General features: G+C 45.6%; 4 protein-coding genes across 11 annotated transcripts in view; all 4 read right to left on the bottom strand.

The window, feature by feature from the left end:
- The window catches only part of LOC129713223 (mitoferrin-2-like), a 21,797-nt gene extending 1,043 nt beyond the window's left edge, over positions 1-20,754 (bottom strand). Inside the window, exons 1-5 of one of the 2 annotated variants that reach the window (XM_055662157.1) lie at positions 20,415-20,554; positions 16,297-16,382; positions 9,035-9,263; positions 5,831-5,887; positions 1-2,133 (exon numbers count right to left, since the gene is read on the bottom strand). The exon at positions 1-2,133 is cut by the window's left edge and continues 1,043 nt beyond it. In XM_055662157.1, the coding sequence (XP_055518132.1) occupies positions 1,607-2,133; positions 5,831-5,887; positions 9,035-9,257 (807 nt within the window). In that variant the 5' untranslated portion in view covers positions 9,258-9,263; positions 16,297-16,382; positions 20,415-20,554 and the 3' untranslated portion in view covers positions 1-1,606. Of the gene's footprint in view, positions 2,134-5,830; positions 5,888-9,034; positions 9,264-16,296; positions 16,383-20,414 lie in introns of both variants that reach the window. The other variant, XM_055662156.1, reaches the window with a different exon arrangement.
- A 12,345-nt stretch (positions 20,755-33,099) lies between these two features.
- LOC129713220 (lysyl oxidase homolog 2-like) lies at positions 33,100-93,725 on the bottom strand. Its single transcript, XM_055662146.1, has 14 exons — positions 93,471-93,725; positions 86,242-86,608; positions 81,860-82,035; positions 64,282-64,493; positions 62,690-62,903; positions 52,559-52,742; positions 48,961-49,109; positions 45,388-45,555; positions 41,885-42,050; positions 40,102-40,345; positions 37,144-37,259; positions 36,630-36,766; positions 35,999-36,110; positions 33,100-33,972 (listed from the first exon to the last, which is right to left on the bottom strand). Exons 2-14 carry the CDS (start codon positions 86,540-86,542, stop codon positions 33,893-33,895), a joined length of 2,259 nt encoding a protein of 752 aa, XP_055518121.1. The 5' UTR covers positions 86,543-86,608; positions 93,471-93,725; the 3' UTR covers positions 33,100-33,892.
- An 11,278-nt stretch (positions 93,726-105,003) lies between these two features.
- On the bottom strand, positions 105,004-127,206 carry entpd4 (ectonucleoside triphosphate diphosphohydrolase 4). Of its 5 annotated transcripts, none has more exons than XM_055662147.1 (13): positions 127,052-127,206; positions 121,519-121,638; positions 120,302-120,496; positions 118,936-119,141; positions 118,516-118,666; positions 116,640-116,743; positions 115,452-115,511; positions 114,340-114,494; positions 112,676-112,845; positions 111,629-111,953; positions 109,214-109,299; positions 106,840-107,001; positions 105,004-105,876 (listed from the first exon to the last, which is right to left on the bottom strand). In XM_055662147.1, exons 2-13 carry the CDS (start codon positions 121,524-121,526, stop codon positions 105,648-105,650), a joined length of 1,851 nt encoding a protein of 616 aa, XP_055518122.1. In that variant the 5' UTR covers positions 121,527-121,638; positions 127,052-127,206; the 3' UTR covers positions 105,004-105,647. The 5 variants fall into 5 exon arrangements, with proteins under 5 accessions (XP_055518122.1, XP_055518124.1, XP_055518125.1 ...); XM_055662149.1 differs by having other exon boundaries at positions 112,676-112,842; XM_055662150.1 differs by having other exon boundaries at positions 114,364-114,494.
- Positions 127,207-130,473: 3,267 nt separating this feature from the next.
- On the bottom strand, positions 130,474-143,548 carry LOC129713222 (R3H and coiled-coil domain-containing protein 1-like). Of its 3 annotated transcripts, none has more exons than XM_055662152.1 (10): positions 143,391-143,548; positions 141,072-141,258; positions 139,899-140,036; positions 138,101-139,022; positions 135,933-136,111; positions 134,931-135,001; positions 133,810-133,905; positions 132,722-132,862; positions 131,266-131,306; positions 130,474-130,628 (listed from the first exon to the last, which is right to left on the bottom strand). In XM_055662152.1, the coding sequence occupies exons 3-10, from the start codon at positions 139,901-139,903 to the stop codon at positions 130,605-130,607; spliced, it is 1,479 nt and encodes a 492-aa protein (XP_055518127.1). In that variant the 5' UTR covers positions 139,904-140,036; positions 141,072-141,258; positions 143,391-143,548; the 3' UTR covers positions 130,474-130,604. The 3 variants fall into 3 exon arrangements, with proteins under 3 accessions (XP_055518127.1, XP_055518130.1, XP_055518128.1); XM_055662155.1 differs by having other exon boundaries at positions 141,072-141,222; XM_055662153.1 differs by lacking the exon at positions 143,391-143,548 and adding an exon at positions 141,958-142,150.
- Between the last annotated feature and the right edge of the window lie 631 nt (positions 143,549-144,179).

Genomic DNA, 144,179 nt, shown 5'->3' with positions numbered 1-144,179 from the left:
AATGGACATTCAGCACCATACAGAGAGCAGGAATTATCTTGAACTTCCTCTACCGTGCATGGAAACGGGAGAACCCGCAGAGAGATCAAAGGCTTTAACAAAGGTGCGCATTTCACCATTGGGTAATCTTCATACTTATGGTCAATAAAAACTTTTGAAACATTCAAGCTCCTTGCCACCCCTCCTCCTATGCCACACCTTGCATCGATTGTAGGAACTCGACAAGTAGGAAGAGAAAGGCAACTCATTTTTCCCCCCTCAGTAACTGGTAGCAAAATACACAATCTGATAAACTATCTCTCTGCGCCTGACCAAAATACATATAAAATTTATTTTGTTCGTTTCAACGTAAGCACCATCTTCCCTCTGGGCAGCCATGGATGGAGTTAGGGAGTTGGTCTGACAGCAGATATCAGCAACAGTACACTATTCAACCAAGCCCACAGGCATCCTTACCTAATGCATTCGTTCATCTAATGCCCAGCATGGAACAGACAGAAGTGCAGACCCAACACCCTTTCCTACTTTCCTCCAATGCACTCACACCTCACCCACATTTGCCACAGACAAAGATAGGTAAATTCCTATGCACATCTTCATTGACGTTCATCTACTTCCCCACCCAGTACCTTTCTCTCCACCACTTTCTCTGCATTTTCTGCCTCACCTCTCACCCTCTCCATAACATCCTATCATACCCTTCTCACATTCCCTCCCCCTCTTTTCCTCCTTCACCGCTTCCCATACAAATATCCTCCTCTTATTTCTACCTCACTCATCTCCCTCGCCAACCTATTTCTTACCTCCTCCACAAACCCAACTCCTCTTCCTCAACCTTCCTCGCCTCCCTTACATGCTTCCACACTCATGCTCTTTTCAACCCTTCCCCCTCCCTCATACTCTCCTTTCTTCCCCCTGCTCCACCACTACTTTTGACAAAACCTCCCTCCTCCATTAAGCTCTCCCTTAACCCAACAGCCAACTCACAAAGATCAGAGGTTAAGTGTCAAATATTTGTCACCTTGGATTGGAAGGTCTTTCTTACTTGCACAAGCACACTGCCCACTCCTGTATGTGCACTTGCGTATTGCAGGACAAGCAAAAATAAAACAAGCTACCCATCTCATTTCATACAAACCCCCACACATACCCTGTCCACACTCGTACAACAATCCCTCTACAACCTTCCTGAGTGTTGCAAATAATGCCCTGGTTTTAATTTCCCCGGTTAGAAACAGGATTTATTGAAACCGACATCCCCATCCATCGAGAACCGCAACTCACAGCCAGGGGATTCTGGAGTTGCCCAAGTGTTAAGCGGTGCTCCAGATTTCAGCCACTGTCTGGGTTCAAAGGTCTTCTGTGATTCAAATTCAGCCCTCTTCCACGCCTGTATATTATTTGAAACTCGACTTTTAAAATTGGCCACTAAATTTTTTTTTAAGGTTGGTCAGGAAAAGAGAGGTCTTGTGCAAGGTCCCAAGGTTGTATGTAAAATTATGCTAGGCACGCACACCGAGCATTACGGTATGCTAGTTCACATCCTTGAAGTCCATGGGAGCCACTCGTTCAAAGCTGTGCCATATTTCTGCTAAAAGGGAGGCCCTCACAAAGAGGGCGACAAGTCCTGCTTCTGTCTCTTGGTAATGAAGCTCTTGAAGAACTCGTAGACCGACCAGGAAATGGCAGTGGAGGGCATTTGGTAAATGATGCGGGCATGCACGCCCTTGAAGTAGGCGGGGAGGCCGCCCAGCTGGTAGACCGTCCGGAAGGCATTGGCCAGGCCCGAGAGGTGCCCGTTGTTGGACTTCACTGTGTTTACCGCCAGGCTTTCCTGGGTGTTCAGCAGAGTCTTGCACACGTCCAGTGGGGTGGTGGCGGCTGCAGCCACCGCTCCCGCCATGGCCCCCGACACCACGTGCGTGGAGGGATGGTACAGCCGCGCCGGGTTCAGCCACTCCTGCATGATCTCGTAAGTGATGAAGTGGATGGCCTGGAAGGGCACGTTCATGGTCAGCTGCGTGGTGTAGCTGCGGTAAAAGGCGCTGCTCCCTTCCACCCGATGCACGACACGTATGCAATGCAACACGCCCTTGTAGGGAGATTTGAACATCTGCATCCGTTGCTTGATGGCTGTGGGCAGCAGGGGAAGTGGGAGAGAGGCAGAGAAAGAAAGGGTTAACACAGCCTCCATTCACCCTCCGCAACTGCCCAACAGAAACAGGGTGCTGGAAGAACACAACCAGTCAAGCAGCACCTGTCAACAATACATTACAGCACAGGCCTCTGGCCCAATGCCCGTGCCGAACACAAACACCAAATAGCCAAGGGCAGAAAACGCTTGTTGGAGTGGAATACAGACCAGCAAACAGCAGGAGGGAGGTGGGGACAGCATCAAGCAGGAAATTAGGGATGCATTTAGCAAAGGTACAGCTGTTATCATGGGTGACTTTAATCTACATATAGATTTGGTCAACCAAATTGGTAGCAGTGTGGAGGATTTCCTGGAATGGATACGGAATGGGTTTTTAAACCAATATGTACAGGAACCAACTAGAGGGCAGGCCATCCTAGACTGGGTATTGTGTAATAAGGAAGGATTAGTTAGCGATCTTGTTGTGCAAGGCCCCTTGGGCAACAGTGAACATAACACGGTGGAATTCTTCGTTAGGATGGAGAGTAAATTCAGAGACTAAGGACCTGAAATTGAATAAAGGAGACTTTGAAGGTACGAGACAGGAATTGGCTGGGATAGGCGGGCAAATTATACTTAAAGGGTTGACAGTGGAGGTGCAATACGAAGGTTTAAAGGCGGCATGGATGAACTCCAGAAATTGTTCATCCCTGTCAGGCGAAAAAATAAAACTGGGAAGGCGGCTCAACCGTGGCTGACGAGGGAAGTCAAGGATATTGTTAAAGCCAAGACATGGGGCATATAAATTGGCAAACCAGAGGACTGAGAGAAATTTAGATCTTAGAGGAGGACAAAGGAGTTAATAAAGAGTGGGGGGGGGGGGGGGATGAGCATGAAAGAAAGCTTGCAAGAATTATAAAAACTGACTGTAAAAGTTTCTGTAAGTATATAAAAAGGAAAGGATTAGTGAAGACAAATGTAGGTCCCTTACAGTCAGAGACAGGTGAATTTATAATGGGAAATAAGGAAATGGCAGAACAATTATATGAGTACTTTGGTTCCGTCTTCACTAAGGAAGACACAAACAATATCTCCCGGAAATACTAGGGGACCTAGGATCTAGTGGGAGGGAGGAACTGAAGGGAATCCCCATTAGTCAGAAAATGGTGTTAGGCAAACTGTTGGGACAGAAGGCAGATAAATCCACAGAGTCAGATGGTCTGCATCCCAGAGTACTCAAGGAGGTGGCCCTAAATATCGTGGATGCATTGGTGATAATTTTCCAATGTTCTCTCGACTCTGGATCAGTTCTTGTGGACTGGAGGGTACCAATGTAACTCCACTTTTTAAGAAAGGAGGGAGAGAGAAAATGGAGACCAGTTAGCCTTACATCGTTAGTGGGGAGGATGATTAAAGATGTTATTAGCAGCGCATTTGGAAAGGAGTGACGGGATCGGTCAAAGTCTGCATGGATTTATGAAGGGGCAATCATGCTTGACTAATCTTTTGGAATTTTTTGAGGATGTAACAAGTAGAATGGATACAGGAGAGCCAGTGGATGTGGTGTGTCTGGACTTTCAAAGAGCCTTTGACAATGTCCCACACAAGAGATTATCGTGTTAAATAAGAGCACAGGGTATTGGGGGTAGGGTATTAACATGAATAGAGAACTGGTTCATGGACAGGAAGCAAAGGGTAGGAATTAACGAGTCATTTTCAGAATGATAGGCAGTGACTAGTGGGGTGCCGCAAGGCTCGGTATTGGGAGCCTAGTTGTTTACAATATACACTGATTCTGACGAGGGAATTAAATGTAACATCTCTAAGTTTGCAGATAACACAAAGCTGGGTGGCAGTGTGAGCTGCGAGGAGGATGCTATGAGGCTGCAGGGTGACTTGGGTAGGTTGGGTGAGTGGGCAGATGCAGTATAATGTGGATTCATGTGAGTTTATCTACTTTGGTGGCAAGAACAGGACGGCAGATTATTATCTGAATGGTGCCAGATCAGGAGAAGGGGAGGTGCAACGAGACCTAGGTGTGCTTGTACATCAGTCACTGAAAGTAAGCATGCAGGTACAGCAGTGAAGAAAGCCACTGTTGGCTTTCAATGCAAAAGGATTTGAGTTTAGGAGCAAGGAGGTCCTATTGCAGTTGTGCAGGACACTGGGGTCTTATAGAAACATAAAATTCTTACAGGATTGGGCAGGGTAGATGCAGGAAAATGTTCCTCATGTTGGGAGAGTCCAGAATTAGGGGTCACAGTTTAAGAATAAGGGGAAGGCCATTTAGGACTGAGATGAGGAAAAACTTTTTCACCCAGATTTGTGAATCTGTGGAATTCTCTGCGACTGAAGGCAGTGGAGGCCAATTCACTGGATGTTTTCAAGAGAGTTAGATTTAGCTCTTAGGGCTAAGGGAATCAAGGGATTATGGGGAAAAAGCCAGAACGGGATACTAATTTTGGACGATCAGCCATGATCATATTGAATGGCGGTGGTGCCTGAAAGGGCCAAAGGGCATACTCCTGCACCTATTTTCTATGTTTCTATGTCCCTATGATGCCAAGTAAAAAGTAATAACATTGAACTGCAGATGCTGGTTTATACAGGCACATTTAAGCTAACAGCCAGCCCATTTTCAGTAGCTGAGCACTACATCACTTTAGGCTCGAGGGGAATCTGTTGCCAGTTTCTATGTGCCCATGATGTTGCTGCAAGCAAGGCTTTCACCATACCCGTGTCAAAACCATAGTTGTGTAAATAACAATAAATTTAACTTTTGCAGACTGCTTGGTCCCAACCAATAATTGGGAATTTTGGTGAGGAGCTTGCAAAGCCCAAATTACACAATCGCAGCCATCAATGTCCTTGACTCTCAGTCTGATGAAGGGACTCGACCCAAAACGTCACCTAATATTTTTCTCCAAAGATGCTGCCTGACCCGCTGAGTTACTCAGGCATTTTGTGTCTATCGTCAATGGTTGAGATGAGCTTGCAGAAGATAGACTGCAAAACTACTAGAATGCACAGTAGTGATTTTAACTGCAGGATACTAAAAGGGCACTCAAGAATGAGGGATGAGAGATGCGACATTGGCCTCATCTTGAGTACAGAGTAAATTGGTTGTTGTTGGCAAAGTGTGGAGAGTTAGAAACATAGAAAATAGGTGCAGGAGTAGGCCATTCGGCCCTTCGAGCCTGCACCACCATTCAATATGATCATGGCTGATCATCCAACTCAGTATCCTGTACCTGCCTTCTCTCCATACCCCCTGATCCCTTTAGCCACAAGGGCCACATCTAACTCCCTCTTAAATATAGCCAATGAACTGGCCTCAATTACTTCTGTGGCAGAGAATTCCACAGATTCACCACTCTGTGTAAAAAATGTTTTTCTCATCTCGGTCCTAAAAGACTTCCCCCTTATCCTTAAACTGTGACCCCTTGCTCTGGACTTCCCCAACATCGGGAATAATCTTCCTGCATCTAGCCTGTCCAACCCCTTAAGAATTTTGTAAGTTTCTACAAGATCCCCCCTCAATCTTCTAAATTCTAGCGAGAACAAGCCGAGTCTATCCAGTCTTTCTTCATATGAAAGTCCTGCCATCCCAGGAATCAGTCTGGTGCCAATGTGTAAAGCTTTCGAAATTGGAATGCGAACTGACCCCCACCCCCAGCTTCACTCAGAAGCCCTTACCTTCAGCTGGCGTCATGATGGAGTCGTGCAGCAGCGTTGCAGCGCTTCCTGCAATACCTGCAGAATAAAAAGGGAGACATCAGCAGGCCTGGGCCTCTCGTCACAAAAGCCTCTCGGGACTTCGACACACAACCCAACTCGCTCACCCTCTTCAGCAAGCGAGGTACACGGTGACAAAGGACAGACATCTCACTCCCATCAAACGGACAACAGGCAATTTCAACAGCACATGCCTACAGCCAAGGCGCACTGCCACAAGGTAAGACTTCTTTAGAGATTAAGCAGTCTTGGCATCAAGAAACGAGGCAAGGGAAGCAGGAAGACAAGGAAGATGCTCCACATACACAGGGATCCAATTAATATGTGGCAGAGCAACAAAGGATTGCCTCTGGGACTCCATTCTCTTGCTATGGAAAGAAAGTACGAGATGAAATTGTATCTTTGCTCATCATCGAATCCACTCCTGTCGGTTGGATGCTTCAAGACAGTGGTCAGACCAAAACGTCAGAGAAGACCAGCCAAGGGATACGAGGACCATGAGATGTACTGGCATGTGAAAATTATGCATTATCAATGTAACAGTTAATAATGTGATGATGTGGATTTCCTTTTTGCCCGATTAGGAAGAGATGTCATAGTAACGGACTTTGTATTTAAATGTATCATGTGCTACCATTAGTCAGAAAGGTCAGAGGACACGTGTTGCTGGGATGTAAAGGAATGGTTGACAAATAAACCAAAACGTTTATGTTCAGTATCCTTGAAGTGTGTTTATTACATTCGGATCAAGGCGTGAATCTGACATTCCCATTCTCCTTGGAGTTTAGAAGAATAGTATCTCATTGAAATGACCAAACCTACGACAGGAGCCGATAGATTGAAATGTTTCGAACCAGTCGCTCACAAAATAAGAGATCAGCCATTCAGGTCTGAGCTAAGTAATTGCTTCACCCTGAAGTTAAAGAAACTTCGGAATTCCGTCCCAAGCGAGCAATGGAGGATTAGTCGCTGTGTCTTCAACATAAAGATGAATACATTTTTGTACAATAAAGGAATCGGAAGCAAGCATTAGGGGAACAGCAGCCTGGCTACAACAACCATGTATTAATGCCTGAATAATACCCAATATAAAGGATAAAGCAAACAGCAGAAGAAATAGGCCATGTGGTCTCGGTCATGCATGCCCTGCCAGGCAATGAGTGGTGCAGAGGTACAAGATCAGACATAATGTTGAATGACAGAGCTAGCAACTGGGACAAATGGCCTACACCTAATTCATAGAAACATAGAAATTAGGTGCAGGAGTAGACCCTTTGAGCCTGCACCGCCATTCGATATGATCATGCCTGATCATCCAACTCAGTATCCTGTACCTGCCTTCTCTCCATGCCCCCTGATCCCTTTAGCCACAAGGGCCACATCTAACTGCCTCTTAAATATAGCCAATGAACTGGCCTCAACTACCTTCTGTGGCAGAGAATGCCAGAGATTCACCACTCTCCTATTCTTATTCCTATTTCATTCCTATTCTTATAATAGAATTCCCATTCTTGCGTACTTTTGCTCCAGCTTTAGATTAGTTCACCATCACGTGTACGGTGAATATTATCTAGTCATCATCATTTAGTCCATTTTGTGAGTTTGCTTCGTCCAACTTGCCTGCATTAAAATGGCACGCTTCAAATACTTGACTGTGTGAAGAGCTTTGGGTTTTCTCAGGGTGAAGAAGCGTTGCAATATAAATCAAAGCATTTCTTTGGGCTGTGCTTCAGACAGTTGGATCACGCTTACAACAGATAACTTGACTCATCCAAAGTGTCAGCAGGACAGCATGCAATCTCCACAGGTATATCAAATTATTTCACAATACACAGGAACAACTTGCCCATTCAGTCCAGCCACACTAGACATGAACCACCTCTTTCCCTGTCGCACACCAACTCTGACAATTGTAACACAAACTATCCAGATCATTCATCCTAGACAGGACGTGTAACAATGAAAAGCAATGTTGGGGGGAAAAAAATAATTCAATCAATATTTTGATCTATTAACATTATTTCAATCCTGTCTTTGTGTTTTATACACCACTAAACCTTCCAGCCACCCTTATATGTTATGGGAAATGGAGTAAAAAATAACTCGGAAGTAAAGAAACAAGGTACAAAGCCAAAATGGCCTTTGCTGAGTTGGTTATATAGGACTGTGCTCAACGTTGCTGCAGCTGGTGCGCAAAAAGACTTCTTCATGATAGCTTCAAACCATCTGACACCCTCCAGTGAGTTTTTAGCTGAGTTAGGTCTTTGCTCCACAAGGACCAGGAGTTGGGAGCTTACCAACCGCCCCCTTGTCAGGAATTCCGAGTCAGGTCAGAGGTGTGGGACCCAACTCCCAGGCACACGTCAGGAGGCAACAGCCATGTCCCCGAATACTCACGCTGCACAGGAGAATACCCCAAGCCCCTATGCTTAAAGTTTGACTGCAGGGTCAGAAAAGTTAGGACATGGCAGAAAAGTCCAACTAATGTCAAAGATCAGATAAGTCCCCGACCTATTGATCAGTAGAGCCAGCACACTGCTTATATCCTGCACCTATTTGTTTAATGAACTAGTTCTTTGTTTGATCCAATGATTTGTGCTTCCCTGCTCTTTCAGACCCAATTCAGAAGGTGGTTCCCTCGATCATTTGCCAACGCTCTGGACTGTTGAGACTGTGAAGTATTGAGAGTCCGACACCATTCAATGGGAGCTAGGTCAGAGCTTAAGGCCCCCCCCCCCACTTGAACACTTGGCTCTGGGGCATAGCCTTCTTAATGGGACAAGTTCAATAAATCTAGGCTTCACTGAGAAGATGAAAAAACCCATGAGACTCAAAAGACACAGACTCCGAGGGATCATACACTAGGGGTTAGGTTAGAGCCCTCAGAACCTACAGAAAGGGGCAAGTTGAAGAAATCGAAGATTCACTCAGGAGAAATCGCAACACAGCACGTCTAACAGAGAGAGACACACAAAGTTAAATCATTTATCCCATTCAAAGGAACAACTCGCTAAAAGAGCAGACATTGCTATCCAACAGACAAGCATGCAACAGACAACTATTTTAGAGAAGCTTACAGTCGCCGGCTGATTTAAGTACAAGAGCTGAGCCAGGATTGCAGCAGATTGTTAGAGACAGAACTCATCGGACTTAATTGTCTAATACCGTTTGCCAAGTGACTATTGCCACCATGATTGATGGCGTCACTTAAAGTCCTTTTCATTTGCTCATAGCAGGCAAAGTACATAGCGTGGGCGGGCCCCGCACCGACCACCATCGCATTCAGTCCTCGCAGAGGCCGCCAGATGCCTTCCGTGTGGATCATCTTCAGGAGACCATCAAATACATTCTTGTACTGTGCCTTGGGATGGGGCTGTAAACTCTGCATGCGTGTCTGCGTAGAGGAAACAAAAAGGCAAAATGAGAGGGAGCCTTGGGTTAGTTCACATCTTCACAAGTTATAGGACTAGAATTAGGCCATTCGGCCCATCGAGTCTAATCTGCCATTCAACCATGGCTGATCTCTGCCTCCTAATCCTATTTTCCTGCCTTCTCCCCATAACCTCTGACACCCATTCTAATCAAGAATTTGTCTATCTCTGCTTTAAACATATCCACTGACTTGGCCTCCACAGCCATCTGTGGCAATGAGTCCCACAGATTAACTATCCTCTGACTGAAGAAGTTCCTCCTCACCTCCTTTCTTAAACAGCACCCTATCACGGGTGCCAGCAGTCTCACTAGAACATGGTGTCGTTTCGGGTTGAGACCCTTGTTCAGACTCAGATTTTTCTTTGTTAATAAGGCGAGTGACTTTCAAATTTAAAATTGCCCCTACAGCAGAGCCTGCATCAGCAATGCCATTGGAAGGTTTCAAAAAGCATTACGCTGCAAATTTGGCGAATCCTGCTCATTTAAAACAAAAAAGTAAAATGTTCTTCCTGGGTGGCTCAAAAAGGTCATAAAACGTTCAGGTTTACTATCGAGCTAACTACCATCACTGGGTTTTGGGTGGGAGAAGATAAAACTGGCTTCAACATGAACTCTGAACCTGGAACTATTGAGGTTGAGGGTCGTAAACCTCGCCTTCTATGTTTTTCTGTGACTAACGGACGTGAGCAAACAACCTGTTAAACTATAACCAGGATTTTGCCATCTCGTGCACGGCATGAAAATTGCACGACAGGCATGTACAGAGTCTGGGGGTGGAATTATCACAGGCAAACACAGACACAATGAGTTCTGCTCCATCATATTCAAGAACATAGTGCCAACTGCAATTGACAAAGGGCACTGTCCAAACAAGCAGCAGATGAATAGCAAAGGCCCAGAGATAAACTGTGCACGCAAAATGGCTTGTACATCACCACACCCGAGTTAGGGGCATATTTTTGTGACTTGATGGCACTCCGCCCATGATGTGCATGCTAGCTCAGAGCTTTAACTTAGTTTAATTTAGAGATACAGCATAGAAACAGGCCCCATCGGCCCACCAAGTCCCCGCTGATCATCAATCACCCGTACACTAGTTCTATGTTATCCCACTTTTGCATCCTACACATTAGGGGCAATTTTACAGAAGCCAATATAACCTACTAACCTGCACGTCTTTGGAGTGTGGGAGGAAACGGGAGCATACAGTTTAGATGTACAGCGTGGAAACGGGGCCTTTGGCCTACTGAGTCCACGCTGACCAACAATCACCCACACACTGGTTCCATCTTATACATAAGGAACAATTTGCAGAAGCCAATTAACCTACAAGCCTGTACACCTTTGGCATGTGGGAGGAAACCCGCACACCCGGAGAAAACCCACATGGTCACAGGGAGAAAGTACAAATTCCGCACATACATCGCTCGTAGTCAGGTTCGAACCTGGGTCTCTGGTGCAGCGCGACAGCAACTCTACCGCAGCGCCATGATGTCACCATCCCAATCCCCCACTACTTTTACCTGTAAAACTATTCTCCCAGCCACTTCCATCAATTCTCACAGATTTTACCACTCACCTACGCCAGCCAGGGGCAACAGTGGCCAATTAATCCACCGACACGTACAGCTTTCAGATGTGCGAGAAAGCTGGAGCTCCTGGCAGGAAACCCCTCTGGTCAGAAGAATTACCTGCAAACTCCACATAGACAGCATCCAATATCAGGTTTGAATCCTGATCTCTGAAGCTCTGATTAACTCTGCTACCTGCACCATAACACAAGAGCTGGGGCATTCGCTAAGAGTCAGCCGTAAGGTTGTAGGTTTAGTATTTCGGCCCACCAAATCCATCGATCACCCACTCCTACTACTTCTAGGAACCATACCTAACTAATGATCCTGTTAAAATAATCCTAACAGATCACTACCTTTGAAGCAAGCTGCATTTGCGTGCAAACATGAGCTGATGTTTATGATTAGCTCTCAGAACAAGCACAAGTCAATGTTGCCAATTCTGATGTGCAAGGCACAGCAAGAGCCAAAAACCAGGGGGAGGGGGCCAGTGGGAGTGGAGCATAATTTCTATTTTAAGGTATTCCAAGGCATATCAAATGATTTTGAAATGTATTCACAAGTAAAATGGGAAATGTTGCAACCATTTTGTGCATAGAGTTCCCACAACAAAATAACACAAAGGAATATACTAAACTATTGTTATAACGGACCATGGGTGGGGAGAAGGGGGAAATGGCCAATGGTCAGCTATAACCGAGTAGGGTATTATCATTGTATAAGCAGAAACAAACAATTCCATTTGCTGAAGCTAGACACAGAATGCCGGAGTAACTCAGGACAGGCAGCATCTCTGGATAGAAGGAATGGGAAATGTTTCAGATCAAGACCCTTCCTCAGACAGTCAGACTCAAGAAGCGTCTGGTCTTCAGGTCTGAAGAAGGATCTCAACCCAAAACATCGCCCATTCCTTCTCTCCAGAGATGCTGCCTGCCCTGCTGAGTTACTCCAGCATTTTGTGTTTATCTTCGGTTTAAACCAGCATCTGCAGTTCATTCCAACAAAACTCCATTTGCTGGTTGATAAACAAATGGAAAAAGTGCTGGAATAACTCAGCAAGTGAATCATCCAGCCAGTTCCCTGTTGCTCATTTTAATGATATGCAAAACCAGAAGCAGAGCGGATATGTGTTGGCAATAGTATTGTAGATGTTCTAGGGATCCAAATACAAATCCATTGGCTGATTTCATGTCAATTAATTAAGGGCATTTGGAATCAAGTAGTTTGCTCCTCATCACATTACTGATGCTATTGGATTGCTGCCAATCTGCTTGCTTAACACAAATCAGGGATTCAATTGAATTGAATTGAATACATTTTATTATATACAAGGAATTTGCCTTGGTGCTTTGCCCGCAAGTAACAACACGATATACAGTAGACAATTAAAAATAAAACATTATAGTTTAAACACGTGAAGAATTAAATAAAATACCAAAGCAAAAGGAGGATTTGGCTGTTGAGTAGAGCCACTGCTTGTGGAAAAAAAGTTGTTTTTATGCCTGACTGTGGTGGCTGGAGTAAAGGGCCTGTCCCACTTGCATGTGATTGCATGCGTCTGGCGCGACCAAATGTGGTCGCTTGAGGCGTATGGGTGCGCGCGGCCAGTCCCACTTCCAAGCGCGGAGGCGTATGGAGTTGTGCGGGGTTGGTCCCAACATCACGCGGGGCTTCGAAAATCCAGCACTGTCCGTAAATTTCGAGCGCTAACGGCCTTACGGCCCGCAGGGGCATTGAGGGCGTACGCAGCGTCTTGACTTCGTACGCCTAGCGCGTGGCATTGCGTGATGACATCACTGCCCCGCGTGGCGTTGCGTGATGACGTCACCGCCCGACGTCCAAATTCAGTCGGTCCCCCTCCTGCCCAGCTGATTGGTAAGTATGATACAAATTACGTCACGCACAAACTTAGCGCGAACTCCGCTTCCGTTTGGTCGCGCCAAACGCATGCAATCGCATGCAAGTGGGACAGGCACTTAACTCAGCAGGTCAGGCAGCATTCCTGGAGAACGTTGATAGGTGACGGTTCAGTTCGGGACCCTTCAGACTTTGGATACTGTGGTTTCCAACTGCAAATGATGGTTTACACTAGATAGACACAGCGCTGTTGCAACTCAGCGGGTCAGGTAGCATCCTTGGAGAAAAAGGATGGGTGACTTTTCGGGTCAGAACACTTCTTCCAACTGAAGGAATGGGGGGAGTAACTGGACGTAGGAGAAGGCCGGCAACAGACGACCAAGAAAGAGTGGATCCCTTAATGGTCCATTGTTGGCTCTTGGGAAAACAGGGCAGATCACTACCACTTCAGCCAAAGGGGAAAGCCTTTGGCTTCTTATTGAGAGCCCTGTACATAGAAACATAGAAATTAGGTGCAGGAGTAGGCCATTCGGCCCTTCGAGCCTGCACCGCCATTCAATATGATCATGGCTGATCATCCAACTCAGTATCCTGTACCTGCCTTCTCTCCATACCCTCTGATCCTCTTAGCCACAAAGGCCATATCTAACACCCTCTTAAATATAGCCAATGAACTGGCCTCAACTACCCTCTGATGGCAGAGAGTTCCAGAGATTCACCACTCTCTGTGTGAAAAATGTTTTTCTCATCTCGGTTTTAAAGGATTTCCCCCTTATCCTTAAGCTGTGACCCCTTGTCCTGGACTTCCCCAACATTGGGAACAATCTTCCTGCATCTAGCCTGTCCAACCCCTTAAGAATTTTGTAAGTTTCTATAAGATCCCCTCTCAATCTCCTAAATTCTAGAGAGAATAAACCAAGTCTATCCAGTCTTTCTTCATAAGACAGTCCTGACATCCCAGGAATCAGTCTGGTGAACCTTCTCTGCACTCCCTCCATGGCAATAATGTCTTTCCTCAGATTTGGAGACCAAAACTGTATGCAATACTCCAGGTGTGGTCTCACCAAGACCCTGTACAACTGCAGTAGAACCTCCCTGCTCCTATACTCCTATCTACCTGCCAGCTCAGCACAGAGCAGCCACTGATTGCTTCCTTTTTGTAAAGCTACTTAGCAAACAATTATTTTTCTCGTCACCCAAGCAACTCATGATGACACTGCAAATTTTAAAACTAGGTGCACCTCCCAAACGGAACTGAATTTAGCAACAGCCCCTGACAGATACCTACTTAGATGCCAGTAATTACTTAAAAGACAAGTGACGCATAAGTATTCCTACCGAGAAATCAGAGCGGTTTCAATGCAGGAAACTTGGCCAGTCATTGTGTGTACAGAACATAACTACTGTTGAAAGTAGACAAAATTGCTGGAGAAACTCAGTGGGTGAGGCATCATCTATGGAGCGAAGGAAATAGGCAACGTTTTGTCCCGAAACGTTGCCTATTTCCTTCGCTCCATAGATGCTGCCTCACCTGCTGAGTTTCTCCAGCATTTTTGTCTACCTTCGATTTTCCAGCATCTGCAGTTCCTTCTTAAACATAACTGCTGTTGAAGCAGCTTTCACATAGGCACATGGGTATGCAGGAAATGGAGGGACATAGAGTACATGCAGGCAAAGGAGATTAGTTTACCTTTGCATCATCTTCGGCACAGACATTGTGGGCCAAACAGCCTGTTCATGTGCTGTACTGATATATAAAATGACAAAGTACTGGAGTAACTCAGCAGGTCTGGCAGCATCTCCAGAGAACATGGATCGGTGACATTTCAGGTCTGAACCTCCGAGTCTGACAAAGGGTCCTGAATAAAAATGTCACCTGTCAATATTCTCCAGAGATGCTGCCTGACCTGCAGAGTTACTCCAGCATGTTGTGTCTTTGTTTTGTAAACATTGCATCTGCAGTTCCTCGTTTCTACATCTTACTGATGTGCATGTTCTACAATTATATACCATTCACTACACAAAAAGGTCTCAGCCCGAACTTTCACGTTGAAAGGGACACGACAGATAGATATAAAATGCTGGAGTAACTCAGCAGGTCAGGCAGCATCACAGGAGAAATGGGTGACTTTTCGAGCCAGGATTCTTCAGACCCATCCCTTTTCTCCAGAGGCTTAGCTGGAAGGAAGGTCTCCACTCAAAACATCACCCCTCCTTTTTCTCCAGAGATGCTGCCTGAACCACTTAGTTACTCCAGAACTTTGTGCCTATCTTTGGTATAAAGCACCATCTGCAGTACTTTGTTTTTACATTTAGTTTAACCACCACACTTGTTTGCATCTTTTTTTTTTACAGAGAACGGCCACACAATGATCCGACAAGGAACACCCAGAATGCTGCCATTTACTATAGAACAAACTATTGCAGCAAAAAGTCCGAGTGGACTGAGCATATAATTCATAGGTAAAATTATAGGTTACTCAAGGCAACAGCCTCAAACCGATAGTCATGCTACTGTGCATTCAGAAAGTATTCAGACCTGTTCACTTTTTCCCCCCATTTTGTTACATTGCCTTACTTTAAAATCGATTTAATTCTTTTTTTTTAATCATCAATCTACACACAACACCCCAGAATGAAGAAGCAAAAACAGGTGTTTAGAAATTTTTGCAAAGTAATTAAAAAGAAATAACTGAAATATCACATTTACATAACTATTCAGACCCTTGGCTATGACACTCAAAATTGAGCTTCGGTTCATCCTGATTCCACTGACCCCCCCAGAGCCAGAGGCACCGAACTGGACGGGACGCCGAACAAGGCGGCCAGAACGCATGGATACGCCCCCACGCACCGGGGGCTTGCTCGGTTTGGAAGAATCTCCAGGACCCCAGGACAGTGGACTCCTGCGCCACATGGACTGGCTCGCTCAGGACCAAGTGGGCCGGCTTCAAACGAGCCACGGACTGACTCAGTTTTGCGCCGGCCTCCCACGTCCAAATCAAATGTAGTAGGCCCGTGCCGCAGCACTCGAAAGGGATCTTCATATGGGCGCTGCAAGGGCGACCTGTGGGTCACGGCGAAGAAAGACATAGGGGCAGTCCTTCAGCAGCAGTGGCACATCGGAAGGGGCCACTCCATGACGCGATGTTGGGACGGGATGACCATAATTAGACTGTCTCCAAAATCCCTCGGCATGCCCTCTTCTTCCCAGATATGGGAGCTGAGGTTGAAAGTTTGTGACTTGGGTTTAGTTTAGACCAGCATGGAAACGGGCTCTTTGGCCCACCAAGTCCATGCCAACCCATCGATTAGATCAGATTCAGATTCTTTGGCCCACCAAGTCCATGCCAACGAAATACATTACCCGTTTATACTAGTTTTTATATTATCCCATTTCTCATCTACTCCCTGCACACAAGGGGCAATTTTATAGGGGCCAATTAACCGGCAAACCCGCAGGTCTTTGTGATGTGGAAGGAACCCGGAGCACCTGGAGGAAACCCACGCAGTCACATGAAGAATGTGGAAACGCAGCACAGACAGAACACGAGGTCAGGATCGAACCTGGATTGAATCTTGCTCTACCAGCCGCACCGTTGGGCCACCCTCTTCAACTGCTTCCTCCCAGTGACAAACAGCAGGTCCTTAAACTGCAATGCAAATTCCATCCATTTAGAGGCACAGTGGACACAATCGTCAATGAACATCAACTTCAAGTGAGAAATACAAGGAACAGCATCAGCAACCAAGAAATGTTGTGAGTTTACAATATTGCTTGACTCCGTCAACTGGGATGGACTATGCCACCCTTTTCAAATTTGTCTGGCTGCAGAAATCCGTATATATATTGCATCAGCATCATTCAAAAATGGAATATGTGGTCATAATCAATTGGTCCATAACAGGGCAGCAGAGTGGCACAGCTGCTGCCTCACAGAGACCCGGGTTCAATCCTGGCCACAAGTGCTAAATGTGTGCAGTTTGTACGTTCTCCCCGTGACTGTGTGAGTTTTCTCTGGGTGCTCCGGTTTCCTCCCAATTCCTAAAGACATGCAGGTCTGTTGTGTGTAGGATGCAAAAATGGGATTACATAGAACTAGTGTGAACAGATAACTGATGTTCAGTGTGGGCTGTGGAGTCTGTTTCTATGCTGTATCTCAAATAATACAATCTAAAATAAAACCAAGCAAACCTTCGTGAGACTAGCACTAAGATGGGCTGCACATCACTCGGATACTTATGAATCTTGCTCACCAAAATGGTGCATCTCACCTCCAAAAGGTCTCCAGCAGGAGTAGAGTTAATCCATAGAATAAAACGGAGACAGCACCAAACCAAAATTAGCCCAGATTCAAACATTGGTATTTGCCTGTATGCATGTGGGGCTGCCCTCCAAATTCATAGTCAACTCATTCAATGAAGATCACAAGATAATTACAATGCTGAGATCCCCTGGAGAATGGGGATGAGAGGGATAGATCAGTCATGATCGGATGGCGGAGTAGTCTTGATTGGCTGAATGGCCTAATTCTGCTCTTATAACTTATGATCTTATGAACAATTGAACCCAGCTGTACAACATCAATCTGTAACCGCTCTCAAAAACACAGAGAATTTCCCTATCTCAGGCAGAAATTCTGCATGAAGGTAGAGATAACAAACAGCACCCTATTTTGGGTGGGTCACTGCCGGACCAGCGTGCAGCCTGCAACACTGCTGGGGGTTACAACTCTAACGTGAAGCAACACGAGAGAAGAACATAATGTAGAAGCAATGAACTGCAGATGCTGGTTTACACAAAAACACAAAGTGTTGGATTAACTTAGTGGATCAGGCAGCCTCCCTTGAGAATGTGGGTCAGTGACGTTTCGAGTTACGCCCCATTTTCAGACTAAGTTGGGAGGTGGGGGGGGGAAGAATGCTGGAAGAGAGGAGGGGCAGGACAAAGACTGGTAGGTCATAGGTTGATAGAGGTGAGGGGGGTGGGGGGGGGGGGGGGTTGATAGACAGATGCTTGGACGAAGACCAGAGATGAAAAAACAGATGGTGCAAGACAATAGACAATAGGTGCAGGAGTAGGTCATTCGGCCCTTCGAGCCAGGACTGCCATTCAATGTGATCATGGCTGATCATCCCCAATCAGCCTTCTGATTCAGTTCCTGCCTTCTCCCCATATCCCCTGACTCCGTTATTTTTAAGAGCCCTATCTAGCTCTCTCTTGAAACCATCCAGAGAACCCACCTCCACGGCAGAGAATTCCACAGACTCACCACTCACTCTCTGTGAGAAAAAAACATAGAAACATAGAAAATAGGTGCAGGAGTAGGCCATTCGGCCCTTCGAGTCTGCACCGCCATTCAATATGATCATGGCCGATCATCCAACTCAGTATCCTGTACCTGCCTTCTCTCCATACCTCCTGATCCCTTTAGCCACAAGGGCCACATCTAACTCCCTCTTACCTTCTGTGGCAGAGAATTCCAGAGACTCACCACTCTCTGTGTGAAAAGTGTTTCCTCGTCTCCGTTCTAAATGGCTTACTCCTTATTCTTAAACTGTGGCCCCTGGTTCTGGCAAAAGGATTGACGAGTTGTGAACTGAACGGCAACTGAAACGCAACACAGCATGCTCTTTTATCGAACATTATCACAGACTTACGGTACCTAAGACTGTTGGCGTGGTGCTGTTTGCAGCATCTCATCCAGTTACAGGATACTCCAGAGATATCCACCTGTCTCCACTCCTTAGTTTAGTTTAGAGATATAGCGTGGAAACAGGCCCTTCGGCCCACCAAGTCCACACCGACCACTGATCATCCCATCCGCACACTAGTTCCATGCTATCGCACCCTACACACTAGGGGCAATTTACCTCAGAGAAGCCAAGTAACCCACAAACCTGCATGTCTTTGCAATATGGTAGCAAGCCGGAGCACCCAGACAAAACACACGCAGCATAGGAGAACATATAAACTCGGTACAGACGGTCAGGATCGAACCCGGTTCTCTGGCGTTGTGAAGCAGTTGCTCTATCGCTGAGCTACTGTGCCGCACCTACAGTCTACATTTCAATACCATCCTTTTTAGCCACCTCAGAAGGCACAAAACCAGAGTAGAAACCATTCAATAAGTTGTAGAATTATCCCAAAGTGTTCTCCATAGCTACGAGTTGCAATACATCAGGCAGTTACATCTTTAGAGACAAAGCCATGCTGGAGCAGTTCTAAAACCACGTTATAATGATAGTGCCTACAGAAAGAACAGGTTGGAGTACTTGTTACAGTAGTCTCATTGCCCCAAGTACACAACTGTAGGTTTGAGCTGGTATTACAGTCTCCAGATATATCCTTGAGCAGGGCCACACTTATTATCCAGCAAATAAAAAGTGCTGAAGCACTTAGAGGATCAGGCAGTATCTTTGGAGATCTTGGAGAGATGAGTTTCAGAACAGGACATTCCTTCAGAATGAAGAGTCCAGATCTGAAACAACACCTATTTATGATCTCCAGAAATGCTGCCTGACCCGCTCAGTACTCCAGCACATTGTGTCTTTTTTTTTGTAAACCAGCATTTGTAGTTCCTTGCTTCTACTTATAATCCAGCAATCCCTCATTCTTCAGTGCAACAGATATACATAGACAGTTTGAACAGTCACTTCCCATTATGATCTACTACCAAGGTTTTAAACTTCCAGGTGATTAGGGTCCCAGTTTTCTCTGTAACAATCCCTCCAGTCCCAGTCTAGGATGTACAGCTACAGGAGGGTGTTTCCCTGACTGCCTAATGCTTCTGCCCCATAAACACTGTTACTACGCAGAGACCAGTGCCCTGTCTGTACAGGCACATGTCCGACGACCAATGCTGTCCCTGTCACCCTATCGCACACACTCATCACCCACCTCCACAGTGTCCACCATGAGCACCCACCCACAACGGCCACCGTCCCAGCTCCCACTCTAATGGCCCCTGTACCACCCTCACTCATTACCCCAGCACCCACTCTCACCACCCACACCTACAGCACCCACTGTCACTACATCTGCACCCTCCATCCCCAGCACCCAACTGCCATTGCCCCAGCACCCACTGTCTTTGCCCACACCCCCATCACCCACTGTCACCAGCACCCATCGTCATTGCCCCAGCACCCATCATCTTTGTCCACCTCCCCTGCGTCCACTGTCACCCCCCAGCACCTACTTTCACCACCCATACACACACTGTCATCGATCACACCCCTAGCATCCACCAACGCCACCCATACCCCAGCACCCACTGTCTTCTTCCACACACACACAGCACCCGCTGACACACACAGCACCTACTGACACACAGCACCCACTGACTGACAGACACACAGCATCCACTGTCACCCACCCATGTCACCGACTGTTTTATCCATGCACACAGCACCCACTGTCTTCCTCCACACACACAGCACCTACTGACACACACAGCACCCACTGACACACACAGCACCCACTGACACACACAGCACCCACTGACTGACAGACACACAGCATCCACTGTCAAGGTTCCTCACCCATGTCACCGACCCAGCACCTGTGTATTCTCCCACACCCACCCCCCAGCACCCACTGACACCATCCACACACTCACCCAGCCTCATCACCCTCCCGTGCCCACAGCCCCACGCCGGGCTAGACGGTGCGAGCCGCTCACCTTCACCGAGTCGATGGGGAACATGAGCGAGTGCTCCAGGATACCGGCCACTGAGCCCGCCAGCATGTGCGCCCTGACCGACGCGCTCTCGGGGAGCGACTCGTAGACGTCGCCGGACGCGGACAGGGACTCGGGCCCGGCGGCCTGCACCTCACCCCGGGGCTCCGTGAGCAGGTGAGGGGGGCGGCCGAGACCGCGCTGGGAGCCGGCACAGCCCACCTCCATGAGGGGAGAGACGGAGAGCGAGCGGGGAGACGGAGAGCGGGGCGAGGGCGGCGTCGATGAGGGAGCAGCCCGCTTGCCGGCGCCCAGCGCCCGCCTTATAGACCAAGGCCCGCCCCCTGACGCACACCCGCCCGCCCGGCGTGACAGACGTACCCTGACGTCCCCACGTCACAACAATGATAGACAGCCGCGCTCACCAATCACCCCCCGGCTGGAGGGCGGGATCTACACAAACCCTATCTGCGATTGGACGACCATCGACACGCCCCCACCCACCCTCCACCAATAGAAATCCCACGACTGACCTCAAACCCGAATGGCTGCCCCCTCTATCAATCAGGACCATCCCTTGCTCCTGAGTGGTCGGTGGCAGCAGAGGTCCCGCCCATCCCGTCCCACTGCTTGGACATGGACAGAAGTGAAGTTATCTAAACTTCATGGTACAGTCAAGAGTGTTTTATTGTCTATAAGCCCCAGACTGAACAATTAAATTCTTACTCGCAGCAGCACAACAGAATATGTAAACATACTAGACTGTAAACAATATAATAAAGCAGGGAGAAAAAAAAAGTTCAGTGTGTGTATGTAATTGTGATTAATTTAGTAGCCAAGTGTGTACATAACACTAAATAACACTAACAATAATATTGCAAACGATTTTGCAGTCCAAACTTGCCCGGAGCAACAGATGCACGTGCACCGTTACTGAAAGAGCAGAATTATGCATTGGGGTTATTTCATGTCTCGGAGTTAGTGTGGGTGGAATTTTTGGGGGAAGTTCCCACGTTTCATTGATCCACTTTCAGATATTAATTATCTGAGTTGAGGTGACACGCGTTCAGCAAGGGGGGCAATTGCTTCAAGCAACAAGCAGTCCCAAACGTACATTTCCAACTGCGAATGTCAGTCCAACCTTCGGGCGTAGCCAGCTTTCGGCACAAAAATGGACATTGAGATAAGAAGGACGGTTTCATGCAACTGAACAGGTGGCTGAATGGGCGGTCAGATAGGAATAGGCGAGTGTGCAAACCACTCTGGGAGAAGTTGGAGCTGCCGTGCGTTGCAGGGTCATCTCAATGAGGCAATTGAGGGGGACACAAATGCGCATGGACTACGGGAGTCCATCTGCTCAGCAACCAGCGCCTGTTTCCACTTTGAGCTTCTCATCCTTGTTTTTGCATTCCTCCTTTTTTTTGCCCTCACTATTTGTCCATGCCTTCACGGAACTGAATGAGCCTTGTATGCTCTTGACTTTAAATCGTTCTGTTGGAAGTGGCTGTACAAATTCCATAGACCCGAGAGCTTTGGAACAGCTTTCGATGTCGAGGTCTTCCATCGCCTCTAGCTCTAAACATATTTCTTTGGAAAGGACTCCATGCACCCACTGACGACCCGTCTCCAACATTCCTCCTCCTCCTAGACACCCCTTTTGCCAGCATTCTACCCTCTCTTGACTAATAACACATCATTGACCTTCCCAAATCAAAGGTATGGCGATTGACGCGTCCAGTTATGCATTTTTTTGTTGGATGCAATGAACACTCGTTGTTCCAAAAATATCCTGACACCACTCTCGAACTCATTCCCTGCTACATCGACGACTGCATTGGAGCTGCCTCCAGCGCTCATGCAAAAGTCTTCATTTCATCAACCTCACTGCCAACTATTCTGCCCTTAAATTTACCTGGACCATCTCTGACACATTTCTCCTCTTTCTTGAGTTCACTGTCTCCATCTCAAGAGACAAACTATCCACAGACATCTACTACTAGTCTACACCACTACCCACCCTGTCCCTTATAAGTACCCCATCCCTTGCTGAAAGCTTATTTTCCCTTCCCCGTCTCCCCTGTGCCCCACCTGGACTCGCACTATTTTATTCCCCAATTCCATCCACCCATATTCCTTCCTCGGTCTTCACAAAGCACACATCTTCTATCCTTATCTTGCTCCTTGTGTCTTCATCTTTGGCCTTGTCCACCCATCTCCCTATCAAAACCACCCCTCACCCATATCCCCCTATCACTCACCAGGTTTTGTCCTGCCCCTCTTCTCTTCCAACTTTCTCCTCCCCTCCTCCTCACCATAATTACTTACAAAATTCTTAAGGGGTTGGACAGGCTAGATGCAGGAAGATTGTTCCCGATGTTAGGGAAGTCCAGGACAAGGGGTCACAGCTTAAGGATAAGGGGGAAATCCTTTAATACCGAGATGAGAAGAACTTTTTTCACACAGAGAGTGGTGAATCTCTGGAACTCTCTGCCACAAAGGGTAGTTGAGGCCAGTTCATTGGCTATATTTAAGAGGGAGTTAGATGTGGCCCTTGTGGCTAAGGGGATCAGGGGGTATGGAGAGAAGGCAGGTACGGGATACTGAGTTGGATGATCAGCCATGATCATATTGAATGGCGGTGTAGGCTCGAAGGGCCGAATGGCCTACTCCTGCACCTAATTTCTATGTAATTTCTATGTAATTCTGAAAAAGGGTCCTGACCCAAAGCATCACCTATCTATGTTCTCCAGAGTTACTACCTGACCTGCTGAATATCTCAAGCACTTTGTGTCTTTTTTCTTCTAATAAGGTAGTACTGCTACAATGCAATAGTTAGAGTCTTAAGACACCTCGTGTTGTGGAAAATTATTCAAATTATTATTTGACAAACAGCAGGGTCCCAGCACTGATCTCTGTGGTACACTGCTATCACATGCTTCCACTCACAACAGCAATCCTTTGTCCCATATTACCAAGCCAAGATGTGACCCAATGAGCTACTATCTACCTTACTGGAGATCCTTGGACTATCTTTGACCGGACTATACCGGACTTTATCACACACTAAACGTTTTCCCTCTATCATATATCTGTACACTGTGGATGACTTGACTGTAATCATGTATTGTCATTCCGCTGACTGGTTAGCACGCAACAAAATTGTTCACTGTACCTCAGTACAAGCGACAATGAACTAAACTAACTAACTAACTAACCCAGGAAGTATTCCATGGTGCCAAATTACCTTAGGGAAAGCTCTTAATTACTGTAATTCAGATTACAGATTACATGATCCCTCGCTGAACATTTCCTACTGTAATTTAAAGTCCCTGCCTTTACTCTCACCTTGGTGAAAGTAGTAAGGACTCACCAAGAGTTTTTTCCGGGTTTGCTGGGTATTATTTTCCCAATGGTGACGTTGTCTCTGCACCCGGTCTGCTTGAGGTGGATACACTCTCTAGTTGTGCCCTGGTCTGTGACAAATCTGCCTCTCCACTGCAGTACTGAAGTGTGGGGCACCTGCCTGACAAGTCAGTCATTAATCTTGGAGCAAAACACAAAGTGCTTTTTAAAAACATTTATAAGCCACTTTGACAAGTATAAGGATAGGAAAGGTATTGAGCCATAGTCATAGAGCACAAAATCGTGGAAACATGCCCTTTATCCCAACTTTTCCACACCGAGCAACATGTCCCATCTACACTAATCCCACCTACCTGCATTTGGCCAACATCCCTCTAAACCTTTCTTATTCATGAAGCCTGTCTAATTGTTCCTTAAACATTCCAAATGTACCTGCCTCAACTAACTCCTCCGGCAGCTCGTTCCATACACCCACCATCCTGTGTGCAAAAAAGTCCTATTAAATCTTTCCCCTTCACCTTGAAATTAAGTCTTTTGGTTCTCAATTCCCCTACTCTAGGCAAGACTGTACATTTACCCGATCTATTCCTCTCGTGATTTTGTGCACCTCTATAATGTCACCCTTCATTTTCCTGTCCTCCAAGGAAAGGAAGTCCAAGCCTGCTCAACCTCTCCCTATAGCCAAGGCCTGACAACTTCATAAATATTCTCTGCCCCCTTTCCAGCTTGACAATATCTTTCCAATGACATGGTGACCAAAACAGGTTTATAGGGATATGGGACAAACACAGCAGGTGGAACAATTGTAGGTGGGATATCTTGGTTGGCAAGGGCAAGATCAGCCGACGGGTCTGTTTCCGTGCTGTATGACTCATTGACTCAATGCTGGAGTAATTCAGTGAATAAGGCAGAATCTGTGGACCGAATGGATCTGAAGAAGGGGCTTGTCCCAAAACGTCACCTGCCCATTCCTTCCCAGATGCAAAAACCAAGGAACTGCAGATGTTGGTTTACAAAAAAGAGCAAAAACTGTTAAAGTAACACAGTGGGTTAGGCAGCATCTATGGATAACTCGGGAAGGTGATGTTTCGGGTTGGGACCCATCTTTAGAAGCAGGGACCAGACTCGATATTCACCTACCCACATTCTCCAGAGATGCTGCATGACCCGGTAACTTACTCCAGCACTTTGTCCATCTCAGATGCTGCCTGGCTCACTAAGTTCCTCCAGCACTTTACATTTTGCTCAAGATTCCTGAGAAAGGAAATAATGCCACATGCCATGACCGTGAGCATCAGTTCCCCACGACCGCACAACACGGTATGTTCCGATGGAGAAACTTGAGCCCCTTCACCAGAGGTGCCGCTGATTCCACAAACTCTTAACTGCGGCAAACCTCCTCCACATCCCCCGCAGAGTCAACCTGCGAGAGAGAGTCACTGAAGAAGGGTCTCGACCCGAAACTTCACCCATCCCTTCTCTCCAGAGATGCTGCCTGTGTTACTCCAGCATTTTGTGTCCACCTTTGATTTAAACCAGCACCAGCAGTTATTTCTGACAGAGAGAGTCACTCATAATTTTCTGGCTCTGCTGCGGAGAAGGCTTGTATTCACTGGAGTTTAGAAGGATGAGGGGGGTTCTTAAGAAACATATAAAATTATAAAAGGACTGGCCAAAGTAGATGCAGGAAAAATGTTCCCAATGTTGAGTAAGTCCAGAACCAGGGGCCACAGTCTTAGAATAAAGGGGAGGCCATTTAAGACTGAGGTGATAAAATACTTTTTCAACCAGAGAGTTGTGAATTTGTGGAATTCCCTGCCACACTGGATGGATTTAAGAGAGAGTTAGATAGAGCTCTAGGGGCTCGTGGAATCAAGGGATAAGGGGAGAAGGCAGGCACGGGTTATTGATTGGGGACAATCAGCCATGATCACAATGAATGGCGGTGCTGGCTCGAAGGGCCGAATGGCCTCCTCCTGCACCTATTTTCTATGTTTCTAAGTTTCAATGTAAGAAGCTGACCGAAGATGTTGGCCGACTCTGCAAGTCACCTCCGTGCTGACTCAGCACAACGCGCTCCCCATATCAGCAATGTTGGGCCTCTAGCAGGTGTTGCCTGTGCTATCATGGACTGTCTGGCAGGCAAACGATTATCAAATATCACCAAACTGCATCACAGATAATGGACTGCACTCAACCTCCTCCTTGTGGCTCGAAGACAGGCTGGAACACATTCAAGCACAAAGGAATCCTTAGTTCTTGAAATAAAAGAGAAAAAGTATAAAGGAGGATTGCATTTGTGCAGAACACTTCAATTGCAGTATGTCTCTTTTCACTCCATGGCCAATGAAGTACTTAACTTGGTTTAGTTTAGTTTAGTTTAGTTTAGAGATACAGCGCGGAAACAAGCCCCGTCAGAGTTTGTATGTTCTCCCCATGACTGCATGGGTTTTCTCTGCTCGCTCCTTAGTTTAGAGATACAGCACGGAAGCAGGCCCTTTGGCCCATCGAGTCTGCGCCGAACATACCGAGCCTCCTCCTCCCTTTTTTCCTTCCTTCTCCCCCCCACCCCCCATCAGTCTGCCTTTGCTTTTGGTGTGCTGGCCTTTATAAATCAGAGCATTGAGTATAGAAGTTGGGATGTAATGTTAAAATTGTACAAGGCATTGGTGAGGCCAATTCTGGATTATGGTGTACAATTTTGGTCACCTAATTATAGGAAGGATGTCAACAAAATAGAGAGAGTACAGAGGAGATTTACTAGAATGTTGCCTGGGTTTCAGCAACTAAGTTACAGAGAAAGGTTGAACAAGTTAGGGCTTTATTCTTTGGAGCGCAGAAGGTTAAGGGGGGACTTGATAGAGGTTTTTAAAATGATGAGAGGGATAGACAGAGTTGATGTGGAAAAGCTTTTCCCACTGAGAGTAGGGAAGATTCAAACAAGGGGAAATGACTTGAGAATTAAGGGACTAAAGTTTAGGGGTAACATGAGGGGGAACTTCTTTACTCAGAGAGTGGTAGCTGTGTGGAATGAGCTTCCAGTGAAGGTGGTGGAGGCAGGTTCGTTTTTATAATTTAAAAATAAATTGGATAGTTATATGGATGGGAAGGGAATGGAGGGTTATGGGCTGAGCGCAGGTATATGGGACTAGGGGAGATTATGTGTTCGGCATGGATTAGAAGGGTCGAGATGGCCTGTTTCCGTGCTGTAATTGTTATATGGTTATATGGTCATCAGTCTGAAGAAGGGTTTCAGGCCGAAACGTCGCCTATTTCCTTCGCTCCATAGATGCTGCTGCACCCGCTGAGTTTCTCCAGCAATTTTGTGTACCTTCGATCTTCCAGCATCTGCAGTTCCTTCTTGAACAACATGTTCCCGATGTTGGGGGAGTCCAGAGTTCAGGGGCCACAGTTTAAGAATAAGGAGTAAGCCATTTAGAACAGAGACGAGGAAACGCTTTTTCTCACAGAGAGTGGTGAGTCTATGGAATTCTCTGCCTCAGAGGGCGATGGAGGCAGGTTCTCTGGATGCTTTCAAGAGAGAGCTAGATAGGGCTCTTAAAAATAGCAGAGGCAGGGGATATGGGGAGAAGGCAGGAACGGGGTACTGATTGGGGATGATCAGCCATGATCACATTGAATGGCAGTGCCCTACTCCTGCACATATTGTCTATTGTCTATAAACTTCAAGAAGGCCAGCCCTCAATTTTCAATGCCCCAGAGAAAAAAGTCTTCCAATTTAGGTAGCATCTTTGTCAATCTTTCCTGCATTCGTTGTGGCTTAATGGCATCTCATTTTGATTAGCACTTGTTTCAGGGGTTATGGGGAGGGCAGGAGAATGGGGTTGAGAGGGGAAATAGAGCAGACATGATGGAATGGCAGAGTAGACTTGACGGGCCGAAGGGCCTAATTCTGCTACTATAATTATGAACATATCCTTCCAATAGCTGGGTGACTAAAAGTGAACAGAATACATTAAAAAAAAACAATTCCCATACTCAATGCCTTCACTGATGTAAGCATGACAAATCATTTTTTTTCTGTGTCATGACTGATCAGGTTGTTGCCAGTGGTTCCAATTTCCACATGACTGTTCAGTGTCAGTGTGGTGTTTATGTGACATTGCTCAACCAATAAAAGTCCCCAAAGTTCTTGACAGAAGCAATATCGAACAAGAAGAAACAAATAGAGCAATATGCCTTATAGCACCAGAGACCCGGGTTCGATCCTGACTATGGGTGCTTGTTTGTACGGAGTTTGTACGTTCTCTCCGTGACACGCGTGGGTTTTCACCGAGATCTTCGGTTTCCTCCCACACTCCAAAGGCATTCAGGTTTGCAGATTAATTGGCTTGGTATACATGTAAAACTGTCCCTAGTATGTGTAGGATGGTGTTAATGTACAGGGATCGCCGACTGGCACGGACTCGGTGGGCCGAAGGGCCTGTTTCTGCGCTGCATCTCTAAACCCTAACCAAATAAACATCGACCTGCATAGAGAGATGTCTGAAGCATCTCATACGAAAACTGTCAGTCTAAATATTTGAGGATGAGTGTCTGAACTCGAACAATCCATCTCTGCGTGCCAAGTTGCTAAATTCTGGAATTCTCGCTCCCCCCTTCAAAAAGTCCTCTTTGACAAAGCTCTTTGTCATGAGTCGATATATTTTCATGTGTCATTGGATGTTGAATATTGCTTATTTAGTCTCCTGTGTACCAGAGACTGAATTGTGGTATATCATGTAAGGAATAGAAACATAGAAAATAGGTGCAGGAGTAGGCCATTCGGCCCTTCGAGCCTGCACTGCCATTCAATATGATCATGGCTGATCTGGTGACATACAGCACGAAAAGGCCATTTGGAATGGAGACATCCAGCGAGTACAGGTCCAGAGGCGTCAAACACTCGTCATACGTTATCCCGATCTTCCCTGGGATCATTCTCGTAAACCTCCTCTGGACCCTCTCCATAGCCACCACATCCTTCCTCAGATACGTGATATCCCTGCCTTCCCAAAGTTGCTCACAATACTCAAAATGCAGTTTGTCCAGTGCCTTCTAATTAGTTTCAAGATTACACCCCTGTTTTTATGTTCTAGTCCTCTTGAAATAATTGCGAGAAAACATTGCATTTGTCTTTCTTACTACCGATTCAACTTGCAAATTAAAGTAGAGAAGTTAGGCCGGATGGCTAAACGTTTTACTGGAAAGGGAGAGGTTTTAAGGTGGGGGGAGGCAGGGAGGGTTCGGGCGAGAATCCCAGAGCATAAGACCTGACGGCACATCCGCCATTGGTGAAGTGAATGAGGTGGGGTTGGTCACAGGAGGATCTACAGTTGGAACTAGAAGATCTTACAAGGGAAGGGAGAGTTATACAGGGAGGAAGTGGTGAAGGAAGAAGGGGGAGATTGCAGGGGTGGAATTCGGGAGCTCGCTCCTGAGGGAGTGCTGGAAGGAGTGGGATCCTGACCTCTGACCTTGCATTAGGGCACCTCAAGAGGAAGCTCAAACACCCCCCACCCCCACCTCTCCCTCCTGCCCCCCAACCCACCAGAAACTAGCTCTGCCTAAGCCCAGCCCTGCAAATGTCAAGGGGAGAGTTGATAGAAGTACATAAAATGTTGAGAGGCATAGATAGGGTAGACAGTCAGAACCATTTACTCCAGGGTGGATATGTCCAACACTAGAGTGCACTGCTATAAGGTGAGAGGGGGGACACTTTAATGGTTCAATTGTGTTTTAATATCAAGTGGAGATGTGTGGGGTAATTTTTTTTTACAGAGAGCAATGGAGGCCTGGAGTTGGTGGTGGAGGCAGATACGATAGTGGCGTTTAAGAGGCTTTTAGAAATTGACACGGAGGCGCAGGAAAGAGAGGGATATGGATAATGTACGGGCACATGAGATCAGGTGGACTTGGCACATTTTCGGCACATTCCCTCTGCTGCGACTGTTCAGGTAGCCCAGGCGTTCCCCTCTTGGAGAGTTGGACGGTCAGCTGAAGGGGATGTCGCAGTCCAGCGATCTGCAGTGAGGCAGCAGGGTGGGGAGAAAATTAAATGTGGTTTTAATCTTCCTGGAAACCCAGAGCTGACTGCACGATAAAGGGGATGGCTCGTCACTGGCAGGCTGCCCGGCTGAGATAGAGGATCGCCCCCCCCTCGCGGAGAGAGCTCAGAGTTTTCTCCAATCCACCCAGCTGAGCTCTTGAGAACGGCGAAGGGCTCCAGCTGGGGAGTGGCGGTTCTCCCGGGCCTTTATACAACATTTATAGCGCAAGGTTTCTGGTGCCCGTGACTGAATGCTGGATGAGGTTTTGCAGAGGAACATTCTCCATGATGTGGGTTAATGAAACTAAGAATAATCCTTGGCGAATGAAATACGGCACATCTTGGTGCACAGTACGTAACAGCATGCCATAACCTGAGAGACGGTGAATGACCAACATGCACATATGTACGCACACACTAATTGACATTAACTAACATCAAGAAATGAATATTGAATAGCTAAACTTCCTATTGTGTTGTACTGCTTACAGCTGCAAGAACGTGTAGCAATCAATAAAGGGCTATAGGCCTATAGGGTGATTTCACGAAAGGTCACTGGAGCGTAGATCCGCACCCACGTGACCGAAAATCTCAAGTGGAGGACATGCTAGACATCCGGTACATCTTAGTGGATGGGAAAACACGCACTTTCACACCCATTAAAAACATCGAAAGCGGCCAGGTTTTGATCTGCAATTTACTGTGCCAGTCGGGGTGACCGTGAGGCACAGCTACCTAGATTTACAGTTAAAAAAAAAGAAAGAAACTAAGGTAAATTAAAGAGGGAGCTGAAGGTGCCAATCCAGCGGAAGTGAACAGCGGACATTTGCCGTGTAGATTTAAAGGTCCAAAATATCGGGAATTATCGCATTTGCTCGCTGAATTTCATCAAAAGTAAGTCAATAATGCCTTACTTTTGATGAAATTCAGCGAGCAAACGCGATAATTCCCAATACATGCATCTTCAGCGATCTGGGTTAAATCCTGATCTCCATGCAGCTGTCTGTGTGGTGTTTGCATGACTGCATGAGTTTCCTCCCACACCCCAAAGATTTAGTTTAGTTTGGAGATGCAGCGTAGAAACAGACCCTTTGACCCACCGAGCCCCGTACACGTACACTATCCCACACACACTGGGGACAATTTACATTTATACCAATCCAATTAACTCCTGTACGTCTTCGGAGTGTGGGAGGAAACCAAAGATCTCGGAGAAAACCCATACAGGTCACGGAGGGCACGCAAACTCCGTAAAGACAGCACCGGTAGTGAGGATTGAACCCGGGTCTGGCACTGTAAGGCAGTAGCTTTATCACTGCGCCGCTGTGCTGCCAACCATGCCACCATGCCACCATGCCACCAACAATGACGTGCCTGTTAATTGGCCATTGTAAATTGCCTCTAGTGTAGCTGAATGGTAGAATCTGGCAGAGATGACGAGAATGTGGCGAGAATAATAATTCTCAGTGATTACTGAGAATTAGTGTAACTGATAGTCAGCACAGACTTGATGGGCCGAAGAGTCTGTTTCTCTGCTGTGACTTTGCATGGCTCTCTATGACTAGGTCAGAGCATTGACGAAATAAATTGGGAGTTCATGTTGCAGGTGTATAAGACATTGGCAAGGCTGCATTTAGAGTATTGTGTTCAGTTCGAAGCACCATGTTGTAGGAACTATGTTGTTCAACTGGAAAGAGTGCAGAGAAGATTTACGAGTGTGTTGCCAGCACTCAAGGGTCTGAGCTATCGGGAAAGGTGGATCAGGTTAGGACTCTATTCCTTGGAGCACAGGAGGATGAGGGGTGATCTTATAGAGGTGTATAAAAATAATGAGAGGAATAGACTGGGAGGAAACAAAGAATCTCTTGCCCAGAGTAGCGGAATCGAGAACCAGAGGACATTTGTTTAAGGTGAGAGGGGAAAGGTTTAATGAGATCCAGAGGGGTAACTTTTTTACACAAAGAGTAGTGGATGTATGGAATGAGCTGCCCGAGGAGGTAGTTGAGGCAGGTACTATCCCAACGTTTCAGAAACATTTGGACAGGTAAATGGATTGATAATAGAGAACAGACAATAGACAATAGGTGCAGGAGTAGAGGCCATTTGGCCCTTTGAGCCAGCACCGCCATTCAATATGATCATGGCTGATCATCCCCAATCAGTACCCCGTTCCTGCCTTTTCCCCATATCCCCTGACTCCGCTATTTTTAAGAGCCCTATCTAGCTCTCTCTTGAAAGCATCCAGAGAACCTGCCTCCACCGCCCTCTGAGGCAGAGAATTCCACAGACTCACCACCCTCTGTGAGAAAAAGTGTTTCCTCGTCTCCGTTCTAAATGGCTTACTCCTTATTCTTAAACTGTGGCCCCCGGTTCTGGACTCCCCCAACATCGGGAACATGTTTCCTGTCTCGAGCGTGTCCAGGCCCTTAACAATCTTATATGTTTCAATGAAATTCCCTCTCATCCTTCTAAACTCCAGATTGGACAGGTTTAGAGGGATATTTGGCCAAATGCAGGCTGGTGGGATTAGTGTAGATGAGGCATGTTGGTCGGTGTGGGCAAGTTGGGCCAAAGGGCCTGTTTTCGGGCTGTATGACTCTATTACTAAACAAAGCAGAGGAAACTCACTGGTAACTCTTTTATTATGCGGTGGTTCTTTTGTTTGCAAATTCCAAGTAATGAACCAACCTTGAGATGCACAGCTGTAGTTTTCTGTACTGTACAAAGCAGATGGGTCTGGGAGGTACAAAGACTCAGACATGGACAATAACAAAGCGTTGAGTATTTGGAGTTGACAGAAGGCTGTTGCCCGTTCACCCTTCAACTGTGATGTGACTTTCACTACCTCCCATCGTGAAATGAGATGTGGCCTCCCCTTCTGAGGACTCGTGTCGCAAGAGTAAAATAAAACTGACGAGTGACCCTGAATGTCATGCGGCGCTCTTTGGCTTCAAGACCCTGTACTGGGTCACTCTCTCCCTCCGGCCCTGGAGAAGGGGCCAGATAGACCCGCGGCAGATGCCAGGCTTGCCCGAGCCTGCTGACCACCATCTGCCACAGGGGCTGAGAGAGACACAGCTGGGGACAGAAGCCAAGCCGTGTGTGTGTGTGTGTGTGTGTGTGTGTGTGTGTGTGTGTGTGTGTGTGTGTGTGTGTGTGTGTGTGTGTGTGTGTGTGTGTGTGTGTGTGTGTGTGTGTGTGTGTGTGTGTGTGTGTGTGTGTGTGTGTGCATGTGTGTGTGTGTGTGTGTGTGCGTGTGTGCGCATGTGTGCGTGCGTGTGTGGTGTGTGTGTGTGTGTGTGTTAGGGTGTGCCTACGTCTGTGAGTGCATGTCAGCGTGTGACTATGTCTATGCATGCACATATGTGTCTGTGTGTGATTGAGCATATTTGTGTGTGCATGTCTGTGTGTGACTGTGTATGTATGTACATGTATTTAGTTGTGTCTGTGTCTATGTGTGCATGTTTTAGTGTGTGTATGTGTGTCAGTGTCTCTGTGTGCTTGTGTGTGTGTTTCAGTATATGTGTCAGTGTGCCTGTGTTTGTAGGTGTGTATAGGTGTATGTATGTGTCTGTATATGTATACATGCACGCACACATTCAGGGTTGTGTGTGCATGGGGCTGCATGCTTGTGTGGATGAATCCTTGGTTGCACATGTGAATAGTTGTGAGCATGCATGCGTGTTTACATGTGTATCCCTGTGGATTTCCGTGCAGGTGAACCGTGCATCTGCATGTATGTACATGTGCAGATGCCATGTGCATAGTCCATGTTTATCTGTGAGCATGCGTGTTTGCGCTCTTGTGTGCATCCGATCTGTGTGTATTTTAACATGCATGCGTGTGTGGTTTTGATGTTGGAGGCTCATGTTCCAGGTGCTGCTTCCTTGAGGGGAGAGCACTTCACGCCAGAGAATTATTTTACCCCTGCGGCCCGCGTTGATCCTGGAAGTGGAAGTATATCAGCAATGTTGCATTGGGCCAGTGTCACTCTCCGCCATTGACAGTATAACTGAGCATCTCCTTTGGTAAGCGTTACTGCAGAGACCTGTCCCTCGGGCCACCGGCGTTACCAGTTGTACAGATGGTTGCTCATCAGTCCGGGAAAGTGGTCAAATTGCTCCTCCGTCTCTGCATTCAAGGACCCACCTGGCAGAAGCAGAAAGAGGAAGAAGGTTAAATGGACACTGAATGGACTTGTGGTCACCTAGTGATCACCAGCCTGCCTGGCGTTGCAGAAATGCTGTGAGTTCACTAGTTCAGAAGTCACAGGAGCAGAACTCGGCCCATCATGTCCGCTTTAGTTTAGTTTAGTTTTAGAGATACAGAGTGGGAACGATCACTAGCACTATCCTACACACACTCGGGACAATTTATAAAAATGTTTACCAAAGCCAATTAACATACAAACCTTTACACGATAGGCGGCGCGACTCTCATCAGCAGCGGCCTCTGCAGCCCGTCTGCGTTTTTATTATTTTTTGTCTATGTTTCTATGCAGTTTTTTGTTCTTTTTTGTTGGGATGTGTGTGTGGGGGGGTGGGAGGGAGGGGGTAACTTTTAAATCTCTCCCTGCACGGGAGACCCGACCTTTTCTTTGTTGGGTCTCCGTTGTCGTTGGGGCTGCAACGAGGAGCGGCCTCCAACAGGAGAAGACCGGGGGCTCTGGTGCCGACGACTCACCTCACCGTCGCGGAGCTGGCCGAGTCCAGAGCGAGTGGAGCGGTGGTGGAGCGCTGCTGCGGCCCGACCTCCGGAGATTCGGAGGCTGCAACTGCGGGTCTGGCGGACGGCGGCACCGGGAGCCCGCGGGTCCCTGGAGGGAGACCGCTTTTCAGGGCTCCCACAACGGCGACTTCTCCCGCCCGAGTTGCGAGGTCGAAGAGCTCCTGGAGCTGGGCCTTACAGCCCCGCCCCGCGCGGCTTGGAATGGCCGCAGGACTCTGCGAGCGCACGCCGGGGGCTCTAACATCAAGACCCGGTGTGCGGCCTTGCACCACCCGGCGTGGCTTTAATGGCCGCGGGACAATCGCCATTGCCAGCCGGTGGGGCTTTGACTTTGACTCTGACATCGGGGGGGGGGGGGGGGGGGGGGGGGAGGGGAGTGCAGTGGAGAGATAAGTTTTTTTGGTCTTCCATCACAGCAATGTGATGGATGTTTATGGAAATTATGTTGTGTCTTGGATCTATTTGTTTGTAATGTATGGCTGCAGAAACGTCATTTCGTTTGGACCTCAAGGGGTCAAAATGACAAATAAATTGAATTGAATTGAATTGAATTGAATTATATCTTTGGAGTGTGGGAGGAAACTGAAGCATCGGGGGAAAACCCACGTGGTCATGGGGAGAACGAACAAACTCCCCGCAGACAGCACCCATAGTTAGAATCAAACCTGGGTCCCCGGAGCTGTGAGGCACCAATTCTACCGCTGCACAACTCATCGATTCAATCATGGCTGATCCATCTTTCCCTCTCAACCCCATTCTCCTGCCTTCTCCCCATAACCTTTGTTACCCTTAGTTTCGAGGTACACTGTGTAAATGTGAGACAAAGGCCCCTGGGGCCAACCAAATCCACGCCAACTATTGATTGCCCATTCACATTAGGTCTATGTTATCCCATTGTTATGTCCTTCACCCTATGGGCAAATTACATGGTTGTACTTCATACTGACAGGTCATAGAGTCATAGAATCTTACAGTGTGGGAACAGGCCTTCCGGCCCAACTTGCCCACATCGGCCAATGTGTCCCATCTACACTAGTCCCACCTACCTGCATTTGGTCCATATCCCATTAAACCCGTCCTATCCATGAACCTGTCTAAATGTTTCTAGAATGTTGTGATACTTCAACTACCACTTCTGGCAGCTCGTGTCATGTACTTACTGCTCATTGCGTGAAAAAGTGACCCCTCAGATTCTTATTAAACCTATGTCCTCTGGTTCTCGATTCCCCTAGTCTGGGCAAGAGACTGTGCGTCCACCCGATCTATTCCGCTCCTATCTGCTTTTGATTTTGTACACTCAATAAGATCATCCCTCGTCCTCCTGTGCTGTAAGGAATAGAATCCCAAGCCTGCTCAACCCCTCCCTATAGTTCCGGCCCTCGAGTCCTGGCAACATCAGGAAGTTGTTTGATTTCTGGTTGAGGGTCAGCGTCGATGCGAGACTCACCGATGTGGCAGTTGTAAGACCAGACGCGGTGCCCATCGAACTTGCACCGACACTTCACCACGTTGTTGGTGTAGTCCGACTCTGCCACCTCGAAGTTGGGGTTGACCACGACCTGTGGAGCACAGCACATGTAGGTCGGGTTTCCAGAGCTCCGGCACACACACACGCACGCTTGGACATATGCAAAGGTATACACGCCAACATGCATGCTGACCCAGAAACGCACAGGTCCTTTGCGCGCACACACACACACACATGCACACGCACATGCACATGCACACACATGCACATATGCAAAGGTATACACGCCAACATGCATGCTGACCCAGAAACGCACAGGTCATTTGCACGCACACACACACACACACACACACTTGCGTGCACAAAAAACACACATGCACAGGCACATACAGAAACACATACAGAGAGAGACAGACACGTGTGCGTGCACATGCACACTCACACATGCACACAGACAGATAAAGGTATACACTCACACTAATATATGTGCACACACAAACATATATCCAAACACAGCCACACAAGATGCAGGCAGGTTCATGTGCAGGGGCATGCACACTTGCAGGATATGCATGTATTCTGAGCACGCACACATGCAGGACAGGCTCACCTGCAGCACGTACTCGCCGGGTTCTACGTCAGTGATGTCGATCCACTGGCAGTCGATGTCGTGCCGGTACGTGTCCCAGCAGCCCGCTGTGATGCCCTGCTCACCAAAGTTGGCGCATTGGTAGTTCCTCCGCTCCTCTGCAAGGCAGGCAAAGCAACATTAGCATCTGGGGTGAGGGAAACACAGAGGGAGAGGGGAACAAGATGCAAAGGGTAGAAGAGAGACACAGAGAGATGAAGTGAGAAAGAGAGAGAGACAGAGAGGGAGAAAAGGAGAAAAGGAGAGAGAACAAGATGGGGGGAGAGAGAAAGAGGGACAGAAGGGTGAGAGAAAGAACAGCAAATAGTGTGAGTAAATGGGGATGAGTGAAGGAGAGAAAGAGAAAGGAGAGAGAGGAGAAGGAGAGAGAAAGAGACATTGAGTGAGAAAATAGAAATGAAGAGAGAGAGAGAGAGAGAGAGAGAGAGAGAGAGAGAGAGAGAAAAAGAGAGAGGCATGGTGGAGGGGCTGTTACCTGAGTCGCACTCTGTATCCTCGAGGCAGAAGCTGGCCTTGTGTCCCTCCGCCACCTTTGTCCCATTCAGCGAGAGCAGGTCATAGTTTGTGAAGACATCCATGCTATGGTAGTGCCTGCAGATCAAGCAGTGAGGACAGCAGTCAGCTACAAACGTCCAGTGAGTATTACGAAAGCCATTGTCAGCCATCGCTGATCAACTCCAGCCCATCTTGTGGGTTGCATCAATTGCCAGGTAAACCAGGTTAGGGAGGCACAGTGGTGCAGCGGCAGAGACCCGGGTTCGATCCTGACTATCGGTGCTGTCTGTTTGGAGTTTGCACGCTCTCCCTGTGACCACGTGGGTTTTCTCCGGGTGCTCTGGTTTCATCGCACATTCCAAAGACGTGCAGGTTTGTAGATGAATTGGCTTCTGGAAATTGTCCCCAGCTTGGAGGATAGAACTAGTGTACAGGTGATTGCTGGTTGGCACAGACTCAGTGGGCCGAAGGGCCTGTTTCCACGCTGTATCTCCAAACTAAAACCATTGGGTTAACTATGGAAGTGGCCCCTCGCCTCCAACCCTCAGTTGTCATTCTCACTCCAGCAGAGGTCGCTGCTTGCAACCTATCTCGGCCCAGCTCTGCAGTGCTGTCTCACTATCTCCACCTGGTGGCCGATCTCCCGCAGTGCTGAGGATTAACACTGTAGCTCAGCTGGTAACATGTACAGTTCACACAATGGTTCACAGCCTAACTTTCTGCAGTGTGGAAATCCCTGCTTTACTGCAAGCTCACTTGGTGGAGAAGGCAGGAGAATGGGGTTAGGAGGGAGAGATAGATCACCATTGAATGATGGGCTGAATGACCTAATTCTACTATTCCTTATGACCTTATGATTCTGACACACACACAGATAACCTGGAATATGGGTACATGCCCCTTGTGTAACATGCAAATGTTAGCAGGATCTGGGTACTCCCCTCTATCACCCATGTACTCATGCTCATAGTGCAGTACTGAGGGCAAATTATAGGCAATTAATTAAATATAGAATCCAAAAATAGGCGGAAAATGCTGGAGTAACTCATCGGGACAGACAGCATCTCAGAGAGTCATAGAGCCTTAGAGTGATAGAATGTGGAAACAGGCCCTTCAGCCCAACTTGCCCACACCGGCCAACATGTCCCAGCTGCACTAGTCCCACCTGCCTGCGCTTGGTCCGTATCCCTCCAAACCCGTCCTATCCATGCACCTGTCTAACTTGTTTCTTAAACGTTGGGATAGCCCCTGCCTCAAATATCCCCTGTGGCAGCTTGTTCCATGCACCCACCACCCTTTGTGTGAAAATGTTACCTTTCAGATTCCTATTCCGATCTCTGGAGAGAGGGAATGGGTAAATTTTAGGTCGAGGCCCTTCTTCACTGATGGAAACAATGCATCGCAATGACAAACCTTGTAGCGCAAGAACACACCCTCGGTTCATGATATTTTTGTTGGCCATAATGCCATTTTAAACTACATCTGCCAGCACATGATTGACATTCCTTCATCCCCACCCTATTCATGTGTCTATCTAAATTCCTTTTAAACATTGCTATTGTACATGCTCCCCCTGGCAGCCTGTTCAAGGCACCTATCACCCTCTTTATACAACAACGAGTTGGAGTGCTGAATAAATCTCCTTTAAACTTTCCCCTTCTCACCTTAAATCTATGCCCTCTAATATATGATCCAGGTCCAGGTACAGGTTCAGGAATAGCTCCTTCCCCACAACTCAACTCAAACAAAACTCTGAACATTAATAGCCCATTATCAGTTTATTTTCACTTTATCTGTTTTATTTATTCATGTGTGTGTATATATTGATACAATGGTATATGGACACACTGATCTGTTCTGTATTCATGCCTATATTCTGTTGTGCTGAAGCAAAGCAAGAATTTCATTGTCCTATCTGGGACACATGACAATAAACTCTCTTGACGACAGATGGCACAATGGGCTAAGAGTTCGGCTGGCGACCGGAAGGTAGCTGGTTCGAATCCCGCTTGGAGTGAATACTGTCGTTGTGTCCTTGGGGCAAGACACTTCACCCACCTTTGCCTGTGTGTAATGTAATGTAATTATGTGAAGCACTTTGGGGTCAATGCAAGTTGACTGAAAATGTGCTATATAAATAAGATTATATATATATATATTGAATCTTGAATCTTGAATATGATATATTCAACCTGGGAAAAGGATGAACTAACCTCACTATTTATGCCTCAGAATGTTGTAAAGTTCTAACAGGTCGCCCCTCAGCCTCCAATGCTCCAGAGAAAATAATGCAAGTTTGTCCAATCTCTCCTTATAGCTCATGCTCACTAATCCAGGCAACATCCTGGTGAACCTCTTCTCTGCACCCACCCCCCCCCCCCCCCCCCCCCCAAAGCTCACACATTGTCCCTGTGAACCAACAAAGAGAATTGCGCAGAATATACCAAATGTGATTGAAGTTTGATACACTGCACCATGTATGTAAAAATTCATCATATCAGCATTGAGTAAACCCCTGGATTTTGATTGATGGTTGGTGTCTAACCGAGTCAGGCTAACCCAAGTACTGGCGGTATGGATTGACTGAACCATCAAGCACAGCGAGACTGCCCACATACCCATGGCTCACGTGCCACACCCAGACAGCCCATCGTCCCATGCTAACCCAGGGAGGGGCATTAGGGCAATGCCCACGTACCTGTGGCATTCGTGCCACACCCACTCGGCCCATCGTCCCATGCTAACCCAGGGAGGGGGCATTAGGGCAATGCCCATGTACCTGTGGCATTCGTGCCACACCCACTCGGCCTATCGTTCCACGCTAACCCAGGGAGGGGCATTAGGGCAATGCTCACATACTTGGGGCATGTGCCATACCCACTCGGCCCGTCCTTCCATGCTAACCCAGAGAGGGGGCATTAGGGCATCACTCACATACCTATGGCATTCGTGCCACACCCAGTCTTGGCGCACGGCCTTGGGCCGGAAGTCGGCCTCGCCGTTGTTGTGGATTTGCGAGGAGAAGCGGAGCAGGCGGCGGAAGCTGGAGAGGAAGGGCTGGCCCACAGCGGAGGAGGCCAGGCAGTTCTCCTCCATGGCGCAGGTCAGCATGGACAAGGGCCGGTTCTCCAGGTACGTGGTCTCCTGAACGACCTGGGGATTGAGAACGATATCGGAAGCAGCTGGAAAATGAGACAGCAGAGGTGTTAAGGAGAAGGAGGAAACGACGGAAGAACTCAGCTGGTCAAGCTGCATCTGCGGAAAGAGAAACCAGTTAAAAGTTGCAGGCCAAAGACCCAGAGCTCAGAGGTGCAGACTTTTGCAAGGATAGTTCCCATTTCCGAGATGTCGAGGCTCCTTCCTCCACCTCCCAATCTCTCTTGTTCTGACCTGGATGATCATTTGCCGAGGCACCCACCAGCCTTGATATTGAACATTTGCTTGTGGAGTAAGCAAAAACTAAACTCATCCCTTGGTCCACTCATACACTGTAAAAGTAGGGACAGGAATCATATCTAGTGCAGGAAACCCTCCTAAAGCTACCTCAGACAGTGGTCTGAGCTTTTGGCATAGGTTATAGACAATAGACAATAGACAATAAGTGCAGGAGTAGGCCATTTGGCCCTTCGAGCCAGCACCGCCATTCAATGTGATCATGGCTGATCATCCCCAATCAGTACCCGGTTCCTGCCTTCTCCCCCTATCCCCTGACTCCGCTATTTTTAAGAGCCCTATCTAGCTCTCTATTGAAAGCATTCAGAGAACCTGCCTCCTCCGCCTTCTGAGGCAGAGAATTCCACAGACTCACCACTATCTGTGAGAAAAAGGTTCTGTGATACCAGGATGTTACTAGACCAGCCATCCAACAGAGATACAAGAAAATGCAGTAACACACAAAACGCTGGAGTAACTCAGCGGGTCAGGCAGCATTTCTGGAGACCATGTCGGCGGGACCAGGCGCTGCCTCGGCGATTGTTTCGCTGAATTTGCCTGGGCGGTTGCCAAACACTTTAACTCCCCCATCCAACTCCCACACTGACCTTTCTGTCCTGGGCCTCCTCCACTGTCAGAGAGTGAGGCCCAGTGCAAATTGGAGGAACAGCGCATCATATTTCGCTTGGACAGCTTACAATTCAGTCTGAAGAAGGGTCTCGATCTGACACGTCACCTTTTCCTTCTCTCCAGAGGTGCTGCCTGTCCCGCTGAGTTACTCCAACATCTTACGTCTATCTTTGGTGTAAACCAGCATCTACAGTTCCTTCCTACACATTTTGTGTCTCTCCTTGGTAAATCAGCATCTGCAGTTCCTTGGTAGGCAAAAGTGCTGGAGAAACTCAGCGGGCGCAGCAGCATCTATGGAGCGAAGGAAATAGGCAACGTTTCGGCCCGAAACGTTGCCTATTTCCTTCGTTCCATAGATGCTGCTGCACCCACAGAGTTTCTCCAGCACTTTTGTCTACCTTCGATTTTCCAGCATCTGCAGTTCCTTCTTAAACAATATTCAGTTCCTAGTCTCTACTCATGTTTCTCTCCAGTGTTGGACATTTCCACCCTGAGAAAAAGGTTCTGAATGTCTACCATATCAATGCATATTTTAAGAGTAGGGGCAGATGTCCTTGCCTCTTATACTCTAAGCACATTTTCACCCATCCAGTTGAATGGGAGTGTAGGAGCGGGAGTGTGGGATCAGTTGAACCAAACTGAGGAGAGTACAGACCTACCTTCAGTGCAGGAGATCCCAGCAGCAAAACGCCCCCCTCCCTTAGTGCACTCGAGGTCTTCACCATGGTGGCGACACTGGAAGAGAGACAGCTCTGCCCCTGAGCACTTCACTCCGCTCATCGCCACCTCATCTGCTGATCGGTCGCCTTCCCAGAACCACGTGTCCTGGGGACAAATCCAACATGAAATCCAAACAGTTTTCTCCCCCCCCCCCCCCAACCACCCCCCCCCCCCAAAAAATAAATTTCATTCAGAATAAGAAATATATTTAAAACAAAAACTGTGCAAACACTCTCAAATGTCCATACATTCAATAGTGTCATACTTAGTAATGTTCGCACCTAGCTTTAAACAAAATGTGTTTGTCATTCCCGTAGCCCCCTGGAGTGATATCAGAGAGTCGTAGAGGGATGGAAAAGGGACCTTTTTTAAAAATATTTATTTATCTATTTATTTATTTATTTGTTTCCCTTTTCCTTTCTCCCACAATATTTATTATGTAAAGGAATATGTGATTCTGTTCCATTCTGTTTGTAGTTTGGTTGTTTGTTTGTCTTTTTGCACAAAGTCCGCGAGCATTGCCACTTCTCATTTCACTGCACATCTCGTATGTGTATGTGACGGATAAACTTGACTTGACTTGACTTGACTTCGGCCCAACTTACCCATGCCGACCAACCTTCCCCATCTACACTAGTCCCACCTGCTCGCGTTTGGCCCACGTCCCTCTAAACCTTTCCTGTACATGACCTGTCCAAATGCCTTGTAAATGTTGCCCCTTAGATTCCTATTAAATCTTTCCCCTCTCATCTTAAACCTATGTCCTCTGGTTTTTGATTCTCCTATTCTGGGTAAGCGACTGTGCTTCCATGCTATCTATTCACCTTTGATCTCATATACCTCTATGAGATCATCCTTCATCACCCTGCACTCCAAGGAATAAAGTCCTAGCTTGCCCAACCTCTCCCTTTAGCTCAGGACCTTAAGTAGGTATGTTACAAAACCTACCTGAATCGTGGCTGAGCATCTGCCCTACCCCGTGTGCGCGATTTTGGCGCTGTTTAGAGGGGGCGGGTTTGAAACGCGATTTTTACTAGGCTGGTGCAATCGAAAATGTTCAGCCTAGTAAATCATTAACGGAAAATCGCTGAAAGACCCCGTCGCAAAAGGTATTATTAGTTTTTATGGCCTTGTATAATAGTTATAGTAGTTTAAAAATCACTCTCTCAACCCGCGACCTCTCGCAGCCCCAGGGTTTTATAAAGCAAACAATTAAAGGTATGTACCTTATTTTTACATTAAATGGGGCTTGTGTATAACCCTGTTATTAAAGTTTTCTATAGCGAGTAGTTCATTCCTTTATATCCGCAGTATTTTTCTGGGCACTTGAGGGCACAAATCCAGCGCAATGTGAACGTTCTAAACCAGCTCGTTCACAGGAACCCACTAGAAAGCCGATTTAAATTGACTTTAATTTACAGCAATTGAACACTAAATTCCTTCCATTTGGCCTATAAATTGATGTAAATGAGATTTAAAAATCATGTTTTATTGTGAATTATTTGTGAATATTATTTGGACACTTGGGCTATTTAAAAATGTTAATCATTTATTAAGAAATGGTTAGATGTTTAGATCTAGTAATTGAAGTTAGAAATTAGCTACAATTGGGTAACTAACTAATTATATGCTTTAATTTCAGGTCATCCAAGTAAGATTATTTTATATTTGTTTCAGAATGCTTCAATCTATGATAACTGAAAATTTCATTCAGTTCTCTTAATTTTTAAGAAGGTTATGGGCTTTTGACTGTCCACGATCACAGCTTTTCTGTTATGTCCATAGAAAATCAATAGGGATCAAGATGCTAATTTCCGAGTATGAAAATGGCCATAACTTTATTATTACTTGAGATATGAAAGTGAATTAGGTGTCAAATTAAACTTATTGTTATGCTTTATCTGATGGGATAAATTGCAGACTTGATTTTTTAAATCTCAAAATTTTGTAACATTGCTACCTTAAGTCCTGGCAACATCCTTGTAAATATTCTCTGAATACTTTCCGACTTAACAACATCGCAGAGTGACCAAACCTGAACACAAAACTGCAAACGCAGCCTCACCAACCTCTTGTACAACTGTAACATAACTTCCCGGGTTCTATACTCAATACCCTGACTGATGAAGGTCAATGTGCAGACAGCGTTCTTGACCACCCTATCCCATCCCTTGTTTGAGGTTTGCCCCCACTAGACTGAAAGATGCCATGAACACAGAGGAGCTGAGGTGAAGACAAGTTGTAGGGAATATCACAAGGAAAGAGCTTCCTCAGCCACCTGCCCCTCCAATGGACGTTGGTTGCATCGCATGGAGATGTGTTCCAAGCCACTGGTCCATCAGTATCAGTATCAGTATATCTTTATTGTCATTTCCTGAGTACTCACATACCCAGAGGAAACAAAAAAACGTTGCTCAACCAGTGTCCATTCAGTGTGCAGTACAAATAACAACAAGTAAATAGAAATAAAAATACATATATCATGAACAAATTAAATTAAACACTCTACTCTCTACTAAACATCAACAGGCGTTCCGATCGACAGCTGCTGCAGTGTGTCCAGGTTGGTGGTTGGTGCGCGATACTTTGGCAGGGGGCTAAGTCCGTTTATCAGTCTTATAGCCTGCGGGAAGAAGCTGAGGAGCATCCTGCTGGTTTTGCAGCTAATGCTCCTGTACCTCTTCCCAGATGGCAGGATGGAGAATATGTGATGCGATGGGTGGTAGGGGTCTTTGATGATGGAGATGGCTGTTGATACATCTCTTCCTGTATATGTCCAGCAAGAAAGGCAGTGGAGCACCAATAATCCCGCTGGCGGTCTTCACAATCCTGTCAAGTTGGTGCCGTTCGTACGCCTTGCAGCTCCCGAACCAGGAAGTGATGCCGTTGGTTAATGTGCTCTTGACTGTCCCCCATATGCCTCCTTGCCAGGATTAACCCACTCCTCGATGCCAGCCCCCTTGTATTTCATCGTTAATGCTTCCTACCTTGCTTGCAGCTCAGTATTCTAACCCAGATGGTAAAAGAGACAAGTGCACAACACGCAACGAAGGATTAGATCATCCGACCAAATAGTATTGTGGTTTTGGGACATCTCCAAAGGTCGGAAGGGTTGCTATCTCCAGCAGGATACTTTGCAGGAAGTTTCACCATATGATCTGCCAACTCCTACTTTCCCTGTGGTGAGATCCTCATCTTCAAATAGATCACTGGGCAAAAACATTCCCTTTGGATTAATGAGTGGTTGTCTGTATTTATGACTCCCACAAATAGAAGTCTTCCTCCAAGCACCAAATTAAACTTTCTATAACTTTTAAGACTTCCTTCAGGCTACCCTTCAGCCCTTTCCATGCTTCTAGAATTGCAGCCTGTTTCTTCTTTGTGGCTAGTTAAATAATGTTAATCCCGAGATCATCCCGTAATGGACTCCACGGCAACCTACCTGAACCGCATGGTCAGCAAAGCCCAGGCCCAGCTGCCGGCACACCACCAAAGCCTCCATGATGCCCCAGTTGTCACTGCAGACCGTCCCCCACCTCTGGGTGCCATTCCTCTTTGCAAAGACCTCCACCCGCCCCTCATAGGGGGTACGGCCTCCAGCCAGGCGAATCTATGGGCCATGAGTTCCAACAGGGCAGGGGGAGAGGAGGGTGGGAGAGAGAGAGAGAGAGAAAGAGACAGAGAGAGATAACTGAGCTATGACTGACTGATTCATGACAATGCTGCTTATTTCCATCATTCCCATTATTGTAAGTAAGTAAGTAAGTATATTGGCCAAGTATTCACATACAAGGAATTTGCCTTGGTGCTCCGCCCACAAGTAACAACATGACATACAGTGACAGTTATGAATGATTCAGAAAACACTAAACATTAATAATAATAAAACATTAATGATAAAACACCATTGATCAAGCATGTGAATCAACAAAAAACCAGATCAAAGGGAGGCTACAGATTTTTGGCTGTTGCTTCTTGTTCTGTCAACAAAAACATCAGCCTGGTGATCTTAAAGGTTTACCGGCATGGGCTGTAAAGATTGGCCAATCTAGGTTGTCCTTTGAGAAGACCGTCTTCAGGATCATGACCTAACATCCATGAAGGAACGGCCAAATCAGTCCATTCAAGACACCAATCATGATCACATGGCTCAATAATGGTGGTACCAAACAACCAAACATAGACCACCCTTGACGTTCAGTTAATGACAATGCTGGGGTCCGTGCTGAGTGAGTGGAGTTCTCCAGGATTCGTGTCCAATGGATTCGAGCAAGCAAGCGAGTGGTAAAATGGAGTTGGTCAATATTATGTTGGCTAGTTGGGATGAGATCATCCTACACATGGTATCCACATAAGGACATCTTGGTTGGAATTGATGAATTGGGCCGAAGAGGCCTTTTTCTGCGCCATATGACTATGCAGCAAGGTCTTCTTGGGGAATTTGAAAGATGGGAGAAAGTGGTGACAGTCTAGAGCTGTAGGAGCAGGAAGAGCAAAAGGATAGCAAAATGATTTGAGTATAGGAGCATGGACGTTCTACTGCAGTTGTACAGGGTCTTGGTGAGACCACACCTGGAGTATTGAGTACAGTTTTGGTCTCCAAATCTGAGGAAGGACATTATTGCGATAGAGGGAGTGCAGAGAAGGTTCACCAGACTGATTCCTGGGATGTCAGGACTGTCTTATGAAGAAAGGCTGGATAGACTTGGTTTATACTCTCTAGAATTTAGGAGATTGAGAGGGGGTCTTATAGAAACTTACAAAATTCTTAAGGGGTTGGACAGGCTAGATGCAGGAAGATTGCTCCCGATGTTGGGCACCAAGTCCAGGGACAAGGGGTCACAGCTTAAGGATAAGGGGGAAATCCTTTAAAACCGAGATGAGAAGAACTTTTTTCACACAGAGAGTGGTGAATCTCTGGAACTCTCTGCCGCAGAGGGTAGTCGAGGCCAGTTCATTGGCTATATTTAAGAGGGAGTTAGATGTGGCCCTTGTGGCTAAGGGGATCAGAGGGTATGGAGAGAAGGCAGGTACGGGATACTGAGTTGGATGATCAGCCATGATCATATTGAATGGCGGTGCAGGCTCGAAGGGCCGAATGGCCTACTCTTGCACCTAATTTCTATGTTTCTATGTTTCTATGTAAGAGAGATGACGGCCGTCAAACATCAAAACCACATCATGAGTGGTATCCATGCAGTTTGAGCACCAGGCAATGAAGCTGACTGTTGAAGGCAGGGTTGGACGGGACCTTGAAAACCTGACCAGGGATGAGATTAGGAGGTGGAGGAGTATTTGAAATGAAAATTTGTTGGAAGTTCGCGATCCTTGATGTTGAAAGAAAGGGGGCATTCCATTATAAAAGCACTGGATGCAAGAAAAGACGAAGTGGAACTGAGCAACTGTTGCAGTTGTATAAGACGTTGGAGGGACTGCATTTAGAATATTGTGTTCAGTTCTGGGCACCATGTTATAGGAAAGATATTGTCAAGCTTGAAAGGATTCAGAAAAAAATTACGATAATGTTCCCAGGTGTGAGCGATAGGGAGAGGTTGAGTAGGCTGGGCCTCTATTCCTTGGAGCGCAGGAGGATGAGGGGTGATCTTATAGAGGTGTATAAAATCATGAGAGAAATGCACAGAATCTCTTGCCCAGAGTAGGGGAATCGAGGACTAGAGGACATAGGTTCAAGGTGAAGGGGAAAAGATTTAATATAGGAATCTGAGGAGAAACTTTTTCACACAAAAAGGGTGAATTGAATGAAAGGGTGAAAGGGTGTATGGAACAAGCTGCCTGATGAGGTAGTTGAGGCTGGGATTATCCCAACGTTTAAGAAGCAGTTAGGCAGGTACTGTACATGGATAGGACAGGTTTGGAGGGATATGGACCAAGTGCGGGCAGGGAGGATGAGTGTAGCTGGGACATGTTGGCTTGTGTGGGCAAGCTGAGCCAGAGGGCCTGTTTCCACACTGCATCAGTCTATGACTCTAAAACTGGGCAGCTTTGAGACAAGGTGAGTTGATGCCACTGGAGGGAGTGGGGAGGAGAATGCATGCACCTTCGCAGAGCATTGAGTGTGGATCCCAAGCACCAGTAATTGAGGAACACTGAACATATATGTATTTACGGATGAATCCGAAATGTGGGAGAATATCAGCTGGAATCAGCATGGAATGTGGCAGAGCCGTGGATAATTGTGGCTGAGAGAGATGTGAATATGGATGAAGTTTGTGAAACACCTTGGGCTGTTCCACATGGACAGGTGACGTTTCAGACTGAAGAAGGGCCGCAACCCAAAAGCCACCTAGCCATGTTCTCCATGGACGTTGCCTGATCCGCTGAGTTACTCCAGCTCTTTGTGTCTTTTTTTTTGTCAGCCCTCATCATCTGCAGTTCTTCGTATCTACAGTGCGTTGGGCTGCCTTATTTATTTATCTATTTGATTCTTTATTTCGAACAGAATAAAAGAATAAAAAGCAAGTGTGAAACACCATAAAAAAACAAAATACAAAACAAAACAAGAATATTTATAAAGTGTCATAAACAATATCTATAAATAAATGAAATCGTACGGGTCCGAAAAGGAGCAGGAAGAAGCCAAAGCTTATTAATTCCCACCCCTTATTCAACTGCTTGTAATGATCTTATACAAATTTAGTAGCTATATGTACACCATATGTACACCGGTAGCTATATGTACACCAGCAGCTGTATGTACACCATATGTACACCGGCAGCTATATGTACACCATATGTACACCGGCAGCTATATGTACACCAAATTATTCACATTTATACACTAATCAAATATTTACAAAGTCATACAAAAAAGGAGAGAAAAAAAGAAAAAAGAAAAGAAAAACCCCTCATATACTATACAGTGTCTCTTAGTCATATATACAACCCATCACCCTATAATCACCCTTCCCAATACAACCAGTATAATGATGATGGTATTATGATGGTAAAGGTGATGTAAGTAAGGTGCACAGCCCAGGCTGTGGTTTCAGCCCACCTGGTTCTCGTAGCCCATGGCAGGAATGTTACAGCGGACTGAGGCATCCTCATCGTGGTCGCACAGGTCAAGCTGGTTGAAGGAGCAGTCGGTGATGGAGTTCTCGAAACCCGTACACAACACCTTGCCCATGTGCACTGAGCCAATACCTGCAAGGGAGAGGAATGCAGTGAGATGTGAGCATCATGTGGCAAGGTAAAGTCACTGTTCGGTCTGAATGTCTGTTTTTAGTTCAATTTTAGGTCTATTTTAGATGTGTTAAGTTGTATGTATTGATTCTGTTTTTATTAATTGCACTGATGAGAAACAATTTTTTGTTTCTTCTGTGTATGCAAGTTCTCAGTGAAATGACAATAACGTTAATACTAAATACTAATACTGAACCCTTGCTCTGTGGAGGCCACAACATTGAGACTTCAAGGGGACTCAATGGCAATCCAGGTGAGTTCTCCTCTAGACTGCCGATTGCCTTCCTATTGCCTCTGCAGCAGGCATGAACTCATCGGAGACCCTCGGACTATCCTTGATCGGACTTTGTTGGCTTTATCTTTCACTAAAGGATATTCCCTTATCATGTATCTACACACTGTAAATGGCTCAATTGTAATCATGTATTTTCTTACCGCTGACTGGATAGCACGTGACGAAAGGCTTTTCACTGTACACGTGACAATAAACTTAATTGGAACTGGAACATTCAATGGCTGGCAACATTCACTGTTTAAAACATTCATCTGCAGCTCGGGAGTTCATCCTGTGCTATACTGTCCTATGTTCCATGTAAAACTGCTCCTTGAAACCCACATAAATTGAGTGTTATCCATAAAGGCATGCCAAGTTCCTGCTGCACCACTGTACACCAGTGGCAACCTTGCTGATGTTTCAGTGGAAGTCTTTACTCATAAGTTATAGGAGCGGAATAAGGCCATTTGGCCCAACAGGTCTACTCCACCATTCAATCACGGCTGATCTATCTTTCCCTCTCAACCCTATTCTTCTGCTTCTCCCCATCATCTCTGACACCAGTCCTAATCACAAATCTATCAACCTCCACCTTAAAAATATCCATTGACAGCTTCCACAGCCTTCTGTGGCAGTGAATTCCACCGATTCACCACCCTCTGGCTAAAGAAATTCCTCCTCATCTCCCTTCTAAAGGTATGTCCTTTTATTCTGAGGCTATGGCCTCCGCTCCCAGACTCTCCCACTGGTGGAAACATACTTTCGACATTCACTCTATCCAGGCCTTTCACTATTCGGTAAGTTTTCAATGAGGTTCCCCCCCCCCCCCCCCCCCCCCCCCACCCCACCCCACCCTCATCCTTCCAAACTCCAGTGACTACAGGTCAAAGACTCATGGCTCATTTTCTCTATTTGAATTTCCTCCCAATCTCTCCTTTGTTTTCCCCTCCTCTCTGCTTCTCATAGATGTTTCTCATAGTTGTGGGAAGGCCAGTTCCCCTTTGGCAGGGAGTCAGGAATTTGCTGAACCATTCAGCTGAGGTCTGGTGAATTATTAAGAACAAGCTACGAGAAAGTCGATGTGACTATAAGCACAAGTCAGGGCAGTGGGAGGATATCAGGAAGATGCCAACACATGTACAGTCAACCCTGGGGAAAACCAGATGGGGTAGATGAATAGCTTGAGGTGCCAGTAATGAATGGGTAGGCACTAAGAATGGGGCAAGACATGGTGGGCAAGAGCCAAGCGTGTGTTCTATTGTCATATGTACAGAAACGGTACAATTAAATCCTTCCCCGCAGCAGGTTTGCAAACTCAACGGCAAGTGAGCGTATTTTCAAGCGCGTGTGTTAGCATGCAAGCGAAAAAAGAGTGAGTGTGAGAGTGTGTCGAGGGTGCAAACATGAGTGAGCAAGTGTGAGGGTGAGTGTGTGTTGAAATGAGTGTGGGAATTAATGAGTGACTGTGAGAGCGAGAAGGAGAATCATAGCCCGGACAGTGGGCCTTTGTGGCCAAGGTAACACTTTTTAAAATATTTCGGACTTGAGGGCACGTGTTGGAAAGTGTGGTGACTCTTGTGTGCTACAATCTTATACTCTTCTACTTAGTATGATTGTGCCTAATGTACAGTAGGATTGACAAGCTAGTTGCAGGAAAAATGTTCCCAATGTTGGGCGAGTCCAGGACCAGGGGCCACACAGTCTTAGAATAAAGGGGAGGCCATTTACCACTGAGGTGAGAAAACACTTTTTCACCCAGAGAGTTGTGAATTTGTGGAATTCCCTGCCACGGAAGCCAAATCACTGGATGGATTTAAGAGAGAGTTATGGCAATAGACAATGGACAATAGACAATAGGCCATTCGGTCCTTCGAGCCAGCACCGCCATTCAATGTGATCATGGCTGATCATCCCCAATCAGTACCCCATTCCTGCCTTCTCCCCATATCCCCTGACCACTATTTTAAGAGCCCTATCTAGCTCTCTCTTGAAAGCATCCAAAGAATCTGCCTCCAACGCCCTCTGAGGCAGAGGATTCCACAGACTGTGAGAAAAAGTGTTTCCTCGTCTCTGTTCTAAATGGCTTACTCCTTATTCTTAAACTGTGGCCCCTGGTTCTGGACTCCCCTAACATCGGGAACATGTTTCCTGCCTCTAGTGTGTCCAAGCCCTTAACAATTTTAGTTCGATAGATCTCTAGGGGCTAGTGGAATCAAGGGATATGGGGCGAAGGCAGGCACGGGTTTTTGATTGGGGACGATCAGCTATGATCACAATGAATGGCGGTGCTGGCTCGAAGGGCCGAATGGCTTCCTCCTGCACCTATTTTCTATGTTTCTATGCTTCGTTCACTGAACTGCACGCTGAGAAAGGAATTTCAGTGTACCTGTACAGGTGTGCATGACAATAACGTACAATTGAACTACAAAGATGTGTAGTGAGTTATCACACACTGGATGATTTGAGCCCCACTGCATGTAATACCTCCCTGTCTGGTTACATCTCTTGTGCTCCCTTTAGTAAGAATGAAAATGTCATTTTCCGATAATAATGACAATGATTGCTGGGTTTATCCCCGGCTGGAAGTTTCTATCTCGATGACCTGCAGGTGACCTAACTTTGGTCTTCGCATGAGGGAGAACTCATCCCAGCTTCAAAACAAAAGACATTCCCAAGCTTCCTTTAACCACACCAGGCTCTCTCAGTGTGTCTGTGGGTGGTCCCCTCAACAGCGGCTTCACAAGTCACCCTAGAAACCAGAGCACGTGATCCAGAACGAAAGGCCGATAAATCGTGTAGTCTGCTCTCTCTGGTAGATTTATAAATCTTCCCGATCCCCAAACTCTGTCCAGAAAACTGGAAGACAGAGTCTGCGGAAGGGTCCCGAACTGAAACGTCATCTATACCTGTTCACCAGAGATGCTGCCCGACCTGCTGAGTTACTCCAGCACTTTGTGTCTTTATTTGGGTATCTGTGTCTGGGATGCTGCTGTGCTGAGATAGCGATCACACATCCTGCCTTATGGCTGGGGTTGTGGTAGAGGCAGATGGAGATGGAAGGAGAGGATGGGGCCATTGGGGAATGGCTGGTGTTAGGCTGGGGGCAGATGGAGATGAAGGGAGGGGAAGGCCTCACCTTTGCCCATTTGAGCCCCACCCAAGGCATCCTTGGCAGTGCCGAATCCCAGCTGTCGACAGACCACACTGGCTGACACGAGGCCCCAATAACCGTCGCAGATTGTTCCCCACTGCCCGTTCTTCAACACCTCCACTCTGCCTTCTCCGATCTTGGGACCTCCTCTGAGTCGAACCTGCGGTTCCTGCGGGTGCAAACAAAATCTGTTGGGCAAGGCGATCCCGTGAGAGAGAACAGTGGGATCCTGCACTTCCCCTATCCATGCGATCCCATGCTCCAGCAGAATACACCCAGAACTACAGCATTGCCCATAGCACCTGCTGGTAGCTTGATGAGAACCACCATTGTATTACATAGAAACATAGAAACATAGAACACAGGTGCAGGAGTAGGCCATTCGGCCCTTCGAGCCTGCAGCCTGCACCGCCATTCAATATGATCATGGCTGATCATCCAACTCAGTATCCTGTACCTGCCTTCTCTCCATACCCCCTGATCCCTTTAGCCACAAGGGCCACATCTAACTCCCTCTTAAATATAGCCAATGAACTGTGGCCTCAACTACCTTCTGTGGCAGAGAATTCCAGAGATTCACCACTCTCTGTGTGAAAAATGTTTTCCTCATCTCGGTCCTAAAAGATTTCCCCCTTATCCTTAAAATATTGTTGGCCAGTGAGACACGCTGCCCCTTAACTCATTGGGATGGGAGCTTCAGTGGAGGATGTTGGAGGAGAGTGCAATGATCGTGGCAAAGCACAAGCTATTTACCAGAATGATGCCTGGTTTAGGAGGTATTAGCTACAGAGAGAGGCTGGGCTGAAGTTTCCAATTTGTCCCACTATTGAGGCCATATGAGTAGGGCTGCCATTCAGATCCAGAGTGGGGTTGTGACACAAGGTGGTGATATTTGCCTCGGCTGGTTCAAGGGTAATGAGGGATGAAGGCTAAATGAAAGCTACATCCTGTTGCTGCATAAATAAATAACTTATCAAATGGAATCCAAGCTTGGGTTGCAACAAGGTCGGCACAGCGGTAGAGTTGCTGCATTACAACTCCAGGGACCCGGGTTCGATCCCGACTACGGGCGCTTGTCTGTACAGAATTTGTACGTTCTCCCCATGACCTGCGCGGTTTTCCTCTGCGATCTCAGGTTCCCTCCAACAAGCCAAAGATGTGTAGGCTACACAATACGTTAAATGTGCACAAAATGCTGGAATAACTCAGCGGGACAGGCAGCATCTCTGGAGAAGGAATGAGTTACATTTTGGGCTAAAAGTCTTCTTCAAACTCAACCGAAAAGTCGCCCTTTCTCCAGCTTAGGGGAGATTCATACTGATCCTCTTAGAATGAATGAAGCATTTGCTAAATTCTACGCTGAACTATACGCTTCCGATTGTCCTCCCACTGCAGGTGACATGCTCAGTAGTATGACGTTTTCCCCGAATTGACGATGAAGCCACGAGAGACTTGGGTGGTCCCATAACTGTTGCTGAGGTCCAAGCAGCCATCACATCGCTGCAAAGCGGAAAGTCACCCGGCTCTGACGGCTTCACTGTAGAATATTACAAAGCTTTCTCTGCTCTCCTCGCACCAGTCCTGAGAGATATGTACAATGAGGCGTTTTTACATCGTCGCCTACTGCCCACCTTGTCGTGGGCTACTATCTCCCTAATTCTTAAAAAGGAGAAAGATCCCCTGCTTTGTAGTAGCTATAGACCAATTTCACTCCTGAATGTGGACCTCAAAATCCTCTCTAAGGCCCTTGCGTTCCGTCTTCAACGAGTGATGCCCTCTATTATCTCGTTAGACCAAAGAGGGTTCATACCAGGCCGACAGTCTTCCCACAATACTAGGCGTCTCCTTAACATCATCCATTCACCGAGTAGTGAGACCCCGGAGATAGTGGTCTCCCTCGACGCCGAAAAAGCTTTCGACAGGGTCGAGTGGAAGTACCTATACAAGGCGATGGACAGGTTTGGCCTCGGTAACAGTTTTATTCTTTGGGTCAGTCTATTATACTTGTCCCCGGTGGCCTCAGTACAAACAAACAACACACTGTCGCCCCACTTCCCCCTTCAGAGCGCTACCAGACAGGGTTGCTCATTATCACCACTCCTGTTTGCTGTCGCGATAGAGCCCTTGGCGGTCTGGTTACGCTTAGAGAAGGGCTTTAAAGGTATTACACGGCTCGACACAACTCATAAAGTCTCATTGTATGCGGATGACCTGCTCCTGTACATCTCGAACCCAGTCAGCTCTCTCCCTGTGATGACAAATATTTTAGAACGGTTTGGCGCGTATTCTGGTTATAAACTTAACTACCAAAAGAGTGAGCTATTACCGATTAACTCATTGGCTAAGCAGCTCCCTCGCTCTTTAACCTCACTCAAATGGGCAGAGGATGGGTTTCGCTACCTCGGCGTCTTTATCACAACACCCTTATCCTATATGTTCCGCACAAACTTTCTGCCTCTGGTTGAGAAAGCTGAAAGAGATTTTGACCGCTGGTCAGTTTTACCGTTATCCCTCGTGGGCCGGATAAATCTGGTCAAGATGGTCGTCCTATCCAAATTCCTGTATCATTCCAGCACGTCCCTATACTTATCACTAAATCTTTTTTTGACAAATTAGAAAGGACAATATCTAAATTTTTATGGGGTAGCAAACCGGCCAGAATCCGAAAGGCGATACTGCAGTCTCCTAAGAGTGACGGCGGTTTGGCACTTCCTGACTTTAGGCGATACTACTGGGCAGCTAACTTGCAAAAACTCCTGTGTTGGATGAATGATGATTGCGACCACCTACCGACCTGGGTACACATGGAAAAGGCGAGTTCACATCTCCCGTTGCGGTCTGTCCTATGCTCCCAACTCCCCCTTCCTATAACATCTGTGGGTGCAGGCCCAATTGCGTCCCTCTCACTCAAGATATGGAGTCAACTCAGGAAAAACTTTGGTTTACAAGGCCCTTCCATCTTGACCCCACTGCTTAAAAGCCACATCTTTAAACCTTCAAGTACAGACCCCGCATTCAAAGCCTGGCATAGCAACGGTATCAATAGTATCAACAACCTATACAAGGATAGCATCTTTTCGTCCTTTGCGGAGCTCTCGTCCAACTATAGCCTCCCAAACTCCCACCATTTTCGTTTTTTCCAGATTTGGGATTTTGTGAAGAAGACATTCCCCCATTTCCCAAATCGCCCCCCTGAAACCCTGACCGATACCATCTTAGCTCTAGATCCAAACCGGAAGAAATGCATCTCTGTTTTGTATAACTTGTTAGGGTCGGTTATATTGAAACCTCATACCTCATTAAAAGCTGCATGGGAGGGCAAGCTGAATACGAAACTAACAGACCAGCAATGGGACTCTGCCTTGGACTTGACCCATTCTTCCTCCATATGTGCCCATCATGACCTACTCCAATGCAAAGTCCTTCACAAAGTCCACTACACAAATGCAAGATTATCTAGAATTTACCCCGCTGTTAGGGACACCTGCAACAGATGTAATCAATCTGCTGCCGACCATAGCCATATGTTTTGGTCTTGCCCTAAGCTAGCAGCCTTTTGGAGGAGTGCTTTCGACTTGATAAGCAGAGCCTACGGCCAAACTATTCCTCCAAACCCACTGTCAGCCATTTTCGGTACCCCTCCCAACACCAACCTCTCTGTTGCGGTGAAACGGGTTCTAGCTTTTACAACCTTGTTAGCCCGGAGACTGATCTTGCTTAACTGGTGGCTCACTTGTCCCCCGACACACACCCGCTGGATTAAGGAGGTGCTTTACAATTTAAAGCTTGAAAAACTTAGGTTCTCTCTCAAAGGTTCTACCAAGACATTCCTAGATACATGGAACCCTTTGTTGGAACTTGTTAACTCTCTCAACTTGTACCCGGACTCGGAAGAGGACTGAGTGCTCTCCACCAATGTTCTGCTCTACTGCAGCTGCTCTCCCCCTTAACCCCCCCTCTCCTCCCCACACTTATTTATTTAATTACTTACTTATTTACTGTTATTAGTGACCCCACTTTTTTTTCTTTTTTTTAATTTTTTTTTTTTTTAAAGTACTTTTTGTCTCGTTTATCTTACCATATTTGTGTGTATGTATGTGAGTGTTGTTTGGCCCCGTTTGGTTCCGACCTGATTCGGGTGGGTTGAAGGTGGGTAAGGGTAAGGGCTTTGAGGGTCGCTTACATACTATGCCTTGACTGTCACTGTCTGTTATCATTGTATGTATGCAAATTGCTGTGAAATTCAAATAAAAAGATTGAAATCGAAAAGTCGCCCTTTCCTTCTCTCCAGAGATGCTGCTTGTCCCACTGAGATACTCCAGCATTTTGTGTCTATCTTCGATGTAAACCAGCATCTGCAGTTCCTTCATACACAGGTTGTAGGTTAATTGGCTTGGTAAAATTGTAAATTGTCCCTAGTGTGTGTAGGATAGTGTTGGTGTGCGGGGACCGTTGATCCCCTGCGGATGCGGTGGATCGGAGGGTCTGTTTCAACACAATATCACTAAACTAAACTAAACTAAACTAAACTAAACTAAACTAAACTAAACTAAAGAAGCTCCCTGTCCACCAAAATTGTCAAGCCACACAAGAAATACTGTTGATGTGTATTAGGCATAAATTGCTTGAAATACTCAGCAAGTCAGGCAGTATCTGTGGGGGGGGGGAAATGGTGCCAATGTCTCAGGTCAATTGGCATAATGAGAAAAGAAGTTTAAAAGACTGCACTTCTAACAGTACTGACCCTCACACTGGGTGATGTGCTGAGGTTTTTTAAGTGGCGCCTGTACTCGTTGATTGAGAGGAGAGTGCTACACACGGACCCAAGGAGGATGAATTCATCTGCTACCACATCCGCTGCCAAGCTTTGCATCCAGTGGCCCCAGGATTTAACAGAAGGTCGAACATTCCCCAGCTGCACAGAGGCCAGGAGAAAGGATGCCAGAAGGCTCCAAATTAATATTAAACAGGACTCCCTCTGGGAGGCAAGAGAGAATGGAGGCACATGGTCCAAGTCCAATGCAGAGTACTTGGAGGACAATGCTACAGGCACCAAGCCAGACTCCCACAGTACCTTCAGCCAACACACATTGCTTTCTTCATGGTGATTCAATTTAACACATGGTTCCCAGTCCACTGCATGAACATAAAGATGTTGCATCTCTGCAATGAATTCCAAGGCCACAGGATTGGGGACAGGTGGCTGTGGATCCAGAATTCAACATGGGACGAAGCAAGGACCCCAACAGCACGGCCAATCTGCCATTCGCGGGTCCAGTTTAAGGATAAGAGGGAAGTCTTTTAGGACCGAGATGAGAAAATCATTTCTTACGCAGAGAATGGTGAATCTGTGGAATTCTCTGCCACAGAAAGTAGTCGAGGCCAGTTCATTGGCTATATTCAAGAGGGAGTTAGATGTGGCCATTGTGGCTAAAGGGATCAGGGGGTATGGAGGGAAGGCAGGTATGGGATATTGAGTTGGATGATCAGCCATGATCATATTGAATGGCGGTGCAGGCTGGAAGGCCTACTCGTGCACCTATTGTCTATGTTTCTATGTCCAGGCAGCGGATAGTCGACGGCCCCACTAGGGTTGACTGCCTGCCCCTTTTACATCCGTGTGCCTGGAGAGGGAACACACGGTGTCTACGGGGACTTTGGGGCCTTCGTGAATGCTGGTCACAGCGGGATGTTGAGTGTTTTGTTGATTTAAGTGGCCGTTATATTAATTTGATGATCGTTTGTTTGTAAAACTGTCAACACAGGCAGTCTTTGATTGTGCTCATTTGTGTATTTAGTTTTATTTTTTTGAATAAAAGTATTTGCATAATAAAAAATAAATTAATAAATTTAAAAACAGCACGGCCAAAACAACCTGGTACAAACGCTCCAAGGCATTTTGCAGAAGTGATATCACTCGACGTTTGGCGCCAGGTTACGTTAACCCAGGTGATTGTAAGCTTGATCTAAAATGGAGGCACGGGAGACTTTAGATGCTGGAGACGCGTGGGTTTCGGAATGCCGGAGGAAAAGTAGTTTGGGTTTAGTTTATTGTCACGTGTACACGGAAAAGTTTTTGTTGCGTGCTGACCAGTCAGCAGAAAGACAACGCATGAATAAAATCGAATGTCAAGTCAAGTCAAGTTTAATCGTCACATACACATACGAGATGAAAGTTGGTGGTTGGGAGAGAGGTGTGAGGAGGGGACAGTGGAATGGAGGGAGGGGTTAAAGGAGGAGGGAGGAGTAAAAGGAGGGGTGAGCAAAAATGACAACATGGGACCAGGGAGCTGCAGTGGCAAGATATCAATCAGGGGTCAAACCCTGGAGCTAGTGGTCCTTTATCCTGTGGATCCTGAACCCATCCCTCTCATCCTTCAGCAGAGCTTTGAGACCTCCAGTTTCATACACTATAGAACAACCAAATAGTGAAAGGCCTGGATTAGAGTGGATGTGGAGGGGATGTTTCCACAAGTGGGAGAGTCGAGGACCAGAGGGCCTAAACTCAGGATAAAAGGACGTACCTTTAGACAGGAGATGAGGAGAAATGTCTTCAGTCAGAGGGTGGTGAATCTGTGAAATGCATTGCCTATGTGGTCCAAGTCAATGGGCATTTTTGTGGGCCTAGTCATTGGCCATTTTTAAAGCACAGATTGACAAGTTCTTGATTAGTAAAGGCCCTGTCCCACTGTACGAGTTAATTCACGAGTTTTCCCCTGATTCGAACTGGGAGAATGTCCGTAGTGGGTCCGTAGGAGTTTGTGGATGTCTCGTAGCAGCTCGTAATGCTAACGGTTGGAACTCGGGAAATCCGGTGAACTCGTGAAGTTTTTTCATCCATGTAAAAAATGTTCAACAGTAAAAAAATACTCGTGATGAAAAAAATTGTTACTTTTTACTCGTACGAGCCGCTACAAGACATCCATGAGCTCCTACGGACCCAGTTCGGGCATTCTCCGAGTTCGAATAAGGGGAAAACTCGGGAGAACTCGTACAGTGAATTACCTGGTACAGTGGGATAGGGGCTTAAGAGTGCCAAGGATTAGGGAGTGGTTATGGGGAGAAGGCTATAGAGTGCGATTAGGAGGGAGAGGTAAATCAACCATGATTGAATGTGGTGGAGTAGACCTGATGGGCCGAATGGCTTAATTCTGCTCCTATAACCAATGGACATATGTACTAACCCTTTAAATCATATAGTTAAGATGGGACAGTGTTTGGTCAATCAAGAAGAACATCTCTGCCAGAACTGACTGATACGTGCTTCAAATTTGCAGCCAGAACATCCATCTGGCTTTTATTTACTGATGTGCATTACATATAATATATGGAATGCACTGTGTGATGCCCTGTATTTCAAGCTTAAATTTATACACTGTTCAAAAACACTTTGTGGCCATTCAAGAGCCTTTCAATTCCAAGCCACGGGCTTCCAACATGCCTTAGTAACGACAGAACACATTCACTGTCTAATCTCAGTCTCTCGAGACCCCTCTCCTTAATGGGCTATTTGAAACATAGAAACATTAAAAAAAGGTGCACGAGTAGGCCATTCGGCCCTTCGAGCCAGCACCGCCATTCAATATGACCATGGCTGATCATCCCCAATCAGTACCCTGTTCCTCATTTTCCCCCATATCCCTTGATTCCGTTAGCCCCAAGAGCTATATCTAACTCCCACTTGAATATTTTTGAAGGGTGATAACTTCAACTTATTCAAAGGTCCCGAGTTCAGATCCTTCAATACAATCATAAATCCTGATACAGCATTAGTTTATTCCCATTCCCCACCAGCCCTTCTCCTTCAGAAGATAATCTGATGAATTACTCGTTTGCTGGAAGTGGGATTTGCCGTGTATATGTCAGCAGCAGTATTTAATCAAACTGTGAATGCACTTTAAAAATGATCACCTGGGTTTCAGACGGGACAGACTAACAGGGCAAGCCGAGTTTCTATTTCTATGTACACAGGCACGCACAACCCATACATGTGCATACACACATGAACCCACAGACGCCACACTGCTCTGGACAAGTTCACAATTCATTCTTGCCATCGGGGAGAAGGGAGAGGAGCCTGAAAACTGTAACATGCAGGAGCATCTTCTTCCCGACAACCATTAGGTTATTAACCACGACAACTCCAAATAGGCTCTGAACTATAGCTTGGGGACATTCTTTTTGACTTAGCACTATTATTATTTGTATGCTTGTAATTTATACATATATATACTAGACCAAGTGCAGACCCGTTGGGTCTGTTTCCCCAATGCGCGTTTGCAGAGGGTGGGGGGATGTGGCACACTAACCACCCCCCAAACACACAGGCGGGAGGAGGGGGGCGAGAGGGAGACGGTGTGGGGGAGAGGGGAGGGAGGGGGGAGAGAGGGAGAGGAGAGTGGGGAAGGGGGAGAGAGAGGGGGATGGGGGGGGGAGGAGGAGAGTGGGGAGTGGGAGTAGAGCGGGAAGGGTGGGAAGGGGGGGAGAGGGGTGGGGGGGGGTGGGGATGTTAGAGGGGCGGGGACAGAGGTAGAGAGAGGGGATGAGGGGAAGGGGAGAGAGAGGGGGGAGCGAGGGGATGAGGGGAAGGGGGGAGAGAGAGGGGGAGGGAGAGAGGTGGGGGGGGGGGGGAGGGAGAGGGGGGGAGGGAGAGAGGGGGGGGGGAGGGAGAGGGGAAGAGTGGGGAGTGAGGGGGAGAGAGGGGTAGCGGGGGAGTGGTGCAAGAGAGAGGGGTAGTGAGTGGGGGGAGATGGGGGTGAAGAGGGGTGGGGGAGAGAGGGGGTGGGCCAAAGAGCCATTAGCAGTGCATTTTTACCTTCAACAACCCAAAGAGCCAATAGCAGTGCATTTTTACTTCAACCCAACCATATTTTCATTTTCAAACCACATTAAGGGCACTCACAGTTGAGTAGACATGTGCTCAGTTTTATTCAGAGCTCAGAGAGACGTGAACCTCTGGGTCCTCCATTTTGCAGAGACTGAGTGAGGCACACCACTTCCTGGTTTTATAGTCCCTCCCCCTCCCTCCAGCAGGGGCAGCAGAGAGAATGGCAAATTATTTAAAAACATTAATATCTCTCTGATTTTTCATCGATGGGAAAATCCTCCAGTCCCGTAAGGGGGAGGGGGGCTCTGAGCGAAGTGGCCAAAAATGACGGTTGTAGGTGGCGGCGTTCTCTCGGAAATCGCAGCACAGTGGGCCAAAAGTGGTCAAGATCAGACTTTTAGTAATATAGATATATATATGATATACTTTTCTTGTTTATACATATCTGTTGTGCTGCTGCAAGTAGGGCTTTCATTGTTCCATTTCAGGATGTATTAGAATAAATCACTCTTGACTCTAAATGTCCATAGACATTCACAGACACAAAGACACATGCAGCTCCACCCACCTATGTATGTGTACACATAAATGCACACCCAGATATGTGCACACACACACACACACACAGATGCATGCACTCCCACAGATGTCCACACCTGCACAAGCAAGTACACATTCCACCTGCACACGTGCACATACATACGTACGCGGGCACATGCATTACCCACATACGCAGATACACAAACCCACAGCCACGCAATCAGTGGAAAGCCAGGCACTGTAAAACTCAGTCACAAACACCTACAGAGCCAGGCGAGAGGGATCATAGGCACTCGTTCAGAGCCACCAGCACACGGTCAGGTCAAGTGAATCACCATGCATGGTCAGTGGGCCCCATTGTATGTGCTGCGTCCGAACCCATTGAGCCTCCAACCTCCAGCAAGCATTAGTCGTCCTCCACTTGACCCAGCTCAACCTCTGTTTAGTTTAGTTTAGTTTAGAGATACAGCATGGAACCAGGCTCTTCGCCCCACAGACAAGCACCCGTAGTCAGGATCGAACCGGGATCCACCAGTGCTGCCTCTGGATGAGCTCAGTGCCGTCAGTGACTTTCTGTGCTCCTCGAGTCCTGTACCAGGGCAGTGATTCCCTGGGCTGCCACATATTACGGCCTGGCTGAGACCATTGAGCAACGCAAAACGTTCAATTCCATCCAGCCACCTCGGACGCCTTGACCGCCAACCCCCCCCCCCCCCCCCCCAGCCGGGCAGCTGCGTCAATCACATTACCTTGAGCGGGAAGGCCTTGCGGACTCGGGAGGGGGTGATGGTGGCGAAGGGGCGGCCCGTGACACAGCTCACCACCACGGGCATCTGATTCCCACACGTACTGTTGCTGCCCACTGCCAACAAACCCAAGCCGCAGTTGGAGATGTGGACTTCGTTGCCTGTGCAGTTGATGGCGTAGGGCCAGAAGATGTGCTTCTTCCTGCTGGCAAATGTCCTGCACAAAGGGAGCAATGAAAAACCAGTCACCTCCAACAATTCTCTTCTGCAGATACAGCAGGAAACAGACCCTTCGGCCCGCTGAGTCCATGCCGTCCATCGATCACCCGTTCACACTAGTTCCATGTTATACCTCTTTCCCAAACATTCCCTACACATTAGGGGCCATATTACAGAGTTCAATTAACCTACAAACATGTAGGTCTTCAGGATGTAGGAGGAAACCAGAGTATCTGGAGGAAACCCGCGTGGTAACAGGGAGAACGTGCAAACTCCACACAGACAGCACCCAAGGTCAGGATCGTAATTGAATCTCTGGTGCTGCTCGAACAGCTGCACCACTACATTAAGGGCCAATATACCCCTCTGCAGGCACAGGAGGAGGGCAAACAGCCCTCATCCTGTCCCACCAGGACCCTTTCTGCCTTCATTGGCTCCAATACCTCTTACACCCTAGGACAGCTAATATGCAAGCGATTCAGATTTCAACTCATAGAACAAGGGTTACTACTCCTTGTGGAAGGAGTTCCTCCACCACTCTTTTTGTGGAAGTATGTCCTTAATAGCTATACTTAAGTTGTTTGATCTTCACACCCACCTCCATCAATGTGAACAATTGAAACAGTTTTTGTCATCTAATCCCACCAATTCCTTTCAAATCCAACAAAACTCCATCATTCCAAGCCTTTATTGGCCGCGGGATTAGGATGAAAGAAGGACGTGGGTTTGCACAGCACTGACCGTGACCTTCAAAGGACAACACCCAACGTGTCAAGGTGGACCGTTGATGCAACAACCGTTTGTGGGGTGGCACTGTGGAACAGCAGTAGAATAGCTGCCTTACAGCGCCAGAGGCCCAGGTTCGACCCCTCCTACAGCTGCTGTTTGTACGGAGTTTGCACATTCTCCCAGTGACTGGGTGGGTTTGCTCGTGGGTGAGATCATTGGTTTCCTCCCACACTACAAAGACGTATAGGTAAATTATCCCTACTGCGTGTAGGATGGTGACAATGTGCGGAATCGCTGGTCGGGGCGGGCTCGGTGTGTCGAAGGGCCTGTTTCCACGTTCTATCTCTGAACGAAACTAAACACAAAAGTCTCTCATTCCTACTGTTACGCACGCTGCCTTATGCCCCTGTCCCACTTAGGAAACCTGAATGCAAACCTCTAGATACTTTGCGCCCCACCCAAGGTTTCCGTGCGGTTCCCGGAGGTTTTTGTCAGTCTCCCTACCTGCTTCCACTACCTGCAACCTCCGGCAACCACCTGCAACCTCCGGTTAGGTGGACACCTATTCTCCTGTGATATGTTCATCCATATCACCCTGAAAGCTCCGTTGACCCCAAGCTCTCTCCTCCAGTTTATTTTATTGTCACCTGTAAACTCGGGTGTTGTAGCGTTTCTCGGCCGGGAAGCCAAACATGCCACAGGTCACCCTGGTGTTGAGCTCCGTCCAGTCTGTGCTACAGATCTGCTTCCATTTCCCGTCCTGTTTCACCTCCACGTAGCCCTCGGTCACGGGCAGGCTCCTCCGAGACGGGCCAAAGACTCCCCTAATGCGAATATCTTCCACATGCTGCTGCCCTTCCTAGAGTCAGGAAAAAAATAGATTGTTATTTGACAGCATGTGGAATTCATTTCTCAACTTGCTTTAACTTACAGACAATAGACAATAGGTGCAGGAGTATCCGGCCCTTCGAGCCAGCACCGCCATTCAATGTGATCATGTCTGATCATCCACAATCAGTAACCCATTCCTGCCTTCTCCCCATATCCCCTGACTACGCTATCTTCAAGAGCCCTATCTAGCTCTCTCTTGAAAGTATCCAGAGAACCGGCCTCCACCGCCTTCTGAGACAGAGAATTCCACACTCACCACTCTCTGTGTGAAAAAGGATAGTAAGCGAGCAGACATTAAAAACGGAGGACAGTACTACACTGGAAGGGACCATTAAACCATTGAAGGGCAGACCATTGGCCTCACCCTTTCCGTACACAATGGTGATGCTTCCTTCAATCACTTATCCACATATAGTCATAGAGTGATACAGTGTGGAAACAGGCCCTTCGGCCCAACTTGTACCGGCAACACCTGTCCCACCTGCCTGCACAGGGTCCATATCCCCCCAAACCTGTCCTGCCCATGTACCTGTCTAACTGTTTTTTAAATACATGTCCCCTTCCATTGCCCAACCAGTGGAATTCAATTCCCAACCATAGTTGGCTGAATCAAGTTTTGGTTCCACTCCATCGTAGTTTTTGGTTTAGTTTAGTTTATTTTCGCCACATGTGCCGAGGTGCAGTGAAAGGTTTTTGTTTGCGTGCACTCAGAGGAAACCTACGTAGTCACAGGGAGAACTTGCAAACTCCACACAGCCAGCACCTGGGGTCAGAATGTGAGGCAGCAACTCCACCAGCTGCTCCACTCTATGCCAGCCCTTTCCTCTTTCCTTTCCATTTGCTAGATGCAGGAAGATTGTTCCCGATGTTAGGGAAGTCCAGGACAAGGGGTCACAGCTTAAGAATAAGGGGGAAATCCTTTAAAACCGAGATGAGAAGAACTTTTTTCACACAGAGAGTGGTGAATCTCTGGAACTCTCTGCCACAGAGGGTAGTTGAGGCCAGTTCATTGGCTATATTTAAGAGGGAGTTAGATGTGGCCCTTGTGGCTAAGGGGATCAGGGGGTTTGGAGAGAAGGCAGGTACGGGATACTGAGTTGGATGATCAGCCATGATCATATTGAATGGCGGTGCAGGCTCAAAGGGCCGAATGGCCTACTCCTGCACCTAATTTCTATGTTTCTATGTTTTTCTATGTTTCTAAATGTGTATTCGCTTTGTCTGTCCCACAGATGCTGCCTGACCTGCTGAGTGGTTCCAGAATTTAGGAATGGTTTCAGAATTCAACACCGGGCTGGGTCACTCCCGGCAAGCAGGCCCGACTCGCCCGCCGTTGAGGGACCTCGCCCAAAGGCCCGGCAAATGGCATAACCGGGAGGGAAGTGTAGAAGTCGGGTGTGGGGGGCAACCACTGGTAGTGGGGTGAACCGGAGTAAGGCCTCCAGTGCCTTTGGGTAAGCTGCAGGAGAAGCCTCCTGGGCACAGAGAAGGCCGGGCGAGGAGAGGGGAGGGATGTTGGTTCACGGAAATAGTTCCAGTACATCAAGAGTGTGGGCCAACCAGACTTCGGACTTTGAATAATGGTTCCAATAATGTCGGCGCCCGCATGTGTAATATATGCAAAAATAATTTCTCTCTGCGGTTGCATATGTGACGAATTGACAATACTTTGTTTGCATTTGCCATGTGTTTTGAGACTCTGAGCACTCTGGGCTAACAGAGTGTTAATCTAAAGAAGACTTTCCAGGTTTACTGCCATCAGAATTAAATGAAAACAAATGTGCATCTGAAAGTTGGAGGAGTGATGAGTGAGTGGCCTGTTGGAGAGAAGGTCTCTTGGAGAAGCTGTACATGAGGGAACTAAATGTACTCGATCACAGCATTGTCTCATTCCCACGTTTGGGAGCTAAGTGCAAAAAACATATGTTGAATATTGGACTTCATCGCTGCTGTTTCATTCACTGCAGCAAGTAAACATTGATGGGAAGTGTCTCTCTATTGTTGCAGTGTAGTAAGGATGCGCTGTACAGCAGGAAATGCTGACATTTGGATGAAGCATTAATATTGGGTGTTAAAAATTTTGCAGAGCAGCAAAGGAGTTATTACCTCCGATCCGTGGTCAATACTTAACACTCCACCAATAGGCAATAGACAATAGGTACAAGAGTAGGCCATTCGGCCCCTCGAGTCAGCACCTCTATTTAATGTGACCACGGCTGATCATCCACAATCAGTACCCCATTTCTGCCTTCTCTCCATATCCCTTAACTCTGCTATCCATAAGAGCTCTATCTAATGCCCCTGTCCCACTTAGGAAACCTGAACGGAAACCTCTGGAGACTTTGCGCCCCACCCAAGGTTTCCGTGCGGTTCCCGGAGGTTTTTGTCAGTCTCCCTACCTGCTTCCACTACCTGCAACCTCCGGCAACCACCTGCAACCTCCGGAAGCCGCACACAAAAAACCTTGGGTGGGGCGCAAAGTCTCCAGAGGATTTCCGTTCAAGTTTCCTAAGTGGTACAGGGGCTTAACTCTCTCCTGAAAGCCTCCAGAGAACCAGCCTCTGAGGCAGATAATTCCACACACTCACAGCTCTCTGTGTGAAAAGGTTTTTCCTCATCTACGTTCTAAATGGCTTACCATTTATTCTACATTTACACCACACAATATCTGGATACTTGTGCTATCATGTTTTATGTAAATTTGCTGTGCACAAGTTGACTGCTGTGTTTCCTGCATCACTACAGTGACAACACCTCAAAGTCATTTCTTTAGCCAAAAGGGCCTGTCCCGCTTGGCGATTTTTTGTGCGACATCATTGACTGATGTATCAGGTCACCGAAAAATTTGTGGCGCGATGACGTATAACGCGCGGTGATTTTTCAAGTGTCGCATTTTTTTTTGTCGCCACTGGATTTTGAAATGTTGAAATTCTTTTGGCGACACTGATATAATGCCGGCAGTGGCCGAAAAAATCGTCAAGTAGGACAGGCCCATAAACACTTTGGGATGTGCTGAGGCTGTGAACAGCAAGACTCTTATCTCTGATGGCAGGAGAACAAACTCCCTGAAAGGTCAGACTGCAACTGATCACAGCTTTCTGCAAAGGTGCATCAGTTCAGAGTGCAGCAAAATCACTAACATCATTAAAACTTCACATGTTGCAAACATAATTACATTTCATGCAAAATACTCCTAAATTGAATCACAGAACCCTGCTTTGTTCCCAGGATTATCCAGTTGAAATCTGATTGTTTGCTGGAGTCAAGATAATGAAACTCAGTAACTCAGTGGGCCAGGCAGTGTCTCTGGAAAACATGGATAGGTGATGGTTTGGGTCGGGACTTCCTGACCTATCCATGTTCTCCAGAGATGCTGCCTGACCTGCTGAGTTATTCCAGCACGTTGTGCCTGTTAAGGTAAAACAGAATAAGATAAAATGTTATTTATCTTGGATCGGGCCTGGAGCTGGGGAACTAGATCCATTGCCCTGATGTTAAATTCTGTTTTGACCCAGTAAGAGCGGATTTGAACAGTTGACAGAACTTAAATGATGCTTAAAATGAAAAATATATAAACATTTGTTCCCATTGTGAATGCAAATGCAGTAGTTTATATTTACATGAGATTACATCAAAACCCAGCCTGACATCTGGTATCAAGCTGTCTAACTGTTTGTTGGCAGGCATTCTGTTTTTGGCAGTCTCAGGGTTCAAAGTCACTGGCTCCATTCACCACTGAGGGGAAGTTGGTGCGGACTCGGTGAGCCGAAGGTGCTGTTTCCACGCTGCATCTCTAAAGTCTAAAACCTATGCTCCACGCCTGTCCGTTGACTATGCTCAACTCTGGACTACAAGAACTGCACTTAGACCCCAAGGATGCTTCCATCCGGCTTGGAACAGAACACAAACATGATTGATGATATTGAGCAGTTTCAGCTGCAGCAAAGGGGATAATTGCAAAGCGTAAATTAAGAATGAGCAGGAGATCTCCAACAGAAAACACGGACAGAGTAGAATTTCTCCAAATGGGATCCTGCACGGTGATCCCAGGATTTGAGGAGCCAAAGTTTTGAATTCAATGTTGCTTCTCGCTGTAGAATTAAAATCAGGATGGGGTTTGGAGCCGTGTCATGGTGTATGGACAGGCCCGGAAAAGCTAATCACAGAGAAACAACCATTTCCAAAGGTGCAGCTGTAGGTGGCGCACCGAGAGTGTTGCTGCCTTACAGCGCCAGAGACCCGGGTTCAATCCCGACTACGGATGCTGTCTGTACGGAGTTTGTGCTTTCTCCCTGTGACTTTGTGGGTTTTCTCCAGGAGCTCCGGTTTCCTCCCACACATCCAAAGATGTACAGGTTCATAAGTTAGTTGGCTTTGGTTTGTCCCTGGCGTGTAGGATAGTGCTGGTTAATGGGGATCGCTGGTCGGCATGGACTCGGTGGGCCGAAGGGCCTGTTTTCAAGCTGTATCTCTAAATTTAACTAAACCAAATTAGGGCAGAGGAAGTAGCTTTGTTTGCTCTGGATTCGGCAGAGCTCTGATCAAGCTCAGTGTGAAAGGGAAATGTCGGGCCAATGCAGATCTCTCTCAACAGCTGCTGATCCCCAGGTACACACAATAACTAAGCACCGTCCTTCATAGAGTGTGTAAGAACAGTAGCATGACGATAGAAACAGCTGCTTCAAATGGGGGAAATGGATGATTTATAACAGCAGGGGACGTCACCCGAGGACACAGACATCGGGCATTTGGAAAAAGATACATTCCAGATTGGAATGTTTTGCCTGGAATTGAAGTGGAAGCAGATTCCATAGGTATTTGCAAAAAGGAATTGCATTAATATATAGGCTGCACATTGGCACAATGAGTAGAGCCGATGCCTCACAGCATCAGAGACCCTGACCCCATGTGCTGTCTGTGTGGAGTTTGCATGTTTTCTGTGACCACGTGGGGGTTTCTTGGGTTCTCTGGATTCCTCCCACATCCCAAAGACGTGCGGGTTTGTAGGTTAACTGGCCGCTGTGCGTTGTCGCCTAGTGTGTAGGGAGAGGGTCTTCTTCTTCTTCTTGCGTATGGCGTGCACAGCCTAAAGTTGTCGGACAACTTGTTCTATTTGATCTGATTTGATTGTGCATGCCGGGTTGATTGCATTGGTCGAAACAGGGCGGACCACGTGAAGGTTGTAATCTCCCGCCCCAGGGAGAGGAAGCCTAGGTGGGATAATATGGAACTGGTGTGAACGGGTGATCGATGGTCAGCATAGACTTGATGGGCTGAAGGGCCGATTTCCATGCTCCCTCTAGCAATCAATGTGCGGAGGAAATATTCACACCAATGGAGACTAAGATCAGTGGAAGGCCAGGAGAGGGGTCCAGTTAATAGTTCTTTAAAAGAGTCAGCACAGGTTTCGAATTGAATTGCCTTTCTACTATGCTGTGCCATTGAGTCTATGAAGAGCAGGGACTGAAATATATTGGATGGGTGTTCAAAAGGCCATTTTCAGGCATGACGATAGATTTCTATACGATTGCTTTGTGGGTTATTTGGAAACTGGAGTTTTATTCAATATCTTTGCAAGTTATTTGGAACCAGGATCAAAGAGGCTATTTGATTGACTATTATGTGTTGGTTCTGAGTCATTTGGAGCAGCTTTGCTTTCAATTCGATTGGGAAAGTGTAGGCTGCCATTTGGAGTTATAGAAGGCAGAAATGTTGGGTAGGGGTTGGAGACAGAAAGCCCTCCAACCATTCATGCAGGGCTCCTCTGCATTGTTTCAGCACCTTGCTGCCAGAGCAACTAGACTTCAGTGGCCGAGTATGACCATCAGTTTCCATTTGCTAACCTCTGCCATCTCATTTTCCACTTCACAGCAGCAATTTCTAGCCTCAATATAAATACTGCCAAAGCAATGCACTTTGGTTCCAACAGCTCCCGTCATCTGTTGAAGTAGCCAAAATGGCTCAGAAGGTTAAAACTTTGCATAAGTGTTCAGAATAGGCCATTCAGTCCTTCAAGTCTAGTCCATAATTCAATCATGGTTAATCTATCTTTCCCTCCCAATCCCATTCTCCTGCCTTCTCCCCATAACCTTTGACACCCGTACTAATCAGGAATGATCTGTCTCTTCCCTAAGAATATCCATTGACTTGGCCTCCACAGCCTTCTGTAGGAATGAATTCACAGATTCACCACCCTCTGACTAAAGAAATTCAATAGACAACAGACAATAGGTGCAAGAGTAGGCAATTCGACCCTTCGAGCCAGCACCGCCTTTCAATATGATCGTAGCTGATCATCCCCAATCAGTACCCCGTTTCCTGCCTTCTCCCCATATCCCCTGACTCCGCTATTTTTAAGAGCCCTATCTAGCTCTCTCTTGAACGCATCCAGAGAACCTGCCTCCACTGCCCTCTGAGGCAGAGAATTCCACAGACTCACCACTCTCTGTGAGAAAAAGTGTTTCCTCCTCTCAGTTCTAAATGGCTTACTCCTTATTCTTAAACTGTGGCCCCTGGTTCTGGTCCTGGTTCCTCCTCGTCTCCTTCCTAAAGGAACGTCCTTTAAATCTGAGACTATGACCTCTGGTCCTAGACTCTCCCACTAGCGGCAACATCCTCTCCATGTCCACTCTATCCAGGCCATACACCGCTGCATATTGATGGAGCTGCTGCGGAGAGGGTCAGCAGTGTGAAGTTCTTGGGACTTCACCTGGCGGATGACCTGACCTCAACGACCAACACTACAGCAGTGATCAAAAGAGCTCAGCAGCGGCTCCACCCCCTCCGGAGACTAAGGAAAGCAGGTCTCCCTACTGTTCATCTAAGGACCTTCTACAGGGGCACCATCGAGAGTATATTGGCCTACGGCATCACTTCCTGCTTTGGGAGCTGCAAGGCTTATGAACAAAACCAACTCAACAGGATAGTGAAGACCGCCAGCAGGATCATTGGTGCCCCACTCCCTTTCCTGTTGGAGATCTATAAGAAGCGGAGCATCAGCAGAGCCATCTCCATTATCAAGGACCCCCACCATCCATCACACCACATCTTCTCCATTCAGCCATTTGGGAAGAGGTACAGGAGCATCAGGTGCAAAACCAGCAGGATGCTCCACAGCTTCTTCCCACAGGCAACAACGGACTGTGTCCCCTCCCCATATATCATACACCAACACATCTAACCTCGCCCATACTTTGACAGCTAGGCACCTGTCAAAGCAAAGCCACTGTTCGGTCTGAATGTCTGTTTTTATTTCAATTTTTAGGCCTATTTTAGATATGGTAATTTAAATTTTAAAGCTATATGTATTTATTCTGTTTTTATTAACTGCACTGACGGGAACTGATTGAGAAACAATTTTCCGTTTCTTCTGTGTATGTAAGTACTCAGTTAAAATGACATTAAAGTAAATACTGACTACTGCGATAGACTTGGCCAGCAGGGTAGATAGAGGGGCAATGTTGATGCAACTAAATTTTGCTGCACAGAGTGATGGAGAGTGCATTTCTGAATTCAGGGCCAGAGACCACTTATGAAATGTAAAACCTCCTTGCAAGAGGCCCAGCTTTCTCAGAATCTATCAATCCCTCGTCAGTTTCACTAAAGTAAAGGGGCCCTGCAGCACAATGCTGGCGGGGGTGGCTTGACAAGTCCCCAGCGTTTAGTGCACACTGTAAAAGTCTCAGTTGCTCTCCAGGAATCTCACTGAGGTCTTTAAAAAAAAAAAAAAAAAATGCTTCCTGCTTGATGGCAAAGAAAACGAGAAGGTTGTGTGCAGTTTGAGATTAGACAGCTGGGAATAAACAAAATATTTATCATCGACTTCAACCATCTGAGGTCAGGCTAAGCCACCCTCATCCCGTTTATCACACAATCTTAACAACTTGCCGGTCAAACATTCCTGAGGCAAAGAAGTTGCAAGTTCTGTAAACAATATTTATGGAACATTAGGCTAAAGGTTCAACTGCCTGATTTATATAACTTTATTGCTTTTTCTCTATTACCTAGCATTACAGTTCCACTGTCCCCTTCTCCCCTCGATCTAATCCTAACGTATAGTGGAGGCACAAGTGACTGCCGATTTAGGTTTTTAGAGAAACAGCACGGAAACAGGCCCTTCAGCCCACCGTGTCCCCACCAACCAACGATCCCCGCACACTAATAATGTCCCTGTCCCACTTAGGAAACCTGAACGGAAACCTCTGGAGACTTTGCGCCCCACTCAAGGTTTCCGTGCAGTTCCCAGAGGTTTTTATCAGTCTCCCTACCTGCTTCCACTACCTGCAACCTCCGGCAACCACCTGCAACCTCCGGGAACCACACGGAAACCTTGAGTGGGGCACAAAGTCTTCAGAGGTTTCCGTTCAGGTTTCCCAAGTGGGACAGGGGCTTTTAACACTATCCTACACACACTAGGGACAATTTACAATTTTTACCAAGCCACTTAGCCGACAAATTCGTATGTCTTTGGAGTGTGGGAGGAGATCAGAGCTCCTGGAGAAAACCTATGGGGAGAACGTACAAACTCCGTATAGACAGCATCCCGTAGTCAGGTTCGAACCCAGGTCTTTGGCTGGGATAGTTTCTTCTGCCTCTGCCAGAGGAAGTAATCCAAGTGGTGCTGCTGCACTAGCTGACATTAGAGTCCTAGCTGGATACAGCACAGGCCGTTTGTCCGAATGTGATAATGTTCGCCACCAATTGCTCATTTACACTAAACCCAGGTTTTTTTTGATGCAATTCTCATCAACTCTTTAGACGTTAGAGAGATAGAGCAGTAACAGGCCCTTCAGCCCACTGATTCCACACCAACCAGCAATCCCCACACACTAACACAATCCTACACATGAGGGGCAGTTTTACAATTTTACCGAAGCCAATTAACCACGTCTTTGGAGTGTGAGGAGGAAACCAGAGCACCCGGGGAAAACCCACATGGTCACAGGGAGAATGTACAAACTCTGTACGGGCAGCACTCATAGTCAGGATCAAACCCGGGTCTCTGGCGCTGTAAGACAGCAACTCTACTGCTGCGCCACTGTGCCACCCCAAACTCCCTCCAGAGTCTACCCCTACACTCACATGCTAAGACAACCTACAGTGGCCAAACTGCTCTTACCAATTACATATCATGAGGAAGCTCATGCAACCATGGTAAGTATGCCCACAACTCCTGCTGACAGTGCCAGGGTCAGACCTGAACCCAAGTAACCGAGGCAGCTGCTTTACTGGGTATACCACTGCCACAGAGGGAGTACAGAGAAGGTTCACCAGGCTGATTCCTGGGATGTCAGGACTTTCATATGAAGAAAGACTGGATAGACATGGCTTGTACTCGCTAGAATTTAGGAGATTGAGGGGGGGATCTTATAGAAAGTTACAAAACTCTTAAGAGGTTGGACAGGTTAGATGCAGGAAGATTGTTCCCGATGTTGGGGAAGTCCAGGACAAGGGGTCACAGCTTAAGGATGAAGGGGAAATCCTTTAGGACCGAGATGAGAAAAACATTTTTCACACAGAGAGTGGTGAATCTGTGGAATTCTCTGCCACAGAGGGTAGTTGAGGCCAGTTCATTGGCTATATTTAAGAGGGAGTTAGATGTGGCCCTTGTGGGTAAAGGGATCAGGGGGTATGGAGAGGAGGCAGGTACAGGATACCGAGTTGGATGATCAGCCATGATCATATTGAATGGCGGTGCAGGATCGAAGGGCCGAATGGCCTACTCCTGCACCTATGTTTCTATGTTTCTATGTAATCTACCTGAATAAGTTTGCCACCCCAGCTCTCAATGTAACCACAGTCCTCAGTAGAGTGGCAGCACTGAAGAGACCAGTTTCTTGGTTCATCCTGCACGACAATCTCCTCCCAGAAAATACCAATCTAGATGACAACTTAATCATGTTGCATTCCTCAGCTGGAAGGCGAGATTGGAAGTACATAAAATCTAACAACCAATTATTCTGCGCTCCTTGGAATGGGAAACAGATGTTCGTTGGAACAATTCCCGGCTGTGTAATATATACTTTGTTTAAACTTTCACAGTGTTCAATAGATCATATGAGAAACGCAATAAACCCGTAACTTCTCAACTTTAATTTCTGATGCACAAAGCTAATAAAAAACCTCACAGTTATGCAAGCACCTTTAATGAGGTGACCTAAATTCTCAAGGCACTTCACGGGAATGTGGTTGGTCAAATTGTAGCCCGCATTTGTGACTGAAGGTAGTTGAGGCCAGTTCATTGGATATATTTAAGAGGGAGTTAGATGTGGCCCTTGTGGCTAAAGGGATCAGGGGGCATGGAGAGAAGGCAGGGATGGTATACTGAGTTGGATGATCACCCATGATCATATCGAATGGTGGTGCAGGCTCGAAGGGCCGAATGGCCTACTCCTGCACCTATTTTCTATGTTTCTATGTCTATGTTTCTATATTAAAATACTCCCTGTAACCAACCCCATTTTTGTTTCTATACAAAGCAAGATAGGCACAAAATGCTGGAGTAATTCAGCAGGACAGACAGCATCTATGGAGAAAAGGAATAGGTGACGTTTCGGGTCAGAACCCTTCTTCAATTATCCATGCACATTTCCCCTAGAGGTTTATTTTACTTTAGTAAGTAGGCTTTACTTTAGAGGTATTGAGGTACAGCACAGAAACAGGCCCTTTGGCCCACCGAGTCCGTGCCGACCAGCGATCACTCTGTACACTAGCACTATCGTACACACTACGGACAATTTATAATTTTACCGAAGCCAATTAACCTACAAACCTGTACATCTGTGGAGCGTGGGAGGAAACCGGAGCACCCAGAGAAAACCCACGCGGTCACAGGAAAAACTTACAAATTCCACATAGACAGCACCCAGGATCAAACCAGGTTTAATTTCAGTTTATTCAAGAAGGAACTGCAGATGCTGGAAGATCGAAGGTACACAAAAATGCTGGAGAAACTCAGCGGGTGCAGCAGCATCTATGGAGTGAAGGAAATAGGCGACGTTTCGGGCTGAAACGTCTGAAGAAGGGTTTCGGCCTGAAACGTTGCCTATTTCCTTTGCTCCATAGATGCTGCTGCACCCGCTGAGTTTCTCCAGCATTTTTGTGTACCTTTAATTTCAGTTTAGTTTAGTTTAGTTTAGAGATAGCGCATGGAAACAGGCCCTGTGTCCGCACCCACCATCAATCACCCTTTCACTAGTTCTATGTTATCCTACACACTAGAGGCAATTTACAGAGGCCAATGAACCTACAAACCTGCGCATCATTGGAATGTGGGAGGAAACGGAACACCCGGAGAAAACCCACGTGGTCACAGAGAGAAAGTACAAAGTCCGCACCGTGGTCAGGATTGAAATGGAGTTTCTGATGCTGTGAGTCAGCAGCTCTACTGCTGTGATACTGTGCAGCCCTTTTAGAAACTTAGAAACATAGAAAATAGGTGCAGGAGTAGGCCATTCGGCCCTTCAAGCCTGCACCGCCATTCAACGTGATCATGGCTGATCATCCAACTCAGTATCCTGTACCTGCCTTCTCTCCATACCCTCTGATCCCTTTAGCCACAAGGGCCACATCTAACTCCCTCTTAAATATAGCCAATGAACTGACCTCAACTACCTTCTGTGGCAGAGAGTTCCAGAGATTCACCACTCTCTGTGTGAAAAATGTTTTTCTCATCTCGGTCCTAAAAGATTTCCCCCTTATCCTTAAACTGTGACCCCTTGTTCTGGACTTCCCCAACATGGGAACAATGTTCCTGCATCGAGCCTGTCCAACCCCTTAAGAATTTTGTAAGTTTCTATAAGATTGAGTAATTGAGCAGGACAGGCAGCATCTATGGAGAAAAGGAATAGGTGACGCAATCTTCTAAATTCTAGCGAGTACAAACCAAGTCTATCCAGCCTTTCTTCATAAGAAAGTCCTGACATCCCCGGAATCAGTCTGGTGAACCTTCTCTGTACTCTCTTTTGTGCCTCAATGACATGTACTCTTGCTGTTTATGTCCTTTCAGCTGGTGGAGGTCACTGGTTGAGGAGGGGCAGTCAGAGGTGAGCAAGTAGAGAGAACTTTGTGGACAGTGCACGCAGTAGCCATGGTGGGACAGTGTTGGAGGGCTGGAATGTTATAGCTTCGGTTTTGCAAGGGTCACAGTCAGGGCACTGGCCTTTTCATGTGGCAGTCATTACTTCCGCCTTCCAGACACAGGAGGCCTCTGCAATTTCCTGTCTCTCCCTCCTACCCGGCCCCAGGAACTCCTTTTTTTCCTTTGAAAAGGGTTAATTTGACGGTAGACAAAAGTGCTGGAGAAACTCAGCGGGTGAGGCATCATCTATGGAGCGAAGGAAATAGGCAACGTTTCGGGTCGGAAGAAGTGTTTCGACTCGAGACGTTGCCTATTTCCTTCGCTCCATAGATGCTGCCTCACCCGCTGAGTTTCTCCAGCATTTCTGTCTACCTTAAATCTCCAGCATGTGTTTTGAACCCAAAACTCCCACCCACATCTGAACAAATGAAATCAATTGTGCTCAATGCAAAATTAACTGGAGCTCACAAATCAGGAAGAATCACAGAGTCTGAAGAAGGACCTCGACCTGAAACGTCACCCATTCTTTCTCTCAAGAGATACTGCCTGTCCCACTGAGTTACTCCAGCATTTTGTGTTTAACTAAGGAAGTCCTTGCATCCGGAGGAAACCCATATGGTCATAGGGAGAACATGCAAACTCCACACAGTCAGTACTTGAGATTCGGATCAAACCTGGATCTCTGGCGCTGTGAGGCAGCAGCTCTATTAATTAATAGAATCTCTATAAATCCATAATCTATAAAACGTTCCTTCAATGTTTTTGCAGATAAAAAGGTCTAGAAAGTCCTTCTCTCTCTCTCATATATTGCAGAAATCACACTGATGCACAGACACAGACATTGACACAAATGTTGTGACAGTCACAAATAAGAGTCTTTGTTCATTACTGGACCAAGTAATCCACAATCGATAGGTTTAATGTCAATTATGCTAATACCTCAGTTACCAGGCAATTCTAAATTCTAGGAAAATAGAATAAATAACACATCGTTCCACAGTGTGGATACATCGGAAGGAATGCAGTCTGACCATGGCTGTCGTGCAAGTGGCACTCTCTGAGGTCTATTTATTTATGCTTGATCAAAATTATTAAGAAACGGCAACTAAAACAAAACAGAAGTGGTTGAGCAAATTAGGCTCGGAACTCAGTGGAACTAATTCATCAGCAATCAAAACTGTAGCCTGATGTTTTCTGCAAAATAGTTGGCTTGGCAGGAATATGGTGGTTGATGGCTCTGCCTGATATGCTGGTGGGAACCAGGGAACATTGGATCTAATGAGGCCAACAGCGGGGCCTGTGATCTGTAGCCAATGTTGTAGATGGAAGACCGCATCCGATATAAAACACATGGGCTGCTGAATGCATTTCCTCTCCAGAAACCATCACTGGAGTCCATTCAGCCCCTCATGTTGCTTCTGTCCTTCATGTAATCAATGTCTAAATCCCATTTAAGAACTGTGCCATTTACGATACAGGAGAATGCCATTGTGCCCATTGTGTCCCTGTTAATAAAGCAAGAGCTACCCAGACTAATGTCACCAGCCAGCACCAGGCATGTGTCCATGCAGATCACGTTCTTAGACAATAGACAATAGGTGCAGGAGTAGGCCATTTGGCCCTTTGAGCCAGCACCACCATTCAATGTAATCATGGCTGATCATCCCCAATCAGTACCTCATTCCTGCCTTCCCCCCATATATACTGACTCCTCTATTTTTCAGAGCCCTATCTAGCTCTCTCTTGAAAGCATCCAGAGAACCTGCCTCTGAGGCAGAGAATTCCATAGACTCACCACTCTCTGAGAGAAAAAGTGTTTCCTCGTCTCCGTTCTAAAGGGCACACATAAGGACTTGGGGTTGAATCATTTGTCCAACAAAAACTGATTTATCATAATTCTACCATTCCCATATGGCCACTTTCAACCGATATGAAATATTGAAAGAAATTGTTGCATTTTTTTACCCACCTCCAGGGAAAAATAGAGCAAACCTGATAAATCTTTATTTAATGATGTGGCAACAGAAAAGAAAATCTGAAGCTCCTTGTTTAATTCAACTCCAGACATGACTATCCCAAAATAAAACTGAACCACATTTACTCACAAGCATGCAATCAGCTCAAAATGTTGTACGTCTGAACAGCCAACTAAGGCACAAAGTGCTGGTGTAACTTAGTGGGTCAGGCAACATATCTGGAGGTCATGGATAGGTGATTTTTCGGGTTGGAACCCTTCTTCAGACTGATTGTGCTGGGTTGCTGGGGGAAGGGGGATTAAAGGATTAAAGATAGGAGGGTCAGGACAAAGCCTGTCAAGTGATAGGTGGATAGACACAAATTGCTGGAGTAACTCAGCGAGTCAGGCAGCATCTCTGGAGAAAAAGGATGGGTGACGTTTTGGGTCGGGGCACTTTTTCAGACCTAAGAAGGGCTGAAGAAGGGGCCTGACCCCGAAATGTCACCCTGGCCTTTTTAACTCCAGAAATGTTGATAGTTGATTGATAGTTATATGGATGGGAACGGAATGGAAGGTTATCGTCTGAGCGCAGGTATATGGGACTAGGGGAGATTATGTGTTCGGCACGGACTAGTAGGGTCTAGATGGCCTATTTCCATGCTGTAATTGTATATGGTTATATGGTTATATGGTTATGTTGCCTGAACTGATGAGTTACTAGCACTTTGTGTCTATCTTAGGTATAAAGCAGTATTTGCAGTTCCTTGTTTCTACTTAGTGATAGGTGGATGGTTATGGGGTCATGAGGCGAATGCAGGAGCATGTGGTTGAGAGGGAAAGATAGATCAGCCATGATTGAGCGGTGTGGTTGACCCAATGGTTTTGATAAAGCCGAATTAAGTTAAAATATAAGAAGATATTAAATGGTTCATGGGCTAGCTTACAGTTTATATTTAATCCCAAATTAGGCTTTCCTCCAGTAGATTAATACAGAAAGGCATTTGTCTCCCAGGTGATGAGAGAGAAACAAGAGAGGTAGCTAGATCTCTTTAATGGATTTGAGAGGTAAAATGCCTTATACCAAATGGCCAATGTTTTTAATATATCTTGTACCATGTGACAAAATGCCTTTGATGTGATGCATTCTGTAGAAATTTTTATTTTCCTGTACCTCTGACCATGACAAATGTCTGTGGAATGTGCTAAGGTGACAAAAAACACTATACAATACGATGTAATTCTGTTGTTCGGAGAAGTGGATGAGGATGGCGAAGTGTTTGTAATTGCTCACTTGACTGGACTGCTCACTTGACTCCCTCCCTTCCATCGGCCGATAATAAGTAAAGTTTTGAACTGGTCTACCAAACAGTTTGTGTGTTGTCTGTTTATTAAGAGCGAACCTGTTAAGTTGTTATAAAAGTAACTTCTTCAGTTTGAATGGCCTAATTCTCCTCTTGGAACTATTGAACTTTATGGTTGGACAAAGTCCAGAGATTAAACTATCTGAGCTTCAGTGAAAAAATGCTTGGGACTTTTTGCCCTTTATGGTTTAATACCAATTTCCCCATAGTATTGGTCACTTACCACATTTGGCTAACAGCAAATCCAGAGTTTTGTTTCTGGTTGAAGAACATAATATTAGGAAAACAACACTAGGATTGAACATGCGAGCTTAAGACTCGTCACAGGCACAAACAGATTTCCTTCAAATGTGATAGCATTATGATCTGCAGTATGCAAGTTGATTTTCAGTAAACTTTATTCAGTGGGAAGTCTTAAATCCCAACATCATCACTTTCTGAAATTCTGTATTACAACAGAACAATTCTTACAAGTAAGCCGGAACAAATATCTGGAGGTTCCAAAAAGAGTGAACCCACTTTCCACGAATCTCTAACTAATTATTCCTGTCAGGACTTTCATATGAAGAAAGACTGGATAGACTCGGTTTGTACTCGCTAGAATTTAGAAGATTGAGGGGGGATCTTATAGAAACTTACAAAATTCTTAAAGGGGTTGGACAGGCTAGATGCAGGAAGATTGTTCCCGGTGTTGGGGAAGTCCAGAACAAGGGGTCACAGTTTAAGGATAAGGGGGAAATCTTTTAGGACCGAGATGAGAAAAACATTTTTGACACAGAGAATGGTGAATCTCGGGAATTCTCTGCCACAGAAGGTAGTTGAGGCCAGTTCATTGGCTATATTTAAGAGCGAGTTAGATGTGGCCCTTGTGGCTAAAGGGATCAGGGGGTATGGAGAGAAGGCAGGTACAGGATACTGAGTTGGATGATCAGCCATGATCATATTGAATGGCAGTGCAGGCTCGAAGGGCCGAATGGCCTACTCCTGCACCTATTTTCTATGTTTCTATGTCTATGTTTCTATATTAAAATGCTCCTTGTAACCAACCCCATTAAATATGTGCTGACTGCAAATCCCTCCATAGTCTCGATTGTCTACTGCTATCTGACCTTCTAATGCTCATTTAAGTGCTTTACCCTATTTAAGTGATTATCCTTATAATCCCACTGTCATTTCCTCTAACAAGCATGTTTAGTTTATGTTTAGTTTAGTTTACTTTGGTTTGGTTCAGTTTAGTTGAGAGATGTTTGCACAGAGCACTGGGGCTTTCGAAAAGTAATGGTACTGATATTCTTCCAAGGACGCAGCCTATGAACTATTCAGATCACAAAGGATTTGTTTGCACAGGTGGCCATATATGATCCTCCTGAAATCACTCACACCGTTGTAACATGGAAGAGAAAGTCATGCGACCAATTTAAGATATACCCCCATTCCATGAAATAGTGGTAAGCTCAACTTTAATGCCTCCTCAACCAAAGAACCCAAATTTCTTCTGTAAATATCGACGCTGCAGTTACTTCTGCTCATTAGTGGGTCTGCTCATTCTGCAGACGTTACAAGGCCGTAGAGGTACAAGGCCTTCTACGCCCGCATATCCAGACACAGGAACAGCTTCTTTCCCAGAGCTATAGCTGCTCTGAACCGGCCCTGCTGAGTGCCCCCCATCCCCACGGACTGTCACCCTCAGATGGTCACGTCGCAGACACATCTGCACTTTAGTCTGTTTTGACAATTTTACTGTTGTAATGTTCTTTGTACAAACCATGTTCTCAGGGTATCTAAACCTAAATTTTAGTAGTTACTTAAGTTATGATGTCGGATGGAAGCTGCATACCCAAATCTCGTTGCACTTATGTACAATGACAATAAAATATATTATTATTATTATTATTATTATTGAACAGAACTGGTGGGAAACACAGCAATTGGCCCACCTCTATATCGTTGAAGACAGCGTTGGTGAATTTGAAGCCAGGTATTCTCCTTTCGTTGCACACCACTCCCACGTCTTCTGAGTGTTTGCAGTTAGTGATCCCCCAGCCGTTGAAACTGCAAGCAGCGATGGTGGTCTCGTGCCCGGTACACCGGATGTTATCCATCCAAATACGGCCTGCGGACAACAATAAACCATCAGTACTGGCCGCCCCCTGGTTACTCAGAGCCAAGGACAATAGGTGCCCAAAATACCACAGGACCAGCCCGCCTAAAGCTCAAACACATCTCCCACTAAGATGCTGTGAGCACAACTGTGCTTAAGGGCAAGTCTAGGAAGCAATTCATTGTCCTTGGGTATCATCCAATCATCTTGGTAATTAAACCCAAACGCAGTTACTCAGTTGCACTAACAACTTGTGTAATTTAATAGTTGTCTTAGTTCAGGCACAATGTTTTACACAAAGAATGGTGGTTATATGGAAGGATGTGTCAGAAGAGGTAGTGGAGGCAGGTACCATCATAACATTTTAGATACATTTGGACATGGACATGGGTAGGATAGGTTTAGGCCTAGCATGGGAAGGGGGACTAGTGTTGATGGGGCATGTTGGTCAGCATGGGAAAGCTGGGCCGAGGGGTTTGTTTCCACTATTTAAGACTATACAGAGTGGAAACAGGTCCTTCGGTCCACCGAGTCCTCGCCAACCAACAATCACCCATACAGGTTCTATCCTACACACTACAGACAATCGATTAACCTACAAATCTGCACATCTTTAGAATGTGGAGGGAAACCGGAGCATCCGGAGAAAACCCACGCGACCACAAGGAGAACATACAAACTCCGTACAGACAGCATCTGTAGTCAGGATCTAACCCGGGTCTCTGGTGCTGTAAGGCAGCAATTCCACCGCTTCCCCACTGTGTCCTTCCTTAGTTCCCGCTGTCAAATTGGGATTGCAGCAGGCTGCAATTATCTGAAGGAGAGTCCCGAACTGAAACGTCACCTATCCTTTTTCTCCAGAGATTCAGATTCAGATTCAATTTTAATTGTCATTGTCAGTGTACAGTACAGAGACAACGAAATGCAACGAGATGCTGCCTGACCTGCTGAATTACTCCACACTTTGTGTCTATATACTATTACTGATGCAGCACGTTAAATAAACCCTCCTTTTGATTATTTGCTGACCCTATGCAGGCCAACTGGACTTGAATTTTTATTTAATTCCAATCAATTTAAGCAATTATGCTCTTTTCCCAGTGCAATTATCTTTTCTAAAGGGGTGTTCATATTTCACTTAGGCAGCTTACACCCCAGCGGTATGAACATTGATGCATCTAACTTCAAGTAACCCCTTGCTTTCCCCCTCCTCCCCCTTCCCAATTCTCCGGCCAGTCAGACTGTATCCAAGTACATTTTATCTCTGTTTGTTTTGTTGTTACCTTCTCCCAGCTAACAATGATCTATTCCACATTTTCCTTGATTTCTATCCCCTTTGTCCTGCTTTCACACCTTACATTTCCTGATCTTTGTATCTCCCTCTCCCCTGACACAAGGTCTGAAGAAGGGTCTCGACCCAAAACAGCGCCCATTCCTTCTCTCCAGAGAGGCTGCCTGTCCCGCTGAGTTACTCCGGTATTTTGTGTCTGCCGTTGATTTAAACCTGCATCTGCAGTTCCTTCCTACACAAGGGATTCATCAAGTACCAAGATGAGTTAACACACAGTTCTATATTTTATGCTTTATATTCCATTCTATGGAACTGGAGAACACCAGGTAAAGGGAGAAATAACACGTGGGTATCAACACCAAAACCCCATCAACCATCTCCTTTTGTCTTAAGGTTGGAAAGTAAAGCTGGTATTGATAATAGTTTATTATTGTCATGTGAAGCAACAGTGAAAATCATTGTTTTGCGAGCTATCTAGGCAATGCAAAGTAGAAAATAAACAGAGTGCAGATATATAGCTGCAGAGAAAGTACAGATAAAAAAAGGTGCAATGAGGTAGGTTGGAAGATCGGGACTGCATGGCTAATACATGAAAAGTCCATTCAAGAGTCTAATAACAGCAGGGAAGAAGCTGTTCTTGAATGAGGTGGTTCACGCTTTCAAGCTTTTGTTTATTGTGACTGATTGGAAAGGGGAGAAGAGAGAAGGATTGGGTTCTGAGTGGCCCTTGATTATACAGACTGCTTTCCCAAGGCAAGCAAGACAACAAGGTTAATGAGAGATTAACGTGTTCTTCAGTAGACCTTTGCCATAGGGAAGGGGAAGGAAAGCAGGGGGGAGGGAGAAAAAATAGGTGAGTTTTATTTAAGAGTCATATCTCCTAGTAGCTTTGACATGGGAATATTGCATACATTTTGGTGTTCTTAAATGGTATACTTCCCTAGGACAACTTTTGTGAAAAGATTTGGGGTTGAGAAGATTGTACTGCGATGAGATTTTGAATAGTGGGAGCTCATGAAGGTTCAGAGCATAAGAGGTGACCTCGTTGGATCATTAAATAATTTGTGAAATTACAGACTTGGCAATGAGTCTAGCACTGGGAATGATAGCATACGGGTCAGCTCATGTGGACTGAGATGCGGAAGATATTCTTCCATCAGAGAATTGTGAAACTTTCAAATTCCCTGGCAACCCACAGTTCTCTGTCATGGAGCACATTCAAGACAGATCTATGGAAGCTGGAAAGATTAGGTTTGGGCAAGAAAACATATTTAAGGGAGAAGCTCAAAACTGCCTCTAAGAAACTGACCAAGTGGACAGAATTGTCATAGAGTCATTCAGCATGGAAACAGGCCCTTCGGCCCAACTTCCCCATGCCAACCAAGATGGCCCATCTACATTGGTCCCACCTGCCTGCATTTGACCCATACCCCTCTTGCCCAGAGGTTCCCAACCATTTTTGTCCCGTTTACCCCCGGCAACTTAAACAGCACATAACAATGTTATTTCACTTATTTAAGAACAACTAATGATGAACAGATACTGGTATACCAGAACCAAACACAGTCAGTTAATGAGAAAAAATATGTACAAATCCTGAATCAGCAAATTTACCCCAAGTAGGTGAAATGTATCATCCCCTGGGGATATATTTAACCCAGATTGCTCTTGCCCTTTCCTATCTATGTACCTGTCCACATTTATTTTAAATGTTGTTATAGTACATGCCTCAACTACCTCCTCTGGCAGCTCGTTCCATATACCAACCACCATTAGGGTCCTATTAAATCTTTATACTCTCATCTTAAAACTATGTCCCTTGATTCATGATTCACAATACTCTAGGTAAAAGACTGTGCATTAACCCTGTTTATTCCCCTCATCATCTCATAGATCTCTATAATATCACCATTCATCTTCCTGCGCTCCAAGGAATGAAGTCCTAGCCTGCCCAACATCTCCCTATAGCACAAGCCCATGTCTTGGCAACATCCTCACTGCGCTTGTTTCAGCTTGGCACGCAAAGACCTGCCACCAAATTGACCTAGTACTGGATGGACACAAATTGGTGGAGTAACTCGACGGGTCAGGCTGCATCTCTGGAGAAAAGGAATAGATGACATTTTGGGTCTGAAAAAGGGTCTCTACCCGGAATGTCACATATTCCTTTTCTCCAGAGATATTGCCTAACCCGCTAAGTTACTCCAGCATTTTGCGTCTATCTTGCAGTTGTACAGGGTCTTGGTGAGACCACACCTGGAGTATTGCGTACAGTTTTGGTCTCCTAATCTGAGGAAAGACATTCTTGCCATAGAGGGAGTACAGAGAAGGTTCACCAGACTGATTCCTGGGATGACAGGACTTCCATATGAAGAAAGACTGGATAGACTCGACTTGTACTCGCTAGAATTTAGAAGATTGAGGGGGGATCTTATAGAAACTTACAAAATTCTTAAGGGGTTGGACAGGCTAGATGCAGGAAGATTATTCCCAATGTTGGGGAAGTCCAGAACAAGGGGTCACAGTTTAAGGATAAGGGAAAAGTATTTTAGGACCGAGATGAGAAAATCATTTTTTATACAGAGAGTGGTGAATCTGTGGAATTCTCTGCTACAGAAGGTAGTTGAGGCCAGTTCATTGGCTATATTTGAGAGCGAGTTAGATGTGGCCCTTGTGGCTAAAGGGATCTGGGGGTATGGAGAGAAGGCAGGTACGGGATACTGAGTTGGATGATCAGCCATGATCATATTGAATGGCGGTGCAGGCTCGAAGGGCCGAATGGCCTACTCCTGCACCTATTTTCTATGTTTCTATGTACAGTGTAAACCAGTATCTGCAGTTCCTTCCTACAGGTACAACTGGATGGCATCAGATAATGATCTCCAGAGACCTTACAATAGACATAATGCAATGTTAAATTTCCTTACCTTTTCCACGGCCATACTTGGCACCAGGCACCCAGCTTTCCGCTTGAATGAAGCCCAGTTCCTTACATATCACATGCGCCGTTGCAATGGAGAAGTCGTCATCACACACCGTGCCCCACTCGCCGTTGTAGTGGACCTCGATCCGCCCCTCGTTCCCTTTCTTCCTCCTGCCTGCCAGCCGCGCTTGAATCCTGGGGACTTGCTTCACGGCATCGTCCTGTACCAAGCCATGGAGCTCCAAGAAGCCGAGGAGGACCACCAGGGCCAACGAGCGATGGAGGATGCAAAGGATGGCTTTCATTCTACGCTACTGGGCAGCGAGGGAGCTTAAACTCAGCTCCTTGCCCTCGAGGTCAGCGCTAGTCTCCTACAAGTGAAATAAAAACAAGTGTAGCTGAAACACTGATTTCATTATCAGCCCGTTTCACACAAAAAAATATATTTGCCTTTGATTGTGTGTGATTTCAACAAGCTGGTTCAGCCAACAGACTATCCAAATGAAATTGGAGGTTACACAAAAAAGCTGGAGAAACTCAGCGGGTGCAGCAGCATCTATGGAGCGAAGGAAATAGGCAACGTTTCGGGCCGAAACCCTACTTCAGACTGATCGGGGGGCGGGGGTGGGTGGGGACAAGAAAGGGAAAAGGAGGAGTAGCCAGAAGGCTGGGGGATGGGAGGAGACAGCAGGGGGGCTGAGGAAGGGTGGAGAATTGCTGGGTATGCCGGTGGATGGCCAGTCGGTACCGATGGTCCGGTTGGGGTCCGAACTGGGAGGTAGGGAACTGTAGGTGGAAGCCATGGGGTATGAGATGGAGGCGCAGGCAGGCCCCGAGGAAGCAGATGTGGCTGTGGTATCGAGTCTGGGTAAGAATGTGGTCGTACAGTTGGAGGGCAGGAGGGATCACAGATGGGGGACAGTTAGAGAGGAGGTTGTGAAACTGTCTCTGGAGAGAAGAGGAGAACTTCTTCAAGGTAGGCATATCTTGAAGAGATAACGCAGTAGAGTACAAATGAAATTGTTCCTTTAATTTTCCGCTATTCTTGCACCGTGACCAATATTATTTTTTGTATTTCTATTGATCAGATTCACCATGAGTAATTAATAATTAATTTTGCAACAGATTCACCATACCTTGCTGTAAAATACCACTCTTCATGTCGTGCAGAGGTTACAGCGCCAGAGACCCGGGTTTGATCCTGACTATGGTGCTGTCTTTACGGAGTTTGTACGTTCTCCCCGTGACCTGCATGGGTTTTCACCAGGTACTCCGGTTTACCCTCACACTCCAAAGATGTATCGGTTTTGTCAATTAATTGACTTCAGTAAGACGTGTAAATTGTACCTAGTATATGGGATACAGGAATCGCTGGTCAGTGCGGACTCACGCCGAAGGGCCTGTTTCCGTGCTGTATCTCTAAAGTAAACTAAAGTTTGCATCTTTCATTATATCTGACCATGGTCCTGCTGTTTCAGTTATGACCTCCAGCATTACAGGCCTGCAAAAGATACAGTCTCAGCCAGTTCTGGGCTCTTGCACGGCCAAATGTTTACATCGATGTATTACTGCCTCAGCTGTAAAGTGTTAAATCCCTGGAAGTTCCTCTGTAAATCCCTCACCACGTCCTCCTCCGTCTACTTTTTGCTCTTTAAAATCCTCCTTAATACTGCATCCCTGGCCAAATGTTTCGTGGCATGTCCTTTCATGAGTCACGCCTGTCAGCATTCCCGGGAATTACCTTGGGATGCGTGGCTGTGGCACAAACGTCCCTTGTTGTTGACTGAGGGATGAACATTAGATGGGTGGAGCAAGGCAGGAACAGGCCAGCACTTCACAGGGGGGGGGACACATTCAACATCCAAAGGAAAATCAGGAGCCTTTTTGCAATGTATAATGTGCCCTGCTGCAAAGAATCTTTTAAAATGCAATTGAATGCAAAGATCAAAGCTAAAAACCCATGTGTTATATTCAACAGGGTGATACAGCATGGAAACAGACCTTTGCTGACCAATATGCCCCATCGACACTAGTCCCGCCTGCCTAGGTTGGGCCAATTCACTCTAAACCTCTACTATCTATGTTCATGTCCCAATATTTTTTAAGTGTTGTGATGGTACCTGCCTCAACTACCTCCTCTGGCTGTTCATACCATATACCTACCACCATTGGTATAACATGTTGCCCCTAAGGGTCCTATCTTTCTCCTCTCACCTTAAAACGATGTCCTCTGGTTCTTGAGGCCCCTACTTTAGGTAAAAGACTGTGCATTTACCCTATCTATTCCTCTCAAGACCTTGTACACCTCCATAAGATCACCCCTCATCCTCCTGCAGTCCCTGCACTCCAAGGAATAAAGTCCTGGCCTGCTCAACCTCTCCCTGTAGCTCAGGCCCTTTAAGTCCTGGCAACATCCATGGAAATCTTCTCTGCACGATTTCCAGCTTAACATTGTTCCTACAACAGGGTGACCAAAACTGAACACAATACTCTAAATGCGGCCTCATCAACATATTGTACATTGTATGTTTTACTCAGGAGGTTCCACTAGCCTAGAATGACCATTGTCAGTTGATCACCACTACAGTGACACAGCAGTTAGTGTTGATATTGCACAGCTCAGCGATCCAGTTCGATCTTGCCATATGCAGGTTTATTTGACATTGTTATTGTGGGAGCACCTGCACCAAAAGGACTGCAACAGTTCAAGCTGAAGATGCATCACCACCCTCTCAAAGGCAACGAGGGGTGGGTTATATGTAGGAGGGAACTGCAGATGCTGGTTTAAACTGAAGGTAGACACAGAAAGCTAGCGTAACTTAGCAGGACAGGCAGCATCATTTGAGAGAAGGAACGGTTGACCTTCTTCAGACAGGGATGGCTTATAAAAGCTTTGTCTAAAAAGAAAATTCACATGGACTATCTCTCAGTCATTTCAAGACCCACAGAGTTCTGCAGCTGTTCCATGCAAACAGATAACGATAAACATGTTTCTGTCAGTAGAAGATTTCTGGCATTGGATTACTGAACATGAAAGAATTTGTGGTGCTGGTCAGAATCTCAAGACATGTAAAAATTACCTGACAGTCAATAAGGCAATTCTGAAATGCAGACAGTAGCATAATGTTGCAAATGTAACAACCACTCTTACACACAGAAATATGCCATAAATAGTAATATTCAAAAAAACAGCTAACATGTTTCAGTGCTAAGGGTACACAAAATTGATGGAGAAATTCAGCGGGTGCAGCAGCATCTATGGAGCAAAGAAAATAGGCGACGTTTCGGGCCGAAACCCTTCTTCAGACTGAAGGGTTTCGGCCCGAAACGTCGCATATTTTCTTTGCTCCATAGATGCTGCTGCACCCGCTGAGTTTCTCCAGCAATTTTGTGTACCTTTGATCCTCCAGCATCTGCAGTTCCTTCTTGAACAACATGTTTCAGTGCTAGTTTTGTCCAGCAGAACAAAATCCAAGCATTCCACAGTATTTACTTCCCTCACCACAATCAGAAACATGCCTTGAACACAAAATGACACAAAGTGCTGGAGTAACTCAGCGGGTCAGGCAGCATCTCTTGAGAACATGGATAGGTGGCATAAAATGCTGGAGAAACTCAGCGGTTGAGGCAGAATCTATGGAGATAAGGAATTGGCGACGTTTCAGGTCGAGACCCTTCTTCAGACCCGAAACGCTGCTAATTCATTCTCTCCATAGATGCTGCCTCACCCGCTGAGTTTTTCCAGCATTTTGTGTCTACCTTCGAGTTTACCAGCATCTGCAGTTCTTTTCTTAAACATGGATAGGTGACATTTCGGGTCGAGACCCTTCTTGAGACCTTTGACATCTGTCCCAGACCTTAATGTAACCTCTCCTCTAAACAACCTTTCACTATTCCTCCACTCTATCGAATAGTGAAAAGCCAGATAGACTGGATGTGAGAGGATGTTTCCACTAGGGCACAGCCTAGAACCAAAGGGCATGGCTTCAGAATAAAAGGACATACCTTTAGAAAGGAGATGAGGAGGGATTTCTTTCGTCAGAGAGTGGTGAAACTGTGGAATTTGATTGCCACAGATGGCTGTGGAGGCCAAGTCATTTTGTATTTATAAAGTGGAGATTGACAGGGTACTGGCCTCAAGGGTTATGGGGAGAAGGCAGTAGAACGGGGTTCAGAGGGAAAGATAGATCAGCCATGATTGAATAATGGAGTAGACTCAATGGTCTGAATGGCCTACTTTTGCTCATATGACTTATGAATATGGACAGTTATTTGTAACTGCTCCTCTGTTTGTGTGACATTCCCTCAGTATTGCATGTGATGAATCAGATTTACGTGATCATCTTTGTGCATGGAACTCAAATCCATGTTTTTTCCGGCTCAGAGGGAGAAAAGGTTATCTGCTCAGAAGCTGACAAAATATTAGCAAAGTGAGACATTTGCAAAGGGGCAATTTAGCTTCCTAATAAATCAGAGACTAGCAGGACACATGGTGTTGTCAGCCTCAAGGGACATGATATAAACTGACAGAGCAAGAGGAATTGAGCGAGTTGCTGCCCTTTGGATGAACTTAAAGAATATGACTCTAAAGTAATCTCCACAGGCGACCAGCTTGATCTGAAGAAGGGTCTCGACCCGGAACGTCACCCATTCCTTCGCTCCAGAGATGCTGCCTGTCCCGCTGAGTTACTCCAGCTTTTAGTGTCTATCTTCAGCTTGATCAAGGACGAGTTGCACCCTGGCCACTCCCACTTCTCAGTCTCAGAGGGCGGTGGAGCCCTGTTCTCTGGATGCTTTCAAGAGAGAGCTAGACAGGGCTCTTAAAAATAGCGGAGTCAGGGAATATGGGGAGAAGGCAGGAACGGGGTACTGATTGGGGATGATCAGCCATGATCACATTGAATGGCGGTGCTGGCTCGAAGGGCCGAATGGCCTACTCCTGCACCTATTGTCTATTGTCTCTCCCATCAGGCAAGAGGTACAGAAGTGCGAAAACACACACCTCCAGATTCATTGACAGTTTCTCCCCCAGCTGTTATCAGGCAACTGAACCACCCTACAACAACTAGAGAGAGGGGTCCTGAACCTCTCTCCACCTTATTGAAGACCCCTGGACTACCTTTGGTCGGCATTTGCAGTACTTTATCTTGCACTAAACGTTATTCACATCATTCCATTTATCATGTATCAGTACACAGTGTATTGTAATCGTGTAATGTCAGGCTAGCTGGCAACAAAGGCTTTTCTCTGCACCTCTGTACATGTGATAATATCCGAGACTACACTGAATTTAGTGCAAAAATATGCAGTTCTAGTGAGATTCGAGGAACAACAGATGCTGGAATCTTGAGTAGAACGCAAAGTGCTGGAGGAACAGCGGGCCAGACAATATCTCAGTAGGACATGGATGGGCGACGTTTCCGATCGGGACCCTTCTAATCAGTCTGTAGTCCTGACCCGAAAAATCCCCTATTCATAACCCCCGGAGATGCTGCATAATTGTGAAATTCAAGGCATCGCTTCTTAGCCAAAATCTGCTTCCCACGCACAAAACGTTGCACAGAAAAAAAACACACAGTGCTCATAGATAGCACAGAATCCAATTACAAGAGCAAAATCCAGCAGGCGTAAAGAATCTGAAACACGAAGGAAAAATGTGGAATAAAACCCAACAAGTGGCTGTGGAGAGAAAAACAGAAACCTGAACGGAAACCTCTGGAGACTTTGCTCCCCACCCAAGGTTTCCGTGCGGTTCCCGGAGGTTTTTGTCAGTCTCCCTACCTGCTTCAACTACCAGCAACCTTTGGCAACCACCTGCAACCTCCGGGAACCGCACGGAAACCTTGGGTGGGGCGCAAAGTCTCCAGAGCTTTCAGTTCAGGTTTCCTAAGTGGGACAGGGGCTGACTTTAATCACCAAAACTGCATTCCGTTCTCTCCCTCGTCTTTACTCAAAATTCCCCCTGCAACTTAGCGGGTCAGGCAGGATCTCTGGAGAAAATGAATAGGTTGGGATTGAGATCCTGTTGGCGAAACGACATCTATAAGTTTTTTCTCCAGAGATGCAGCCTGACCCGCTGAGTTACTCCAGCATTTCGAGTCTATCTTCAGAATCTAATTGCACCGCGTCGGTATAAATGATAATTAAAGACTCTCGAGATTTGAAAATCTCGCAGCATGCAGCCAGTTCCACAAGGTCTCTTGTTTAAGAAGGAACTGTTTAAGAAGGCTCTCTTGTTTAAGAAGGAAGTTTAAGAAGGAACTGCAGATGCTGGAAAATCGAAGGTACACAAAAGTGCTGGAGAAACTCAGCGGGTGCAGCAGCATCTATGGAGCGAAGGAAATAGGCAACGTTTCGGGACGAAACGTTGCCTATTTCCTTCGCTCCATAGATGCTGCTCCACCCGCTGAGTTGCTCCAGCACTTTTGTCTACCTTCCACAAGCTCTCTCCTCTGTAGGTAACGAGGCTGCTCTTCAATTCCCTTGAAAGTCTGGGTGCCCCAGTTTTTTTTTTTTTTAAATTCATGTATTTTGTGTTTTTTATGACTGTTGACATGTCAATTTCCCTCCTGGGATAAATACAGTTCTATCGTATCGTATTTAAGAGAAAGTTATCTACCTCGAATTGTGTGTGTGTGGGGTGGGGGGGGGGGGGGGGGGGGTTGGGGAGGGGGGGGGGGGGGGGGGGGGGGGGGGGGGGGTTCTTGCGGTTCTTTGTCGGAGTGCGAGAAGGAAGTAACCGTCTCAGATTTACACCGGAGTCCTCTCCTTTCTACGACTTTCCCTCCCGCAGTCAATAGTCGAGAGGATTTAATCGCCATATGTCCCAGTTGGAACAATGAAATTCTCACTTGCAGTCTGAAGTGGGGAGCGGCTTGGTCGAGAGCTGGGGGGGGGGGGGGGGGGGGGGGGGGGGGACGAATGTAACAGGACTTGGCTAGGGTTCAATAGGTCAAACCGAACACACTGGGAGCCTCTGCAATAAAGTTATTAATGCCCCCACCCCCACATCCCCCAACCCCCACACATCTTCAACCCTCGCCGCCGTCCCCCTAAATATTTTCACGCCTTGAAGTTATCGCTGAAATGGTTGCAGGCGTCTGCAAATGTATTTCCATCGACAATTGAAGACTCTGGAAATGTGAAAATCTCGCAAGTCCTATTATGTTAAGAACAGTGAAAGTTTCTAGCATGTGGATTAACTTTACAGATAGACCCCCTCCATGTACTTACTGGGATACCGTTATCCAGCAGTACTCGCTCGCTCGCTCTCTCTCGCTCGACTGAGGTCCTGGTCTCTGGTTAATTCAGAGAGTTGGTACCGTTCGGCTGCCTCTTTTCCACACTTCGCCCAGTTCAGATGCTCCGACCCACTGCTGCATCGATCTCCCAATGTCCTGTCACTTTCCCCCGCCCTGCCAGCCGGCCGATGATGTAATGCAGCGAACAGCAGCAACCAATCGGCAAAGGGATTCCCTCAAAACTGCCCTCCCGTCCCCACAAAACAGTTTCCAGATGTGATGTGTTCTGAAGGCGGAACATGGATGGCATCGGGGGAGGGGTCGCAGAAAAGGGGGCAGAAGTTATACAGTTTGATCTCTCTCTCTCACACACACAAACACTCAACGCACAGACACACACACACAGACACAAACACACACAGACACACACACACACACACAGACACACAACACACACAGACACACATACACCGACACACACACACTACACACACAGACACACAGACACAGACACACACACACACACACCCACACACACACATACACCCCCACACCCCACTCCATCACACACCCACACACACACACACACACCCCACACACACACACACTACACTCCCTCACAATGAACACAACACTACAGAGACACAGAGACACACTCTGTGTGAAAAACACAAAACAAACACTGGACACAGACACAGACCCCACACACACACAGACACCACACACACACACACACACATCCTAAATTCCACACACACACACAAAACACACTCCAGGTGTGGTCTCACCACACACACAGACTCAAACACACACACAGACACACAACACACAGAGACCACACAGCGGCCACCACACACCGATCCACATTACACTGCACACATTTACACACACAGACACAGTCCACTACACACACTCACACTGCCCACAGCTTAGTGTCATCCGCCATACACACATCCAGATCATTAATATATATTGTAACACAGTACTGACACAGACAGAGTCACTGCACACACACACATCCACACACCCCCATGCCACTTTAAGTTTGTGTACTAACTCTTATGTGGGACCTTGTCAAACACAGTCCAGATACACCACACACATCCACACACACGAAAAACATTCGTCAGACACACACACACACACACACATGATTTCACCACTTTCCAAACACACAACTGACTCTAGCACACACACAGAGGTAAACAGTTTTCTTCTTCCTTTTACACCCCTCACGCAACCTCCAAATAAGCTGAACTACACAGACTTGGGGGCATTGGTTTTTGCACTATTATTGCGCGTGTGCGTGTGTGTGCACACTGAAGTTTTTCAGTTTAGTTCAGTTTATTGTCGCGTGTACCGAGGTCCAGTGAAAAGCTTTTGTTGCGTGCTAGCCAGTCAGCTTGTTTATTATTACAGTCAGCTTGTTTATTGAAGAAGGGTCTCAACCCGAAACGTCACCCGTTCCTTCTCTCCAGAGACGCTGGCTGTCCCGCTGAGTTACTCCAGCATTTTGCATCGATCTTCAGCTTGTTTAGTTTATTGTTCACAGCGTACTATGTTTACATATTCTGTTGTGCTGCTGCACAGAATTCCATTGTTCTATCTGGGACATATGGCAATAAAACCAACTTGAAGCACACGCACAAAACCCCTCACACAACGTGTAAGCACACACCAGACTTGCACAAGAAACATAGAAACATAGAAATTAGGTGCAGGAGTAGGCCATTCGGCCCTTCGAGCCTGCACCGCCATTCAATATGATCATGGCTGATCATCCAACTCAGTGTCCCGTACCTGCCTTTAGGCAGGTACGGGATACTGAGTTGGATGATCAGCCATGATCATATTGAATGGCATACATATAAACACACAAAGTTGAAAGGTATACATATAAACACACAAGGCACACAAGACGCATAAAATGCTGGAGTAACTCAGTCGGTCAGGCAGCACCTCTGGTGAAAAGGAATAGCTGATTTTTCGGTTCGAGACCCTTCTTCTGACTGCGAGTTAGGGGAAAGGGGAAACTAGAGGTATGAAAAGGCACATATCTAATCAGACCTGCCAGCCAAATACAAACCTATTCTAAAACAATATACAAGCCATAGTTTGAAGAAGGGTGGTGACCCCGAAACGTCCTCTATACATGTTCTGCAGAGATGCTGCCTTACCTGCTGAGTTACTCCAGCACTTTGTGTCTTTTCTACAAGCTACAAAACACTCACACACACACACATACACACACAATCCCTACACAGATTCAAACACAAACATCAAATACCCCCACACAAAAATCAGCACACACACAAAGTCTTGCATACACACACACTCTCAATACATACACACTGTATTGAGTAATTCTGTCACACATGTGGGGAAATGTGATTACTAAATGAACAGATGAAAATATTCATGAATGCTCTCTCGGTCTCCTTGGGAAAGTGCAACAACCTCACCGACTCCTGGGAACCCCTGGCCCATGGAAATTCAAAATGGAGAAAGACAACTTTGGGTTGGCACCATGAGGGAGTGCATGGATGCCCAATGTGATGCTTATTTTTTATTTTTTTTTTTTTTTTTTTTTTTTTTAATATTTTATTTTATTAGAAGTAAGCACAGTCATATGGCACCAAAGTGCCTAATATATATTTTCATAATACATTTTATGTACAACTTCTTTTTTTTTTTTGTTACATTGAAAAAAGATGAGAATAAGAAAAAGAAGTTAGATAGTAAAGGATAGAAAGATGTGAAATATATAGTGTGTGAAGAAAGAAAACGAGTAAATGAAGAAAGTTGAGAGAGAAAATAGTGAATTATTTATAATCTTGTCCAGTCCTGAAACAGTTATTTTTTACAATTGTGTTGCCCCATATGATTCCATATGATGCTTAATGAGAGAAGTGGAGAGGCAGTGATGTTCTTTGGTCGAATTCCAATAATCAGGGCAACAGAAAACACAAAACATGCTGGTGGACGAATTTACAGGCTGAGGGAATCTGTGGAGGGAAATAGAGAGATGACATCTCAGGTCAGGAATATAGGAAGGCCTGTATATAGTGGGTGTGGAGAAGATGTTTCCACGAATAGGAGAGTCTACGACCAGAGGTTATAGCCTCCGTATAAAAGGAAGGAAATGAAGCGGAATTTCATTAGACACTAGACAATAGGTGCAGGAGTAGAGACCATTTGGCCATTCGAGCCAGCACCGCCAGTCAATGTGATCATGGCTGATCAAACCCAATCAGTACCCCGTTCCTGCCTTCTCCCCATATCACCTGACTCCGATATCTTTCAGAGCTCTATCTAGCTCTCTCTTGAAAGCATCCAGAGAACCTGCTCCCCTGGCAGAGAATTCCACAGACTCGCCAATCTCTGTGAGAAAAAGTGTTTCCTCGTCTCCGTTCTAAATGGCTTACTCCTTATTCTTAAACAGTGGCCCCTGGTTCTGGACTCCCCAAACATCGGGAACATACCTTAGTCAGAGGGTGGTGAATCTGTGAAGTTCATTGCCACAGAAGTCTGCAGAGACCAAATCAATGGATATTTTTAAGGCAGATATATTCTTGATTAGTGCGTGTGTCAGGGGTTATGGGGAGAAGGCAGGAGAATGGGGTTGAGGGGTAGATCAAACAAGATTGAATGGCGGAGTAGACTTGAGTGGCCTGATTCTGATCCTATCACGTATGAACTTATGACCCTTCAGCAATCTGAATTGAAATCTGAATTGGTGTCGTCGAATGCTGCCTGACCCACTGACTTCCTCCAATATTTTGTTTTTTGTTCAAGATTACAGCAGCCTCATGTCTCAATGGAAAGTGCAGTCCCCAGCACTGCAGCGATGGAACACAGGGATGTCCAAGACAGCAGAATTGGAGGAATGCAGGGATTTTATGGCACTGAAGAGCAGGAGAAGATTACAGACATTGCGAGGTCTGTAACCATGGAGAATATTTGATCGAAACATTGCCAGAACAGGGATGAAGTTCACTGCTGATTGGTGAAAATATCTGGATGTGAGTCAGGACTGTGAGTTAATGTGTAGCTGTGTTTATTATGAACTCAAGTTCTCAAAGCTCAGACGATAGGAACCCTGTCAAATTATGGCACAACCATATTTCACTGTCAAAGCTCAGACATGAGGCTTTCCAAATGACTGCGTGGACATTTTGCATAGATAAGATTTCATAATTTCCACTGCAAAATTGGCAGGAACACAGCCGTTCGGTGTGAAGAGGAGAGGATATCTTAAGTTATTGCAGCTCAACTGTCTTCAATCCCATGCTTAGTTCTCGGCTAAAAGATTAGAGGTCAAGTCCACTACAGAAACTTTGGCAGATTATCAAGTTGGCGACAATGAAACGTGTAGGAACGAACTGCAGATGCTGGTTTATACCGAAGACATGACACAAAATTGTGGGGGAACTCAGCGGGTCAGGCGGCATCTCTGGAGAAAAGGAGTAGGTGATGTTTTGGGTCGATGCCCTTCTTCTGAAGTCTGAAGAAGGGTCTTACTTCTCGACCCCACAGTCTGAAGGAGGGTCTCGACCGGAAATGTCAAGGAGTAGATCTCCAGAGATGCTGCCTGACCACTGCATTACTCCAGCATTTTATGTCCACCTTCGGCTCCAATAAAATGCTGTCTTTTGGGCGAGACAGTAAATTTCTCAGGCAGTAAATCTTGAGTAGAGGAAGAGAGGGCAGAGAGTTCTCCTATAACAACCATCCCACAGCCCCCAAAGAACTATTGAAGCAACGCAGATCATGTTACTACTGTTTGTATGAGGTTGGAATGCACACACTAACTGCCCTGTTCTCGGCATTACAACAATAACTGTTCTGAATAATACCTTCAGTAGCTGCAAAGTGCTCTGCACTGAGAGAATTGCATGGTATGAAATCCAGTCCAAAATTTACTCAAGCATATATCTCATTGCCCCCTTTTAGGGGGAGCGGGGCGGGGGGCTTCAAACCCTTTCAGTGTTTAAAGTACATGTGTCTTCTCCCATATAAACTTCAGAGTAATCATAAAAATCAAATCATGTTTTGAAACCCTATTTATTCTATCAGTAATATAATATCATGTTTTACTGCTCTGCCTCAAGTTTAACAGAATGCAGACACTGTTCCAAAACGCATGATTCACAGCTCATGTTCCGAAAACATGTATTCTATCAACTCTACTTTAATTAGATGAACTCTCTGATCTCTTCTGTCAGACAAGGTGTCCACGTTGCCTCTCCTTTTTCAGTCCCTTCCAGAATGACGCATACATTTGACAGTAAATAATACAAATATTTTCTTGGGCTAACCACAAGACAAACTGTTGGGTGAACCACAAAATTAAAAAAAATAAGCAAATGTCATTTTATAATAAAAAACAAAAATGCTAAAAAACAAAACACTCCATAAGTCAGGCAGTATTTGTGGGGAAAAAAAGAATCAGCATTAAATTTTCAGGTTGAAGAACTTGCAAAGTTAAACATTATATTTAACTTGCAGAGAATGTCTGGGGAGAGGGTGGGTGGGGGGCTTTGGTCGCGGTATATGTAGAGCAAGGGGAATATCGGTGACTGGTGAGACCAGGATTGCTCAGCAGATATAATGTGTAGGAAGGAACTGCAGATACTAGTTTATACTGAAGATAGACACAACATGCTGCAGTAACTCAGCGGAACAGGAAGCCTCTCTGGATAGAAGGAATGGGTGACGTTTCGGGTCGAGACCTTTCTTCAGACCTGTCTTCTGTCTGAAGAAGGGTCTCGACCCAAAACATCACACATTCCTTCTATCCGGTGATGCTGCCTGTCCTGCTGAGTTACTCCAGCATTTTGTGTCTATCTTCGGTTGCTCAGCAGATAAAGACTTACCTCATAGGAAGAACCCCTTTAGCACACCGAGTCAATACTAACCATCAAGCACCCATTTACACCAATCATGTAGTAATTTCATTAATGCCCCTGTCCCACTTAGGAAACCTGAACGGAAACCTCTGGAGACTTTGCGCCCCACCCAAGGTTTCCGTGCAGTTCCCGGAGGTTTTTGTCAGTCTCCCTACCTGCTTCCACTACCTGCAACCTCCGGCAACCACCTGCAACCTCCGGGAACCACACGGAAACCTTAGGTGGGGCGCAAAGTCTCCAGAGGTTTCTGTTCAGGTTTCCTAAGTGGGACAGGGGCATAAGTCCCAGAAATTCCCATCCAAAGGTGTAACCATTTCACTACATGGTCTACAGTGGTTCTCCATAGCAGGACTATCACCAATTTCACTATAGGCTGCCAAGGAGGTTTGAGGGGGTGGCAATACATGTCAGCGTTACCAGCCCTATCCACACTCGGTGCATGAATTAGAAAATGTAGACCACATAACGCTCAGCTCAAAAGCCAAGACACTTCAAACACTCTCATTATCCTTCCCTTCATGGCCCTTGATTTATGGAGAGGCTGAGAAACCAGCAACCTTTGTACTATGACCAACATGAATATGAAATAACCAGATGTAGACTGAAGCATGTTGTCACGTATCAGTTATTCAGACCAGTTGGGATATACGATGCCAGCACAAACATCAAGCTGAAGCAATGAATCCAACACATAAAATGCATGAAATACATATAATATAAAAAATTATAGTCTGCTTGGAGTTGTTTCAAAACAGATTGTCCAACCTCTAACGTTGTTAAATTGGTCTCGGTCCAATTTTCCTGTTGTCCAAGAAACAAGATTTAGATTCTTTCTCTTCAGCTGTAAACAAGTTTGATCTCCAAAACCCTGATCTGCATGGATACCCGACTGCCAATATCATCATTTCATGGACCATATGGGACACCAGCCTAGTAGCCATTCTTTTTTAACATGCTGGATGGTCTTGATCAACATGATCACAGCCAGTACTATTTTCTCCATTGCTATTTTCTCCCTGAACAGCATAACATTCTTTAAAGTGAAAAGCAAAAGGCTGCAACAAGTTTGTGGTTTCTGAAATATATCAGAAAGCATAAGGGATCAGGCATCATCTGTAGAGATAGAAACAGAAGGACTGATTTTAAAGATGCAGAAGATGGGAAGAAGGGGTCTGAAGAAGGGTCTCGACCAGAAACGTCACCCATTCCTTCCCTCCAGAGTTGCTGCCTGTCCCGCTGAGTTACTCCAGCTATTTATGTTTATCTTCGAACAAAATGGAAGGTCTGAGATGACTCTTGGTGGAAAGCACGAGATATTGAATGACACAAAAGAGATGATGAGGAAATTCAAGAGAGTGGTAATGGGACGCAAAGAGACTAAAAGTAGGGGCAGAGCAGATGTAGGTGACACCTGCACCATGAGAGACTTAGGCAGTGGATACATTTTTTTCTGGGGACATTGACCAAGTCTTTCATGGTCCTAACTACGATCAAATCAGCTGAAGAGGGAAATATTGCCTCTAATTCTCTTTGCAATAAAAGCCAACATACTGTCTACTATCACAAATGCTTGTTGTTTCTGCCTGTTAACTCCAGGTTCAAGAATAATCAGGTCCCTCAGAACCCCAAGCCCCAGCAACCTTGATCAATCCTAACCTCCAGCTCTGTAGAATCTCTGTGGAATTCACATGTTCCCTCTGTAACTGCAAGGGTTTCATTCAGCCTTCTCTGGCTTTCTCCCACATACTGTACCAAAGATGTTCATTCATAGCAAACGGATTTGAGTTTAGGAGCAGGGAGGTTCTACTGCAGTTGTACAGGGTCTTGGTGAGACCACACCTGGAGTATTGCGTACAGTTTTGGTCTCCAAATCTGAGGAAGGACATTATTGCCTTAGAGGGAGTGCAGAAAAGGTTCACCAGACTGATTCCTGGGATGTCAGGACTGTCTTATGAAGAAAGACTGGATAGACTTGGTTTATACTCTCTAGAATTTAGGAGATTGAGAGGGGATCTTATAGAAACTTACAAAATTCTTAAGGGGTTGGACAGGCTAGATGCAGGAAGATTGCTCCCGATGTTGGGGAAGTCCAGGACAAGGGGTCACAGCTTAAGGATAAGGGGGAAATCCTTTAAAACTGAGATGAGAAGAACTTTTTTCACACAGAGAGTGGTGAAACTCTGGAACTCTCTGCCGCAGAGGGTAGTCGAGGCCAGTTCATTGGCTATATTTAAGAGGGAGTTAGATGTGGCCCTTGTGGCTAAGGGGATCAGAGGGTATGGAGAGAAGGCAGGTACGGGATACTGAGTTGGATGATCAGCCATGATCATATTGAATGGCGGTGCAGGCTCGAAGGGCCGAATGGCCTACTCCTGCACCTATTTTCTATGTTTCTATGTGGTTATCGGTTAATAGGCCACTGTCAATTCTCCAAGGGTGTAGATAGGATATAGAATTCGTGGCAACTTGATGAGAATGGGGGAAGAAACTGGGATGAGTGTAAATGGGATGTTTGATGGTGAAAGGATCAGTGGGTCAAAGGACTCATGCATTGTATCACTCTGTGGTGACCAAAGGACCCATGCTGAGTCACTCTGTGGTACTGAGAGGTTTCTTTCACCTCACCTCTGCGTTTGCATTGCAATGGGGCATGGTAATGTTTCAGTACAGCTCCCAGTCTGAGTATTTCATCCTCAGTGAGTTAAATGCCCCTGTCCCACTTAGGAAACCTGAACGGAAACCTCTGGAGACTTTGTGCCCCATCCAAGGTTTCCGTGCGGTTCCCGGAGGTTGCAGGTAGTGGAAGCAAGTAGGGAGACTGACAAAAACCTCCGCTTCCAACAGCAGCAGCTCATTTATCACCAATGGAAAAACTACGCTGGTCAGGCTCAAAGCTTGAAGGTCTCAGCTCAAGCTTGCTTGATTAGAGATCAGTGAACATGACTTTGCAGAATAATTCAACTGCATTGTAGAAAAAAAAAAAAAGAACTGCAGATGCTAGTTTATAGAAAAGTTAGTCACAGAGTGCTGCAATAACTCAGTGGGTCAGGCAGTATCTCTGGAAAAAAAGATGGGTAGTCTGAGGTCTGAAGAAGTGCCCTGACCCGAAACATCGCCCATCATCCTTTTTCTCTAGACATGATGCCTGACCCGCTGAACTACTCCAGCACTATTGTCTATCTTTGAATTGAATTGTATTGCAATCCTATGCTTAAGTGTTTTTAACATTCAACTTCACATTTTATTTAACTGACATCAATATAAAAATGCTGGAGAAACTCAGCGGGTGCAGCAGCATCTATGGAGCAAAGGAAATAAGCAACGTTTCGGGACGAAACGTTGCCTATTTCCTTCGCTCCATAGATGCTGCTGCACCTGCTTAGTTTCTCCAGCATTTTTGTGTATCTTCGATTTTCCAGCATCTGCAGTTCCTTCTTAAACATATCAATATAAAAATCAAAGATCCTAGAGCTCCTCTATAATCTTTGATAAAAATGGTCACTGGTAAATTGACAAATTACACAGCTCCCATGCGGATAATGCAAGAATGGTGAAAGAGGGGCCTCTTGTGGCAAACGCATGCGATAGCAGGGTTAGAGAGTGATCCAACCCATACCTAACCATTGCAGTCTGAAGAAAGGTCTCGACCCGAAACGTCACCGGTTCCTTCTCTCCAGAGATGCTGTCTGTCTCGCGGAGTTACTTCAGCTTTTTGTTTCTATCTTCAATTTAAACCAGCAGCTTGCAGGACCTTCTTGCAGTTTAGTTCCGAGTTGAGAAATACAAGCCATTCGGCCCAGAGTCTGTGCCAACCAGCAATCACCCCCCACAATAATCACTACCCTACACGTTTGGAATAATTCGCAATTTTTACCGAAGCCAATTAACCTGTAGGTCTTAGGAATGTGGGGGGTAAGTGAAGCACCCACGCAGTCACGTGGAGAACACGCAACCTCCGTGCAGACAGCACCCATAGTCAGGATCGAACCTGGGACTCCTGCTCTGTAAGGCAGCAACTTTACCGCTGCATTACTGTGCCGCCCCTAAATATGAGAGGAGTACCTTCATTTCTCAGGTAGGTTACTCTTTGAACTCTCAAAGTGAGAGTCAGGACACCAGGATTCCACTTATTTGGAAAAGGTGTCATGGGAATTTGACCTGTGAACAGAGATGGAACAGGCAACCAACCTTTGAGTGAGAGGTCCTAAAACAAGCCGAGCATAAGTATGACCACATTTTAGTTTAGTTTAGAGAAACAGGCCGTACGGCCCACCAAGTCCGCACTGACCGGCGAGCCCCACACATTAGCGCTACTGCACATCTTTGGAGTGTGCGAGGCTCTGACCTTCCTTCCATTGAGGGGATTTATCGCAGTCGCTGCCTCAAAAAGGCTTGTAGTATCATCAAAGACCCACTCCATCCTGGCCACACACTCATGTCCCTGCTACCTTCAGGTAGAAAGTACAGGAGCCTGAAGACTGCAACAACCAGGTTCAGGAATAGCTACTTCCCCACAGCCATCAGGCTATTAAACCTGGTTCAGACAAAACTCTGATTATTAATAACCCATTTTCTGTTATTTGCACTTCATCAGTTTATTTATTCATGTGTGTATATATTTATATTATGGTATATGGACACACTTATCTGTTTTGTAGTAAATGCCTACTATGTTCTGTGTGCTGAAGCAAAGCAAGAATTTCATTGTCCTATACAGGGACACTTGACAATAAACTCACTTGAACTTGAAACCGAAGATCTCCGAGAAAACCCACGAGAAAAAACCTACCGCTACACCACCTGGTTGAACATTTGCCCTTGGGGAGAATACAGGACTATGTGAGGAGGGGGGGGGGGGGGGGGGGGGGGGGGGGGGTTGCTCAGTCACTGTTTAAAAATAAAGGCTCACCTATTTAAAATGGTAATGAAAATTCTCTCTTGGATTGAAGCAGTACCTTTGACTATTTTTAAGATGGATTTTGGATAAGCAAAGGGTGAAAGGTTACCAGGGTAGGTGGGATCAGAGTTGAGGTTATAATCAGATCACCAATATTAATGATGGGATCCACTGCTGTTCCTAAATTGTATCTCAAATTTCAATTTGTAACTTTAATAGCTTGCATCCCAAAATCTTTCATAGAAGAGCCATTAAATTAAAAAACGCCATTGGATCACAAACATTGTGGCACAAGATTTGTTCAGCGTTCAGGAAGGTCATAAGGCTGCAAAAGGTAACTTTGGAAACAAGGCCACAAAAAAGTTTGGAAGATTTAAAAAAAAAATCAAAACTGGGACTTCGCCAGGCTAGAAGTCAACACACATGAGCGAGTGGAACTTGGTGTGATGTATAATAATAGACGTGGAGAAACTGATAGAGTTGCAAAGTGGGCGATTAGCAAGGAGATCATCAGAAAATTTGGGTTGGTGGCAGGAAAGGCCTGAATAAGATAATCAACAACAGTTGAGCTGTTCCAAGGGTTGGGGATGGACACTCTTAGAAGGTAAAATTGGACAGACACAATGATGGAACATGCCACTAGATGGACATCCAGCCTAGTGGCCATGTTACACATTGTCAGAACATTGCATTACAGGTAATTGAACAATGAAGACAAGTAACATTTTATAAAGACATTTATTACGACAGGTCATTGATTGCTAAGTAACAAATGCGTCTCATTCATTTCCATTTATTGCAATTATAAATAAACATAAAGATGTTCGATTGTCATTAATTTTCCATATTACAAGCACGTACTGGCCCAGCTTGACAGCAGACATCCAGGCTTGGCTTAGGATACTCCACACACACACTGCCAAAGTAACATGGTTTTCGATACCACATTGTTTTTAAAACAGCAACATGGAAAACATTGGTACTCAAAGTCTCAAGCTTGGTTGATTGCGGTTCTTTTTGTTGAGGAATTTAACAACTTTCGGATATTCTGGCCCGCCTTCATAAACTCTGTTACACATATGTTGAAGATCATGTTTTTGCAGCCTGCCACTTGACAAACCAACAGAAGGAAACATATGGATCAGTCGTGGCTATCCAAAATTAAAATTTAAAAAAAAAAAAAAAAAATGCAGATGATGATCTGAAGAATGTTCAGAAGGAAACTCGAAACCAGACGGCAGCCTAACCGATTCAATTTCAGAGTTTTGCACAACGCCAGTGTTCCTCACTGACAGTCACGGCAGTGGCCAAATCCCACCCTGAAAAGCAAGAGTCACATCTGCCATCCCTCAGCCACTGGACTTCAGGAGACTTCGGTTATCTGAGGTAGCCCGCCTTCAGTCATCCACAGGGCAGCAGCAGGCGAGGTGTTGTGCAGCATCCTGCGGTGGATCCGACGCAGTCGCAGCAGATAGAGGAAGATGGACAAGAGGACCACCAGGAAACAGACAAAGAATAAATAATGGTTGTAGACAAAGGAGAAGCCCCTCCAGTGTGTGTGGTTCCCCTTGAAGGCGTCTTGCTGAATGTCCCTGTTGGCGTCAATTAAATCAGAATGAGAGGAAACAACGGCCAAGGTTATTTCATGGAGTTAGCGATCACAATGCACTGGAAGCTGACGGGTCTAGTTAGAATGGTTCAAAGAATAGTCTAATGCTACATGCATACCGAGAGCAGTTTAGAATTTAGCAAGAAAACAATACATTGATTAAGAGAGCAAAACAGGGCACAGAGGTAAAATAGCATGGGATAAATGAATGAAATACAGAAGCATAAAAAAAGAGAAATATTTACTAAAGAGAAATGTAGGAATCTTATAATCAGAAATGGGAGCAAAGAAAGAGCAGTATAATTCTACAAACCGTGGTTCCCTTGTCAGGTAACAAGTTAGTATAAAAAGGAAACGTTAAACAAAAAGGAAATTAGAATTAGCAAAAGAGGCATAGTGCTGGAAGAATTAATGCAGGTAAAAAAATAACTTCCTAGATCTGATATTCTACATCCCAGAGAACCAAAAGTAGGATGCCATGGGTACCTGTAAACGTCAAGAGAATCTAGAATGATTCCTGCAAATTGGAAGGCGACAAATGTATACTCACTATTTTAAAAAAAGAAAGCAGAATAACTGCTCTAATATCCATGGTAGGGTCTGTGAAAAGGTGTTATCAATGGGATTTCTTGGATAAGGAACCCAAAGCTGGCCACAGGTGACCCCAAAACTCCCATAACCTTATTGGGTAGTACATACGAGAGTTTGTCACTGTGACATGACCAACATTTAACCCTCAAACAACATTTCTTAAAAGCGAAATAAAAACAGAAAATACTGGGAACACACAGCAGGTTGGGTGGCATTGTAGAAATACAGGTTTTTTCCATTTGCATCTAGAGCACAAGGGGAAATCAGTTGCAATCATTAATGGACAAACATTTCATATCCAAAACGTTAGTGATCTTTGCAGAGAAAATTCAAACCTCCAATGAGTCTCACTCACCTCAAGGGTAAGTAACGAGTGCGGTAGAGAATTGCTCCAAGTGTCCACTGAACCTCTTTATCATAGACCAGCTGAGCCGTTTTCAAGTTGGTGTAGTTCACAGGGAAGGAGAAGCCACGATGAAGAACCTCATACATCCACGCCGATTTGAAACACTGATACCTGAAGTCAACACACACACAAACAATGTCACAGATCTAGACACAAGGAAGTGCAGATATAGGAATCTTGAGCAAAACAAAGCACTGGAAGAAGTCACCTTGGTCAGGCTCCATCTGTGCAAGGATTAACCACAAAGTTTCGGGTCGGGACTGAAGGGTCCTGACCTGAAACATCACCTGCTCATCCCCTCCACAGGTGCTACTTCACCCACTGAAATATTCCAGTACTTTGAGAGTTATGCCCCTGTCCCACTTACGAAACCTGAACGGAAACCTCTGGAGACTTTGCGCCCCACCCAAGGTTTCCGTGCGGTTCCCGGAGGTTGCAGGTAATGGAAGCAGGTAGGGAGACTGACAAAAACCTTTGGGTTTCCATTCCGGTTTCCTAGGTGGGACAGGGGCATTACAGAACTATTTTGCATTCCAAGCTTTCTTGTTGCTTTACAACAGTAAGCAAAATAAAATATTCCTTCCTCACAGACACGAGTTGAAAAAAGCAAACTATTCATAAGTGCAATTAAACTCCAATAACGCAAAGTCCAATTAATGGGAAAGCAGACGGTGCGATTCCTGGCTCATTCATTAATCTGCAATGTGAGCGGGGGGCTCAGAGTTCAGGCAGGTGATGTTGCCAGAGCCAGGGCATGAATGGACTATGGGTTTATTATGCAGCCACGGCTGCGATTGGGAAACATGGGTGAGGTTTGTGGCCAGAACGCTTGTATATTTCCTGCTCCCTTTAAGGTCAGTGGAAAATCTATTGTGCAACTGTGTAACAAGTAAAATAAGTTTGTTCAGGAATTAACAAGAGTAATTCGAGGAATTAACAAGGCGGAGCAGTAGAGCTGCTGCATTACAGGACTAGAGACCCAGTCCGATCCCAACCACGGATACTGTCTGTAAGGAGTTTGTAGATTCTCCCTGTGACCGCGTGGGTTTTCTCCAGGTGCTCCGTTTCCTTCCACACCCCAAAGATGTACAAGTTTGTAGGTTAATTTGCTTCAGTATAAATTGTAAATTGTCCCCAGTGTGTAGGATATTGCTAGTTAGTATACAGGTGATCACTGGTCGGCACAGACTCGGTTGGCCGAAGAGCTTGTTTCTGTGCTGTATCTCTAAAGTAAAGTCTAATGTCCAATAGTCTGGAAAATCTGCTAGTCCAGTGTCAATGTCCAGATTATTGGAGTTTTGCCGTAATGTAACACTGGGGGAGCCTGCATAGGAACAAACTGAAGGACTGCAGAGATAAATAAGATACATCGCCACCACCCTCTCAAAGGAAAGGGAATTAAATGCCAGCCTTGCTAGTGACGTTGATAGTCATTGCATGAACACAATTAGAAAAGAATGGGAGACTCACAGCTGAATTTACATTAAATGAGCAGTTTCCAGCACTGTACACAGAGATAGAACATTTCAGAGTTGCTGTCTAATTTCAAGTCAAGTAAATTGGCTATTCTGGTCCTCTCTTGGTTTTAGTATCTTAAGAGAACATTTTATAATTGCATATGACTCAACCCCAATGAGCCAAAAGGAGACAACGGTTGCCTGCCACGATGACTTTGTGCTCATCTCAGTGTTGCCAACTGCAGATATGCAACAATCTCCAGTCTTGATTAAAATTATTTCTTTTTGTGTGATTTCAAGCGACATTCCTGAGATGTAATGAATAAGGAAAGGAAAGGTGTTCTGCTTACAGCCACCCATACCTACTGAAACACACAACAATCCTTCTGGAAACTTGTCATAGCAGGTTATCAAAGCTGTGCATAGTACCATCAGGTAGCCATAAGATCAGAAGAGATAGGAGTAGAATTAGGCCATTCAGCCCAGTCTACTCCACCATTCAATCATGGTTGGTCTAATTCTCCCTCCTAACCCCATTCTCCTGCCTTCTCCCCATAACCTCGGACACCCGTACTAATCAAGAATCTATCTATCTATCTTGGCCTTAATTATATCCACTGACTTTGCCTCCACAACCTTCTGTGGCAAAGAATTGCACCGATTCACCACCATCTGACTAAAGTAGTGAACAAGCGTGCTTGCTACAGCATACTTCATAGGAATGGTGGTTTTGACAGTCGATAGGAGAGCTGGTCGGACATGTCCAGTTTATTCCACACTGTGCCACGACATTTATACAAGGGAGGAATGGAATCGCACCGTTTCCCTGTTGGATGAGATCAATGCCATCACCAATAGAAGCTTACTTCAGTCTGTGCAGGTCCGCATGAGAGGAGTACAAGCGACGGTCAAAGCGTTCCTTCAGGACTGGCCACTTTGTTGCACAATAATCCTACAAAAACATACATTAGTAGATGTAGACTGGGCGATCATTTGGCTGAACACCTTCCCTCAGTCCGTCTGAACCTACTCGAACTCCCGGTCGCTAAACACTTGAATTCTCCTTCCCATTCCCACACAGACCTTTCTGTTCTAGATCTCCTCCATTGTCAAAGTGAGGCTAAATGCAAATTTCGCTTGGGCAGCTTACAGCCCAGTGGTATAATGATTTCTCTCATTTCTCGCATTCCCTCTCTCTCTATCCCTCCTCCCCCCCAGTCTTGCTTTCACCCAATAAACAACCACAATGGCCGGTTTCATTTATTATCGTTCCTTTTTTGTATATCTTTCATTCATTGTTCTTTATCTCTCTACATTTTCGTCTATACAACTCCTTTCCCTGATCCCTAACCAGTCTGAAGAAGGATCATGACCCGATATGTCACCCGTTCCTTCTCTTCAGAGATGCTGCCTGTCACGCTGAGTTACTCCAGCCATTTGTATCTATCAATGAGCTTGGTCCACCAAGGCCGACTGGATCTCCCAGTTGCTGACCATTTTAATTCCCTTCCATCCCCATGTAAAGCCCCTGTCCCACTTTCCCGATTTACTCACAAATTCTCCCGAGTTTTCCCCTTGATTCAAACTCGGGGAATTATGGTAATAGCCAGCCGTAGGTATTTGGGGCTATTTCTTTCACTCGTGGTCATTTTTCAACATGCTGAAAAAACGTCCCGACTTACCTGATGCCCCGAGTACCTACTCATGGCGGCATTACGAGCAGCCATGAAATATCTTCCAAGGCGAAATATCTTCGGAAGCCTACGACCTCCTACGGACATTCTCCGAGTTTGAAACAAGGGTAAAACTCGGGAGAATTTGTGAGTAACTTGGGAAAGTGGGACAGGCCCTTTAACCTTTCTGTCCTGGGCCTCCTCCATTGTTAGAGTGAGGACACGTGCAAACTGGAGGAACAGCATCTCATATTCCACTTGGGTAACTTACGACTCAATGGCATCAACATTGGATTCTCCAATTCTGAAGTAACTGCTAACAGCCCCCTTTTCCTCTACACCCTCCTATCCCCAACTAGACTTCGACCTACTTCTCCCCCCCACCCACATTCCTTGATCTGGAGTTTGTAACTCTTCAATCATTTTATCTCTTTTTTTTTCCCCATCTATGGCCTTTGACTACCAATCTGCCAATCAAAACCCTCCCTTGCCTGTATTCACCTATCACCGGCCACACCTTGTCTTGCCCCTCCTCTCGTCTAGTTTTCATTCCTTCCCTCCCCCCCCCCCCCCCCCCCCCCCCCCCCCAACAATTAATCTGTAGAAGACTTCCCTTCCTCTCCCCACAATCAGACTGAAGAAGAGTCCTGACGTGAAAGATCACCGATCAATGTTTGCCAGGGATGCTGCCTGACCAACTCAGTTATAACCCAAGACGTATATTCAGGGAGAACGACTGTTCTTCCAAGTCACGACATGGAATCTGAAATACCAGCTGATATATGTTGCCTTAGTTTAACGTATCTTAGAGCCATACAGTACGGAAATAGGCCTTCAGTTCAACTTGCCCATGCTGACCAAGTGGCAAACTGAGCTAGACTCACTTGCCAGCACCCAGGTCATACGCCTACAAACGTTTCTTAACCGTCTATTTGTCCAAGTGCCTTTGAAATATCAATTGTACTTGCCTCTGCTTCTGGCAGCTAGTTCCATATATGCAGCACCCTGTGTGAAAATCTCGCCCCTCAGGTCATTGAAAGTTTTCCCCTTACCGTAAACCTATGTTTTCTAGTTTTAGCCTCCCCTTCACCGGAGAAAAGACTGTTGTTATTCACCTTATCTCTGCCCTTCAAGAATTTATAAACCCCTCATCCCTCAAACCTTTGCATTCCAAGGTGGAATAGAAAAAAACATCAGCCGAACCTGTCTCTCCTTGTAACTCAAACCTTTCAGAGCATGTAACGCAAGTCTTTTCCTGCACCCTTTCTAGTTTAATAACATTCGTCCTACGGCAGGATGGTCCAAACTGAACATTGTGCTCCAAATGTGGTCTTACCTCTACCTTGCACAGCTGTAACTTGCCTCAATACCTACACAACGTGCCCTGATCAATGAAGGCAAGGCAAGTTTGGCCTCCTGGTGTTGCCACTTTCACCTGCATCCCTCTTCTGGGCATCAGACTACATGATTCTCCAGCCCCTCCCCCCCAGTGCCACTGCGACCCATAAACTGAAACAAGTGCTAGCCACTCAGGTGTGACAAATACCTGACCACAGGATGTCAATCCGGATGCATATGTTGTTAGATATTTGAAATTCAACTCAATACCTTAGCGGCCTTTGTGAATTTCGCGACTTTGTAGCCACCACCCATGCGCAAGACATCTTCAGTGCAGTAAAAGAATTCAGAAAAACCATAGAATTCACTGTTTCTGTAGTCCAGCGGGGGCTGGTAGATTCCACTGATGGACGTTGAAGTCTCATTAGTCTTGTTTAACAAGGGGAAAATCACTTCCCGACACCAGTCAAAGTCTCCCAGTCCACGCAAGTACACAGTTTGCCCGTCTCGATGAATTTCATCCTTGATGTCAACCGGCAAACAAGGGTCCAAGTATGGGATGTCCTCAGATGTGCCCGTCTTCTGCCCCAGTAACCTGTGCAAGAAATGAAGGAAGTGTTTTTTTTGTTTTTTTTTCCTTCTCGTTTATAATATTTGAATTTCATTTCCTCTCCTGAAGTTGCGACATTTACTGTGTCGTTGTAGGCAAATAAATTCAAAATAAGACTGAACGTTATTAGAATTCTTAGCACAGGGGAAGTAATTTGAAGAGCCAGTAGACAATAGGTGCAGGAGTAGAGGCCATTCAACCCTTCGAGCTAGCACCGCCATTCAATGTGACCATGGCTGATCATCCCTAATCAGTACCCCGTTCCTGCCTTCTCCCCATATCCCCTGACTCCGCTATTTTTAAGAGCCCTATCGAGCTCGCTCTTGAAAGCATCCAGAGAACCCGCCTCCACCGCCCTCTGAGGCAGAGAATTCCACAGACTCACCACTCTCTGTGAGAAAAAGTGTTTCCTCGTCTCGGTTCTAAATGGCTTACTCCTTATTCTTAAACTGCGGCCCCTGGTTCTGGACTCCCCCAGTGATCCCCAGTGCCTCAGTGATCTTTGCTACTGTTCGTGCTGTGGCTGACTTCAGGTCATTCCATTTGTAGATTTTGATACAATACTGTATCTCTTTAAAAAGGACAAGGTGCCGTAGGGTGGGAAGTGGAACAAATGGAGCAAACCATTGAAATTCATCAGCTGGGCCAAATAATAAAGTTTTAACCCAGCTCACTTGTGAGACCCTCTTCACAGATGGTCCAAGTACCTGTTTGTCAGCGTAGTCTTGTAGACAATCTGTTCCTCATATCGCTTTCTGGCAGCATTCCCACCAAAACCTAGAAACGTGGTGACGTAGACTCGATATACATGGTCCGTGTGATGAGCATCACAGCCCAGGTTGAACTCTGCCAGCAGGTTCTTGGCCACCTCCTCCTGCTCAAAGGGTGGGCAATCACACATAGGCTGTCAACTTTATCTCATATCCAAACCCTTCAGAATGCAACTCAAACCACTAAGCATAATTAACAGACAGCATTGAATGAGTACAGCAGCAATTCAACAGAGCAGAGGGGGTGAAATGGAAATGAATGCACAAGAGTTAAATGGTGACTCGCTGGTATTCAGCAGCACAAGACGACTGACTTTGTTAGACCACAAGATGACAGTGGCAGGGAGCGGGTGAAAGACCATTGTGACCTTATGTGAGATGGCACAAACTGGGTACCTCAACAACCAAAGAGATTCGAGGACAGACTAAAAGTGTCAGGGAAGGATGAAAATTAGAGTCAAATTAGGAGTAAAAAAAAGACAAAGATGGAATTAAGTGAAAATGGAATTAAGGGTCAAAAAGAAAAAACACTTTGAGGTCTCAACATGCCAACAGGAAATATCCTATTTTTCTTCTCATGGTTAGGAGCAGGAAAAGTGAATTTTAGCACGATTCAGTGCAAATAATCAAACCCCAAGGAAGCTTCCCACAAGAAACAAAATATAAATTCAATGAGACTGCTCACATAAGTAGGGGAGGACTTTCAGTCCACTCCAAAAATTCAGTGTCATGGCTGAACCCACAGTTTAAACCATTTTTATGCCCATTCTCCATTTACTGTCCATACTGTCTCCTATGCTTCCCACCAATTTCTACTGAGGTGCCGTACAAACCACAAGCATGTCAGCTTGGCATGGCAACTATTCTGCCCAAGATCGAAGCGATATAAACACTGGCCAGTGTAACAAGCAAAAAAGTCTCCCCACCACTACAAACAACTCCATCTACACTCCATGTGCCTCGGAGAACCAGGCAACATAATGAAGAACCACAGCCCAGTCATTCTCTCTTCTCACCCCCATCGGGCATAAAATGCAAAAGCTTGAAAGCGTGTGAACCATAGTGTTTTCATGAAAGGACTTCAGCCTGAAACATTCTACTTCTCTTCCCATGTGTGACATGACCTGCAGAGTGACATTAAACTCTTCCAACCACATCCCCCTGCATTTCTTCTTAAACACATTTATCCACCTATACCCATTCAGCCACATCCTTCCTCCCCATGTCCAAAGCAAAGGCCTGCTAGTTCTGCCTCCACTCCTCTCAGAACTGGTCTAAGCTCCAACTGAAAAACGAAGTTGAACGTATGTGCAGGACATTTGTCACAAAGGTGATTTCGAATTAGTACCACGTCTAGTTTAATTCACAAGGTTGATTTAAAAATAAATAATTAAATGAGAGTACACAATATACAAGACCAATAAATTAATGACCATTAGATTTCACAGAGCATGCATTTGGGTGTTAGTAAGAACTGCCGTAGCCAACAGGCAAAGGATTGAACGCAAGCCTTCAATTAAATAAAGTAAACAATCAAAATGTTAGGGAATACAGACTAAAATGAAAGTTGCAAAATAAAAGAAGGTTGGACAGATAATAACCTGTTGTGAAGAGGCAAAGCTTACAGTTTTGGGGACTTCATAGGCTATCTGAGTGGAAACCCCACCCATGTCCAGTACACCAGTTGTCCTCTTGCGGACAACGGCCGCCTGGGTTTCAGTGCCAGGAACATTGACTTTCACCACAGAATCTTCACCTGCATGAAATCAGGAAAGGACAAGTAGTTAGATGCCCATTTCTTGTTGAAAGCCATCAAACAAAGTACACAATACCCAAGTTGTAGACTGCATTTTATTCCTCCTATAACCAAAGGCATGGTGGTAGAGGGGTAGAGCTGCTGCCTCACAGCACCGGAGACCCAGGGTCAGTCCCGACCTCAACTGCTGTCTATGTGGAATTTGCACGTTCTCGCCATGACCACGTGGATTTCCTTCGGATGCCCCAGTCTCCCCTCACATCCCAAAGACGTGCAGGTTTTGTAGCTTAAAATGCCTCTGTAAAATTCCCTTATAATATAGAGAGTGGAGGAGAGAGTGGGATAAGATAGAACTAGTGCGAAAGGGTGATTAATGCTTACATGGACTCGGTGGGCTGAAGGTCCTGTTTTCACGCTGTATCTCCAAACTAAGCCAAACTAACGGAGATTTTTTGGTTCGGATCCCCAAAACCATGCTTCAAATATATATATAAATTAATCCAGATTGTAAAACAAAACTGATGAGGCTGAAGCAATGGTGAAAACTTAAATTATTTGACCAGAACATGACAAATATTCAGAATCACCGCAAGAAAACATGAACTTCCACCCACTAAGCCCACACTGCTAATATTTGCTCTAGACTCTTCTTTTAAATTCTCCCACATTCTCAAACTTCTCTAGATTCTACAACTCACCCTTTCTAGGTACAATTTAGAATTACCAGTTAATTTACCAACCAGCACATCAGGAATTGATCCAAGCCACAAACTGTAATATGGCAGCTCCACTAACTGTGCCATTCTAATGCGATAAATGTATTTATCTTAAGGACTGGCAGACGATCATATTAAATACATCTTCATCTTAGTATAAAATCAGCTATAAATAACATGTTGCAAAATACACCCATTATAAGTTTAGTCCCGCCCTCCAAATGTATAGATGAATCTTTACCAGCACTGATGTGGTTAAATCTTCCCAGGACAAAGTTAATTCCAATCCAGGCATATACACCTAAAACAATTCATAAAACATTTCAAAAACACATACATACAAAAGTGTTGAATATTAATTATTTAGGATCAAAAAAATATTGGAGATTAGAACAAGTCGTATTTGTTGTTGCGTTTCGCAGTTCACGGAAGATGGCGACACGTCGCTAGGGTGGTAAAGAAGGCGTATACATGCATTGCTAGGGGCACTGAGTATCAGAGTTAGAAATTCATGATGCAACTATGTAGGTTCGGCCATATTTCGAGTATTGCATGTAGTTCTGGTCATGCCATCACAGGAAAGATGGAGCCTTTGGAGACAGTACAGAGGAGGTTTACTAAAATGCTGCCTGGATTAGGGAATTTCAACTGCAGGGAGAGGTTGAATAGACTTGGATTGTTATCTTTGGAACATTGGAGGTTGCGGGTAAACTTGATAGAAGGATATGAAATTATGAGGCATACATATATATGGTAAACTTTTTCCAAGGGTGGAAATGTCCAACACTAGAGGGCATAGCTTTAAGGTGAGAGGGGGAAAGGTTAATGGAGATGTACACGACAATTACCACCCCACCCACAGTGAGTAGTGAGCAGGGGCGGAAAACCCGGGGGGCCCAGAGGGGACACGTCCCTTCCATGTTTTGAGAGGTGGATAACCCCCCCCACCCCCCCCCAAGTTTTTGTGATCCCGATTTTAAAAACTTCGCTTTCCGCGAGGCAGTCGGGGTGGGACTGATGATCGGGGGCGCGATGATTGGCGGAGGGAGAAGTGGCATAGACCTGCACCTCATTTGCAGGCAGGATCGATCCCGGCTGGATGTCCGGCGCTGTGTGTGTGTGTGTGTGTGTGTGTGTGTGTGTGTGTGTGTGTGTGTGTGTGTGTGTGTGTGTGTGTGTGTGTGCGCGCGCGCGCGCGCAAGCGCGTCGGGAAAGTATTGTAAGGGGTGGTGGCAGAGGCAGATACAATCGTAGTGTTCAAGAGGTTTTTAGATAGGCACACAAAAGTGCAGGGAATAGAGAGATATGGATCCTGTACAGGCAGATGAGATCAGTTTGACTCATTAATATCTAACTACAATAATCACAAAATACACTTCTCAAGTGAGTGATGACTGATTTAATCTTACAGTTAGCACAGAATACATACCTTCCTGTTTGCCTGAGATTACCTCGGCATGCGAGTCCGCAAACAGGAAATCATAGTGAAGTGGGATATCTGTACGGAGATCTTCAAGTATGGCATTTTGCTGGCTGCCAAGCAAGAAAAGTCAATGGTCAACAGTTTGAAAATAGTAGTTCACACTGTGTAGAGGCAAAAGAAGTGGCTTTATGTTCCCTACTTTGTATGTTTCAAGCCAGGTAAGCTGTCAACTGCTTGCGCCACCCCCACATCAAAATTGACATCAATGTAATATGGACTATTAGCAGATTTGACAGGAGACATCACAGTCAAACTCATACTGAGTTGCGCCTGAAATGTATGGAATGCTTTCCAACCCAAAGCAGAATTTATTCCCCACTAACTGAAAATAGTTAAGGAGACCATCTGACCATCTCCATTGTTGTCCAAATTGACATCAATCTGCCCAATACAATACTACCACTACTAATGTGTGCTACTACAATATGAAATTAAGGACCGTTCTGTTCTGTATAAAGGGGTTCCAGCTTAAGGATGAACACAAGACAACTGAGCAGGATGGGCCTACTTTGACTGGTGGTGGAGGTGGTCCCATTGAGATATGGCTGGAGATCTCAAAGCAATGCAGGGCAAGGGATCGGCCATTTTGGTCAAATGCAAAAAGTTGTTCACTCACACATTTTGAGCAACCCTAAACATTAACCTCCCTTTTGTCTCCATAGATTCTGTATGACCTGCTGATTTCTTACAGGAAGTTTATTTTTTGCTCCACACTTGCCGTCTCCTGCTCTGCTTTCTTGTATTCTCAGGCACAATGCTACTTAATATTTATATCCAAACTCAAATCCTTCACACCCACCAGATCAACTACGCGGCACAAATTCCACAAATTCCAGATATGCATTGGCTTCATTTCTCAAAGCAAAGACAGGCAAGTGGTAGATTCTCTCAGGTGTTCCAATCTACCCCATATTACACCCAGGTTTTATGTCAACAGGAAACACGGCATGCTTAATAATAATAATAATAATAATAATAAACTTTATAAGAAATAAGAAATCATTTTTCACACAGAGAGTGGTGAATCTGTGGAATTCTCTGCCACAGAAGGTAGTTGAGGCCAGTTCATTGGCTGGATTTAAGAGGGAGTTAGATGTGGCCCTTGTGGCTAAAGGGAATGGAGAGAAGGCAGGTATGGGATATTGATTTGGATGATCAGCCATGATCATATTGAATGGCGGTGCAGGCTCGAAGGGCCGAATGGCCTACTCCTGCACCTATTTTCTATGTTTCTATGTTATTTCGGACTCAAGGTCCAGACTCACAATCTAAGGTTCACAAACCCTCTTAAACTAGGTAACATTTACCAGACATTTACTCCACAATTTCATTGCCCAAACCACAGAGTACTTTATTTTCCAGCTGCCACGTATAAGAATAGCTTCTTTCAGAGCTGCACATTTCTTTGAAAGTTATTCTGCATTTTAACTGTTGCTCCAGAACTTTATGGTTCTAGTGAAACACAACCGCACCTCTTAATGGTGTCAATCTGCTGTGGGCAACTGGCCCATCTACACAGCTCTACATGTCTGACCCCAAAGGAGGTCAATGGTTGGAATGTGATTCAACTTGATTTTTCCACTGACCGAGGACTTGCATTACAAAAAGGGGAGATTGCAAACACGGCATCAAACGGTTTCTTACGGCAGCGTATGTGCGAAGGAAGAATAAAAACCATCAACAGGTCAACTCATGGTACAAATGCCGTGAAACGATTAATGTATGGCTTCCTCTATTTAACTTCAGACAGCTTGCCTCACCACCTGAATGGAATAAATCTTTTTTATTCCGAAAAAAAAAAAATTTGTAAGTAAACAATTACTTTTCAGGCACAATCCTCATGCCTGCGGTGCATAGGATGTATAAAGGAGTCTCTTGATGTTTAGAATGAGGAATATGGTCTGCAGCAAAATTCAAAAGAGGTGCGAGGTAATCACTAGCTTTTTCTGGTGTTGATGCCAGGTCTGAAATACCTGCAGAAAAAGAGACCAGTGTTAAATAAAACAAAAAAACTTTGCACAGTAACTGTCGCTTATGAATAATGCATATTTTAAATTAGCAGTTGTATGCAATAAAAAAAACATTTGAAAGAATATTTTTCCATCTACTATCAAAACATCTTTACATGCAGATTTTAATTACCTTAAAAAAGAAAAAACTATTCCTCAGCATTTTTACAAAACATTGCAAATTCAAAGATCAAAAGCAATTCTTTCAGCTGATTTTGACGGGCAAATCCTACCTGGCTTAATCTTCATCACCACAGGTAGACTGTTCTTGCCCCTCATCTGTTTGATGTCGAGGAGGTCGTGTGGGTTCCCGTTGTGTCTTGGCCAGCAGTACACAAAGAGTCTTGAGCCACTACTCCCACAATCTATTACTACGCCATAGTTCAAGTAAGGATTCTTTATATCAGTGGCCTCCATGTCCATCAATTTGGTTAAGTATCTGCAAAACAGCATGTTAATAAATGGTACAAAGCCCAAGATACTACACGATTTAAAAGTTGTCCAAAGTCAATACTGATCTACAAGATGTTTTTAGGGCAAGAATGACCAAATGTTGGGCAGTGCTTTTAAGGAATGGGGCTTCACCAGATGGAATCACAAATGCAATTGAATGCGTCATTAAAATTGGTGATGCACACAAGACAAAGATCTGGTGCGAGTTTCGAAATGGACAAAGAGTCTGACAAAGGGCATGGATTATCCCGAGTTAAGAGCAAGGACATAAGGGGATTTAAAATCATGCCATTGTCCGATCGGGAGTCAGGAAGGCCAGGCGGCACTGTGAGATGGGCAAACAGGATTTCATGCAAGTTAGGATGTTGGCAACAGACTTTTAGTTGACCTTGAACGAGCTGAGGGTGCAAGCATAAGTGGGCAAGTGGAAATACACCAAACATAACAAAGGCAGAGAAAATGGGTGAAGTTTAAAGGAGGTTGCCCAATTAGATGTGGGGACCATTTCAAGTGAATAGAACCTTCAACATGCCACATCATCATTGTCATGGCCTCAAACTCTCTTCCACTATTGCATACCAATCTCCCTGTGCCACAACAAGCTCTTTACCTTTTTACCATATGACCATAAGACATAGAAGAATTAGGCCATTCGTCCCATGGCTGATCTATTTCCATCTCTGAACCCCACTCTCCTGCTTTTCCTCCGTAACCTTTGATGCCAAAAAAACCCACCAAAATTCTTGCTATTGACGGAACGCAGCGTAGGTTCACCAGGGATGGCGCGACTGATTTATGATGAAAGAATGGATCGACTGGGCTTGTATTCACTGGAATTTAGAAGGATGAGAGGGCATCCATAGAAACATATACATTTTTAAGGGATTGAGCAGGCTAGGTGCAAGAAAAAAAATTCCTGATGTTGGGAGAGTCCAGAACCAGGGGTCATACTTTAAGAATAAGGGGTAGGCCATTTAGGACCGAGAAAAGTCACCCAGAGAGTTGTGAATCTATGAATTCTCTGCCACAGACAGCAGTAGAGGCCAATTCACTGGATATATTTAAGAGAGAGTTGGATATAGCTCTTAGGGCTAACAGAATCAAGGATAGTGGTTAAAAAAAAACCCAAAAAAAATAATACAATACCTATTTCCATTATCCTGGTAGAAACGTCCCCATCGATTCCTGTCCAAGACCAGCAAAATGTAGAGCAGCGAGATTAAAATGGTGAGCAATGCAACAGCTGTCAACTGACGATAGGTCGTGTTTAGAGGCCGAGGGCACGCTGAAGGCGATAAACTGAAATGCCACGAAGCAGGAAATAAGCAGGAGATGCAAAACCTGAAAAATAGTAAAGTTGTTATCTGCAACAAAAAGCGTTGCAACATTTTAATACAGATCAAAATAACAGATTATTGTTCAATCGTGCAAAAGATACATCTCTCAACAGCAAAAAAAGGCAATCTGAAGGGCAAACGCTAATGTTAATTAGTGCAGAAATATATTTGTACATGCAAGCAATGCACTAAATTACAGAATCACCACTTCAACTGACCAGATTAACCCATGTGTATCTTTGCAAGACATGAATATTAAAGCCTCATTCGCAGGTAGAGTCCAGTTTTATCAGCCATTACTAATTGCTCTTGCGAAGTGCTGCACTGAAAACACGCCTGCCACGTCATTTAAGAGGGTTGTTGAAGATTAACCACATTGCAATGAGTCCGATGATTGCAGATACAAGTGACAGTAGAAAATCTCCACAGACATTGCAGTGCTATCGTTTTATTCCTTTACTTCTTGCAATAAAAAAACATCAGATTAATCACATTGCTGTGTGTGATGAAAGATGGATGGCCCAGTGCAAATTGGAACAGTAATAGCACTTCAGAAAAAGACAAAGTGCTGAAAGTGCCAGAGCAACGCAGTGGGTCAGGCAGCATCTTTGCATAACATGGACTGATGAGGGTTTGAGTCAGGACACTTCTTCAGACTGATTGTTGTGGGGGATGGGGTGGGGAAGGAAAGAAAGCTGGAAGAGAATTACAGGCAGGACAAAGTCTGGCAAGTTATAGGTGGATGCAGGCTTTGGATTTTAAAAAGGATTTTTTTAAAGGAATAAACTTAATTCAAAATTATTTCACCAGAAAATCAGACAAATTAGAGTACACTGTCTTTGAGGCTGCTAAAAATGTGAATAATTCAATTTTAAGTTAGGTCTACTAATGGGAAAAATACATGGATTTTTAAGCAATGCTAACTGGTCAACTTGCGTGCAAAGCATTTTCCCAGAGAAATACATAATTGATCAACATAGGGTACATGTTGTGCATACATGCAATGTAGGGCATTAGAATCCTTACCTTCCCATGGCAAATATTTGCTCTAAGCATGCAACAACGAGAAGATGCAACTATGTGCCCTCGATGTATTGAAGATTGGATGAGCGCTGTTCACAGCTCTGCCAAGTAGACATTTTTATCCTGTTCCAATAAAAAACATTTAAAAAAAGGGATCAGCACTTTGGACGCATTTACTAATAAAATATTACATGCTGTTCACAACATGTTCAAAATATAAGGTACAAAAAAAATGCTGGAGAAACTCAGCGGGTGCAGCAGCATCTATGGAGCGAAGGAAATCAGGCAACGTTTCGGACCGAAACCCTTCTTCAGACTCTACGACCATATTCAAAATATACTTCTGTTATAAATATCATCTTTACAAATGCCACATAGTGCCTTACAAACCTCAAACAATGTTTTTCTTACCGCTCACACTTGATTTTAATACCACAGCTGTGATGAGATTGGACCTCATCCTCAGGTCACTAGTGCAACTTTTTTTTACAGTAACAGTGTCCTTGTGATATAAATAATGTTATATCTGACCTTTCACAGAAACTTTTGCAAATGCAGTAAAACTACAATAATCCAGCACACAGGACTGGGCAATTTTCAGGACCACCGGATGCCAGTGACATTAATTCCCAAACAATCATTTAGTTTTACAATGTTATACAGCATCATAACAACTTCTACAGTGACCCGGAACAGAAACCAGGTGCGGGAGGGACAGACGGGATGCAAGAAATATTCCCTGACGAGGCAGAGAACTAACTTAAGGGCTATTCAAATTTTGAGCGGTGGATTGGAGTGATAACGGATTTAGAGTACCCAGATCAATTTGGACCTGGGGCGAGGAATTTGTTTAGTCAAAGAATGGTGACTCAGTGGAATTCATTGCCACAGATGGCTGTGGGTGCCAGGTCAATGGATAATTTTAAAGTGGAGATTGACAGATTCTTGATTAGTAAGGATGTCGGGGGTTATAGGGCAAAGGAAAGAGAATGGGGCTGAGAGGGAAAGATATATCAGTAATGGCAGAGCAGACTTGATAGGCCGAATGGAATGGCTATGAAATACGAGTATTAAAACAGGATGTTCCCATGTCCAATAAGTTAAACAGATTACCACCAGGGGGCACACATGGATGGCAGCCTCGCCAACAGTCTGTCTGTCTTTTCTTGTTATTTTTTAGTATGTTTTAAAAGTTTGTGTTAATGTTCTCTGATTTATTTTATTGTGTGTGGGGGGGGGGGGGGGGGGGAGGGGGTTATCAGGGGAAACTTTTTTATGTGTCGTCGAAGGGGATTGTTCTCCGGATTGGGTCGGCAGCCTATCATGGAGCTGGAGGCTTTGCTCAGGACTGACTTTGAGCCCCACCGTGGACTTACCATCGGAGCTGATCCCCTGCCTGGGAACGACGCTCCAACCGCGGCCTGCGGATTTCACCATCGAGGAGCTCGCAGTTCCGGTCGCTCGATGCAGCCTATCATGGAGGTGGAGGCCAAGCGCTCGGGGGCGATCTTTGCCGAACACCTCCACCGTGGATAACCAAGCTGACCTCCCGGAGCTCAGCACTTCCCCTGCCCCCTCCCACGACGCTCCAACCTCGCGTCCTGCGGTCTCCTTTCACCACAGCAAGGAGCTCGAAGTTACGGGAGAGCACCTCATATTCCGTTTGGGGAGTCTACACCCCCGGGGCATGAACATCGAATTCTCCCAATTCTGTTAGTCCTTGCTGTCTCCTCCCCTTCCTCAGCTCCCCTGCTGTCTCCTCCCACCCTCCAGCCTTCTGGCTACTCCTCCTTTTCCCTTTCTTGTCCCCCCCCCCCCCCCCCCCCCCGCCGTCTGAAGAAGGGGTTCGGGCCCGAACGTTGCCTATTTCCTTCGCTCCATGATGCTGCTGCATCCGCTGAGTTTCGACTTTTCTGTGTAACCTTCAACCAGACCTAACCTGGGGTCAGATCACCCAGTGCGGGGGGCAGAGATTTCCCTCCCCATGCAGGAACTCAATCGCCCCGACGCGAGGGCCCAAGATCTCCCAGTCAACGGAAGGCTCGAACCCCCGACCACGGGAAGCGATTGAACTTTGTTTCACCTTCCATCACAGTGATGAATGTGGAGGAGTCAGTGTGGTGGATGTTTATGTCAAAATGTGTTTTGTGCATTTTATTGCTTTTATTGATATGACTGTATGGTAAATGAAATTCCTTGTATGTTGCAAAACATTCTTGGCTAATAAAGTATGATTATGATTAAATGGAACACCAGAAAATAGGAGCACGAGTAGATTATCTGACCTCTCAAGTGGGCCTCAGCACATCTTCTGGCCCTCAATTTTCCGATCTTTCAAAAACTGATCAACTTCTACTTAACTTCTTTGATGATCGCATTTCCACAACCATGTGGATAGTATGATCCACATTATTCCTGGAGGGCTAAATTCTATGTACCTGACCTTTAAATAACCACACCCTCATCTTATAAATATTTGCCAGGATCTTGTGTGTTTCAATGAATCTTGAATCTTCAATGATTTCTTGAATCTTGAAATCTTGTTTCAATAAGGTGACCTCTCATTTTTCGAAACTCCAAATAAAAGAAAACGATTAATCTTTTTAGCCGCTCCTAATAGGACAAGCCACTGATTTACCCGAGTGAATCTCTTCTGCTCCAGCACTAATACACCTGACGTCTTGGAGGGCAAGATGCTCCTCAAACTGTGGAGTATCTTGGACAATACAGGTCACCCCCTCAATGACACACTGGACAACCTGAGGAGCACCTTCAGCAACAGACTGGTTCCACCAAGATGCAGTACAGAACGCCTCAGGAGATCCTTTTCCCCCCTGTGGCTATCAAACTGTACATCTTCTCCCCCTTCTGCCGTGGGGTAGACTGACTCCCATTCCCCTTCCCCAATCTTTGCACATCCACAATCCTGGACTTTCCACTAGTCATTTTAATTTCATGTTTCATGTATCTTGTTGTGTTTAATGACTGTTGGCAGACCAATTTCCCTCAGGGATAAATAAAGTTCTATTGTATCGTAACATTGATACCTTTGTCGTCAATTTTCGTGCAATAAATAATAACCATGAGTACTTGCTCCACCCCATACTTGCCTCTTGCAACACCTGGATATAGCTGCATTTCAGAACTCCAATCTCCCATCATTAAATGGTTCTTTATCTAATTATTTCTGTCAAAATTGACAATTTCACATTTTCTTATTTTATGATCCATTTGCATGATCATACCTCACCGGCATGTTGATCAGAATGATATAACAGCAATTCCAACAATCAACTGGTTGTTTGCAGACATGGAAATAGAAATCCAAATTTCACCTCAGCAGTTACAGAATTTAATTTCAGTTAATCTAGAGATACAGCAAAACATGATATTCACAGCACGCCAACTCCAGGAAAAATGCCATGAACAAAGGCAGCCTTTGTACATGGCCTTCATAGGCCTGACAAAGGCTTTTGACTCAGTAGAACGCCAGCCTCTTGGGGGAATCCTATCAAGGTACGGTTGTCAAGACAAGTACATCAGAATATTGAGGCTTATACATGATGGCATGTCGGGTACAGTGATCAGCAACTGTGGCTCTGAGTCCAGGACCTTCACTGTGGAAATGGGGTCAAACAGGGATGCATCATCGCACCCACCCTGTTTGTGGTCTTCATTGCTGCCATACTTCACCTCGTTGGTGAAGAGCTACCACAGGGGATCCCAATCCTCTACAGAACTCATGGTGAGCTCTTCAACCTTAATAGGTTGAAGGCCAAGAGCAAAGTCAGTAACACCGCCATCATGGAGCTTCAGTACGCGGAAGAATGTGCCATTGCAGCACATTCTGCAGAAGATCTCCAGGGCATCCTGAATGCCTTTGCCAAGGCAAACAGAGCCATGGGCCTAGCCTTAAATATCAAGAAGACCCAGGTCCCATATCAATCTCCACCCAACCAGCTGTCTACCACTTCCCCTACCTTGGCAGCATTCTTTCCTCAAAAGCTGACATCGACTCCGAGGTCACCATCGCCTGAGTTGTGCCAGTGGAGCCGACGCCAGACTCAGGAAAAGAGTCTTTGAAGACCGAGACCGTAAGGTCAAACAAAACTGCAGGTCTACAGAAGGTACACAAAATTGCTGGAGAAACTCAGCAGGTGCAGGTCTACAGAGCTGTCCTCTCCATCCTGTTGTATGGAGCCGAGTCATGGACCACCCACAGCAGGCACCTGAGAGCCCTGGAACAATACCATCAAAGATCCTTACGAAAGATTCTGAGGATCAGCTGGGAGGACAAACGCACCAACATCAGCGTTTTGGAGGAAACCAACATGACCAGCACAATAATGCAGCACCAACTTTGATGGACTGCCCTTGTCATCTGCATATCCAACACATGTCTCCCTAGATGACTTACTGCCATTCCCCCTCCCCAATCTTTGCACATCCACAATCCTGGACTTTCTACTAGTCATTTTAATTTAATGTTTCATGTATCTTGTTGTGTTTAATGACTGTTGGCAGACCAATTTCCCTCATCTGTATGTCCAACACATGTCTCCCTAAACAATTCCTATACTCTCAATTGAAGGAAAGTCTGCGAGCCCCCAGTGGGCCAAAGAAACGCTTTAAGGACGATATCAAGAACAGTCTGAAGAAATTCCACATCATATCGAGCAACTGGGAGCACATTGCACTGGACAGGCGCTCCTGGAAGAAATCTGTGCAGGAAGGAGCTGCACGTCACAAAATGGAACTACACCGTGTCGCAGCACCGTAAGGAGAAAGAGAAGGAGGTTCAACGACTACCAACTACCGCCAGTCTCCACTGCCCACGTTGCACCAAGGTGTGTGGATCGCAAATCAGCCTCTACAGACATCTGCAGACCCACAAGTAGACAACCCTATGGAGAGGAGAGGACAGTCATACTCGTTTTGAGTGACCGCCGATGATAATTAGTGTAGCTCATGGAAATACTGATTACAACTTAAAATTTCGTTCAAACTTTTGTTTGTTTGAATGACGATAAAAGGCATTCTAAAACAGGAAAGTTACCTCTATTAGACGTTTCCCCTCTCCATATGTTGTCTGGATATCAAAGGTTAGGCTCACTTTCTTTATTATACAGATAGATAAGTGAGGCTTTGTTCCCAAGTGGTGTACTTTATCCTGGTGGTGTGGTGGCACAACGTTTCTCCTCAGCCTGTACTCACTACAGTAACTCCACTGACCCGACTCTACTGCTCTCACCTGGGACAAATATCTCACTACGTGGCTGTCCACCTGAAGCATCAGCGACCCGCCTCCTCACCGCCGTGATTGGCTGCGCCTGACTCACCCGCCCCACCCTCCGTAGTTGATTGGCTAAACCGGCTGTCGATCATGCCCGTCCCTTGACGTCAAGCCGGGCTGACGTCAGAGGCACGCATTTACGTCGTCGCTGGGACCCGACGCGGCCCGCGAATAACAGTCGTATTTCACTAAAAAAACCGCCATGGCCGCCTTGGCGCGGTCGACACGAGGGCGAACACTTACCCGTTCATGGTCGGCTGCCGACGGCCCTGTCATTTCAGGTCAATGTGAAAGAACGCGGCTATAACCGCGAGCGCCCTGGTGAAGGTGGCGCCCATCCTGATCCTGCCCTCAGTGGCGGCGACTGACTGACTGACTGAAGCCTCGCGCCGCTCTGCGCCACAGCGTCACCGCCTCTTGCGTGCGTGCGTGCTGACGCTAGATTACACGCACGGCACCCGCTATGTATCCCGGGACTTGTAGTCAATCAATCAATCAACCTTTATTGTCATCTTGCAAGCAACAAGTACAGTGCAAAATGAAAAGACGTTTCCCAGTGAATAGCGGAGCCTCGCACATGAAATTTAAAACACTTCTCACATAATAACACTAAAAAAACAATCCAGTCCCTGATGGAACAGAATAAATAGTTAAAATCAGGTAAAAAACACAATGTTAAAATACAGTAAACCAATCATAAAAAAATGTCCAGGGCCGCTGATTTAAGTGGCCAGTGCCAGTTATTAAAGTGTCCGTGCCAGCCGCAGAGTCAAGTCAAGTGACTGTGAGTGCAGAGTGACTGTTTAGCAGCCTCACCGCCTGTGGTAGGAAGCTGTTTAGCAGCCTCGTAGTCTGGGCTTTGATGCTTCGATATCTCTTGCCTGATGGCAAGAGATCCAGGTGTGTGTGGAGGGGGTGCAGTTTGTCCTTGGCAATTCTCTGTGCTTTCTTCAGACAGCGGCTCTGGAACAGTTCTTGTACCGAGGGTAGGGAGACGCCAATAATCCTCTCTGCTCCCCTCACTACCCTCTGCAGAGCCTTCCTGTCCGAGCAGTTGCAGGTGCAGTACCACGTATTGATGCAGTACGTGAGTCTAATGCCCTTATATTCACAGTGGGACCAAAACAACTGCAGCTACTGAAATACAAAACACACAATCTTGCAAATCTCTCCAGCAGGTTGTGTAGCAAATTTCGTTTGAACTTGACTAGGCTGGAGTGTATTCACTGGAGTTTAGAAGGATGAGGGGGTGGGGGGTATTCACTGGAGTATTAGGATAAGGGGGAGGGGGGTATTCACTGGAGTTTAGAAGGGTGAGGGGACTGGGGTGTCTTATTGAAACATATAAAATTATGAAAGGACTGGACAAGCTAGATGCAGGAAAAATGTTCCCAATGTTGGGCGAGTCCAGGACCAGGGGCCACAGTCTTAGAGTAAAGGGGAGGTCATTTAAGACTGAGGTGAGAAAAAACCTTTTCACCCAGAGAGTTGTGGATTTATGGCATTCCCTGCCGCAGAGGGCAGTGGAGGCCAAGTCACTGGATGGATTTAAGAGAGTTAGATAGAGCTCTATGGGCTAGTGGAGTCAAGGGATATGGGGAGAAGGCAGGCATGGGTTTTTGATAGGGGATCATCAGCTGGGTCGAAAGGCCGAATGACCTCCGCCTGCACCTATTTTCTATGTTTCTAAATTCAATTGAGGTTCAAATGACAATAACTAATTGTATAATAACAATTGATGCTTGATATCATGGAGCGTCATAAGAGCTGGAAAAGTGAGTAAACCAAGTGTGTTTTAAGCTGCAGAGATAGGGAGTGCAGGTCCTCATATCTGTGATATGAATGAATGATACTTTATTATGGAGTCAGAGTGATATAGTGTAGAAACAGGCCTTTGACCCAACTTGCCCATACACGTCAACGTATCCCAGCACACTATTCCTACCTGTCTGTGTTTGGTCCATATCCCTCCAAACCCGTCCTATCCATGTACCTGTCTAACTTTTTCTTAAATGTTGCGATAGTCCCTGCCTCCTCTGCCAGCTTGTACCATACACCCATCACCTTTTGTGTGAAAAAGCTACCTCTCAGATTCCTCTTACATTTTGTACCCCTCCACCTTAAATCTATGTCCTCTGGTCCTTGATTCACCTACACTGGGCAAGAGACTCTGTGCATCGACCCGATCTATTCCTCTCATGATTTTATACACTATAAGATCACCCCTCATCCTCCTGCACTCCAAGGAATAGAGTCCCTGCCTACTCAACCTGTTACTGTAGCTCAGATCCTCTAGCTCTGGCAATATCCTTGCAAATGTTCCCTGTACCCTTTCCAGCTTGACAACATTTTTTCTTTAACATGGTGCCCAGAACAGAACACAATACTCTAAATGCAACCTCACCAACACCTTATTTGCATATGTTGTCTGCAACACCCAACTTCTATACTCAATACTCTGACTGATGAAGGTCAATGTGCCAAATGTCATTTTGACCACCCTATCTACCTGCAACTCCACCTTATCGTTTAGAATCCTCTGCCCAGGGGATAAGTCTGTGTTTGTTTGTTCATTTGTTCCGATGAAGGCACTGTGCACACTGCAGCCAGCCAACAGTGTCTTGTATTTTTCTTTTCACTTTTAATTTCAAGTTTTTCATGTACCTTGTGTGTCGTGACTGTTGACAGACCAGTTTCCCTCCGGGATAAATAAAGTTTTATTGTATCATATCGTAATTTTGAGCACCATATTTGAGAAAGGATGGGCTGGCTCTGGAGAGGGCCCTGAGGAGGTTTACAAGAATTATTCCAGGAATGAGTTGCTTAACCTATGATGAGCGTTTGCCGGCACTGGGCTTGTACTCGCTGGAGTTCAGAAGAATGAGGGGGGGAACTTCACTGAAACATACAGAATAGTGAAAGGCTTGGATAGAGTAGATGTGGAGACTAGTGGGAGAGTCTAGGACTAGAGGTTATAACCTCAGAATTAAAGGAAGTTCTTTTAAGCCAACATTTTATTTAGTCAGAGGGTGGTGAATCTGTGGAATTCTTGGCCACAGAGGCTGTGGAGGCCGTTAGTGGGTATTTTTAAGGCAGAGATAGATTCTTGATCAGTACAGGTGCCCAACGTTATGGGGAGAAGGCAGGAGAATGGGGTTAGTAGGGAGAGATAGATCAGCCATGATTGAACGGCGGAATAGACGATGGGCCAAATGGCCTAATTCTACTCCTACCACTTAAGACCTAATGACTTATGAACATAGAACTATTTCTGACAGAGACTAATCTGGAGTCACATCAAGCAGCTCAGAATAGGAGGCTTCAACCTCATCCAGCATATTCTAGGTAAATCAGTCTGAAAATGGGTCCCAACCCAAAATGTCACATCCATATTCTCCAGTGATGCTGCCTGACCCGCTGAGTTACTCCAGCATTTTGTTTTTTTACTCTTTCCCTACTTGCTCTTCCCCAATCCCCCGCAGCCACCCCCGGTATTTATTTTACTAAAACCACAAAATATAATTGGCAAAGCCCACATTCCACCTCATTCCACAACCAATTGCAGATCGCTGCTAGTAAAAAATACGGGGCCATATATGTGGTGAATGAAGTACTTTGTGAAGAAAGACATTCAGCCTGAACACAAAACTCATGCCACAGCATCCTCCAGTCCAAAGTAACTTTTAATCCAGCTTCAAAGTACACAGTCTATTGTTACAAAAGACACAGCAGTTCTTCAATGTGAACTATCCACACAGCATCTTCTTCACCGCAGACTTTGTCCAGACCTTGTGTTTCAAATTTGATCAGAGCCAGAATTCTGCAGCAGCAAAAACAAAAAGGGGATAAAGCAGAATATTATGTTGATGATTAGCTTCATCCTGTCAGTCGGCCTAAGAAACTAGGTTTTGTGTTCAGTTCATATATTCAGAAATCCAGGCTAGCAATGACAGTGTGGTACTTGGGTGGGGGGAGGGGCACTTCCAAGAGTTATCCATCAAGAAGGTCATTAACCAAAACCCAATCTGAGCAGTACATAAAGTACTGGAAAAACTCAGTGGGTCAGAAAACATCTGGGAAGGGAATGGATGGGCATATTTTAGGTCAGGTCCCTACTTCGGACTCCCAGTCCGAAACATTGCCTGTCCATTCCCTCCCCTGACCCCTGAATTCCTGCAGCACCTTTTTAGGTTTTGCTCACGATTCCCGCATCTAGTCTTTTGTGACCCCATCCGAGGAACTATTCTGAAAGAACAACGAGACTTCCACCTTGTTCTTGCCTACGTTTACAAACCTGCACAGACTCAATGAATCAAATGACTAGACCATCGCACATTTCTATGAATACAGCAGCTTATTGGGACCCAGCACCAAGCGAAAAAACAACAAAGTGTTTGGTCAAGCACAGATCGTAACAATGGTTCCCATCAGATTTCGGGCTGGGCATCGATACATACCAGTGTGTTGTCTGCATCTTCTTCAGTCTTGTGCGGTGGCTCTAGAAGAACACAACCAAACATGGGATGAGGATGGGTTGAAGCAACTGATGAAGCCAATCCTCCCAAAATCAAATTCCTCCTCATTATCTCCATAGGCTAGGAGACCAAAATTTCCCACAAAGTTCATGTGGTCTAGCAAATTCCCATAGTGATTATTGATCTTCCATATGCATTCCCAGCTGGCCTGCTGCCTTCATAAATGTACATTTATTTAGCACCCCCGCTTGAGTCACTGTTCCTCCAGTATCTTACATTGTACAGCAGAGTGGGCACGTAGGGATAAATGGTCTCTTGTGCCAATTTGCATCTGGCTATCTCACATCACTCTACAGACAATGAAGTGCCTGTGAAGTTAAGTCACTGTTATGAAATATGCAACATGCAACGACAAATGCCAATGCAACTGGATTCTCTTTAAGTAATAATGATTTGGAGATACATATTGCACCAGAGAACAGAAAGAACTTCCCTGATCCTATTGGTGCGGTGAAGTCATTTAGTGTAGGAAGGAACTACAGATGCTGGTTCATACTGAAGATAGACACAACATGCTGGAGTAACAGCAGGTCAGTCAGCATCTCTGGAGAAAAGAATAGGTAAAGGTTTGGGCCGGATCTCTTCTTCAGACCAGAGACTCAGCAGGTCTGGCAGCATCTCTGGAGAAAAATACAAGGTGACCTTTTATTTTTCTCCAGAAATGCTGCCTGACCTGCTGAGTTACCCCAGCATTTTGTGAAGTCATTTATGTCCATGTCATCACCAAAGACAAGTTTCACAGATAGTACAACCTATTCAACAAGCACAGTCAGAAACATACAATGGAATACTTAGTACTCAATCTAGAGCAAAGATACTAGAGGAGCTCCTTAGTATCTTTGATCTAGAGCAGTGGTTCCCAACCTTTTTTTGGCCATGCCCCACCTAATCACCTCTAAAATCCTGATGCCCCCCCCATGTGGTGATATACAATTCTCATCATTTAAAAAGTGAACTCTGTTTCAGCTGAAGAAGCTTAAAACGCCAATACCTTGGTTTAAACAAGCTTCAAAAGAACATTGTGGTGATTATCTAATAACTACACAATAAAGACCTTTTTTACCCCAAAAAAATTATTTACTCAAAATAACATCTGAAACATAAACTACATATGTTTACCTGATGGAAAATCCAAAAAAATAAAGATCGAAAATTTGGATCCAGACTTCCTCAGTCGCGCTCAATTGCCCCCCTTAAAAATCCAATTGCCCCCCTGTGGGGCGTACGCCCCACGTTGGGAACCACTGATCTAGAGCCTCAAATCCCATTACTAGTCTGTATGTAACCAAATTCTTCCCAAGAATTCTTCTCTAGACCCTTTGCATCTGGGGAACAGTGATGAATTGAGAACAACATTCCTGGACAAACTGATACGCACCTTTATTTTCCTTCAGGTTTCTGGGCTTGGGATCAGGCCGCACTTTGCGTTCAGTGGTTTGGAACCCGAGTGCCCTGCTGACCAAACGCTTGGCAATGGCAGTGTTGACCTGTGCCCTCTCTTTCACTGGCTGCAGGAACTCTGCAAGCAATGAATCAAAGTGGTGTTTTCCAAATTCTCCCAAACCGGAATGACCAAAAGTAGTAACAAAGAACTGCAGATGCTGGTTTACCAAAGAAAGACACATAATGCTGGAGTACCTCGGTGGGTCAGGCAGCATCACATGGATAGCTGGTGATGTTTCGGGTCAAGACCTTTTTGTCTACTTTTCATCTCCAGCCTCACACCACCCTCATGCCAATCAAAAAATTCCCAATCCCTGTATCCACATAACTTCCCAGGCTTTGTCCCACTCCCACCTTTTTACCAACTCACTCTCCCCCAGTTCAATTAATCTGAAGAAGAGACCCCACCCAAAACATCATCTATCCACGTTCTCCAGAGAAACAAATGAACCTTGTATTAACCTTCAGTTACACTCTCAAGATGTCCCAAAATGTGTCAGCAGTGGTTTAGTTGGTGGCCCTCTCATCTGTGAGTAGGGTTCAGATCCCACTAGAAACTCAAGCAAGGATTCTCAGCTGGCATTATACAACGTATTGGCAATAAGGATGAGAAGAAATGAGTTTGGCTGCCACAGATGAGGCTAAGTTCAGACTTTGGAGTGTGAGAGGAAACCAAATTTCTCAGAGAAAACCCGGCGGGTCAGGCAGCATCACATGGATAGGTGGTGATGTTTTGGGTCAAAACCCTTTTGTCTACTTTTCATCTCTAGTGTGAATGAGTGATCGATGGTTGGTGTGGACTTGGTGGGTTGAAGAGTCTAGTTCCACGCCGTATCTCAAAACTAAACCAAGTATCTTGGTCTGACATCTTAGTTGAAAGATGGTTTCGAAACGCGAAACGTATATTGATGAGAAGGAAATGGTTTTGGAGAAGGCCATTCAACATGAAGATGGTTTACTGGTCTCGCTACATACTGTAATAATTGCATGTCTTTGAAGACACAAAGAAACCAGTTCCTTTACCTGAACATCTGGAAACCTTCAGTTTTGACTGTTTTGTTGCTTGAGACAAAGGCTGTGTTTTGAACAGTTCGTGGCTGATGGTCAGAGCCTCAGAGGCTGAGAGAAATGAAAAAAACATTTACTTAGTGTCATACAAGGAAAAGCATTGCTTGTTGCCTTGCGGCTTCTTGAGTTGCCTGTGAAATCCGTAATTCAAACACTGCCATTCACTCTTCCCCACATCGACCTTTCAACAGAGCAAGCTTCACATTTAACAGGGACTCCAAATGTGCACATCTTTGATGGAATTCAATAACAAGATGGTTAAGAATCTCGAAATAGCAAGCATGAGAATGGCTGCCAGTGTGCAGAGACTAACATGCAAAATTATAACGTTTTTCATTTGAAACGTCTGAAGGTCTTTCGTTGGACTGTTGTCAAACAATATATGGTAGCATTCGACATAAGAGGCTAGGACACAAATCAAAGAGCTATGTTTAAGGGGGGTCTTAATTTGGGATGGTTCGCTTGCACAAGAGCAATTCAAGGCTTCAAGTCTTGCTAGCTTAAGGTGAGAGGGGAAACATTTAATAGGAACTGGAGGTGCAATTTTTTTCCACACATATGGTGGTGGGTGGGTATATGGAACGAGCTGCCAAAGGAGATGGCTGAGGTAGGTTCTATAACAACATAGGTACATAGATATGAAAGGTTTAGAGGGATACGGGTCAAACACAGGCAGCTTGGTCTTGCATTGATTGGGCATTTTGGGCAGCAGGGGTTTGCTGGTCGAAGGTCCTGTTTCTGTGCTGTATGAGTCTATCACTCTAAATCTGGGTTGGCATGCTGGGACTGTGTGTTACCTTGAGATAATAGTCCATCCTTGGGTACCTACGAGGTAAAAACTGGAGAGGGTTGTATAGATACACACAATTGCAATGTGGTTAATGCATTTGTCATTAACAATAATATCCAGATAGAACCAGATTTCAAATTTGAAAGGAAACTTTGCAGCATGAGATTCCTTTGAACCCCAGTCCTCATGTAGTAGTATGATTCAAAACTCAAATAACTCTCTGTAGTGATATTAGGCAACTATCTGGGTTATAGGGGAGAAGACCGTATCTATCATAGACACTTACCTGCATCTGGACTTGAAAATATTCCCAAAGCATGAGAATTATCCACCCATTTTATTCTGAAGCCTTTTTCACTGGAAAATGTCAAAACAAGTATCAGAAAATAGTGCATTTTGGAAATACACTTGCACACTTTGTTCACACTTGCACACTTTGAATCGGTTTAGAAATAGATGGATGATCTTGGTAAAACTGACAGCCATGTTGTAGGCATCACCAGTTGACACCTACATCAAGGTCAACGACAAATCAACTTACTGGTTGGCATAATGAAGGGTGCAATATTGCCTTTCACATGGAGAGAGCTCTGTGTGAAATAATGGCAACAGATCATCACCATCCCTAGAACCAGGCAGATTCCGACTCCAAAGGATGTCAGCTGAAATTCTGCCTTTACACCGTGGACTGCGCGCATGTGCTGCGCTGCGCACCTGCCTACTCCGCATGCGCAAGTTTCTTGGCGGGGTTTTCAAAGATGGATAGTGATTACCTGAAGAGTTTCTCGAAGCAAACTTACGAGGAAAAGACCAAAATAATTAAAAATGGCCGACCAACGACGCAACATAAAGAACTACAACAGCGCAAAGGAACAAAAATAATTAGAACGTTTAAAACAGCTTGGTACAACAGGAAACAAGGGGAGAAGAATGGATTTTGTGTACAAATAATATGGTAAGTAAATTTCTGTGAGCTATATGTTTTTAAATACTTTATTAAGAGATAGGACCTATTGAAGATAAATTACTTGATAAAATTCGAGAGAACAATCTGCGCATGCGCGGTTTTCAAGATTTTTTAAAGCCACTACCCACCCTGTCTAATTACTCACGGCACGTGCCTGCTCTGGAGGTATGATTAGTTGATGATGGAACATTGTACTGTGACAGGAATGGGACATGTTGGCAGCTGTGATTGCACTCATTTAATCTCAATTTGTTTACTTCCACAATGATACTCCTGCCCGGACTCAGTGAAGAAGCGTTGAGAATGGATCTCAGTACTTACCGAAAGCTGGCAAAAGCCTCTTGAATGTCTTCGGTTTTCACGTGTGGTGGGAAGTCATAAATTTCAATGATGTGTCCAAAATCCACATCGTATGTCTGCGGTTCCCCCAAGAGGTAAGTGGAATAGTCAGACTGAGGGTGCTCAATGCTGATGTTGCTCTCCCACACGCAGGACGAAAGCTGCATCAATCAAAAATTTGACTTAAGAACACAGAAATATAGATCGCATCCAACCAGAAGAACCTGCATTTAATCTGTTTAAGAAGGAACTGCAGATGCTGGAAAATCGAAGGTACACAAAAATGCTGGAGAAACTCAGCAGGTGCAGCAGCATCTATGGAGCGAAGGAAATAGGCAACGTTTCGGGACGAAACGTTGCCTATTTCCTTCGCTCCATAGATGCTGCTGCACCCGCTGAGTTTCTCCAGCATTTTTGTGTACCTGCATTTAATCTGCACTGATTGGGAACAATATTCTCTAACTATTCAAGCATTTTCCATGATTCAAATAGATCACTGCTGATCCTCACCTCAACTTTATTTATACCCAATATCAAAATCACAGGATCCATGTTACAGTCCAGCAGGTGGTCATTTGACCCACTGTGTTCCTGCCAGGGAAACTCACTAGTTCCACCCCTGGTCTTTTCTTGTAGCATTGCATGTACCTCTTGAATGTCACAGTAAAAACTGCACCCCCACCTATTTGGCAGTGCATTCCAAATTCTAACCACATGCGAGACTCTCCTCACCTTGCTCTAAATTATTTTCCCCCTTTATGTTATAACTTGGATCTCCAGTCTTCAACACATTCAAAAAAACATTTCCCCCTGTTCACTCTGTCAATATTCCTCATTAGGCTCCCCCCTCCCCAACGCTGGTCTAAAGAAGACAACCCCAGCCTTTCTGATTCACCGTTTCATAATACTTCATCATTCCAAGAACAATTCTCATCAATAGTTTATATCGAGCTCCTCTGAGGCTTTAACATCCGTTCTATGACTTTTTGTTGATAAACTACCTGACTAGTTAAGACTTGAAATAAGGGCAGCTGGTGCACAAGAACACTACCACCACCAAATCGCAACCATCCAGATTAGATAAAAATCTTCAAAGTCTCTAGCCCACATTCCCAAGGCAATACCTTCACCACATGGTTTGTAAAGCTTCACACAGTCTACCACAAACCGTCTTTCAGAGAGCATTTGAGGTGGGAATTAATGCTCCTGTACTGTGAATGATGCTTTATCCAAAGCAAAAATAGTGAAGCAATCCCATGGAACTGGCAGTATTACTGATGGGATGCTCAGAGGACAAAGCAGTTCTTCATTCCAAGTACTGAAGCCCAGTCCTTGTTCCAGGTATCGTTGCCTCGGGGGAGGTATGGCACCACAAAACAATCCCTGCAATTAATCCTTGCACTAAAAACGAGTGAGGAATCAGCTTGGCAAAGTAGAAGTAGGAACAAAGAAAATAGGTAATTATGGAAAAAATTGGATTGCTACGTTTAGTAAGTGGGAAAGTAGATATGAGAGTGAAGAATGGACAAATAAAGACCAAACTGAATTAGATTGCTGCAATATCGTTCAAGTTTACATTTCCTTAAGGAATACTATAATTATAATGGATAAACCTCAGCCATTGAATAATTAAGCTATAAGGTATATTCACTTTCATTATTTAAAGCCCACATTAAAACTTCTAATTTCCGTCCTACCCAATATCCTTCCGCAACAGGCATCCACAATTGCTTCCTTCTACATGCAATTGATTCTATTTAAACCTTCCAAAAAAATCATAAATTCAACAAAATGGAACTGTTTTCAAACTTGGAATAGTGTCATAGAGTGATACAGTGTGGAAACAGGCCCTTCTGCCCAAAATGCCCACACCCACCAACATGTCCCAGCTGCACTTGTCCTACCGCCAGCATTTGGTACATATCCCTCCAAACATGTCCTATCCATGTACCTGTCTAACTGCTTCTTAAATGTTGGGATAGTCCTTGCCTCAACTATCTCCTCTGGCAGCTTGTTCCATGCATCCACAACCCTTTGTGTGTAAAAGTTAAAATCAATTTAAGAGTTGAGGATTATACCAATTGGTTACGGCTCCAGGTTTTCCTAGTGCACATTTAGATTCTGAAATATTCCCAACAGAAATATGTTACCTCTTTGAGCAGATCTCCATTAGGATTTTGAGGATGTTCGCCAATTTCCTCAGTCTTCACTCCAACCTCTTCCCCTGCCTTGGAATCGCCAGACTTCAACAAGTCCGTCTCATTGTCAACGTTGTTACTCTTCTCTGGGCTCCTTGGAATGTTGCTCGGAATGTGCTCGCTCTCTATAGAAGCCTGGTCTACAATGCTACTCATCTGGGACTGGTCACAATTCACAGCTTGATCTTCACACTGAAGATTAATCTCTGCCTTTGGGCTGGACCCAACATCTTCCAATATCTTTACTGTGTGCACTGATGCCTGAGGTGTCTCATCATCCTCCACCAAGGGATTGGCATCTTCCAGCAATTTTGGTTGACTATTCTCTGCTCTTTTCTCACTAGGCGAGTGATTCAACTCAGTATCTGAACTTGGGCCTTCCTTTTCTATTGCTTCTTCAAGATTTTCATTCACTGTTGTACCAACTTCCAGGTCTTCAGTGGGTGTATTTGTTTGGGCCTTGTCTTCATGCTGCAGGTTTGAGACCGTGTATTTCTTCCCTTCCTCTGCATGAACTACATTCCCACCAGTGAGCGAGCAGAGCTGTTCATCTTCAAAAGCATGTCCATACGTTTGGTCCCTCTCCTCTTTACCCCTTCTTGGCTCTCTTCCATCCTTGTTCCTGCTGCTTTTGGGTTTCCTGTACCTTCCATCCCTCTTGTAATTGAACCTGGCATCTCTTCTTGTCTCCCCCCTGTTCTGGCAATGCGCATGGTTGGCTTTGTCAGGCTTGTTCCCAGATATGTCGTTACCAGGAGCAAGGTTTGGGTTCCTTGAAGCCCCATCGTGAAGAGGTCCACACGTCTCTGTCAACTCATCTTTGCATTTCCATTGTTTGCTCACACTGCTCTCGTTCTCATCCAGAGCCTGTGACCTGACAAGTGTAGGGATTTGAAAAAAACAATGTTAAAATATATATATATGCATCTGGAAAATTAAATACTCCCATCTGAACTTCCCTCTGTGGCTGACCCCACTTGTGTCATCAGTACATGCTTATACTGCCAATAGTTCCCTTGTGGGACAGGAAGCACTTCACGAGCTAATCATCTCATGTTTCAAGCAACATTTATTGATGGCTTGTATGTTATTTGAGCCAAAGATCTAGACAGAATGGACAATCTCCCCAGGCTACACGTTGAACCTTTTGATGTGGCTGAGAAGTCAGAAGTCAACAGGTAAAATGGAACGGAGGTAACCTTGATAGGGCTGAGATGTGGAGAAATTTATTTTGTAGGGTTTGTGAGTCTCTGGTAACCTCGACCCCACATGACTGTAGATGCTCAGTCAATTAATGTCCCGAATAAGATGAATAAATGTTGAGATTCTAGACATTTTGAGGACATTTCCCGCTGTGTTACTCCAGCATTTTGTGTTTATCTTCGGTTTAAACGAGCATCTGCAGTTCCTTCCGACACGTCTCAACCACGCTTTCAGGCTACAAGTACCAAATCACATCACCCCTGGGGGATTTCTTATTATCCTCAACTACCCTATAAATCCTGTCAGTAACCTTAAAAGGTTTTTTTTTTTTTAGTTTTGAGATACAGGATGGAAATAGATCCATCGGGGATTGCTGGTCAGTGCGGACTCAGTGGGCAGAAGGGCCTGTATCCATGCTGTAACTAAACAAAACCATTTCACAGCATTCTTCAGGAAGTTACAAATCAGAATCTGCAAGGCACAGAGGAACAAAGAGATCAGTTGAACAGAGGTGACCCAAGTATTCCCCTCAGTCCCCATAGCTCACCTCATTTCAGCCAGGCATACAGCAGTCCTCCGCCCATCTCCTTCCCCAACTGAGAAGCTACTCAGAGTGTCAAAGTTTTCCACAATCCGATGTATCAGGTAACGCAAACGACTTGGGAGTGGTGGGAATAGCAGCACCCTGCAGACAGAGGGAAATCTTAACAAACAACAGCTTGGAAAGAAAGACCGACATGTCCATCGAAAAAAAAAAAGACCCAAAGTGCTGGAGTAACTCAGCGGATCAGGCAGCATCTCAGGAGAACATGGATAGGTGACGTTTTGGGTCCCAACCTGAAATGTTATCTATCCATGTTCTCCAGAGATGCTGCCTGACCCGCTGAGTTACTCCAGCACTTTTTTTGTTTGTAAACCAGCACCTGCATTCTACAAACCAGTTTCTACATTTCTTTACAGCATCATTGACTACCTCGTCTAATAAGACATCATTTGAGATGCAAGAAAGGTGGCAGCTGATTGATGCACAGCAAGCTCCCACAGACAGCACTGACCCATCTATTCTCTCAAGAGATGCTGCCTGACCTACTGAGTTACTCTAGAACAGTGTTTCTTGGTGAAACCCCTGTCCCACGGTACGAGTTCATTCCAAGAGCTCTCCCGAGTTTGCCCTGATTCGAACTCGGAGATTTACAGTAATGGCCACTCGTCGGTACTCGGGGATCTCGTGGACATTTTTCAACATGTTGAAAAATCTTCACGAGTCTTCCCGTGCTTACCTGCAGTTAGCGTTACGAGCTGCTATGAGACATCCCTGAGCTCCAACGTACCCGCTACATTCATTCTCCGTGCTTACCACGAGTTAGATTTTTTTAAAACTCGGGAGAGCTCTTGGAACGAACTCGTACCGTGGGACAGTGTTTTTACTCACCATTCGAATCCGTGCTGACCACGAGGTGCCTAGCTCACTGAAAGCAATGGGCTCCAGTAGAAAGTAAAGTAGAAGTGAGCTGTTCTTTAGACATTGGACCCCAACAAGACAGCTGCACCTCCACTGTCAATGGTCCAAGGAGCAGGCGCATTGCATGGCCACCCTGCAATAGACTGTGTGACCTGAACCATACAAGCAACCCCCACATCCAAAACACACCCCATCAATTTCATCTCTTTACATTTTCAGGCTAAGACAGAATGTGACAGCAAAACGTGGTCTGCTTACTTTTTTGGATCATGAACGGTTTGTGAAAGAAGGCATTCCAGCTCTTCGGATATTTTATCTGCAAATTCGGCCTCTTGCTTGGAGAGGTAAACTCCATCCAGACGGAACAGCGCCAGCTTTAGCCAACGTCAAACACGGTGGCCACAGAACGCTAAAGAGACAGACTGCAGAAAATAAAGTCCAAACCCTGCACAAGGAGGAAAAACATTTTAATTATTGGTCAAATATATCTTGATCCAATGTGTAAGAAAAAACAGAAGACCTGCCTGAACCCAGTCTGAAACGTCACCTATTCGCTTTCACCACAGATGATGCCTGACCCGCTGAGTTACTCTTGCACTTGTGCATATCTTGACCCAATTCAGCTTGTCTGCTTCAAATGACTAATTCAAGTGAATTTTGCTCTTAATAACATATAACTCTAAATTTCATTATGGATACCTTACCATGAACACCAAGCATCCTGTTCCAATATAAGATTATAAGACAGAGAAGCACTATTGGGCCATTCGGCCCATCAAGTCTTCTCCACCATTTGATCATGGCTAATTTATTTTTCCCTTTCACCCCGTTCCCCTGCCTTCTCCCCGTAACCTTTACTAATCAAGAACTTGTCAATCTGCGCTTTAAAAATAGCCAATAACTGGCTCTCCACCAACATCTGTGGAATTAATTCCACAGATTTACCACCCTCTGGCTAAAGATATTCCTCCTCATCTCCGTTCTCAAGGTACATCATTTTATTCAAAGGCTGTGCCCTCTGCTCACAGACTTGCCCATTAATGGAAACATCCCCTCCACATCCACTCTATCTTAGTCTTTTATTAATTGGTAGGTTTATATGAGATTTCCCCCTCATCCTTCGAAACTCAAGTGAGTATCCTACCATGTAATACTGCATCGCTCTAAGTGCTTGGTTTATTCCGATGATTATTTGGGAACATTCTCACTCCACACACAGAGGTTGTCAGCCACAGCAGCTCCAAGTAAGTGATGGTGCCCAGCCATATCTTCTAACAAACAAGATGGAGACCATTCAGACGATCAGATGTATGTCAGCTCCCAAATTAATATTTCCATTTCCCCATGATTTCCTTAGTTGCCTCAACAAGACACAACGTGCTGGATTATCTCAGCAGGTCAGGCAGCATCTGTGGAGTGAATTGATAGGAGATGTCTCAATTCAGGATCTTGCATTCGCCTGAAGAAGAATCCTGACCTAAAATGTCACCTCTCCATGTTCTACAGAGATGCTGCCTGACTTGCTGAGGTAACCCAATACTTTGTCTCACTTTTTGTAAACCATCATCTGCAGTTCCCCTTTTCAGCATCTGTGGAGAGAAGGGATAGGTGATGTTTCAGGTTGGGACCAACCCAAAATGTTGCCTATCCATTCCCTCCACAGATACTGCCTGATATGCTGAGTTACTCCAGCATTTTGCTCAAGATTCGAACATCTGCAGTTCCTTATTTTCCTGGGCCACTGCAATGTATTCATTCTCAAACAAGCCCATCAAATCCCATTTGCAATAATTTAAATAGGCAATTAACCGACCATACAAACAAAGACCTTACCACTGCATTTTAGACAACGATGATTAGTGCTCCAGAGAAGAGTAGAAACAGGGAACTGCAGATTCTGGTTTACACAGAAGTTCACAAAGTGCTGGAGTAAATCAGTGGGTCAGGCAGCATCTCTGGAGAACATGGACAGGTGACGTTTTGGGTCGGGCACCCTTCTCCAGAGAATCTTGACTGCATTGCTCCTCATCAGAAAAGCCCACCTCAGGAGACAAGACACAGTTCCCCTAAAGCAATCGAGCAGAAACAAGTCTGAAGAAGGGTCCCAACCCAAAATGTCACTTATCCGTGTTCCCCAGAGATGTTGCCGGGCCCGCTGAACGACTTCAACACTTTGTGTAATTTTTCCCCATAGAACTCATGAGACCACTATGGACAATGTACTCGCTTCTGGGCATATGGAATGAATAAAAGGTAACACTGACTGATCACAAGATGCCAGATCTCACGAGGCAAAGACATTTCACAAACAGTGCTCCCTTGAATCCAGAAACAAAGAACTGCAGATTTACAAAAGAAAGGCACAGAATGCTGCAGTAACTCACTGGGCCTGGCAGCATCTCTGGGGAACACCGATAGATGAGAATTAGGATCGGGACCCTTCTTCAGACTGAATACATCCACAAAGGTGACCAGCTTACCACTCCCGTGTCTCAGCGCCAAAAACACAACCCTCCTCGTTGATATTTGCAAGATGTGTGAATATTGAAACATAATTGATTATAATATACAACTCACTGATGATATTCTCTGTCAGCCACACGGTAGGGGACCTGCGAGGTCGTGAGCGAGGGAAAGGTGCGGATCTACCCCAATGTCAGCCCGGGAACAGATACACTGCGGTTTGTTACAGCGGCTCCACTTGTTACAATCTCCTCCTACTGCGGCGGCGCGGTGGACCAACGCATTGGAATCTGCAAGGGGACTTAAAAACCGACTCCCCCTACATCGCCTCCTCTGGCTGTGGCTGAGTGGCTTCCAGCAAAAGGACACAAAGCAAAGATCCTATAGCTAGCTTGACATAAAGCAAAGATACTAGAGGAGCTCCTCTAGTATCTGTGACATAAAGTGCTGGAGTAACTCAGTGGGCCAGGCAGCATCTCTGCAGAACATGGATAGGTGGTATTTCACCGTTCTTCAGACTCTGCTGGCCCCCATCAAGCTTGACAGCAGAAACAATGAACTGCAAATGTTGTCAAGAAGGAACTGCAAATGCTGGAAGATCGAAGGTATACAGAATTGCTGAAGAAACTCAGCGGGTGCAGCAGCATCTATGGAGCGAAGGAAATAGGCGACGTTTCGGGCCGAAACGTCGCCTATTTCCTTCGCTCCATAGATGCTGCTGCACCCGTTGAGTTTCTCCAGCAATTCTGTGTACCTTCTAACTGCAAATGTTGGTTTATGCCAAAGATAGACTCAAAGCGCTGGAGTAACTCAACGGGTCAGGCAGCATCACCGGAGAAAAAGGATGGATCACGTTTCAGGTCGGGACCCTTCAGTCTCATAATCTCCAAAGATCTGAAGATT

The sequence above is a fragment of the Leucoraja erinacea genome, chromosome 35 (assembly GCF_028641065.1).
Source record: "Leucoraja erinacea ecotype New England chromosome 35, Leri_hhj_1, whole genome shotgun sequence".
In the NCBI taxonomy this organism is placed as follows: Eukaryota; Metazoa; Chordata; class Chondrichthyes; order Rajiformes; family Rajidae; genus Leucoraja; species Leucoraja erinaceus.
The sequence above is the reverse complement of the archived record's forward strand: the minus strand, read 5'-3'. Positions and strand labels throughout refer to the sequence as shown.

Bases quoted from the DNA above. Each gene is read 5' to 3' on its own strand.
- entpd4 (XM_055662147.1), bottom strand. The intron at 115,512-116,639 runs GTATGTATTCTG...GAATTGTTTTAG, and splicing joins AATCTCAGGCAAACAGGAAG to GTGTATATGCCTGGATTGGA. The intron at 107,002-109,213 runs GTAAGCTTCTAT...TGTTGACTTCAG, and splicing joins GCGGACCTGCACAGACTGAA to GTATCAGTGTTTCAAATCGG.
- LOC129713220 (XM_055662146.1), bottom strand. From the start codon at position 86,542: ATGAAAGCCATCCTTTGCATCCTCCATCGCTCGTTGGCCCTGGTGGTC. The intron at 64,494-81,859 runs GTGGGCCAATTG...TCCTGACTCTAG, and splicing joins CTGTCTTCAACGATATAGAG to GAAGGGCAGCAGCATGTGGA. The intron at 36,767-37,143 runs GTAACAGCCCCT...CCTGCCTTGCAG, and splicing joins GGATACAGAGTGCGACTCAG to AGGAGCGGAGGAACTACCAA.
- LOC129713222 (XM_055662152.1), bottom strand. The intron at 133,906-134,930 runs GTAAGTGTCTAT...CATTTCTCTCAG, and splicing joins ATTTTCAAGTCCAGATGCAG to CCTCTGAGGCTCTGACCATC. The intron at 132,863-133,809 runs GTAAAGGAACTG...CATTGCTTGCAG, and splicing joins GAAGGTTTCCAGATGTTCAG to AGTTCCTGCAGCCAGTGAAA.